Source organism: Nomia melanderi, chromosome 13, assembly GCF_051020985.1.
Source record: "Nomia melanderi isolate GNS246 chromosome 13, iyNomMela1, whole genome shotgun sequence".
Classification (NCBI taxonomy): Eukaryota; Metazoa; Arthropoda; class Insecta; order Hymenoptera; family Halictidae; genus Nomia; species Nomia melanderi.
The window spans coordinates 9,733,711-9,877,889 of NC_135011.1; the positions used below are offsets into that span (position 1 = coordinate 9,733,711).

Here is a 144,179-nt window from a genome sequence, read left to right on the forward strand (position 1 = left end):
ATAAATGATAATTATTTGAAAACATTTCTATATTACAAATAATGTTACCTAACACGGTAGCACTCAGATAGATGAATGTGCAATAATAATAATAATTCAATTCAATCAAATGATTTAATATTACATTTTTCCATTTTGTGTAGTTTGCTTTATGAAGTCGTGCGGCGTGCAACGTGTTAAATCACAGGCTGGCAATGATCATGTCAGTAACGCACTGTATGCGAATGTATATACCGTCCGTTGCAGCGAACCTGGCATTCGCGACGTAATAGGGGCAGATACAGTCACTCCGAGAAACCCAATTATGAGTTCGAAAACGGCTCTCTCCACTCTTTGTCGCACGACCCGATTAGTGTGCGTGAGCATCTCAGCGAATCATATACTAGAACTCAAAATTCGTATAGACAAGGCGTGCGTCTTAGAATCCACTCACACGAAAGTGCCAGGTTCGCTGCAACGGATGGTGACTATTGGGCGAGTGATCGGATTTCGGGAATTGTATGTTTTGGGGAGTCGTGGCGTTATATTGTCAGTAGTGTGGTTAAAAATATTATTTAACACTAATCATACCGGCACTTTTCCTACTGTAACTAGTCAACTAACTGGCTACAAAATAGAGATAAACAAATTAGATGATAAATTCTTTTTAGTGTAAACAGACACAAAAGAACGGATGAAAATTGAAGAACCAATTCATCGGACAATATAGGAATTGATATAAAATGAAATGAACCAAAGAAAACGCAGAATTTTAAATCCGGTCATTTGACCGGTTCCCGGTACGGTTAGTGTTAATAAGTAAAATATTCTCTTCTGTTGTACTTTCGGATATAAAGAAACCGCCGTGTACACAACTCCCGAGTTGATACCCACATTATAAACAATTAATTAATTAGATATTCCTACAGTGTGCCATCAATTAAAATGTCATCCTACCTCGCCAACATTTCTCAACCCTGAAAATCGCCATGGAATGAGGTAATTAACAAATCACAACGCAAGCGTCTCTGCTCTGTTTAATGATTTAATTCAATCTATCGATGGTGTATATACATAATTTATAATTTGTTTCTTCCGCTACGTACAAATAATAATAATATAATATAATAAAATAAAATATAATAATATTAATAATAATAATTACTATAATATAATAATATATAATATATAAATTTCTGGGGGGATAACTTAGGTGTCGACGTAGCAACCGCTTCAAAGGGTGAGCGATCCAGTTTCCTGTTTCGGGACTTCGATCGTACCACGCCGTGTCTGAATCCTGACCCTAACTGTTCAATATACAGTAGAAGAACCCTCCATAACGGCATTAAAATATTCCGTGTTACAGGGTTTCACGAATTTCACTTGAAATTCCCCTTTTGGATACTGGTCGAACTTTTATTAAGTTGGTCCTCTACTTATATCAGTATCTTATGAAAAATCTCACTTTGACAGTTATTTTTCTACGATTTTTTAATACTATTATAGAGGGTTCTACTGTACTCTAGGGAGATCACTTGATGACTAGGTTAAAGAATGATCGATCAGTTTTCATCTATTTTCATCCAATTTTCTATTGGTTATTCCTGATTACTAACATCTTCGATCACCAGTTTGTTATTCGTCGATAGGATTACACGTACTCAATCAAAACTGAATAAATCAGAAAAAGATTTTCTGCCTCTGTTCCGCTAGGCATCGAGTCATCTCCTGACTGTACAGCGTGGGATTCGTTGGTCACGAACGAAAAATTCAAAATGGCGGGTGAAGTCGAGGAGCGACGAAGAAGGAAACGGAGCGTGGTCGCGCGAATTCTCGGCTTTCTACAGAGAATGGATAGAGAACGACGGACTATGTACAATGATTCATTCGTTCCCTTTCTCATTAGTTTTAAACCGCGCTTAAACTATCTCTGTCCCCGTCGCTCGTGGCAAGCGGCTGGGACGTAATACTTTCCTTTTTTTTAGATTCTGTTACCTTAAAAGGGGCGCAAAGCGAGGGGGCGGGGCGAAGAAGCATCGAGTGACGAGAATGTCGGAGTTTCGGGTGTTTATAAATTAACCATTTCCAATGCGGCGAGCATTAGAAACAAGGGGGAAACTGAGGGGGTTGGTTAACGCAACGCTAGAAGCTTCGATTTCTTCGAGAAGGGGGTGACAAGCGATTAGAAGGGACAGTACGTTACAATGGACGCGAGTGTGTCTCCGATTTCAGTCGAACGGGCGCGACGTTTTCAAATGTCGGTGAATTAGATCGTTGGAACTCATTTCGCTAAGCGTTTCTTCGAGATGCGCGAAGCGGCGGAACAAAGGTTCGCGGGAGACGTTTAGGAACGTCTTTGTTATATGCTCGAAGCGACACGCGCAATTAAAAGCACGTAAATGTGAACGAGAATTCATTTCGTTGAGTGTTCGCTGAATATTTGACACCGCTCGCGGCGTTCCACGGAAAATGTGAAATACTTCGGTATCGGGATTCCTGAAAGGTTCCACGGAGTAGAAAAATACGGGACGTACTTTTATGGGCGTTTCATGAAATCCATGGAAATTCGAATATTCCATAAAGGGAACCGTTTTTCAACTATTTCGTCGCGGAACACGCGATGCTGTAAAATGTAATCCGCCAGCATTGCGTGAAATTATAACTGCGCTCTCCATTGAAGTTGTGCAATTAAAAAACACTGTCCCGAATTTTTTTGTCGTGACGAATATCGATGAAGGATCAATCTGTGTTGGTGTACTAATATTTCTTTACTAACGCTTTGCGAACGAATGCCATAATGGCGACTTCGGGCTTTGATATTTAAGATTTGAAACTGGGAATGGATGATTTAATTATTCGAGTAACGACAAATTTATATGGTTTTTATATAAATTTTATATGGTTTACCTTGTTAATTTTATATACTCTTTACTGATATCTGAGACTTTGATATTTCAATTTTTATGGGATCAGGGTTTAAAAAATCACAAGTTCATTAAAAAATATAGAAGTTTAAACAGTTCCTCTTTATATGGCTTAATTCTTCAATTTTATATAGTTTTCTTTGTTTCTAATATTTAAGACTTCGATATTTTAGTTTTTATGATAAGAGGTTCTAAAAAATCACATGTTCGTTAAGAAAAACACTGGAAGTTCAAAACATTCTTGTCCGCAAAGGGTTAACACGATTAATCCTCGGTTTTAACGGGCTCTGTCACGGATCCGTCTCAGAGAACACGATTCACGGCCGATCGCCAAGGAACGAGGAAGGAGAACGATTTATATTATATACTCGTATGGTACACACACTACAATATTAAGAGAAAAGCTTCGATCCTCTCTAAAGCTTCGTTTCACTTTGTTCGTCCTACATATCTAGTATACTACACGTCACTCGGTGAACGGTGTGTCACTGGCCAACAAACTCTCCGCTCTCTTTAACATTCGTTTCATCAATATTATCGACGTAGTCGAGTACGTTCTCGGGCGCGAGGCACCCAGAGGGAAACTCCTCCCTCATACCTTCGAACTAGATACAATTTATCGACTATAATCGGAGCAAAATCGATTGGATGTTCCGGACCATGTAGACAATCCCCAAACGTGCTATCGTCATCGAGCCATTAACACGAGGACCTGTAAATTCAGCCATCGACTCGAAAACATGGCTGTGATTTAGGAATCCTTCCCGTGGCAATTGTAAAAAGCAAAAGGACCTTGACATAAAATTCTACTAACGTCATTTTCCACGGTTGCATCTCATTCCGTCGCATTTTGTTCTACTTTCGTTGTTCATCGCGCGGCTAGGCTAATAACTACCCAATCAAGCATCGCGAAGCAACGATTCCTCTTGCCCCTGTGCAGTACTAGTTTGTAAGAAGTCAGTCAATCCCTCAAAGACGGTTTACAAATGTAACAAGAACACGAATCCTTAATTTCTCAATGCACCTAGCACGTGCCACGTGTCTGTCAGTTCACAGCAAACATTAGAAACGTCCAATCAATTCCGATCCGCTTACAGTTGCGAGATGAACCGCGAGTAAGGAGTCTTCGATCGACCCCCAGGAACGTTGAAGATGTCCACGGGTCAGCACTGATCAAACTCCGCAAGCCGCCCTCTAAAACGTTCACCCTTCCGCCTCGAGGATGCTGTTCGTTAGTCCTTCGCGGCATCCACGAGACGAGATTAACATTCCCGGACGCGTTTCACGGTCCGTTCGATTGAAACTAGCTTCGTTCCCCTGCGGGCTCTCATCATTGATAGATCATCCTCGTTGGCGTCACGTAAGAGGATATCCAGTAGAGGAAGCTAGCGTACGACAGGATGCCTTCCTTCGTCGTCCTGCTGTCTTGCCTGATGTCTGGGTACCTCGTGTCCTCTAGAGTCAGCCTCCTTACGAAGGACTTTAGGCTGCTCCAGATTCTGTACGGCAGGAAGGCTAGGTGGGCTAGATCCTGGTTGTCCACGACTGCGTAACAGGATGCCACTACATCGTCGACTAAAAGGGTGCCCTCCATTGTTAGCGGAGCGTAGACACCCTCCTCGAGGACCAGCCGGCTGTCCATCACCTTGTCCCATCGCAGACGATGCTCCACTTCATTTTCGTCCGCTGGATCCCTCACCAGGATCTTGTCCCCTGGCTGCACCCTGCCTGCGAACACTGACGACCTGCCTTCCACAGGCACCAAATGGGCTGGTGTTAGAGTCAACATTCGGCCGGACTCCGTGGTTAATCGCACGAACTGCCTCCTCTCCGTCAACGATCGGTCCAGGAACGCTATCACTTCGCTGTAGACGATGTCGCCGCGGGAATCCAAGGCAGCGATACGGTCGCCCAGACGCACCTGGTCCAACCTCTTCGCGAGGCCATCTTCTGTCCGGACCAGACTCTTGCCTGGGAAGCAACCGCCTGATTTCCCTGCGGATGAGGATTCTGGAAGCAGATGATGAGATCGTTAGGCTTGTAGTGTAAATGATTTATAATAGAAAGTAGTTACCCCATCAACACAATAAAAAATATCTATAAAAAAAGAAATTTTCTATTATAAATGTTATTTTTTAGATTATTATCTTAAAGTTTTTTTAAGGATATAGTAATATGTTCGAGTTGAAGTGGATTATGTGATATCTATTTGTGGTGGGGAAATATTGAATGATCTTTTTGTTGTTCGCTTTTGGTATTTTGTCAGTGAGGATTGAAATGTTATTGAATTTGGAGTTGGAAATATTTTATATGCGGAATCTTAGGAAAGAACTATGCAAACGAGGCTTGAACCCGTGCACCTCGGAAATGGCCACTTGCGCTTTAACGACCGTGCTTCTAAGGGGATTTTCTGGTCTTTTCGATCTACATACTCTACGAGACTTTGAAATTCAAATGATTTTATATAACGTGGAAATTTGTCGAAGATAGGTTTAAAGAGTTTGATATTAAAAGAATATCAATAAGGATGTTCAAATTCAAATCTTGCGTAAGTAATTTTTAATTATTTTTCGTAAACAAAAACTCACGAGGTAACGTGTTTTCATTACGAATATTAAAATTAATAAAGACGTCCCATTTTTCGTCAAACAAGAAAATACATCCTCCTCGTTCATGTCATAACTTTGCAAACCAGATAGGGTCGTGTTATTTAATTAGATCCATCAATTTAATACCCGCAGATCATCGCAGATCATCGAAATCATCGAACCAAAACGAAAATTCGCGATACGAACCATAATAGTGAATAATTTGTGGTAATTACAACCGTATAACCGGCACCAGTGTAATGGCGCGCTTCATTCGCAAGTTTTCAGTTGCGATTTCCCAAGGGAATCGTGTCGCGCGACGAGATTGAGCGACGGCCAGTCTCATTTGTATTTAAATTTCTTCGCGGGAAGCCATCAACTCGACTTATCGTTGTTCCTTTGTTACAGCGCCTTTTTAAGGCTAATAGCCACTTACGTATATTACTACAGACATTTCTGCAAACATTTTGTAAATTAATCTGCAAAATCCAGAATCGAATTCAAATCACTTCACTCTACAATTAATATTATTAAATGAAAAATAATTCGGTGTTGCGAATGATTAAATTAATTATAATTTACAAATAACTTGGTAAGACTGGTAAATGATCCTCTTCATTATTTCGATTTAAGTATATAATTAACATTGTTAATGAAAACTATTATTTAAATAATTAATTCCATTTCAGGAATATAAAAAAAAATGTCTTCCCGCCTGCCTCTACGGCATCAGCGAACCTTCAAAACTGTTATACCAGTTTACCCCCTCCCCAAAAAATTCTCAGAACACTTATCTATTTCTATTAACTCCCAAGCTATATACGACAAGATTTTATATCCCCAATTTTGTGGGCAGTTTCTCTTGCGCGCAAAGGGTTCATTACTAGACCGCAGACGGTTATGCATATATTACGTCCCCTAACGCGCAAAAACCTACCTAAAACAAGACCTCCGATAAATACCCTTTTTTAATTTTCAGCCGAGCAAGATCCATAACTGTAAATTTCCGTGAAGAGCCCGCGGTCTATTCATTGTCGCCCCTTGTCGGAAAGATTTGACTGGAGTGTATAATGGGTTTTTAGGCCAAGCATCATTCGAATCTGTCGCTGCCAAAATGAATCGGAGGTGTGCGATTGCCCGCGTGTATGGGCCAGCGGCTTTATGGCTTTATGTTTATTTACGCCCTCGTGAAATTCCAGCCGATATAGTTGGCGAATGCAAATGCCGCGAGGCTCAATTCCCATGATCGCTCGGAAGCCGCCGCACAGTGGGCTGGATCGGAAAAGTAGGTGCTATTTTGCCAAAAAGGCAACTTTCTCGAATCGATATCTACTTAATGTATTTGGCTCCTTAAACGTCTATAAACCTCGGAAACGAAAATAATATAATGTAGTAAAGATTATAGTTGTAATAAACATCGGAAGTTAGACATATTAAGAGTACCATTTTTCACAAAAATAATTGCTTCTCCTCTACGTAACGCCATGACGATTGTATTCAATATTTTTCCTTCGTTTTGGTCTGGGAATAATCAGCATATTTTCCTGAATAAAATTACGCTTGCACTAAACAGAATTTTTTACATTTTCCACGGGACAATTTTTAAATCCTAAGAAATGCCAGGATCGAACAAATTAGGATATATTCAGTATAGTTTTCTTTACAAGATTACGAAAAAAGAATTGAGAAATGATACTTTCATAATCTTGTAAAGAAAACTATGCTGGATAGATTCCAATTTGTTTGATCCTAGGATTTTTCGTGATATAACAGTTACTCCTTGTCGAGTAAAAAATTTTGTGAATTTTCATTAGTTTATTAAGCTTTATTGTTCCAACAGATAACACAGTATTGTTTAGTACAAGAGTAATTTTAATCAGAAAAGTCTGCTGAACATTTTAAGACCAAAACGAGGCAAAAATATTGCATACAATCGTCATGACATCACGTACAAGTGATGCAATTATTTTTGTCAGAAATGGTACTCTTACCATGTCTAACTTCCGATGTTTATTACAACTATAATCTTTTCTACATTACATTAACTTTTTTGTTTCCGAGGTTTACAGACATTTAAGAACGAAAATACATTAAGTAAATATCGATTCGAGAAAGTTGTTTTTCGGCAAAATGTCACCTACAGAGGGACCACGAGTTACGTCGTCCCGATTTACGTCGTTTCGCAGTTATGTACGTCGTCTCTACGTAACACAGTAGTCAATTGATTTTAACCAACATTTCTCGCTGTACGTAGTTAGTTTTAACTGAATCAGTCTAAAACTTGACTAAAAAATTCGTCGGGCCATAGATTCATTTTATAGCCTTTTTATGAATAAATAATTTCAGATTATACAGTTTGCACACAATTTTAGAAGTTATGACATATATTTACAGTGAACATCAGTACACAAGCGCAATTAATCGAGATTTAAGACCATTATGTTCGTATACAGAATGGTACCACAGCGTCAGATGTCCCCATCTTTAAATTATATTGTTAAAAAAGGAAATACTAAAGGAACGCAAGGTTTTGAGATTAACTAAAAAATAAATTTACAGAAAACAACTGTGATGGCATTTCTGAAAAATAAAGAACACATCTTAACGGCAACAAAAGAAGACCATCTAGTACGTTCCAGTATTATTCCTGACATCGTAACCTCTTCGATTCTTCGTAAACATTCGTTAAACGTGATCTCTTTTATCATTTTCATACATTTAAAAGAAAATGTATCTCCTAATCTAATAAGTGCATGTACAGATATATATGTTCGCATACCTGCTTACATGCCTATCCTGTGTACACCGATTTACGTTTTTTTCGACTTACGTCGCCCACTCCGGAACCAATTAGGACGAGGCTCCACTGTACTTTGCCGATCCAGCCCACTTTGCGCCGTTTCGCGGGCGGCAATCGAATCGACGATCGAACAGGCGTCGAAAAATCGTGACGTCTCGCGTTCACCGATACTTCTTTTCCTCGGAGTCCCGCTGCCTTGTCTCCGAATATCGTTCTTTCGGCTCGTATCGATTTCGCGGGGATCGTTGCGCTGGAATCTAATTCGAACGGACAGCCGCGCCTAGATTTATTGACATTTATTTTGAAACCCGAGCCTCGACTGGTCAACGAAACGGGCCAATCGCTCGAGTCGGGTAGTTTTTTAAATGATCCAATTTTTTTGGTTTTCTGTCTTTTCGTGTTCCGTATGTAGCGCGTGGTTCGTCGATCGCCGCGGGAATGACCGATCGGCTTTGACCGACTTTTGCAGGAGAAATGAAACTAGTTTTCAATTTTCGCGGTTGGATCTGATGGGATATTTGATGTGATTCACGGGTATTGGTGGATCTTTATGTGTTTATTTAACACGTTAAATGCCATGGAGGTTACTGATGATCCCCAACCAAATGAAATTACTATAGTTCACTCAATTAAACGATGATTGTTTGAAAACATTTCTATATTATAAATAATACTAGTTAATGTGATGGCATTTAGCTAAATGAACTTGCAATACTAATATAATTCAATCAAATGATTTAATGTTACATTTTTTACATTTCGAATATTTTCTTTATGAAATCATGCGGCGTTCAACGTGTTAAACTATCTAGAGTGTAGTGGTTTTGTAACATTTGTTAGGTAGAACGATTTTCTATCCCAATTCTGTTTCTTTAATTGTATTCTAAGACATTTGTATTTGAATGTATGTACATGAAGTTATTAGAGTTAATTGGAAAGAAAAAGCACTTTTTACGAGTAATTGATATAATTCGATTCTGTATTTTTCTTGCAGGTTGATGGCTATACATTTTTCATGTTTTTATTGAAACAATGTTCGTTGACTAGTAATTGAAAGGAATATCATTTGTTAAGTTTCAAAGGTGAAGTGAAAAATATAATTCTTGAATTTGATATTGAAAAAATAACGTGTAATAAATTAAGTCATTAAGTTTTATTAGGATAAAAATTTAATATATAGCGGTTAATAACCATTTTTTCAATTGTTTTCTTTTAGAAATTATGAATATATCTACTAGAAGTAAATATAGATATTTGAAAGGTTCTTTAATTTGAGTTAGTAATTAGATTGGTAAAATTAAAAGTGCAAAAAATCTTTTTTAAATTTATAAAAAGAAAATAATAATATTCCGTGTGGATATTGAAATAAGCAATTAAAAATTACATTATTCTTTATTATCTGCGACGGATACGTATTTACGAATTGTGATTGTGCCAATATCTCTATGGACTAACGACATCCAGCAGTTCGTTTTCTGCAACTCCTTGATATTTACAGGAGTCGGTAAAACAGACCATTTCTTGTTACCAGAAGAGTACATTGGCGTGGTAAGTAAGAGATTTTCACGAAGCAGTGGTGCTCTATGTCAACAAGTATTCAATACAAATAAAACTCATAAACAATATTTAATTAAATATATTGAAATGTAATAAAATTTAAATGATTTGAATAAAGTATGAGTTTTATAGTTTCAATAATTGAAATGATTTTAAAATGAATTACATGTCTAATTTCATTTTTATTCATTAACTAATTCAGTTAACTAAATCATCTATAAGTTTCTGTATATTAAAATACTCGTGTCTGTTTTCTAAAATGTTTTATTAAAATTTTCATTAACTACGTGAAATGTTCCAATGTAATATGAAAATATTGTTATCTATTGTGGTGAAATACAAACGCTCGGTAGGAAAACCTATTTAAATGATAAGACATCGATATCACTTCATTATCTCTGTCCATTGTAAATATTGTATATGATATAAAACAAAACAGGTGGACTGTGTGGTACTCGATAAAATCAATACGTGACTTCTGCCAAATGTTGCTTTACCGAATAATAGATGAAGTAAGCGTGACGAGGCCGTGAATCAAAATGTGACTTCCCAGGCGAATATGGATCAACAGCGATAATACGAAATATTAGAGATTAGTTTCTAAATTGTTTGACTATCAAAAATTTACTTACAAACGTTTATCAGAACGAACGCTATTAAAGAAAATTTGCAGTTGTTTGGATTCATTAACAGAGAAATAATTTGAATCGTTATGATTACTTTTGATATGAAATCATTAGAAAAAGAATATTATTTTATAAACACTTTATGTTGATTCCCTACTTCATTTTTACTTTTCGATGTCTATTAATAATTCATTCAAATTCTATTAACTTTTATGCAAATTATTCCGCTGAATAAGAACTAGATTTATGTGTATTATGTAAGTAATATAAATTCTGGGGTGTCCTAAACAATTGTTTCGTTAAGTCGTTTTTTCTAAAAGTGTCCGAAGTCCATTTAAAAGAAAATCATGTAAGTGTTAACTGTTTCAAAAAGATAACGTAACTGTAATAATTTATCTTTTTATTTTTAAATGTTTCTTTTTCTGTTTTTAAATGAACTCAGGCCACTTTCAAAATAAAAGTTTCATGTGTGTAACAATGTATGTGCGTAGTGTTAAAGAATTATATAAAGTAACATTGTTGATGTACTCTTGTATGATTAATGTAGAGATCCATTAAGCTACTCACAAATTTTTGCAAAAGAATATTGTACCACACATTTCTGTACAGTCATGCTTAAACGACGAGTTGACTGGAATGTCGATTGGTTTCTGCAACGTTATTGCACTTGATGTCCTTGATAGGATAAATTGTCTTTAGACAGAATAATTGAAATTTCCGCGCAAATTAACCGTGGCTACCGGATTAAAGCGAAGTAATGGCAATTTACATGGGAATGTCCACTGGAATCTCCCGACATTTTTCAGCGGTCGATGTTTAATTATCTTTCATTTCACTCAGTTGCAGGAACCGAGGTATTCGCAAAACTTTCTTTTAACCTTTCTTCAAAATCTTTCAACAATTTCTACGACCTCGAAGAATAAATTCTAGTAAGTCGGAATATTATCCAGAGTAAATTTTATTCTGCTTCATAAGTCAAACGTTTGGAAACGTTTAAGAACATTGCATAATATTTGGAAACTATAATTCATTTTTTAATACTACTATTGCAAAATAATCATAATAAATGTAATAAAATAGAAATAATAAAAGATAGATCATCTTTCCTTATTTATTATAATTTATGGTTAATTTATTATGAACTACACTTATTTCTTAACAAAGGTACTTTTTCATTATGCCACAGGTTTTTAACAAAATATTTATGCAACAATGTTTCCTTTGAATTAACGACAGCGTTTTAATCGTAAGTTGAAAATTGATTTAGTATATTCCTGTATTTTATTTTCTCTTTTCAATTACGATAGTATATAGTTCAATAATTTGTGAAGTAAGTAATAGAAAAGGAACGAATAAGAGATACTGACCAGATTTGACGGAGCAATGAATATGTGACCTGGACTCGTAATAAACCCAATCGAAACCAGCTTCGACGGCGAGCCTAGCCAACATTCCATATTTCGAGCGATCCCGATCGCTCGTTGTCACGTCGACGGCACGTCCCTCGTAATGCAACGAATCCGTAGCGTGTTTCCCTTCTTCGTCCCAGCCTTCCGTTACCCTTAATTTCACCCCTGGCCATTGGTTCATCACCGAGATTGCGAGGGTGTTCAATTTCTCTTTGCACCTCTGTAACAAAACACTTTCACGGTTATAGGATTGATTACAAAGATGGAGCTATAGAGATAACATATAAACTAATAATAATAATCAATTAATTAATAATTTGCATTTTTTAATTTAATGCGATGTTTATTTCGAAAAAGATTCCTATTTCCTATGAAAATGATCGGAAAATTTGTTGAAAGAAATTATATTTTTCTTTGCGTCTTGTACGTACCTATATAAATTAAGTTTTATAATTATTTCTATCGCAATTAAATATTTATATTACTGTAGAAACTGCGAAAGAAGTGTATAAGCATTTCTTAACTTTTTATATAATTATATTAAGTTGTTAATTATATTAAGTAAAATAAACTGAACAACGTTCGGTTATTTATTATTACAGAATCAATTTTAATTTTCTACTTAAATTAACCATGTGTCATAAAAATATAATTATAAAGTTCAACTACATTTCTTCACCTAAAAACAAAACCAAAAATTCATATAAAACGGCAAAAACTCAACTTAAAATATTTAACGACTCAAAAATCGTTAGGAAAATTCAATCAAAAAAGTACATCATCAAGCTCCCAGTTCCCAAAACCATCCCCAAAGTCCCAAATCACTCGAAGCTTCGAATCCCAAAAAGAAACCATTCGTCCTCAACCCCATTCCCGCAAGCGGGAGCACGGAAACATCACAACATTGGACGGGAATCCTCCATCGACCTCACGGAGCGCAGATCCAATCGTGTCTCGATTTCTCATCTCGCCTCGGAAGCCCCCAACCCCGGCGCTCTTGCATTGAGCCACCGGGAAACACCGAAGCTACCCAAGAATTTCCACGAAGTTCCGCTTAACGCGATTTTCCCAGCTCATCGGAGGAGTCCAGTGAAAAATTCGGCGATTTCACGCGGATGCGCGCGGAAAAAAAGGATCGTGTCGGTGCGAGCGTCCAGGTAAAGAGTCCCGGAAAACGAATGAGTGTTTTGACCGGTCACCAGACACGGACACGGGAGAGGACCTTCGAGGGGGCTGTTTAAGGATCCCGGCTGTGGCGAATCAGGAGGCAAACAGGAGTATAAATACGACCGGTGTCGGGGATCATTCGGTCACGGTGATCTTCCTCCCGTTTTCTTCTTAACCGGCGCTGTTGCCCTTTCTCTCTCCCTCTCTATCAGCCTTCTCCTTAGTTCCGTCCTTCTCTTTCTCCGACTTTCCGGTTCTGCTCTTTGACCGTCTCTACCTGGCTGATAGGCGAGTACCCAAGGCACCGGTCAATAGAGTGGCCGAGAAAACATGGAGGAACAGGGAGTGGACTCGGTGTCACGGGGAAGCACCACGGAGCCGTGTAAACCCCGTTTAATCCGGAACGCTGCGTATCGGGGGCGCGAGAAGCCAACGGACGGTTGGTCCCCATTAAGAAGAGGCAACGCGGCATTGTCAGGGCCAGTCTAAAGAAACCTGGCCCCGTGTTTAAATTGATTTCCGAGGGGTAATCTGCCACGCTGGGCCGCCTCATGCGCCTCAATGAGCCCGTACAAGCGGCTCCCTTGGCGCGATGCTCCTTTGCCCTGCCTTCTGGCTAGCTTCATTCGAGGCCGGGCGCGCGGAAGAAGCTAATTCCCGGCGGTCTTTTCGCCGCGTGAAAGTCGTAGCTGATTTTTCTGCGGTCGATCGACTATCGACGAGCTGACTGGGGAGTTGGGCGTTAAGGGATCCAAGTCAAGTTCACTTTTCTTTGAGGAAGATCCTCTGTTGTGGGGTGGCTGGAGTTGAGGATCTTTGCGAGTCTTTGAATTGCTGATGGAGAATGGTAGTTCTCTGTGAGATTTCGGTTTTGGTAGGGTCTTTGGGGATTTATTTTTGTATTAGATTGGAATTCGATGCAAATGCTTACGCCAGGATAGGGTCTATGTGTTTTGGTGTCTAGATTAGAGGTTGGCAACTTGGGCTGAATAGCTAAGGGGTTTTCTAAATGTACCGTGTTGAATTTTAAGGGAGGAACGCTGTGAAGTTTACAAATGGAATGAAGTGTGAAGTAATAAACAATTTCCATTGGTTGTTAATTTTTTGAATTTTTATCTCCCCTATTTCAACAATTTTCTTTGTTAAGAAATAATACGACGAAAGTGATGTATTTCAGGTGCTCTGAATTTCAAGGAGTTGTAATCCTCAAAATGAGTTTAAAAATTGCGTCTGTTACACATCTCACAGATAAAAGAACGAACAAATAATCAGCAATTATATCGTCAGGAGCTAGTAAAATTCAAATAACTATATATGTATCAAAGCAATGTTACCAATTCTTCAGCACTCGGCACGAAACGCAAACGTCGTCCTCCATTTAATCCCCGACCACGACACCCGACTCCATATCATCGAACCGAAAGCCCGACCACCTGCCCCCGACGCTAACTATTAATTACTAATCGTCTCTCTCCCACCGAAGATGGTCCCTCCCACTTGTTTTCGATACTGTCTGCGTATCCGCCACGGCTCATCGATTCGATCGGGCTGGGCTGGTCATTGTGGCACGGCGTCGAGTGTTGTGCCTCTGCGTTCTCTCATTGAAATTCCACCTTAAACCTCGTCCGCGGACACCGACAATGCGACTCGGTTCGACAGCGAGGCACGAAACGAGACGCGGTTCACAATACCACGAATTTGCAGCTCTCCTTGCGGCAATTAGCCCCTATTGAGCGGTGCACGACAGCTCCAGGGACCGGTCCTGCCCCTTTTATCCACCTTTCCTCTTCTTTGCTCCTTCGTTTTCCATCTTTTCTCTTCCTCGCTTTATACTTCTCGTTCTTTCTCTTTTCTTACAATTCTTTTCTACTCTATTTTTGATTCTTCCCTTATCTTTCTCTTTTCTTGCCGTTCTTTTCTACTCTATTTTTGATTCTTCCCTTATCTTTCTCTTTTCTTGCCGTTCTTTTCTACTCTATTTTTGATTCTTCCCTTATCTTCCTCTTTTCTCACAATTCTTTTCTACTCTATTTTTGATGCTTCACTTATCTTTCCCTTTTCTTGCCATTCTTTTCTTTTCTATTTTTCTTATCCTTCTCTTGTCTCATCGTTCCCTCTCTACTTCTTATCTTCCCCTCCTCAATCTCTCCTTCTCTATTTCTCACCTATTTCTCACTCTTCCCTTACCTTCTTCTTTCCTCATAATTCCATCTCTTTCTTCCACTCTCTCCATCATTCTCTTCTCCGAGGGTGTCTAAATCTGTGCTCACGGGCACTTCAATGACGCTCCCCCCGCGAAAATTTACCCGCTCCATACCTATTTTTACTTGTTTCTATTAAACACTACATAGAACTGCTGACATACACAGTCTCAGGCAGCCACTAAAGCAGAGATAGAGGGGGAACACCGTTTTCGAGTTACTAGCGTGAGGAGAGTAAGTTAACATTAAACGTACCGCGACCGGTCAGATAACCGGTTTTAAAATTTCATTAAAAACTCTGCGTTTTATTTTGTCCATGCAACCTTGTATCGATTCTTATACTGTCCGATCAATCAGTTTTTCAATTTCCTTCTATTTCTATCTCCACTAAGAAAACTCGATTATCTAACTTGGTTACTTTTATTTTGTAATCAATTATTCCGATCGTTACTTTAGAAACAGGTCTGTACAAAGTGTCGGTAGGTTTAGCTTTAAATAGACACCTCTGTTCTTCTCTATCTCTTATTCTCACCCTATATCTCTATTCTAACTCTTCTTCATCCTCTCTCCCTCTCCTATTTCCCACATTCTCAATTTTCTTCCATTCATCTTTCCCATTCTATCTCTCCATCTTCCCCTCTATCCTTCCAACTTCTCTCATCTTCTTCCTTCACCCATCACCTCCATCCTATTTCGCCATCTCTCTTTTTCCCCTCCGTCGTTCGTCCCGTTCCTCTTTCATCCGCCGTCTCGCGTCTCTTCACGGCTAGCCGGTGAAAAGCGAAGCCGCTCGCGGTCCCGGCGTTCCACGGTCCGGTGTCACGGCCACGTGCACGCGATCGCCACAAGCGGAATCGCACGCCCATCGGCTGTCGGATGAATTCCCATTAAGGCACCCGGAGGCCCGCCTCTGAATGAACGGGCCACGCCGCGTTCTCTCGCTCCGCCGCGCCGCGGACGATGCATAACCGCGGTGTCACGATATCGCGTTCAATAGCCCGGCCTTAATTCCCTGCCTCCTCCGCTGCCCTCTTCCACGGCCGGACTTTTTTTGGCGAATTTATTGCCGGCTCGCGGCTTCCAACGCGACGCAGCTGCGACGTCCTGGCGGCGGCCACACGATCCTTTTTCTCGTAGATGTCGCCGTGTTAACGCTACAACTACCAAGCAGTCGAATTGACTTTATTTAGCAGTAAAACTACCAAGCAGTCGAATTGACTTTATTTAGCAGTAAAACTACCAAGCAGTCGAATTGACTTTATTTAGCAGTAAAACTACCAAGCAGTCGAATTGACTTTATTTAGTAGTAAAACCACTAAGTAGTCGGATTAACTTTATTTAGCAGTAAAACTACTAAGCAGTCGAATTTATTTTATTTAATATTAAAATTACCATGCAGTTGAATTGACTTTATTTAAGGCTAAAACTACCGAGAAATTAGAGTGATTAATTTTTTATTTTGTATATAAATTAAAACAATATATTTCTCGAAATTCGAAGGGTCGCTTAGTCTTTCATCTCTGCAAATATGCCGATTTAATTGAAAATCTTTCGCAAACGCGCCTTTATAAAATAAAAACTCTGAAGTGCGTCAATTTCATACCTAGTATTAGTTTTAGCTGTCTTGTAGAAACTCTTAGAATGCGTCTATTGAAATTTCGAATCATTTATCATTCAGTCTGTGCATTACTGCATCAATTTCCTTAATTAGTTCACAGGAAAGTATTGATTACTTTTCAATAATTGTAAAAAAAGAGATTAGAAATTGGAAATTTTGAATCATCTGGTAGATTTAGTGTTAAATTGATCTCGGTTCAGACTACGTTACTGAAGGTTAAAGATTGATAATAGACCGGGAATATTTCATTTATATTTGTTGATTTGTCGCTTTTACTGTATTTTATGAGTAAAACGTATACCAAGCCACTTTCAAATGCAATATTGCTATTACAACTTGTTTCAGATACAAATTGCTCTTACCTAACGTAACATAACCATACGTTTATTTTATTTTATCATGAATAGAATAACTGAAAACAAGATTCTATCGTTATGTCCTCTTCACAAATGAAATTCCTATAGTAAAAATGCATGTGTTATTTTCGATTAAAGAATGATAAATAAAATTTCAATTTACTAAATATAGTACAATTTGCAATTCCGAACACATAACTCGATATGATAAAGCAATGATTTGTAACTATTAACATCCCTAAACTCGTATCCATGACAATGCCTTTCGCCATTGTCACATTCAACGAAAAAAGTGCCATATGTCGAAGTCAACCACATAGTATCGAATAATTGCAGAATCACCGTAGGATGATCGATGAGACGTATATGTACGTCGAAACCAGAGTCAAATGCCCTCGGGAGTAATTTGTCACTGTGAATCGCCGGTTCAATGACTAGGCCACGCTATAGAAATTTAACCCCTTACTTTACGACTTATGTATTTCGCTTCACACGTTTATGCTTATGCCATTTCATTTTGTCGCAACTTTCTGACCGCAATTATTATAAAAAAAAACTGGAGTATTATAGGTTCAATTAATCCATTCATTGCTAGACAAATTTTGTGCCTCTTGCCTAGGGCGTTAAGATCAATAGCAAATAATCTAAACTTGTAGGGCAAACTACGAGACGTCTCGTAATTGACAATAAATGGATTAAATTTCTTTAGGCAAATAAGATAATAATTAACCGGAAAAAGTTCGTGCTGGTATTTAAAACAAAATTTAAACATACAGAACTTTTTCGTAAAATAATTTTGTTTTATTCGATACCAACGATATAAACATAACTTGTTGCTAATGCCAATTTCATTCATTAAACTAGTGAAACACTGATTGAAATTGGACTTTAATTCATTATCAACAAGAAAATCACACGAACTTTTTCCCGTAAGTCTTGGTTAGGTCGTGGAATTTGGAGCGAATCGCATATTCCTCACTTTTCAGTTGTTTGTTTATGTTTATATTTATATTATATTAGTTTTTCACCTTAGAAATTGACGGAAATCTGATTTTTTCATTTTTCTGAATGTGTATTAATAACAAATTTATGAAAACATTTTCATTTTCAATTTTAACTACTAGTTTCTCGCTGTTAACCTTTTGCCCTATGATATATATCATAACCATGATCGATACAACTACTTCGTCATTAATAATTTATTGGAAAAGGAGAAAAATTCTGGACATATTCTATGTTTACTCTAAAGTATAGTAAATAATAACAGAAGAATAATATTGAATTTGGATTCAAAAGAATTGAATAATATTTATGCTTACTAAATTCTGTTAAAATCTTCATCACGTGTCTGACACGATATTGTAGAGCATGGGGTTAAACCTGAATTGATCCTATTCGCCTCGGTCTAACCTACAAACAAGAAAACCGCTTGAACTTTTGCCCTATCTAATTTCAGTTATAATAGAATAGACTTGTAAAATAAATTACAAAATCATGTTTCGCACGGTGGGCGCACAGTGAGATTCGTCATTTTCATTCAAAGGGGTTAACCGTAGTACCTAGACTTTTGCACGGTTATCGCCGATTTCCAGAGAATTCGCGTACGAATGCCGTTTCTCAGGAACGGGAGATCCCGCGCAAATTTACATAACGAAGATGTGCACAGGACAAACACAATGCGTTTCCGCGACGGCGATTTATCATGGCTTCCGAAGCGTGTCCGTGTGTTTGTACGGCCGTTAATAATTTGCACGGCCAACAATAAGGTATGCCGAAGCACGTCCTCAAATACACGAGGAAGCGTTTGATTTTTGAAAGAAAGAACAGAGGATTACGTGCATGGGGACGCGCCACTAGGAGAACACCGTGTATACATATTGTACGCTCGTGTAATTTATGCCCCTATAGACTGCAAACATGGCGCCAGGACCTGTACGCGGATGTCGGGTGTAACCGAAGCCGTTTTTCATAGAAGTTCCTGTTAAGACGCGTTTACCATGAAACGTGATTTAATTATCTGATGGTGCCTTTAGTCTTTTTAACCTTAGACAACTTGGCGAGTTGGCGGGCGTGTTAAATTAATTCGCGGATTGGTTGGGGGTATCTTGCTGTTTGGGGATAGAAGTTTCGGGTAATGGACCGTGTGCTTTTGGGTTTTGTGGAAGTTTTAGGTTAGGTGATTTGAATATTGATGTGCAGTGGATTTTGAGGGTTTTATGTTTTTTGATTGGTGAATTGTGAGCGTATTTTGGGGGATGTTAATGTTCGATGGTTAACACATTTTATGGAGGAGACGTGTTAATACCCTTTTTCACATACCGTCGAGTAATAGTGGATAAATGTAATTTATTTTATTAATATCTTAAGTTGGAAGTAAGTGTTTGATTCCTTTCAGGTGCAATTGAAAATATTTCTATTTGTAATTAAAGGTTCCGAAAACATATTGAATAATCAATAAACCAATTAATTGTAATTGGTATTAGTTGAAATGAGCAAAATGCTCCGCATATAGGGTTGTAACTTTGAATTTGATAAAAGGAAGAATGAATGGTTCATAATTTATAGATAATACAGGGTTTAGATAAAATTATTTTAGGGAGAAATGTATTTACAATCGTCGCGAACTCATTCCTGTTCCGAGATCGGGAATCGCGGGATTTTGTAACACTAAAACTACCAAACGGCTCAAATGGAATCATTCCTGATAAAGAAAAGTCCCGAAGTTTCATTCGAAGTATCGAAGATCAGGAACCGAAGTTAGGAGAACGTAGAAATTGGAATAGATACGAAAGATCAAGGATCGCCGATGAAAAAGAGGAAGAAGAATCGAGGAGGCAGGAATTAAAAAAGTAAGAGATGACTAATAATGAAGAAAAAGAAGACAAGTGTAGTGGGGGGGGGGGGTGGAGGGAAGAACAAAAGGAGAAGCGAAGGAAAGGAAGGCGAGTGGGAGGATATAAGGAACGGAGAGGAAAGAAAGAGGAAGGAGAAGGAGGTGGAAGAAATACAAAGGAAGGGTGGCTGATGTAGCTTCGTATAAAGAGAGGGAAGAATGGTGAAGAGCTCGAGAAATGAACGCGGTGCCGACCGTGGTGCACGATGGGGCGCCTTGTTCACCCAGCGGGGCATCCGCTGAGCCCCTCCCAGACTTTACATCTATTTACAAACATTTTGGCGGACAGGAGATAGAGTGAAACGGAGAATGGTGGAGAGAATGCGCGCGGCTGGGCAAAGTCGAGAATGTCGGGCCTTATGAAAATCCATTTCGGGTGAAAAATGGCCCGTCCCGTAATCCATTAGGGGCACAAGGGCAGAAGGGAGACAGGGATGAAAAAAAGGCCGGCGACCGCAAAGCCGTACGCGAAATATCCCTTAAAATGGATCGCGACTCTTGGGCAACAGGGAAATCGAGGGACACAGGAGGTTAGGCAGGAACTGTGTGAACCGTAGCGGCGCGAATTTTTGAAATGATGCAATAGACACTGGTTTCTGTTTCCTTGAAATTGTTTAGTACTGAAGCATTCTGTTTGGTGAAATATTTTAAAATGTTAGTCTCTTATTCCATTTTTAGTGAGCTGAATCTCTGTTTAATCTTTTGCATTCATATTTTGTAGAAGTCTGTAATAAAAGATATTTTTTGAAGTTTTCAAATGTGAATATTTAATGGAAGTAATTTCATTAAAAATTGTGTGATGATAATTGTATTATTCTACGATTGGTATTTAAACTTTTGCAAAAAAGACTATTGTAACTATTGTCGAAAAGTTTCCAAGTGTTTTCGAGATTCAACATAAAGTGATTCGAGCTTCTAAACTCCTTCGAGCGAGTGAAAGTAATATAACTGGACAGCGTGCAAGTCTAAACGGATTAAACCCACCTACAGAAGTATTATATAAAAGGAGTGAGAAAAATTGACAAGAAATCACTAGAAAGTCGAAGTAATTAATATTTATTCTCTGCAGCGCCGGGATGAAACACGATCCGGAGAAAAATGAGTTTGCGAAAGGTTAGTGAAAGTCCGATATAGGTTTCAGCCAGCCCGAAGCCTTGAAGTCGTCCAGGTGCGTGGTCTCTCGCGTTTGTGGGCATCCGATTCCTCTCGGTCTTTTAGCACGCGTGTAACATTCGTAACGATGTTACGTGGACCGGTCCATGTTCCAGCGTTTGATTCTCAGTGGCGCGTGAAGCGGCGCGACAGGTATTAAAAGCGCGAAATTTTCCTGTCCGACGTTACGAAAGGCAGACGAAAGGCGAAAAGCAAACTAGTTTTCGGCGGATGATGAACTGGACGCGACAGGTATAACGTTCCCGAACCGGACACCCTATCTTCGCTGCATCTCTCACCTCGATACCCGTTAATTATCGACCGTCTATCACTTACACCTCGTTTACATGCACCGTATCTTATCTCTCCCGGCGACCGGCGTGTTAATCCTGCGCCGCAGCTGCTAGTTTAACCAACGAGCAATTTCAATTCCGCATTTTCAATGAGCGTCATTTGTTATTACAATTCGCGGGTTCGTGCAGCTACCGCAGCGAACCTTCGACGATCGTTGAACGAATGCGAATTGGAAGATTCTTGGGATGTTTCTATTGAACGGAATTGAATCATAGCGGGGTGTTGATTATTGATATCTGGAGTTTGGAGACTGGAATTTTTTAATATAAAGTTTCGAATCGAGATTTGCAAGTGCTCAAATTTTGATTTGAGAAGATCTAATTACAGTGAAATTCAGAATCGTGAAATTAGTTATTCTTGAATTAAGGAATTTTTGGGAAAGTGATTCGATTAGTAATTATTAAATAAAAATGCTCTATCGATTCAGTTATATTGACGCTACAACTATCGAGCAATTAAATTAACGTTTTGAAATTTCTCTGTAGAAACTCCAAGAATGCATCTACTGAGACTTTAATGGATTTATAATTCAACTTGCGTATTGCTAAATCAATTTGTTTAATAATTTCTCAGAGTTTAATAATTTGTCTTTTTAATCATTGCAGAAAGAAGATATCAGGAATGGGTCATTTTAATCTGTCTGTTAGTTTTAGTGTCAAAAAATCCCGTGATTCCCGATCTCGGAGCAGTAATGAGTTCGCGACGATTGTGGATACATTTCTCTCTAAAATAATTTTATCTAAACCCTATATTATCCGTAAATTATAAACTATTCAACGAAAAAAGTTCAAAATTCATTCTTCCTTTCCAAACTTCTTTCATTCTTTTCTTTTACCAAATTTAAAGTTAACACCCTACATACAGGTTATTTTGCTCATTTCAACTAATACCGGTTACAGTCAACTCGTTTCTTTATTATTCAATATGTTTTTGGAATCTTTAATTACAAATAGAAATATTTTCAATTGCACCTGAAAGGAATCAAACTTTTACTTCCAACTTAAGATATTAATAAAATATATTACATTTATCCACTACTACTCGATAGTATGTGAAAAGGATATTAACACGTCTCCTCCATAAAATATATGAACCATCAAACAATAATATCCCCCCAAAAAACACTCACAATTCACCAATCAAAAAATATAAAACCCTCAAAATCCTCTCGACATCAATATTTACATCACCTAACCTAAAACCTTCACAAAACCCAATACCCAAAAACCCACGGTCCATTGCCCAAAACTTCTATCCCCAAATCGCAAGATACCCCCAATCAAATCCGCGAATTAATTTGCACGCTCGCCAACCCGCCAAAAAACCAAAAGAAATCAAACCGAACAAAAAAAAGAACACCATCTGCCCAGTATATAAATAACGAAACGACGCGGCGATCCGAGCGATTAAGGATTAAGATTACGCGCGAAGGGGTCCGCGGACGAAGATCCCGGGGTCGGGGCCGTGCAGTCGGAAATGTTCACCACAGGTGAGAAGGTCAAGGGGAGGAAGTCGGGAATAAACGGCGGAAAGAAGAGGAAGAAGAGAACGGCAGCGAAAGACGGGCCACCTCCTGATCGGGAAAAGGGGTTGGGTCCGAGATGAACGAAGATGGTGAAGGAGGACTGTAGGCTCCATCCCAGCATCCAGAGTTTCGGCCCCGCCCCCGCCGGTTTCACCTCTCGAAGCCCTCCTCCCTCCTCCGGCCCGTTTCAGCTTCACTTTCGCGGCCAGACCAACCTTTTATTCCGTTCTTCTTGTTTCAACGGTGCTCGTTCCTCTCCGTCCCTCCCTGCGCGTTGCTCCGCCGCCACCTTCCATCTTCCTCGTCCTCCGCCGCGTCTCCTTTGATTTCCTTCTTCTTGCCCTCCCGATCCCTCGCTCCCCGCTCCAACCCCTCGCGACCCCACCACCAGGGCGTTCATCACCTCCTCGGCGCTGACCACATTCGGGCCAAACAAGAGAGAGCACTTCTCTCCTACGGTGCTCTTGATATTCCATTCACTAGGAAACGGTCCGCCCCGAGCGGGTCGCCAGCTGATCCCTCTTTCTACCGGGAAGTCGGGCCACCCTTCAAAGGAAACGGATCTTTCCTGATCGGCGACACCTCCGTATGTGCTGGTGACACCACGCGGCCGGCTTTAATCAGCCCGCCGATCAGCCGAATTCTCAGACAGTGAGATGTCCGCGGTGAGCTTTTTTACGGGCCTTTAAATCGCCCCGGGCCGATCCCGTGGCTTATTTTCCGTACCGCTTTTTTTCCGTCGTTGAACGGACGCTTCCACCGTGAGAAGTTCCTTCGGCCCTGCAGCGATCCGCGCGTGTGTTGCTTGGATTGTCGTTTTCTCGACGTCATCGGGTTTCGTTTGCTCTCTTTTTGCGGCGGTTCTCAAGGCTCGTTCCGTTTTACCACTCGCGCTGATAATTAGTTTAGAGGCCCGGCGAAGTATTGCTCGGAGAATCTTGTTTTTTACTGATTTTACGCAGATACGCGTATTAATCTTGTAAATAATTTTGTATAATGATACTTATTGACTTCTTTTTCGTTATACGATACTTGAAAATATTATATTATTGGAATAATATAATAATAAAATATATGTAATAATTCCATAATATTGTTAATAATTAATAATTCAATAGAATAATAGCATAATAATAATAATAATACAATAAAAAAAGTAAAAATAATACAAACATGCGCAATAGTTAGGACATTTCTAAATCCCCCAACATAGACATGAACACATTCGTACTCGATATAAATCCGTACGGATGCAGTAAACCAGGTAAAAACCGAGAGACTAAAATTAAAATATAATAATAACAATAATACTATGTTACATCATTAGAATATTTCTTGTCAGCAGTTGTATTCAACTAAAACAACTTCGAAGCATCAGATGTATACTCTATTAGACAAATTGGCAACGAATGTGTCAATCGATTTGCATCTGGATCGGAGTTCCATTTTCAGGATAATGATTAAAAGTGATTGTAGAAGGGGCTGATTGATGGGGACGATTGGTAATGCGCATGTTTAGAGGACAATGGCCCGGAGACCGAAGAGATGACACGGCAACAATGGCTCCCAGTGTTTTAAAGGAGAACCAGGCGAGTGAGCTTGAGTGTTTATCGAGCTCTCTAGATGGTCCCTGCGAGTCCTGAAGAGCGATCCCCGGGGACCGGACGACCTATCTCACGCTTCTTCATCTTCATTCCGTCTTCTTCGACTCTTCTCTTTCCCAGCCATTCATTTGTTTCGTGGCGCGCGAGCGAGCGATCGCTGGCCCTTCAGCGGTGGCTGAACCACCGAAAGAGTGGACTCGATAGAAGGTCGCGATCGATCCTTTTGTTCTGCGATTTGTAAATCGAGGACAATAGTTCCTTGGAAACGTGTTGAAACTGGGGGGATGAATATGGTCCCGCAATTTCATGGAGAATTGCAATAGTGTACGTGGAATCCATCTTTGTTTTTTTTTAATTCCTCGTGTGTTTATATTGTTTTAACCGTTTACAGTCGTATGCTGGAGATGACAATACAAAGTTGGAAATTGTTTGAAGAAGTATCACACTGTACAAGATTATAAAAATGAAATCTTATTATAATAATAATAAATAAGATACATATAAAACGTTGGATTCTATCGCTATCAATTACTTTAATTGATTCACCTAAGAAGTTAATTGGATTTTGATTAGATTGTTAATATTGATTAGTTCATATGGTTTTTTGAAGAAATTTGTATGAGTTCGCTGTAGTTCAAGTGTTCGGGTCGCTTGTTTTATCAGAAGAAAACGTGGATCTATTTAATGAACAAAGTAGAAATCAATATTAATTATTAATGTACACATATTTAACGTTATCGGTTTAGATTCTCGTGGATCCATCGATTAAAAGAAACATTACTGTTTGTTGAAAAAGAAAATAAACAAGCTAATACAATTGAAAAACAATTCAAATGAAGCATCTGACGGCAAGAATTAATTAATAATGTCCAAATGTTTGAAGAAACTTATCTATAACCCACAAAAAGACGTCAGAACTTTATATATTTATACTTATAAAATTACAATTCCCAATTAAATTCTCAAAAACAGTGTATCGTAAAAAATTCGTAGCAAGTTAACCGATACAAGCCAATTATTTAGTCATTCAGAATGTTATTTCAATATTTTAACGCTCCTCGGAACAAATACCAATTCTACACAAAGCGAAACCACATTGAAGCGGTCTGACCACAGACACACTAAAGCTACTTATTACCGCAGCAACCGCATTCAACTTAAAAAATCAATTTTTCTCCAGACAAATGATTAGTAGACTTATTCAAATCGTACTCGAAATACACAGAAAAGGTATAATTAAATTCCACGTGTTCATTAAAAGGCAAAATTATCCTCGCGATAACTTTCACAACATTATTTTTCCACCAATCGCTCAGGAAACCCACAATTAGATCTAAAGAAAATTTACAACATCTCTATTACAACTCCCATTGCTCCAGTGGTCGCGCAGGAAATATTATAATATCCGAGCAACGCCAGTCGAAGTTCGAGCAAGATAATTCCGCATCACATAAATCACAGAGCAAGAACACTCGGCTGATTTATGCGTAATAGACCTCGCGGGTTTATGATTGAGTGATAAATTCAGCCGATAAATCACGGACACGTTATACCTCGGCGACACTGTCGCAATTTGCGGTCCGTCGTGGACGTGGCCCGTCGCGACGCGTCCGAATTAAATTTCGAACGGGTGGACAACGCTTCCTGGAAGCCGTCGATGGGAATTTCGATCTCGATCCAGGAATTTTCGGGCTCTCGTGAAGTCCATCGACGCGTCCCTGCACTTCGACAATCCTGGGTTGGGTTACATCCTCTCGTTGCATACCAGCTGAGCGACGCAATCGCGGGAATGGTTCACGGTTCACGTTCAGGGGCCACGTTTTTTCTTTTCTGTTCTTTTCTCTTTTGACAACTAACAAGGGAACCTTTTCAGCCAGCGCACGCCGATTTTGATGGAACTTATGTGAGATACAGTGCTTAAAGGATATTTGACACGTGTTTTTTCTTGTCGAGCGCCATCCACTTTGAACGGGTGGAAACACCCTTTAAAGTTGAGGGTTAAAAGTGTGTTTTTTATAATGTCTCTGAAACTAGGGGGGGTAGAAAAGAAATCTAAATTGTTTATTTCCAGGCGAACAATTTAAAAACAAATTTCTTTTCTACGCCAGTAGTTTCAGAGATATTGTAGAAAATACAACCCTCAACTTTGAGGGGTACATTTAACACTAAAAGTACTAGTACTTTATATATAACTATTTCCACTCTAACCACCTAAATAATTAGTTATAAAATGAAGGTAAACAAATTCGACAAGTAATTTTTTTAGTAGAAACTTAAACAAAAGGAAAGGCGAAAACTGATTAATCGGACATCAGAACAATTGATAGAAAGTTAAATGGATGTAAGAAAATAAAATATTTTAAATGAAATTTTAAAACCGGTCGAGGTACGTTTAATGTTAACAGGCATAAATACTATTTAGTTCTTTTGAAGTCAAATCAAATATTATCTTTCTGTAATCAATTATTATACTTATGAGCAAACATAGATACAGGATATGCTTCAATTTTCCCCTTTTTCCAATAAATTATTAATGATAAAGTAGTCCTATCGGTCAAAGTTGAGGAAGAAATTATAGGGCAGGAGGTTAAGTGACATGAACAGACATCTACATAAGTAGATATGTACGTTATGTCTAAAAGTTTGTTGGCGCTAGAAAGTTACCACGCGATTCGGAAAAATCCAGCAGAATTTGTCAAGCGGATTGAACTTAGTTTACTGGATACATAATTCATGGACGATCCGCAATTTTTGCGCAATTGATGGAGAAGATGAATTAGAGTTGGATGTTTGTTAATATTATTTAATACTAGACATATCGTGCCAGTTAAACTGACTGGTTTTAACTTTCATATTTTGCAATTATTGATATTAAAAATACGTTGAATATTTGTTGAAAAAATGTAATTTTTAAAAAAAGTATATAATAATCGTATCGAATGCTCGGTAGTTCTAGTGTTATTAATCGTTGGGATGATTATCGAGAGAGTGATATTTTGTTGTTTAATTAAGGTATAGAGATAGTTATTGAGGTTGCATGGTCGTTTTTATGGTAGTATATTGTGTGGGGAATAAATAATCGTTTCAGGGATATTCGTAGACTCGAGTTTCTTCATTGAATCTTGTACGCTGGTAAAACTTAGACCTCGTAAAATTATTTTATGGGTTCCGTTTTGATTCATGAGTAGAGGATTTTATTACCTCAGCGATATGTTAGTCGACGTAGTTTAGATTTCAGCGAGCTAACCTGCTGGTTAACGTGGATAATGGCGATCGGACTATGTTTCAAATCATGTTTTCTTCCAACTAAATGAATATATTTTTAAAGTTTTGTTAAATAATAACAACTTTCGTTCATCGAACGCAATAACTTTTAGTACCAACTGCAATATAATTTCCGCATTTCATTTTTTCAAACCTCCACAGGAACACAAATAGAGCATTTCAAATAATACAGACTTGTCGAAAAGAAAAAGCAAAAGAAATTCGTAATTAACACTAACTTACCACTAGAAAAGAATTGCTCACACTGGTTTCTACAAACTAACTATCTTTCGTAGCACATTTGTGAACAAGAACAAGATAACAAACTCAGGAACAAGATAACAAACTATCTTCCGAAGCCCACTTTAAATGAAATATTTAAAACAACACAGACTTATCGAAAAGAAAATATAAAGAGTTAAAGTATATCGATACCTATAAAGCACTGAAGGTACAACATCTAACTCCATTTCCTCAGTTCATCGTTTCAGCTTATACCTTTTTTTCTACCACTTTTTCAGGAACATCCTCTATTCCAAGATCGCGAAACACGAGAGCACCAGCAAGGCAGCAGTAAAGCGTAGGGGGGTGGGGGGTGGATGGAACGTGGCTAATTTTCAGCTCGCTATTTTCGAGTCAACGGCGGTTTTCCAAGAAGCATCGAGATCGATCGTCGCGCGATCGAGTGGGAGCGTTCGAACCTGTCGTGGAACCGATCGTAGCCGGGGCCCATGTCCCGGGGAGCTCGGGTTACATCCTTATTACATACCTGCGCGGCGGTGGACACGATCCACGGGTACGCAAGCCGTCGCCGGCCCCGGGGGAAGAAGATCGAAGTCGACGGACCGCGAGGCCCTTTTGTCTGTGGGAACGGATTACCGCGGGCCGGAAGGCTGGCGAAGGCGAGCGAAGTTAGCGTAGATCGACGAGAAAAGGAGAGAAACAGGGGCGTGTTGTTTTGGCCCCGGGGCACATCACGCCCGTCGTCGACAGGACAGGATCTACGAAGGCGACCGCGGGTGATGAAGCCTCGTCCGCCGCGATCAGAGCACGCCTCGTCGCTTCCAGTGCCTCGGCACTCGGTCTCGCCAGCTTCCTCCTTTCCTCGACAGTTCCTTCTCATTTATTTATTTCTCATCGAGCACCGTTCGATCGACTTAACCTCTTACCCTATGGTTCACTTTTCTAATTGCGTTTAGCAGAAGTATTTTATTGTTTATGATTCATTAGAAAAGGGGGGAAATTCGACACTTCTATGTCTACGTTTACTTGGAGGCGTTAGAATTAATAATATGAAAATAGCATTCAATTTACACTTAACTCCTTGTTTCATGATTTATTCCCCAATTGCGTTCATCAGAGGTATTTTATTGCTTATGATTTAATAGAAGAAAAGGAAAGTTCTACAGTTTTCTAATAATAGAAAAGTAATGTTCAATATTGTCCGTGATTCATTAGAAAAAGGGGAAAATTCTATGCTTGTTCTATGTCTATGTTCACCCGGAAGCATTACAAGTAATAATAGAAAAATAATATTCAATAATTATGTAACTTCGTGTATTATGGTTTTGTTTCAAATGTTTCAATCCCTCATTCACATTAATGAACACAAACCAATCCACGAAAGCCTAAAATTACACTGACATCGGTCAAATTTATTTTTAGAAGGTAAAACCTCTTCGCATTCTTGTACTTCGCTGTTTGTGGTGAAAGTGCCATTAAAGATCTCAATTTCTAAATAACAATAATTGCTTAACACTAACCGTACCGGCACTTTTCCTCGGTGCAACCAGTCAAATAACTGGCTACAAGATAAAGGTAAACAAGTTAGACGATCGATTTGGAAATAGAAATAGAAGAGAAGGCAGAAACTGAAAAACTAATTCATCGGACAGTATAAGAACAGACATAAGCTTTCTGTGCTGGAAACAGAAACAAAGCAAATGATCAAAAATTGAAAAACTCATCAATCGGATAATATAGAAATTGATCTAAAGTTAAATGAACGAATAAATATTCTTTGAAATATACTAAACCTTCAACAGACGAAGCTAAATTATATATCGAGTAAAAGAAAACCACGTACTAATCTGTTACTCTTCTAGAAATTAAATCACTTGTTTGCGACTTAGCGTTCCAAAATGAAAATTTATTTAAACCTACTTAACTTTCTACAAATTCCATCCACAATTTCTACACGAGTTACTTTGAAAAATTCTGAATCCTTTGTCACAACACAAGCTACACTGCTTTAAAAAGGCTACGCATTGTCCCATCTAATACACATATTAGTTGCCACAGAAACCTTTTCAATTACGTGAAGGATCCTCGAAGCGGCTCGAACGTTCGGTCATTATTGACCGTTCATCCGTCATTTACTTTGCTCCTCCAAGACGTGCATCCACTTGAAACGACTTTCACCGTTGCTAGGGAACGGCGAAATTATTCTGAAGTAGAATAGGCTCGAGGGAACAACCACTTGTATTTTAAACAGACACGGAAGATGTCGATGAAAGGAACGAAATCGAAACAGGCGGACACAAGAAGACCATTAAAGACAGAATATTTTTGCATTCTCCCGAGGAAAGCGGAGCTTAGTGTTGACAGATGTAACGGTAACGGGTTGAAAGGTCGAAGGCATCGAGTATCTTCGAATGCGGAAGAATCTGAATGGAATGCGGCGAATGAGTTCAGCCACGGAAATATCTTCGATTTTAGTGCTAGACATTCATTTTACGATTTATTCTATTGTCCTTAGAAAAATTTTTAAATAGACAATTAGGATATTGAACTACTCTTTAACGAAATCGGTTAACTCTCCAAAATAAAAAGCAGAGAAAAGTGATGTAATAGCTATATATTGATTTTTAAAGTTTCCCTTTAAATAGAAGATTCTTTATTTTTTCAGATAAACATAATTCTTCTTTGTTTGGTTTTGATTTTTCATTCAAATATACCCTATCTGCATTCGTTCTGCGTTTGACGAGTACATACTTCATTTTTTCATTTTATCACGCGCAAAATAAGAAATTCTTCAAACTAAATTTCACAGATAACTCTTTGCACTCGTATGTCACGCTAGAAATGATAATAAAAATTTGTTAGAGAATGTTGGAAATTGTTTGAAAAAGTACCACACTTTAATGAATATAAAAGTTAAATCTTATAACAGTAACTATAAATGAAATTGAATTCTAGTTGAATTCTACCTCTCTAAATTACTTGTTTCATCTTTTTTCTTACTGATTTCATTTTTTTACAATTATTAAATAAATAACAGATGTTCCTCTGAGAAATTATTCAAGAAATTGACTTTGCAATATACAAACTGAATTGTAAATCGATTAAAGTCTCAATAGATGCGCTCTTGGAGTTTACACAAAGAAATTTCAAAATGTCAATTTTACTACCCGGTAATTCATTTCCGTAAAAATAAATACAAGTTCACAGCTGACAACATCGAAAATAAATAGAGTGCAAATTAAAGAATCTTCGTCCGCGAAGGGTGAACGCTTTCAAAACGATCCTCCTCCATAAAGGGTTAAAAGCTCGCGGTGGCGTCGGTACCCGGCAAGCCGAGATCAAGCAGAAAGAAGGGAAGAAGGGCGGGGTGAAAGGATTAGAGAAGGAAACGAAGAAACGGGCGGGCAACAGCGCGACAGAGGAGGGGGGCAGGAGCCCGAATGGGCCTGGAAAGGGTGGGGGAAGAGGGGAGGCAGCGCTGTACACGGAGAGGACGGATATCGTGTTCCAAATCGTTCCATATCGAGGGATCGGGTTATTAGGATCGAAATGAATGTAAATCCCCTTAACACGATCCCCGGCCAAAACACGGCTACCCGCGGCTCTGAAAGTGGCCAGATTAGATACCGTGGCCGAGGGCCCAGGTCTGGCCACGATCCTGCAGGATGTAGGCAGCCTGATCCTATCTCGGCCGTGCCTCGAAACCGCCTCGGGGACCGACCAACCCCGCGAACGGGCCCTTAAATCTCCCGGCGCGGCACGGCGCAGACCGAGCGAGGAATGCCTGGTGCGCGGCGGGCCTAACGAGCTTTTAATCGTCGCTTCGACGTCCACCGACACGTGACGACGGTGTCACGTGCCTCTAAATCAGAGAATTATATCACCCTCCCACGCTGTCTGACATCCTACCCCTCTAATAGTAAACGTACCGCGACCGGTTTTCAAATTCGATTGAAAATTCGGCATTTTCTTTTGTCCATCTGGCTTTATGTCTGTTCTAATATTGTACGGTGAATTAGTCTTTCAATTTTCGCCTTATCTTCTGTTTCTGTTTCCAAATCGATTATCTAACTTGTTTACTTTTATTTTGTGATAAGTTATTCGGCTTACTTTAGAAGTATATGTGTAACGCGCTGGTACGTGCAAACCCCTCTGGCTTTGACGTCTGTGCAAACGGCCGTTTTATGGATAAAACTCATTAACTGAAAGTATGAGTAATGGAAGAAAACGCTTCCGATGGAAGTTGTAAGGTACAGAGCTAAATATATAGTGGTTATATTTTTGTTAGAAGGATGTTATGAAGTTCTTCGAGTGAGATATTTTGCATTTCGATTGTAATGTTATATATTAAATAGAGAAAGGAATTTGTTTATAGATAATTATGTGCAAGGAAAACATGAGATGTCTGTAAGGCAATCTTTAAGCGCGCTAAATTATTATTCATTATCATAGGATTTGAGTTATGTCCAGTGTGAATTTGGCTTTGTTTATTATAATGTAATATTTGTTATAAATTTTAATAAATATTTTATAGTAATAAGTTATCGCGTTTATAACCTGTACTATTTCAAATACGTTATTTATTCAAGCTTGCGTATTTCCTGATTGAATAATATGACAATTTTTAAAGGTTGAATTGAGTCTTAAAATATCTTGGTTTGTTTTATTTGTATTCATAAATATTATATATTATTCACGATTTCGTTCAACTTTCAATCACAATAAAAATTCGATTAGATGTTATGAAATTCTTAACCATGTTGAATTTCAAATAATAATATGCGTCACAAATATTTCAATATTTTACTATAATGTCTATCTATTTTAACTTTCACATCACCTCAATTAATTAAATGAAAAATATCTGTCCATAGTAAATAAAACTAAATGGTCGGTCCATCAGAAATTTGAATTTTCCTTTCGAACATTAGACTTCAAAACATCATTCGAATGTTTCCTATATTACAGAACTATATTCCAATAAATCTTGCCTACGACAAATTTCGAAGGTAATCGAAGCGATTGTTATAAAATACACTCGCCATCGCCATTAGATACAATAAAATAATCCGCGAGCCGAGCGAAGGAAGTTCTAACAGTAAAACTTTGATGAACTTTTTCGAATAAATCGCGTCGAAGGGTCCACTGAATGGGTGCGTTAATATTTCCTTTGAATCGTGTCAGGTCGTATTTATTTGCGGCCGTTCTGAGCGCAGAAATAACAGAGCAGGGTTGCAAATTACCCGAGATGGCATTTATACGTGGCTCGCTATGAAGAGAAAATCAATGTTCCAGTGAAAGTAACAGTTTTACCTGTTGATATATCGACCGGCTTTACGTTGACTGGTTATTTAATCATGTGCTTCGGAATAGCGGCAAAAAATGCGCCGTTTACACCGGTAACCTAACAGGATAATCGTAGCCACAAATCAGAATGATAAAATTCAGTGAGCAATTACACGCGCGTATTTCAACGATTTAATTGAAGCATAAATACACGCGAGTATCGTGTACTGCCGTGTTACCTTATCGAAGCCTATTACTCCATTACCCGCGAAAAAAAAGAATTTTCAAACCTGCTCCGTTCCTCGAGAGCTGCGCAACATTTAATATTTTTATATGCGCGTACATCAAATATTAAATGCAAAATCGTTCAGTATTTTACGCCAAGCAGAGTTATGGATGATTTGGTATACAGCTGAATAGACTATGGATACATTGCGAATGTTCTACGGAAAAACCTGGCAAGCGGATTTATCGATCGTCTGTTTAACGGGGATTACTCAAATCTATGAGTGTCTGTACGCAGAGACATAAATATTTATATCTCTATCGGTGAAACTGCGCGGTTGATGCACCGTTGCGCTCGTGAGAAAGATGTTATTCTAAAATGTTAGTATTCTTTGAATAATTTCACACGATTTTGTCAGTCTTGGAAATATATTTTATGAAGTTTCTCTTGCATGCTATTGAATTCATTATTTTCTGTTTGCGAAAGATTTGAATTATATGTATTAATTAGCGAGAGTGGTTAACAATTCTTTAGTAGCTTTTAAGTTTATTCATAAGGTAACTTAAAATTCCTATTATTTTCTTCATAATATAATATTTTAATTAATAAATATGGATCAAATATTCTTTTACTTACTCTATAATGATTTGTTCTATAGCAGTGAGAAATCTTCTTTATTTATACTAATGAAGTGTTATTCGCTGAAAGCTACAAGATAAACATCAAATTGGGTCACTTTCCAGCCACCAAAAAGAAATGGGAGATAGTAACGGAGACTAGAAAAGAGAGTCACGAAAAACACGGGGATTACGAAATTTTATAGTGACATTTCTCGTAAACGCCACAGTAAATCTCGATTTATAAGGCGAATTCGTCGTTGGTGCCATAAAAACGGAAGAGGATGTTGAAGATATTCTTATTTCCCCATCGCACTTAAACTTACTCGTGTTTCGGTGAGAAGTAAACTGAATTTATTGTCGAGGAAAGTTCTCAGAAAAACAGTTCCTGAAGGTTAGGCAAACATGTATATACAGAGAAAACTGTAATGTGGAGTGTAATATTTAGAAAATTTTAATTGCGGAGTGAAATTTTTAGAAAACGAAATAAAGCAAGAAGCTTTTATATTTAGAACAGCAAGAAATCCACTATTACAAAAATTTCTATTTATTATAGTAATCTTTTAGGGTTTACTATAATTTATTAGGATTATTATCGATATTCTTAATACTGTTACTTATCTGTAAAAATTAAATATCAGAAACGTACAATATTTAACAACTATCAGAAAGAATGTTAAAGGGCTATTGCACAATTCTTTAAATTAACAGAAGAAAATTGTCTATCTTTTAATTAAATAAATATAAATATACGAAATTCGAAGGAAACTCAATTTCGTTGCTCCCATCATTCTATTCAAATGGTACTTGCAAAACTGAAGGTATGTCTAAATATTGAAATTATACATATTCGCGAAAATGAAGCGTAATCCAGACCGACGGGCCAGTGGTCTTAAAATACACTCCCGTTGATATACAACAGCATCCAAAGCCGATTATTTTCACGAGCCGTCGCGAGTAGGGAATTCTTTAACTGTGAAACCGACTTCTGGAAAAGTAAACTTCGCGAAGCGAGCAGCAGAAATACGGCAGAACTGACCTTTGTTCTCGAGTCGAAGGCGTTGAACGAAATCGAAAGCCTGGCGAAGGCAGGCTTCGACCTTGCACGAAAGAGATGCCATTGATCAAATCATAAATTCGAAATGTGGCATCGCTCAATGTCCAAATCTAGACACTATTATTTATACGGTCTCTCCACCCTTCGTTTCCTTACGATGAGTAATAGGATCGCTCAGATTTATCTGGAAACAATTCTGCTGCAAGCTACTGCACGTGTTTTCTCCAAATTTGCAGGAATTAACACTACTTCTACCGAAGGTGTCAAAAGACAACTTTCGAAATTTTAACTTATAACTGTTTTCTCCATTTAATTGCTTTTCCTCAACTGAATTTTGGACATTTGCTAAAGTTAATTTTATAATCGTTATTGGAAAAGTTGAAAAGTCAATTCAGAATACACGACTAATCTTGGAAAATAATTTTAAGTTCAAATTTCGAAAGGTGTCTTTTGACAACTTCGGTAGAAATAGTGTTAATTAACCCTCTGCTGTAAGATTTTCTTCGCGAATATGTTCGTACCAATTATTCTATTCGTAGGTCATCCTGTAAGTACTGTTGTGTTTTATTTTATTTCGTAAGATATTTTTTAATGCCATTTTACATAGTGGCACTACAATATTAATCGAAAATGGGAAAAGGTTATATAAGGATGGTTAATAGGTCAATGATTAAAAAGAACGTTAGTATTAAGTTTTTATACTAGAAGTTAGCATAAAAATAACGTTAGCTATGGGGTCAAATAATATTAATAACTTAGAAGAATGCATAGAAATTTTTTGTTTATTGTAATTTCTCTATTCGGGGGATTTGCATAAAAAGATATAAGGTAAGAACGTTCATCTTTAATTACTCCATAATTAGGTTTTCACTAGATAAGAATTTTCGATATTTTTTTGTGTCATTATTATAATTCCAATCGCAGTGAGGGTAGCAGGGCGAGTAGCAGTGATTCAAGTCGATGCTTCGCGCGACACAACGTTAAATGACAAGTCAACGGTAATGCATTTAACATTTACCCATAGTTATGAAATATTCCTTTGATTGATTGACTGACATTTCAAATGCCAGTTAAAATATTTTCTACGTTGTTCAAACTTGTTTTCAATAAATGGCAATCGAAAGTATAAATTTTTCATCTGTACGAGTAGTATAGTTTATCAGTCTTTTGAAGGTTTTCATTGTCGGAACATCAATATTAAACAAAAATTGTCGCTAGTTTAGAAACCTTCTTTATTTATTCAAATAAAAATTACCTGAACAACTTGTACCGCAATACTTACTTCTTCATGGATAAATAAGACAATTTACTGCTTCGTAAGAATTTACTTGATTTAGAATGAAATCTTGTAAATTAACTTTTAGCTACATTACTGACATTATAAAGAATATATTAGTTGCATTTGTATCGTACAAAAGTAAAAATATGAAAAATTTATCATTCCTTCTCCAAAGAAGACAAAATTAGATTTCACTTTAACAAAATTTCCTTCACTATTATTTTGTTAAATCACAAGTAACCTAAGAATATTATTTTTTTAAACAAAGATCTTCCAATTATTTAATACAATTTCTAAACGCTTCCATAGAAGTAGCAAAGAGTAACACTTCCCGATCTAACAGATAGGGGGAATTTTGTATTTTTATTTGATTTTACATGACTATTCCGTTTTACCATTTTTGTGAAGCGGATATTTCAATACCTTCAAAAAATTTGTGTGTATTTCCTTTCGTAACAAAATATTTTTATTAAAAGAATCGTTTATTTCCTTACAGCCAAAGGTCTACTTAAGACTTCCAAAAGACTGCACCCTCGCCTGGCGAAAAAACTAACCCCACCAATACCAATCTTTATTATGTACATAAATCTCTTTTGGATGCACAGTAGCAGCAGTCGTTAATACTGATAATAAATCACCAGAAAACTGTTGCATTCAAGAAGAATTACAAAACAATAAATAATTTGTTTAGCATTAAGTAAGTATTTTTTTACAATAATTCAATAAATATGCAGACTCTTCTCCGCCTTCGCTTTTGCTTTACAATTCTACAATTCGTACAGGTACGGATTATGAACTGCGCGTATTTTACATTGCGCTTCATTCCTATGCATTTTCGTACATGTACACATCTTTTCTATCTACTGTTTTTCTAGTTACCGTCTAAAGTACGTAGTCGGAATGTCACATTTGTAATGGTAAGCTAAGCTTGGAAATTCAAATGTGTTCATTATTATTAGGTATCTAAATTCAGTGAATGTACTTTACAGGGTTGCAGCAACAGGAAGAGAAAATGACGCGAGGCAGCAGCGGGCGGTGGCGTTCGAGACTTGCCACGACCGACGGTCAATTAGCGTTAATTAGCATGGCCGAGCACCGAGACGGCTGATTGATTTAGTGGACGTGGGTCTGGTTCGGATATGACATTCGAACTCGCGATTCGCGCGCCCGCCGCCGCCGCTCCCCTTTCTTGCGTTGCGTCGATCCCGGACACTCTGAGGAAGAAACCGGCGTGATTCACAGTCAGCTTGCTTTAGAAGCTCGTCTCATAGCCACCACGAAGTAATTACAAGAACGACAAGATAAATAATCGTCCGCCTACATCGCGCATATTCCACCGGCAACTATAAAGCTCTCCGTGTGATTTGTTGCCCGCTGCCGGACGGAAAACTCTTTTGCTCTCTTATCGGAACAACGACAGAAAAGTCGCCGGCACCGTACCGTGTCTTTAGCATGGTCACATGCCGGACGATGGCACGGCGAAATATTGGCTTTTAGTAAAAAATGGGGTGGAAAAAGATTTATGCAAAGATTATGTTCGCTGGGATATTTAGTGTTGCAGCGATAAATTGTAATAGTTTTCTATATTTTAGATATATTTTTATTCATTTGTAAATGCGGCATGACAATTAACCCTTTGCTTCAGAAGTAGTTCACTGGGAATGATTAACATTTTCTGATGAGATATAGGCGATATTTTTTGAAATTAACTTGAGACATCGCACATAAATCGAGAAAGAAAATTATCTTATTTCAATATTTTACATTATGACTTTGATACATTATCCAAAGTTTAAGGTAAATGTCATACTTTAGAAAGTTGCTATATCAAATCTATTGGCAATTGAGAGGCGCCTCTGGAGTGTAAAACTATAATTGAATATGTCTCAGTTTGAAAATAATAGTTTGTTTATTAACAATGAATTTGTATTATTTAATGAAAATAATAAATACAATTGAAGTCCAAGAAAAAAGAAAATATTGTGTCATTTTTATTGAAGAAATTGAATGTTGTCTAATTCTTTAGTTTTAATGTTGTAATGTTTGTATTGTTATTTTAACGGCGAATAATTCTATTCTGCTTCCGTTATATTTTAAATATTATGCATTATCTGCATTTTTGTAAAAATATTATTAGCATTAATGACATTAATGTTATTTTTTTAAATATTATTTAAATATTGATTTTTAAAACGTGTGGTTTTTGTCATTTTTTTACTGTTGTAAAAGTATGTGACATAATAAAGTTGTTTAATTATGGTTACACATCATTTTCGTTGATCCCTTCGCTTAGTGTATGTACTTTTGTGGGTGACTGTAAACGCCGGCACCAAGATGCGTGCAATTATCGAGGGAACCAATCACGTGTACTCTACGCGGCCTCCACTCCTTACCGCAATGGCGGAATTACGTCCTGAAATTTGCTTTAAAACTTAAGTCTGTGTATCCAAACTTTCTCGACGTAATTCGGCATAAATATTTATCATTTTCCATTGGTGTATTTACCAAATGTGTTTACTGAATATAAATCAATTTTAGAACGTGTGTAAAACTTATAAATTAGTCTATAAAACGTGTATTGCAAATAAAACATGATTCTACAAAGATTCTAAAACCCAATAAAATACAAAATTCAATAGAATTCAATATAATTTCAAATTAGGTTTTTTATCTAATATTGGAAAGAATAAAATTTTATTCATTTCCTTTCTTCATAAAAATAGTAATAAACTGTTATTTACCAAATCAGATACTTCTCTACAATTTTTAAAATATTGTACTAATACAATGAAACGTATCCCATCTAATTTAATTTCTCCAAAATATATTAAGTCGCCTAAAATGAAATGTCGGATTTTCAGAAAAAAGGAAACCTTATTTCATGTTCTAAAAGCCGACTATTCAATGAAAATATGCTTTATTTCGATACTCTTCTGCCAATGTGTTTCTAATGAATACATTCCTTTTTGAAAAATTCTGAATGTTTAGAATAAAAAATTCTAAAGACGTCGTTAGAAACTACTATTTCGGCTTTACCACGCGGTTCATGGTAAACGAAATTTCGCAAATCAACAGTGTTCTTTCATTTTTGTTATTGTTTACAAATGCTTTGTTATACTTTCAGCGATTTTCGCAGCGGTATTTCCAAGCTTGAGAACAAGAATATGCCTACGAGTTTTCTCTTTTTCCAATAAATTATTAACACTATGTTTACGAACGTTTATTACATGGTTTAATCTATTGTTCCTAGAAAAATTGATGTTCCTTCATTTAGTTGTTAGAAATTAAAAATTAAATAATAGACAATTGGAATACATATTTTTCTAACTGCACCAATCACAACCGACATAAACGTTGACCAAGTGATGTTTATAAAATTCAGTATACGTCAAATTGTCGCGTTCCGTAAACTTAGTGTTAATGACAAAGTAGTCTTATCGATCAGAGTTGAGAAAGAAATCATAATCAAGGAGTTAAGGGGTTACATGAAAAACAAAGGAATAACAACAGGAGTACAAACTTTCTTCACAACTAAGAAACATCCGACGTTTCACATTACACAACTTAATAATATTGAAAAATCTTAAAACAAGAATTTCCTTATTATATAATCGAGAGTAACACTCGATACTGCTAACAAGCTCACGAAACAGTCCAAAAAGACTAAAGACGATTTCCTCGGAACTCTCGACGTAAACACGACGCAACAACCAGCAGATAATTATTTTTAGGTCAAAAGCATAAAGCCTTTTTCTTCATGTCGTCTCTTTTTTCTCTTCTTTGCTAACATCACGATCAATCATCGAGATCAGAGATAGGGTCTATCGCGATCGCGTACGAAACGAACGAGGACAGCGAGCGCCTCTAATCAGGCATGTAATCTACCTTTTAAACAGTGGTAAGTACCGATCAAGCAGTCAGTCACTTGATCGTTTAAGTAATCAGGTTCCCGTATACACAAGTTGTTCCGCCGGCCAACCAGTCCACCGTTCCACCGGCTCTAATCGTATTTACTAACGAGCATTAGCCGAAAGTTTACATGGGAAGCCTTTACCGCGCGCCGCGCGCAATTAATTCTAGATAAAGGCCGATCGGAATCGGCTCGTTATTTTGAATTCCGTCACGTATCGGGCATCGTCGTACACTCTTACCACGGCTGAATCAAAGGAAATGGTTCCCGTCCGTGGCGCATGGATTTAATAAACATTTCTCGTCGCGATCCGACTTTCTGCACAGATCTTCCACCGGCAAGCTTTTAATTAGGCGCAATTGGAAAATGCAGTTAACCGGTTAACTGTGGAATTTAGTTTGAAAAATCTCTCAATGTGCACGTAATAAAGACAAGCAATGAAGTGTATACTCGTCAAACGTAGGGAAAATGCAACTGTACTATATTTTAATTAAAAACTATAGCGAAACGAAGAGGAATTACGTTTATCTGGAAAAATAAATAATTAATCGCTGAGAAAATTAGTAGATACCATTTTGCGCTTTAACGCATGGTTAAACGACAATTTTACGCAAGAGCTATTCCATGTCATCGGTTATTGTTCCGTAATTAAATATGAAAGTAAAGAATATAAATAAACTTCGATATACTTTGTTTATACATAATGAAATGAAATAATTGAAATGAAACATTGGACGTATCCTTTGTATAACATTGAATATTTCGCTTTTGCAATATTCTATATTGCCCTGCGCTTCGAAAATTGAAATGGTTAATGCAAACGCTAATTCGAGTTAACTCGTGATCGGTCAACAATGTGTTGACGTGTATACTCGTCGCACGTAGTTGACTGGTTAAATAATATTATAATCATATGATTGCAGGGGTGGTTTTATTAATATTTGTTGGAATTGTATATATATTGTAAATACATTGGTTGTGAATCGATTTTTGATTTTAACATTTCGACTTGGAAAAATGGGATTGAGTATAATTAGAATTTCTGTAGTAATTGATGAAGCAGTTTAGAATATATATTTTATGTTTCATTGATTTCTGAAATCTGTATCACTAATATGCTTATCTGCAGTTCACTTATCTACTATCGAAGGTCTTCAAGTACAAATTATTTTCATTGATCGCAGAAAATTGGTATTTACCCAAATATAAAAAAAACAAAGAGAATTCGTCGATACTTCACTTTGAAATTATTATCATATCGATTGTCTATGCAAAATAAATATATATTTATAAAACTTGTATCAACTTTGCTTTCCAATCTTTCATCTTCTGAAACGTCATTACTATTAATTCTCTCATTTGGTAACATTAACATTTAGAATAAATATATATTTCTAAAACGTATACCATCTTTTCTTTCCAATATTCCGTTTTCTCTTTCCAACAGACTCTATTCACGCGATTTACATTCAAATTCACGTAGACCAGATTTTCGCGTAAATAGAGGATCAAGTACATAAATATATCCATCAAACTTTACGTTTAATCCACTCGTTCCACATTACACTCGTTGCTTCAGCAGAACGCAACATTTGCGCAATCCCGAGACAACGATCCATCGATCGCGTTCTCCTAGTTTCTCAACTCTATCGAACGTTTCATTAACGCAGAGAATCATTGAAAAAAAACCTCGGGAACAGAAAATAAAACTCTATAAACGTGGTCTAGCGATCGGTATCGAGATCGCGGGGCACGAGTCAAGCCGCGCCGGACAACCCAGTCGAGAACGGTCGACGTATTAGCCCATAAATTCAATTACGATCGAGATTAAACCGCGACGGAACTTCAGTTGCTCGCGCACCCCCTCGCGGCTCACGGGGCACGAGGATTTCGAACCGTAAGTTACAATGTATCGGACATTTCTCCGGCGTATGGTTCCGATGTGTTTTATGGCTCATTGTGATGTCGGCCATTATTCACGGTGCAGTTATAACGAAGGATTAAATTATAATGCCCGTTTTCCCCGGTTAACGGTACGACTATTATTGTAACAATAAATATGCATTCGTAATTGCCCTCGGTTGGGTCGCGTGAATGGAAACACCGCATAAATATGTTAATCCCAAACATAAAATTCCGGCCGTGTAATTACGATGAATTCATTTATGTGTGTTGTTCGCCTGTTCCCGAAGACATGGCCGAATCGGTAATTTCGCGGCGAAAATAAAGAACGGTAGGACGAAGTGGGGGAGAAGAGAGGGGTTGTAAAAGCGAGAGAGAGAGAGAAGCAGAAGAAGTGAGTGGAGAGGGCGGCCCGCGAGGAGGAGGCAGAAAGAAGATGATCGGTCCGGGGAACGGTCCGAGGATCGAAAATTTACGGAAACCGAAAGGCGCTCCTCGATGGCCGGAGATAGCGATGATGGAGGACTTTAATTATGTCGGACCGTGATCATGTTACTGACGGCCACTGGGAGACTATCATGAAATATCTGTCGGACTTTTCTGGACCGGTCTCAATGGATCGCACGGGGTTCCGTTGAGAAACTTCTCGAGCGATCGCCTCTCGCTTTGGTTTCGCTGCGGCGCGGCGTGGCTGCGGACGTTGAATGGAATCGTCGGCGATTTAAATTAATTAAGACGGCGTTAACGCGTTCGCTGCTGTTGCTTTTGATCGGCGACGCTCAGATGTGATTGTTGTACGGTTGGAGTTTGATAAGTTGAAGCTTGGTAAGTCGAAGACTGAAAAGTTGAAGATTAAAAAATTGAGCATCAATAATTCGAAGTTTAATAACTCGAAGCTCAATATCTCCAAGCTCTATAATTCTAAGTTCGATAATTTAAAGCTGGATAACTCTGAGCTAAATAATTCTAAATTCAGTAACTCGAAGCTCGATAATTCTAAATTCGATAACTCGAACTACAATAATTACTGTTCAAAATCGACCATAAATACTTGATTAAATCGATAATTACTCAATTAAGGAGTACTTAAATATCAGGAAACATATACAAGAATGTCACCTATTTTTATGTTGTTATCTTACTGGTTAAATATGTAGGTACAAACTTACATCTCTCTTTTGAAATTTCATCTTTATACATTTAACGAAAAATAGTTCACGTTAAGTTCAATTTTGTAATAATACAAAAGATATATCCCCCATAATATTATATCACAGAAAAGTATAAAAAAGCGACGACGGGATGGACACATCTTGAACAGACGACGTTGCGCACGCATCGGAATCGATGAAATTATCGAATTACCGGGAAACATATTCACTTTTTAATCGTGTGACTTGAGCTTGAAGTTTATTAAAACCTTCGTGCCGTCATGTAAATCTGAAGTCGTAAATTTGAACTCTGTCTCATTTTTTTTCACCATAAGCTGGTGGGTATATCATTTTCATGTTGTTGTAATTCTATATAATCAAGGAGTTTATTTATAATGATTTACAATTCATACTGCTTGTATAATAATTTTCTTTCTGTCGATGGGGAGAAGTCAAGCCGTTCGATCCAGTTAATATTTAGTACTTCGTGCGTTCCGTCATTGAAATTTTATAAGATTAATGCTAATGGGTCGAAGCGGCAGATTAAGCGACGTGTGACGTTGGAATAACATTAATTTTGCCTTTAAAAGTAAAAAAGGGAATTTATCGTCGAAATTGCGAAATTGCTATAACCTCGTAGTAGAAAGGTGATGAAGTATTTCGTAAATGTCCACATCAAGTTTATAAATAGAAATCTGAACAGTTCCAATTACGTGACATTAATAGATGAACAGATAAAGAAACGTGCAATTATAATTGTAGGCATAAATTTCATCCTCCAGCAGAACAATGCTAGCCTCCATTCATCAAAGTCTGCGTAGGAGTAATTCAAAGTGTAAAATGTCAGAATTTTAAATAGGTAGCATAGTTATCAAGCTTGAATATCATTACCAAAGACTATCCTACGATTAAACCGTTCTATAACATCTAACACAAATCAAATAAATCAAATTTGAATCTATACTATACTAAAATAATATTCATCTATTCATATGAAACATTTAAAAAATAACATTCTACCTTCACAACACATCAATTTCCAATAATATTTTACTAAAATTTCACTAAAAATAAAACGTTTTAAAATAATTCATTAACCACTTATAAACAATTCTTATTAACCACTACAACCATTGAAATCAACGTAACATCTAATACACTACTTCAAAAATTGAAATGACAATTTATATATAATCCCTTTCATCTAAAGAATGGCAAATGGCCATTTTCCAAGAAAAGTCACATTAACAGTTACAATTCTAAATTGTCCTTTCATTTTCGAACAGTGTTTCCAAATGAACTTAAGCCACCTTCGAAATGGCACACATTTTTACTATAGGGCGTTTAAAAACATACGAGCAGCTCTCACCAGCGAAGGAAGGGTAAAACGTTGGGCATCGCGGTATCGATTGCTCACACGAGTTTCGCGTAATGTCGACCGCACTCGAGACGTTGTAAGCCGATGGTTAAGTCCATTGTAAAGGCAGTACAACAGGGTGCACAACCTGCAAGGGTCCCCCGAAGGTCGGCTGAGGAAGGAATTCGAGGGGTCGAGTGGCCCGTGGACGTGGATTTGTATGTACGGGCCCTCTCTGTGTCCCTGCCTCGTCTCCTCTCGCTTCACCCCCTTCCCCAGCCAGCTCATCGTGTCTCGCTTCTCTGTCTCTGAAGTCATGAATAAAACTGAATAGCTGAACCGGTAACCTAAACCCAAAGCCACTCACCACCTGTTGCTTTTGTATTTGTACAGTACGAACGATGTTGCTTCGGTAGAAATGAAACGCGGTTTCACTCGTGGCTCTGATAGCCATCCTTGTTCTCATTGTGCCCTTACAAGTCATAGTTTAGACGCACAGTGACACGACGATTTGTTCGGAACTTCTGAACGGTGCGTGTGTGGGTAGCCGAGGATGTTTTTTACGGGAAAGAGCGTATCGACGGAAGGATGAATGAGTTTAGAACGAGATACTCGGTGGTGTGGATTAACTCTTTGCACTCGATTTGTGTTCAATGTTATTGGGTGCAAACATGTATTTATTTTTAGGGAAACGAATTGATGTGATTTAGAGCGGTAGAATTCAACGTTTCGTATTTATTTTATTTATTTTTATTATATTAAGATTTAATTTTTGTGATGTTTTGAAGTGTGGTACTTTTTCGAATAATTTACAACGTGCTGTAAGAAATTTGTATTGTCATCTCCGGCATGATATACAAGTGCTAAGAGTTATTAATTAATTATTGCCAAAGCTGCTTCATTTGAGTTGTTTTTCTATTGCATTAGCTTGTTTATTTTCTATTTCAACAAACAGTAATGTTTTCTTCGATCGACAGATCCACGAGGATCTAAAACGGTAACGTTAAATATGTATAAATTAATAATTAACATTGATTTCTACTTTATTCATTAAATAGATCCTCGTTATCTTCTGATAAAATCTATAAAATCTGTATTTTCCATATTCTTATACGTATAATTTCATTATTAAAATTAAGCTATTTTTCAAAATCAAATATTCTTTGGAAATGGATATAAAATGGTCCAAATCATTGTAAAATAAGTTTTCTGCGTAGATCAATAAAAATTCAATGAAAATAGAAATCACCGAGGTAAAATTGAGATTGATTAAAAACAATTACTGTTGAAATTCTATGAAATCGTTTATTTTAATATGAAATCAAAGCAGCTCTTTGATCGCAGGTTTGAAGTGAGTGTACAAATGTTTTTAGTTCGGCAGTAAAACAGAGTTTATTTCCATTTCTTTTCACAGGAGCCACCGTCTGTATATTCGAATGACGCAAGAACCGATTTAAGTTTAGAATGACGCGAGAAGGATTTTTTGGAAGTTACTGGGAGCGGTGCTTGGTCGTTACGCGTTTGTATGATAAATTGCGAAATAAATTCACCTAAACATTACACAGCTGTACGAAGATTTCATTTCTCTAGATTTATTAAGGCAACAATAATATACTCCCATATTAAACTCACGCGAAAAATGGTAATAATACCATGCACCTATGAATTAAAAAATAAATTGTTATTTTGAAATATTATACCGTGCACAAGAAATTTAAATTACACTGAACTAATAATTCTACAATAACAGTTCCATTTTTTGCTAACCTGAATTTACTTTTTATTATTCCTCAATTTTTTTATTGGTAACAAAATGAAGTACTATTATTTTCTTATAAATATTTAAATTTTAGAATAAACATTATTTTACCTGAATTTGCCATAACATTTTGTATAAGTTTAACACTTCGCACTGAAGATGCGACTTTTACTCATCATTTTCTACAGCAAAATTATAAAGTTTGATAATTAATGTTAAGCTTTGTTTATTACGCTAATACCTGAAGTATAAATAAAATAGTGTTATTCTTTAAATTAGAGTTCATAAAATGTTGGACATTTCTAGTGAAAAACTTTCGAGTGCAATGGGAAAAAAATTAATTTCCTCAATAACATCTCGAACAAATAGAATTTTCTTCGATCCACTACAAGAAAATTAAAATAACAATCGCTCTAAAAAATTTTACATGTTCAATCTCCGTTTCGCTAAGAAAAGTTTGATTGTACAAGTAATTTAATAAGCTGATAATTTAATATTTGATTCGTTGGTCAATATATTAACCTCTTGCCCTATAATGTCTTCCTCAACTATCGATACAACAACTTCATTAATAATTAACAAGTAATTAACAAATAATTAACAAATCTATCTATATTACATCTATATTCCCTCTAAGCCATAATAATCATTAACACAAGAATAATATTCAATCCAAATTCAAGAGAACCGAGTAACATTTATATTCATTGAATCACGTTCAAAACCTTCACCAAGTCCGGTACGATATTACAAGGCAAAGGGGTTAAAGCAGCTCGAAAACCATGAAAGCGGCCGCGGGCGATCAATTTTCCAATAAAAAAATAAAAAAGAAACGAAGTATACGGCCGGCGAAGTGTTAAGGAACGCCGCGGGGAGTTTGTAACGTATAATTGATGATAACAAGTTAACGCCGTGATAATTCGTTGAATGAAGCGTGGACACTCGAAAGCACCTATCTGGATCCCCGGCGAACGAGATGGCGCTCACCTACAACCGGGATAACGACTCGATTATTGCTTTACAGTTGGCCAGGATAACTGCAGTAACGAGTTTATTGCTCGCCGGTACATACTTGTAAATATCGCTAACGACCGCCAGTACACGGCACTTCTGAATGTTAATCTTAATTCCCCGTGACAAGATGCGTGGCTACCTGCTTGCTCGTACAAGTGTGAAGAATTGAATTAATGCCGCTCATGCAGTCCCCTTGTGGAATTATAACGAACGGTCCCCCTTCAACACGGTCTGTCGATGTTCTTGATAGGTCGAATTACCGTTCCGACGATACACGAAGTCGACGCGATCTCCCGCGAGTTCGTATAAACTCCTGTTATATACGGACCCGGCGATCCTTTCCTTCGCCGAAGTGTCGTTCCTTTATTCTTAAATGGTTACACGGGATTTGAAATGGTTATTGAGTCGGGCTCCGATTCAAGATTAACCCTTTCACCACGGGAATTATTTAAACTTTTGGAAACCTTTTTCACGGAAAGATGAGTTATGCATTGAAGTTTTAAATATTAGGAAAGAGAAAAGTAGTATATGTCAGTCTCTCGTTATTTGAATAATTAAATTATTCATTTGCAGCTTTAGAATTTTCGGCTTTTTTGTTTGGCAATTATTGATATCTTAATAGGATTGAATATTCGGAATGGTTTTGAACATAATAGTTTCACTTGAATATTATAATGAATGTGTAGGAAGTTGAAAATAATCTAATTTTTATAGAGATTGCATATGAATCTTATTAAATGCTTCGTAGTTCTAGTGTTAAATGGTTTCATGCGATTTGAAATGATCATCGGATCGGGCTCCGATTCAAGATTTACCCACTACGGGTTGGATTTTGTTTCGTGACTATAGAGAAATTTGTGCAGTATGAAATTAGTAAATATCAACCTATAAATATAAACTAATAATGTATTCAATAGTTTTAATAATCTTACTAAAACGAATATATTTTGTAACTTTGAAATTACAATGACGTTGAACATATAAGGCTGTACGTACAAAGGTTTAAAATTATTTAATTAATTATTTAAAAAATTAAAGAAATCTATTTAACCCAGTGTAGTGATGTGTGCTTCAAAGTCATACGGACTTATGGAAGGTTAATTGAATTACCTAAGGGAATTTGTAATTTGCGAGGAGACTTCCGTTACTTGTTAAACGGCGATGTAATTTTTATTTTTATTTTATTTATTTGAATTGAATCAGAAGTTTTGATAAGTTGAGATTGAATTGGAATTGAAAATTAGCGTGTAACATTAAGTAGAATATTATTCTTTTAATCTAGTCGTATTTAGGTAAAATTAGTTTTATTCAGTTACTATTTATAATTTTACATTGTATCGTCTGAGCAACTACGATTGCTCTTGAATTTATAAATATCGCAAACGCTTTGACGACGGAGAATGTAAATCAGAGATAATCATTAAGATTGAATATTTACAAAAGCTGAATGTATTCAGATGCTTTTAATACACTTTTAACATTGCAAGTAGTTACAGAATTTTAATATGTATGTTTCCTTAAAGCATATTTAAAAGAATGAAACATCTTGACAATTTGTTGACAGAATGTTTTCACGCTAGAATCGTGTAATTAAGAGTTCACCGTCCAGGAATTACTCGCGAAGCCTGTAGATCATTATTAGTCGACTCGAGATTTACTTTTAAAGACAACGTTAATTGACGGTGAACAAGCTTCTGTACATGAACTGAACGCACTTACAATGAAGTGTGTACAGTCGCTATACGGTAGCTGTACCGTACCTGTAAACTCGTCTATTTATCGGTTCCATTAAAACGGTTTTAGTCGCGGCGCTAACTACATTGGCACGCTACCGCGTCGTAGCCAATTAGAATGCGCAGAATACAAGTGGGAGAATGTTTACCTTTCAAAATTCTTGCTATTCCAGTGAATTTCATAAATAGAAAAAAGGTTAATTTTGTGAAGTACTTCATAAAGATATGGGCAGTAAATAACTTCGGCAAAATATTTAACAAATGTTAATTACTTTATGATTGCAAACATTGAATGTATGCTTTACGTGTAATTTACGGTTATTTGAGGAAGTTCACATTTTTCACACTAATTTGTAAGAATAATTTATATTTGGAAACTAAACTGATTATAAATTTTATTATTAATATATTGAAGTTAGAAACATGAAATAAATAAAGGTATTTACATATTATCATCATTTTCACATTTTACGTATATAGTCGTGAAGTATATAAAAATTGCGGACATTCAAAGTGAAGCACAGCATTTCATTTTATATGGCAAAAATAATCAAATAACTCTTCAAAAAATGAAAAATATCAGGATCATTTCATTCGGTATCGGTACAATATCATTTTCACGAAATTTTTACTGGAAGAATTTCGAAACAGGCCTCAGCACAATCAATTTCAAGCGCACCTTCCGAATTAGTCAATTGTAAACGGCCATTTAGATTCCACGAGTCCCACCTTTCTCGTCCTCCGAAAGCCACAACAAGTAATATTTTCACCAACCAGCAGATTCCACATTATCTAAATGTTTGCCACGATAAGACAATTCTTTACACTCCGCCGCGTGTTTCAGGACTGGAAATATTCCACGCGTAAAATCCTACGAGCCAAATTCATAGTCAGAAGTTTTAAATACCGAGTAAGTTTTACGCGTAAACAAAAATTGAAAGGATTTTTAAATGAAACTTAATTGAAGAATATACTTGAAACAGTGTCTCAGGTTATGAAATTTGAATATGTTCTGTTTGAAACGCATTAATGTTAATTTATTAAGTTGTAATGTTTATATTAAATGTTTAATTTTTTTATAAAAAAGTAAAAATAATTAAAAGATTTTATAGGAAAAATTGTTTTGTTTTTTAAAACAACATCGAAAGGGATGAAGTCTATTGTAATTTCTATTCCACTGTTTTTTAACAAATTGATGATAAAATTATAAAATTCTCTTCCACAAGAACTATTAATCCTCATTCAAAAGATTTTTTATTACATATATTCATAATTTTTTAATGAAATATTTCTCATGTCCTCAGAACCATCTTATAATTAAACCAAGTGTATCTCATTATTAGATAACCGTGTTAGCTAAAGAAATGGTGGTGTAATTGGTCAGTTTTCATCTGTTCTCATCTATCAGTTTCATTCGTCCGCATCTCACTGTCCTGTTCACCGAAAATAATAGAATGAGTCTATAAAAAAGATGATCTACTTTTTTAAAAAGAGCAGTTCGATTATAAATATCATTAATACCTACCAAAATAATATATTTATGAAAGTAAATACCTGCACATAAGGGGAACAGTTAACACTAAAACAACCAACCGAGTTAGAATAACCTACTTTCGCTGTCTTCTTTTTACAATGATTGAGAAGGCAACAGATAATTCTCTAACAATACTAAAGCAATTGACTTAGCAATATACAAACTGAATTTGTAAATCAATAGAAATTCTAACAGATGCATTCTTGGAGTTTCTATAGAAAAATTTCTACTTCTCGATAGTTCTAGTGTTAAATAGGGTTGTAAGATTTTGTATATCACAAAAAACAATTAAAAATATAAATATTCGTCAATCTAAACAAAATCAGACCATTTGACTCGGAATTAAACCTGACCTGTGATTCGCGCGGCACTTTCTTACACGGTAAATTATAACACTACTTACGCGGTAGTTTTTAAACGCGATCTAAACATTAAAACTGCCTAGCAAATGAAAGTGCTTTTTTCCCACTTTTTATCAAAATTAGAACAACACGTTTCTTGAGTCCAGTAGTTTTAATGTTAATTTACTAATCGTAAATTAGTAACACCAAAGAAAATGGTACCGTTGTCTTCCGAAACGCCAATAATTCTTTCTTTCATTTATCTATGCAAAATAAATATCTATTTTAAAACTCACACCACCTTTTCTCCCAACATTTTTTTTTCTTCCCTACAAACAGACTCTATTCACTTTCATTCGCGCAAAACGAATCCACGTGCAATGAACCTTCGCGTAAATCAAGTGTCAAAAGTACCTCAGACAAGACAAGAATTTCGAACAGATCAAAAGCTAACCTATAATACCTATTAATTCTAACACTGTTTTTCGCAATGTTATTGGCAGTCGATCTATCCCAGGCTTTACCGATGCCGAATGGTAGCCCGTTCCCAAAGTTAGGAAGCACGCAACGTTCGAGCAAGGGACGCGGCTGCGCCGTCGTCGTCGTCGTCGTCGTCGTCGTCGTCGGCGGCGGCGGCGGCGGGTAGAAGCAGGTTGCAACAGGGGAGAAGAAGCATTGGCCTGGCAAAGTGTTTAAGAGCGTTATCTTCCCGGCTATTAGTCTTTCTTGGTGTGTGGCCTCCGGTCTCACCAGTCCTCCTGGCCCCGGACGAGCACGAGCTCAAGTAAGGGTTAAGTTTAAGTAGCCCCCCTATCTTGGCTCACCATCTACACCCCGAGAGATTCATGGAGAGGATCAAGGAGGCCCCGGAGAGAGAATGGACGGGACGAGGCGCGAAGATCGACGTGAATTCCGTCGCGTCCCCATGCCGGGCGTGCCATTCGGTTTGATGAAAATTCGCGGACCGACGCGACGCGACGCGGAATGCTCCCGGGTGAGAAATTATTGGCTGGTCCCCGCGGGACACGTTCAACGAATCGCTCGGATTTAACGGGCCTCCTTTAACGTGTCCGGACACGCGTTATCCTGTGTTCCGGGAAGGAGAGAACGTTGGTAGTACGTAAATCAACGAATTCGTTTGATCTTTGGGATTTTTGAAAGATTGTTTGATTGTCGGGTCTGGCTGGAAGACGAATGTGATTGGATAATTGAAGTTTGCTTGTTTTAACCCTTTCCATTGGTACGATTTAATCATGAAAAATTATGCGTAATAGAAACACTTCGGTTTTATTGAAGAAAACAGCATGTTTTAGATTATGATTCATACATTTTGTTAATTGAAAGAATATTAAGTGAAAGTAATCTATCAAGGTGCTGAATATTATGCTAATTTATTCTCAGTTAGGAACTGTATAAATGTTGTGAATGTAAAAACACGTTATTTGTAACTTTAGTCGCGTAACGAGTGTAATTGGTCACTACGGTTTGATGCGAGATACTAATGACGAGCTCTATTCGTTATTTTACCGCGAGGGATTAATATTAGGACTACTAAGTATTTAATACGATTGATATGTAAGCCCTACAAAAATTGTAACAATAGATTACTTTCAGTTTCCTCGGATATTCGTTATAGTATTCGAGTGAAACTAATTATTTTCGAAATTATTTCGAATATTCGATACCTTAAAATATCAATAATTGCGAAACAAAAAAGTATAGTTCTAGTGTTAAAGTTTGTAAGTATTCTTTGGACTGGGTGATATGGATGATAAGATGACATGTATTGTTGGAATTTATTGAGATGAACGTGATTGGGGAATAAAGATATTTATTGTAGGTACTGGCAATGAAAGATTCTATTGTAATTACCTATTTTTAATTTTATGTTCTAGATTAGATGAGAGAAGCAATTGGACACTAGATAAAATGGTAATTATTTCGTATTATCTTAGCTGCTGAATTGTACAAATTTATTAACTATAACCTTTGTTTATTTTTCGGTGAATATTTCTGCTAATACTGTATCATTAATCATAATATCCATCAATTATTATACATAATCGTTTTTATCTTATGCGCGTGATAGTAAAACAAATAAATTCATTATAATATCTACCTTCTACATTTTATCCTGTACAAATTTACAATTCCTTAAGGAGCAATCACCTAAAACCACAACAAAAGCATCAAAACAATATTTCTAACAAACCATTTATTTATTCACCGCACCAAATTCATCCTAAGACCTAACCTAACCTCTATTCGCTGCTATCAAATGTTAAGCACCTCCTAATTCCCAAAGCCCCGTATACACGACACCCTAAGCGAATTTCTTTTTCGCGGATTAACATCTCTTTTCGACGGGAAACAGGCACAAACCCGACGGTAACGCGAACCGGGTCGTTTCTTTTCATCGGATCCGAAGATTAATGTCTATCGACGTCCGGCGTCGCCTCGGGACGTATTAAGATCTCGTGGAAAGGTCGGACGAATCAATGAGAGATCGATAGTGTCGTGGTTTCGGGGGCGGACACTCTCAAGGCGTTTAATAACCGGCGGGCCATGTTTGTTTGTTAATAATGTTGGTTTATTAATAGGGCCCATTGTCGGGGCCGGGCGTCCATTCTCGTACTAGCTCGGTGTGGGCCCATTGTCGAAAGGAACATGCGGTGCGCGTAATTCTTGCCAGATTGATGACCGACCATTACCAGGATTTATCACGCCTGCCAGCCCGACCATTGTGACGTACGTGTAAATAAAAAAATGACGGTCGTGTGGCCGGATCGACGACCGCGGGAGAAATTCGTCGTAGCTCGCAACCCCCCACCCCCTACGGCATCATCGAACCATCCCGCTTTGAAAAATCGGTCGCTGTCACACTATTTAGCTGCGGGTTCGAGTGGTGCACCCCGGTGATGGGATCGGGTTTAACCCTTTGCGCCCGGCAGACGACTCTGGGTCGCCACTTGGTTTGATATACTAGAATTTGAAGTTTGATGTTTGACATTAACACTGAAACTACCAGGTGAGCTAAAATGACACATTCCTAATTCCTTCTTTTTGGAATTATCGAAAGGATAACAGATGTTTCTCTGAGAAATCATTAATACTAGATTTACGAACATTTATTGTACAGTTTATTCTATTGTTCCCAGAAGAGATCTAGATCTAGATCTAGGAAATCAAATCTTTAAAAATGTATTATTAGGAACCATAATCACGTAATTGAATCAATCAAATAATGTTTATAAAATTCAATATGAGTCAAATTGACTCGTTCCGTAAATCTAGTGTTAAAGAAATTGGTTTAGCAATGCGCAGACTGAATTGTAAAGCAATTTAAGTTTTAATAGTATTCTGGAGGTTCTGTAGACAATTGTAATATGTCAATTCAACTGCTCGGTAGTTTTAATGGTAACCTCTTGATGGTCGAATTCTTCGATGATGAGAACAATGATTATTTTACTTTCTGTTTAACTGTAGTTTATTTTGTTCGAACTTATAAGAATTGAACTATACGAAGACGGACAAAGATAAACAAATGAGTGTCTGTTTGATGGACGTTAATATTAGACTAAAATCAAATGTACACATATGTGACAGTATCCTTGAAGAGATTAACTCTTTGATTGCCCAGAACCGATCGTGCACTTGCGAAAAGTTTTTTTTATTTTATTACCAACAAAGGAAGTCTGTTTTTAGAATTGTGTAAGAATATTATGAATTTTAGATCAGAATTGACTGCAATACAAATTTTTGTTCATTATCAGGCATCTTTATTCAAAACTGTCTGATATTTCTCGAATATGTATGAAAATTTCCTCTGGCACTCAAAGGGTCAACTGTACCGACAGTTTGCATATACTTATTTCTACCATAACCAGTCAAATAATTGACTACAAAATTAATGTGAACAAGTTCGAAGGTAAATTTTTCTTAGTGGAAAAAGAAACAAAAGGAAAGACGGAAATTGAAAGGCTGATTAATCGAGCAATATAAGAATTGATGTAAAGTTGAATGAACGAAAGAATACGCACAGCTTTAAATTAAATTTTAAAACCGGTCGCTTGACCGGTTCGCAGTACGGTTAATGTCAACTTTAAGTGTGTGATGTGTTAGTGTTTGAAGCATTCTAATACAATTGTTCTGTTCTTAGAACTTGTAACGAAAGAATTTAGTGCAAAGGGTTAATTTGCATCATACAACAAAACGAAAAATCATTCATTCAATCTAAATACAATTTTATTATGTATTTTGTTTTATATAATTCAAAACCTACTTCGATTTTCCATTAGGCATCTTTCATCGATACAAACCGTATATCTACATAATATTAAATTCATCATAACTCGAACCTCGCACCGATTACCCCTAATTATATTACAAGTAATACTAATCTCCAATAAATTCATTTCGACTCATTTCAAATAACATTTCAGAAAACAAAAGTACCATTTTATCCGGTGTTGCTAAATTTGCATCCTAAAAACAACGTGCTTCTACATGTTCTAATTCACCGCGTAAAAGAGAGACCCACTCCAAAAAAAAGACGTCCGCGTAAATCGAGGGTCAGGTGTAAATACGTAGAACTGTCGAACACCGCTCGGAAACCAGCGGGACTCGCGTCGTACTCCCACGCAATTGGCGAATCAAAGGAGCGACTCGAGTCGATTATGCGCGGTCTTGATTTACTCGCGAGGCGGGGCGCGGAGATTAATCCCGTCGGTTTACGATACGGATACGCTTAGAGAGATACAGTCGTTTTCATTGAGATGTGAATCCGATTCGGTCGGCGGAACAACATTTTTAATGATTAATCAAGACGCGACTGTCGCGCCGGTGCGTTACGACCGAGCCCCGAACGTCGTCAGATCAACGACGATACAAAGGCTGATGGCTCTAAACAGGATCAAGGGGAAAAGGATCGAAATGGGTGAGGGCTATTATGCACATCATGATCGCGTTATGATCGCCATAAGATTTTACAGCGGTCATAACGGGCCTCAGGGCTTTATTGTTGGCTGGACAGACCGGCGAACACCACGGGAACCTCTGCTCACGGGTTGCGCCCGGGTTCTCCTCGGGTCTCTCTGTAAATTCAGCCTGGTTAGGCGAAGATCTACTCACGACCGAGTCCTCTCTCCGACAAATACTGCCAAGGACGAAGATAAATAAAAATGTTTGCCTGTTTTTCTTTTTTTCGCCCGGCGACGTTGATAGACTGGGCCTCTCAGAATACCGGGAAGGTTCGCAGGGCCCGTTTTTGTTTTGAAAAGCCGGAAAACGGAAGCTCAGGCCGCAATCGTTAAATGTAATTAGGCATTTCTACGGAGCTTCGAGGATTTGAATAGAAGTTAGGACAGGTTTTGCTTGGGCGGTGTTTGTTTTGTAGATTTGACAATGTTTTATGGGTGCGGTGGTGAATCGAGTGGTTTTACCATTTGCACTCCTGCGTTATGTTGGTGATGATAATACAAGTGTCTTACGGAACGTTGGAAATTGTTTAAAACAGTAGCCCCCCCTTGAAAGATTATTGGAATTAAATCTTATTGTAATAAAAATAGATAAAATGAATATAGAACGTTGAATTTTATCGGTGCAAATTACTTTAATTCATTTCCCTAAAAATAAATACAAATTTAAAGGTTAAATTTTCAAAGTGTTAAATGGTTACGTTGTTTTAATGTGTTACGTCTAATGGTTGATTGGTAGTTTCATATATTGTTAATGCTAAGTTTTTATAATTTTAGGATTTGAGTGTTGCTGTATTTCCAGCATCACCCAATATCACCTATTAGTTGATTGGATTATAGAATATTGTGGGAATAATGGACTTATGTATTGTACAATGATTGTTTTAGTTAAAAAGTGATGTGGTATGTGATTGGTGAGATATTGTTGAGTGGAAAATGATGGAACATATTTGGTAATTAGGTACGAATTAATATTTATTAAAACGTGTAACATTTTGAATACTACCCTTTCATCATCAAAACACGAACAAACATGTACAAAAATAAAATCCGAGTAAGATCCAAATAAAGTAAATTAAAATTCAAGTAAAATCCAAATAAAATTCAAATGTAGTAAACTAACATCTAAAAAAAGTAAAATAGAATAAAGTAAAATAGAATCCAAGTAAAACCCGAATAAGGTAAAGTAAAACCGAAGACCGGACAGACGTCCATTGACAACCAGCGAAAGCATTTTTGCGTCAGAGTGAAACGAATCCGAAGAAAACTGAACAAAAATCCCGATAACCGAACGGAAGCGTAGGATAGATTTATTGGTGAGCCGTCACGGCCGTCAGAAGGGTGTCCGCGCGGAGTGGGCGCAATCAGATTCGCAATTATCCACGGTGCGGCCGTTGTCGAGGGTGAAAAGGGCCAACTACTGTGCGACGGCCCGGTTAAACGGTAAACAGAAGTCGGGGACCGTCGCCGTGCCGCGCCGGTTCGCCCTAAATATTTGTGCGGGTCCGATTAGTCGCGCGTCCCAGTGAAACAGGCATAACCGTTTCCGTGTCCGACGGAGGAACGGGATGGAGAATCGCGTCACAGCGAAAAATATATGCGAGCCTGGGTAGGGGAACCGTGAAAAAGTCCCGTGACCAGTCACGTCCGTCACGGGCGCAACGAACGATTTTTCCATGGGACTCTTTCTTCTTTTTATTTTTTGTTTAACCAACACGACACGCCTGGAAAGGGGGCTTTCCATGGCTCACCGGTTGACAAATAAAAGATAAATAAAAATTCTATGGAATATAGAGACCTTGGGATGTTTGCTCTCTTTGACGGATTGAGTCGTAAATTTTGATTCCCTTGTGGTCTCGTTATGTTGGTATTTATTTTGTAATAAGTTTCTTGAAGGGTGGAGGATCGTAAAGCTTGCTTTGTTAATATTTTGCAATGGATGGTTCTCTTTTTTAAGTTTGGTAGGGGTTGCAAGGAAGAATGTTCATTCTGTTTATAGCGAAATACTTTGAAGTTTGTTTTTTTTATAATGTTTGAATTGTAGATGAAATGTTTAATTGAATAAATATTCTTGTTGTATTTGAATTTCAAATGTTTAGCGTGAAATTGAATGTAATTTGATGGAGATTGTTGGGAAAAGTTGGATTTCTATTGAGGTGGATAAATAAATAAATAATGGAGAAAGGGAATAGGAATGTTTATGGGAAAAATATAAAAAGTTTGGCTAATCGTAAGTTTCGATTTTTCATCTCACAATGCAATGTAACAATAATGCAATTACTTAAAAATCCTTTTAAAATAATCTTCGACATAAAATCAAAGTTCCAGACGTTACTTAATAATCAGTTAATTACGTAATAATGAAATATGAATTAATTGTATTATTTTAAGAATCCAAACCCTCTTCTACACCATAACTCCGAAAATCCAATAAAATAAAATCGTCGTTAAAAGACGTTAACAAAACCAAACGAACCATTATAATGGTATACAGATTCCAGAAGAAGATAACAAGAAAATTACGAGGTATAATGGTCGTCGACTCCCAGAACGGATTTACATAAACGCTTCGTCAGAAATTTCCTTTTCTCGCCCCCGCTGATTTGACAACTGTGCCACCTTTATTGCCCAGCAATATTGCCACTGTTTTCCGTAACAAATCGCCCCAACACTGGGTCCCTGTGATTTACGATGCATTTTTCGACGTCAGTGAACACCGTCGGAGGACAACAAGTCTAAGTGAAAATCCGGCCGAAAACGGGAGCTCGACGTGGCGCCCCTTTCTATCCACCGAGTGGCGCGAATTTTGTTTTGCAAACTGGAACCCCGGCGGACTACTGGAAACCTTGGAAGAGAAGGGCATAAAAACGACCTTCGAATATCGGTCAGCTGTCCTCAGCGTGCACCGACGAAAACGGAACTTCGTGCCTGAAAGGAATTCTCGACGACGGAAATTCTTTCACGTTAAGAAAAAAGTACACTTTTTTTTCTTCGCCTGTGAAAGTGTAATTCGTTAACTCACTGTTCTTGCTCTTCGGGGTCTTCGGAGTGGGATATCGTGTTTCGTTACACTTTAGATAACCTTACGCCGTAAATATGTATTCCTAAGACTTTTCATAATTGGAAATAAAATATTAAAATTTGGAACTATGATATTTGTAATATAATTTTGAATTTCTTGGAAATATTTGTTGAAACTCGAATATGTAATGTATCATTGTTCCAAACTGATAGATGAAAATATGAATTTAATCTAAACATGAATGATTTTATTTAATATAAATATGAAAAATGAATTTAACTGGCTAGGAACCTATATCTAATCTAATTATAGATTCAATAAACTTAATCATAGAGTCAACAAGAATCGAAGTTCCCGAGACATGCAGTCGCAAAAATGTATCTCAAATAAGTATAAATCACTGAACACACGATTTACTTTCGATACACCGCGATAATTGAAACGTAGGAGAATTTCAACGATTCGCCAAGGGAAACGACGAGTTTCAAATGATAATCCCTGAAGTTCCAACGCGATATGCGATTTTATGAATATTTCTCTATTTCATCAATCTCCTTGAAACGAAGGATACGGCGAGACGCGACGTTGCTCGAGGTTAGAAAGACGGGAGACCGAATGTACATTGGAATACGCGATAAAAATACCGATAGACCGGGGGAGGGAGAGGTCGAGCGACGGGGAAAAAGGAAGAAGAATCCTGCGTGGCGAGTGAACGCGAAAGGGCTCGTGCTTCCGGCCGATCGCCTCGTTAGCATCGTCGTGTTTCCAGTTGGTGAACGATAACCGCTCGTTAACGGCGATTAAACGGCGAGCTAAACATCGTGGTGCCGCGAGACGAAACAATCTCGAAGGCACGTTGAGCCTCGATTAAAATAAACAAGGTGCTGCTCGCCGCCTCTCACACCCTTCGACGACTCCCGTTTTCCTTTTGCCCTTACTCCGCGTGTTCGTTTCACGTGACAACCGGGTCGATCTAACATTTATTTTGACTACTTGCCTCCCACCATCAGGCCCGAGCGATTCGACCGTGAACTTGCTCCCCTTTCTCGATTAACATTTTACTGGACGATTTTCTTCACGATTATGCTGGTTAAGTTTGTTTCGGGGTGGGCAAAAGTTATTTAACACTAAACATACCGGCACTTTTCCTACCATAACTTTATTCTATCTTCTATCTATCTAATTGACTTTATTCAGTCAAATAACTGACTATAGAATAAAGATAAACAAATTAAATGATCAATTTTGTTTAGTGGAAATAAAAACAAAGAGGAGGATGAAAATTGAGAGATCCATTACTCGGACGTTCTAGAAATTGATATAAAATTAAATGAACAAAAGATAACGCAGAATTTTAAATCATTTGACCGGTTCCCGGTACGGTTAGTGTTAACACTTTCGTTGCTACGGAAAACATTTACGTATCATCTATTTTGTTGTAGGAAAGGTAAAAAGGGACAATTATTAATTGTTTGCTACCGGAATTCTTACCTTATACTATTATATAATTATTTTTGTTACTGATTATTTTTATTCAATATCGGTTATCTTATGAATTATAATTGTTTTCAAGTCATTTTGAAGCTCCCGTCCAATGGAAGCACTGTGGCAGCGAAAGTGTTAACCTGTCAATTGTAGAATTTAGTTTGAAAAATCTCTCGGTTTGCCAGCGATTATATTAAAAAATGAAGTGTGTATACTCGTTAAACGCAGGACGACTGCAGCTAGGATATATTTAAATGAAAAACAAAAATAAAACAAACAAGACAACTCGTGTCTATACTTTAAATTTAATGGTTCGTAGAGTTTTCGATCAAATAATAAAATGACTGTAAACAGCATAATTGCTATTATTTCAAGTTTCTACTTTGAAATTGAGAAGAAATAGTGAATGATAAGATAACATATAATGGAATGATAAAATGAATAAATAATCAATATAAATTAAATTTGGACCTCAAATCAACTTACTATGATAATTACGTTTTATAAAAGTATAGACAAACAAAATTCTTCAAGCGATTATAAAACTTACTCTTAAGTTTTATTATAATTCCCCATTTAATTAAATTCTGCATTGAAGTGTATTGTTAAGTACTAAACAAAGTTATTATACAAAGGATTACGTAAAATTAAAAGCTTCTGAAATCTAAACACCTCCGAGCTGATAAACTGTTAACTGTACAACATGCATTTAATATGTTCAATTTTAAACAGTTACAAGTATAACATTATAATCAATATCCGTTTGTTACACGTAGCAGTAAGAAAGATAAAAGCAAAATATATTAATAACAAACACTTATAAATTCGAGTTAACATCAATTGTTCAATATCAACGATTAATTCAAATATCTCCCCATTAAAAGCTTCAGAAATTGACAGTTCGCCAGAACCGAGACGGACAAAAAACAATTTTCCACGATTCGGTTCATCTGGTAAGAAACCAAAAAGAAAAAAGAGAAGGAGCAACCATCCGACACGCTCGTGAACATTTCTCTCTTGTCTCAATAAATAACGTTTACTCGAGAAAGCCCTGCGCTCTTTCATCCGCCTCGTTCCGCCGCGTTACCAAACACACTCGCCCGCGTGGAACAGGTGAGGAAAAAAAAATATAAAGAGGAGAAATCTATGAAGCGGCGCTTCCCGAAAAAGAATATTTCGGCGACGCCTATTTAAACCGGCCGCGCGGAGATAAGAAAGACGAAGCCTCTTAAAAATACCGGGCTCGCCGCTGGGGCCAATACAAATTTCCGTTGTTGGTGAAGAATCGTTTCTCTATCCTCCACGCGAACAAAGAGAAACATGAAAATGGAAGGTGTCTTAACTCTAGAACTAAAGATAGTCAGAATAAACCATTTCGAAATTTTTATTCTGCCATTACTAAAATTACAATGAAGATTTCGTAAGAAATTCTAAGACCTAACACATGCAAAGTTAGGAGATCGGTGATGGTTAGGCTGATGAATGCGGAATGATAACTGATTAATCAGTTTTTGTTTTCGTTTCATTTTCGATGTTCACTTGATATTTGTCGATACGGTTATATGTAACCGAAGTATCATCCAACGAGTAATGACAGAAATAAATCAATGTGTCTGGCTGGATATCAAGTCATTTGCTAAGGGTACTTAACAACGTTTCAAATTTTAAGAAACAAATTTTGTTAAGTTTTTTAAGATACTATAAATAAGTTACTGTAATTGTTCGGTAGTGGCAGCGTTAAAAATCTGTGTACCCCTGAAGGTCGTTAAATAGTGAATTCCTTGGGTGTATCTGTACGCGCGTCGGTCGACGCGTGTTGTCTCAAAGGGATGTAAAACAGAATGACGAAGGAAATGAGGAAGAAATATAAGAGGAAGAGAAAAATGAAGAATAAGAGAAGGAAGAAAATAAAGAAGAAGTACAACAAAAAGAAGAAAAAGAAGAGGAAGAAGAAAATAAAGAAGAAGAGAAGGAGGAAAGTAAAGAAGAGGTACAACAGAAAGAAGAGAAAAAAAGGAAGAAGAAGAGAAGGAAGAAAATAAAGAAGTAGTACAACAAAAAGGAAATAAAAAGGGAAAGAAGAAAATGAAAAAGAAGAGAATGTAGAAAATAAAGAAGAAGACAAAAACGAAGTAGGAGTAGAAGAAGAAGAAAAAGAAGAAGAAGAAGATGAAGTAGAAGTAGGAGTAGAAGAAGAAGAAGTGCTGGTAGAAGGGAAAGAAGTTGAAAAAGGAGCAAAGAGAGCTAGCAGAGAGAAAAGTGAAAGAACGAGAGAGTGAGAATCGTGAGAGAGTCCGGTTGTTGTATGCTGGCTGGGTCGGGGGTCTTAATAAGGTGGAAAGAGGCGCTTTCGTGCTGGTGGATGCACGAAGAGGAGACCGATAGAGGGACCCGAAGGGCGGCAGAGTTCACACCTCGCCTTGAAAAGGCGCCTTCGTACCCTGTTCCTCCATTCCTTCTTCCTTCTCGGTTTCTCCTTCGTTCCGTCTTCTCTCTGATCCCTCTTTCCTCGGTCTCTTTTCATCTTCCGTTTCCTTTTTCTATCCTTCTTCCTTCTCCGTCTCCCTTTTCCTTGCTCGTTTTCTCTCTTACTCGCTTCTTTACGCTTCACCGATTCCGCCGTCGATCCTCCAGCGCCTCTTCCACCTTCCTCGCCGCGTCCTCTTCATGTTTTCCCGCCTCGTTAACGCCTCGCGGCCAGACCGGACGTTGCACACACAGCTATTTACCGGCTGCCTTTGGCCCTCTCCCTCGTCGAAGGTGAAGGTCTCCAACGTCGACGAGGAACCGAGAGAATGGTTTCAAGGGGAAACTGCGATACGGAGCTGGAGATTTCCTTTTGGTATTGGGCTCCATCGTGGAACGTGTTTTGTAAAATTGGGTTTTTTTCAGATGATGCTAAAGTTGACCTTTAGTGGAGAGGGATTGTTATGTATAATACTTGGATCAGTGCTGATGGAAATTGTTCGAGATGAAATAGGAAACTACGAAGTTTGTTTAATTCGTTTCGTTCGTTATTGTCAGTGGCCATTTGATTCGACACGGCAAAATTATACAATTTCATATTTAATATTTGCTACAGATACTTTATTACTTATCGTTGTACCTAACATGGAGTTAGACACAAATTAGTAGTCATAATAATGCGTATTTCAATGATATGTTGTAATATTAATGGTAATGCGATTATTCTTAATTTTAAAATAAAGTAAATACTGGAAGAATAATGTTTCGTAACAACGTTTCTTGTTTCACGCTATTGTCATCAAATGTAAAAGTATAAACACTGTCATTTTATTAAATAAATGATGAACACATTTTCTATCCACGATAACATTTTACTATACAATCACTATAAAAAATTCTATGTACCATGTACTTACCTAATAACGCAAAAATAAAATGAAAATTATAAGTTATTAAACTCCAAGCTGTTGGTTCGTACAGTGAAATTAAGTTTATTCACTAGTATCCCTTCTAATTATTTATTTCCATTTCTGTTATTACTTATTTGTAAGAAATGAAACGATTGCAGAGTATACAAATTTTTAACACTAAGACTACCAGACAGATTTCTCTGAGAAATTATTAAAGAAATTATTTAGCATTACGCAATCTGAATTATAAATTAGTTAAAGTCTCAATAGATGCAGTCTTGAAGTTTCTATAAAGAAATTTCAAAAAGTCAATTTAACTACTCGGTAGTTTTAGGTCAATTTGATCAATCCGGTAGTTTCAGTGTCAATGCAAAAATAAAAAGGCGTAATTTAATTTCCAAATTCAAACTAAAGGTGATCGCTGCTTGTCACTTTTCGCCCGGATTTTTGCAAAACTTCGTAGTACTCGAACGGTTAATTATCAGCATTACCGTTCGTTCACTCAAGGATCGAAAAATTAACGTGTCGGAGGCGACGTGTTAACACTTCCTCGTTCGGAATCGATGTCGCCGATTCGGTGCCGTTCGAATCGGAGTATACCCACGGTTCGCCGTTATCCTCGAAGGACGATCGAGGAAGGTGGCGGGCGGGCTCCATTCCAAGCGTGGAACAGCGACGAGCAATTACGACGCGTCATCGGCGCGATCGTCTAGTAAATTCCATTCCGAGGCTAGCGCCTAGGTGGTGCCTCGCGCGGGACGAGATACAACATCCCACAGGCGTACGGGAGTCAAATAAATAACGCTTTTTAAGGGAAGCATAAAGCCGCGCCGAAAGAATCCTGAATGGGTATCTTACTTCTGTTTACGTCATTTCCGTGGGGAGCTACGCCACGGCCACTTGAACACCGGGTATATACGTGGATCGTGTTACGCTGTTCTAACGCCAAGACTAATTGCCCTTGATCGGTCACTTCATCGGGCATTACGATCCCTGTCGATCGGCGCGCGTGACCGGCGAAATGGACGCCGATCGTGACATGTTCCTTTGCGCGCCTTATGAGATCCACGGACGCGATAACGAGATATTTAGTCCCAGTTTCGTAAAGTAGGTAATATATATCCTCGGTTCGAAAAGCATGGCATTGTCACAAGAGATTTGCGGCATTTTTTAATTGGGTCGCAATGGTGTAACGTTTTGGAATTCTGGGAAGCATGTTTTTTAGGTTATTTACGGTGAATGAGTTTGGTAATTAGCTGTTATTGGATGATTATATTATATGTGTTTGCGCAGATTTTTTAATTTTGTATGGAAAGTGAGGGTAATAGTAATTGTAGATTGTATTCGAAATTTATTTTAATTGATCGTATTAATAGCTAGCTGATGTTTTTAGAGTACTAATCTATAAAGGTATGTAAAAGGAAGAAAATTTAGAAAAGTTTCAAAGAGTTAGTTATAACAGTTTTTATGGTATAAATTAAAGAATTTAATAAAAGCTTCAATATATAATATAATATATAATAAATATATAAATATATAAATATATATATATATATTTATATATATATATTTATATAATTTCCCTTCGAGTTAACTTCAAAGAATATCGTCTCGTCAAAAAATGTTAAATATTTCTAGCGAGAAACTTCCGAGTGCAAAAGGTTAAGAAATAAATCATAGGGCAAGGGGTTAAAAGAAACGCTGCTCTGCGATCTCCTAATTCTAAAATATCCTCCCTCGATATCGCGGCGAACGGCCCCAAGGAAAAATCGGTGCGGTTCCAGGGAACGGGGGGCGCGTTCTCCAAGTTTCTGGGCGTCGCGAATTCCCGGCGCGCTTTCTAAAAACAAGCCGTATTTTTCGCGGTAGAAGGCGCGGCGTGCCGGGTCCGGGGGACCGGCCTGGAATTCCACGATGTGAAGCCGCCGGGCCCCGTGGGGCGGTTTTTCCCCCAATCTCCGGGGGCCCCTTTATTCGTGTTGTCCTAATTCGAAGCGAGTCATCGGATCGCGGACGGTACTGGAATGTTCGGCGGCATGCGGTGCCACTCGTTCTACTCTGGTCCTTTCTCCTTTCTCGCTACGTCCCTCCTGCTCCCTCCAGCTGGATACCCCGGTTCGAACCCCAGTAATTAATTTAACTTCTTGCCCCGACGATGGCGGCTGCTAATGGTTTTCTTGTACCCTGCGCGAAACTCTCCGCGTCGTCTCGCCTTCGACCTGCTCGGCCACCACCGGGGCTACTGCGACAACTTGAAATATTCTTCGCGTTCGAACCGTGACGCGGTTCTCCCTTCGATTTTCGGATTATCGGGTAGCTCTTTTTGGTACTTCAGTTCTTCTTTTCATGGTATGTTTGAATTTCGATTAAATGAGTGAAGTAAAGTTGAACGTTACAAACGTAGGAAATAATAATAACGACATTTCAGAAAATCAAATATTGGAAATGAAAGTTGGCGTACGTTTTAGAAATAGATATTTATTTTATATATCCGAACAAAAGAAATAATAATATTGAAAATTTTGGGAAATAAAAGTACGTTTAATTCAGTATTACTGTATTCAGGTCGCGTAAATTAAAATCTCACATAAAAATGACCAAGTATATCAAAACTTACTGAATGAAATGTACCTTCGTGTTCTGAAATTTCATTATTATTATTTCCTTTGTTCAGCTGTGTGAAATAAACATGTAATACTAAGACCTATACCAGGTTATCTTTTGAATATATTGTTTTTTCTTGTACCGACAGACTCTATTTACGCGTTTTCGTGAAGCGAATCCACGTGAATTGGATTTTCGCGTAAATCGAGGGTCAGGTGTTGAACATACTTGCTGAAATGTTTGGTGTAATGAGTTGAAATTTATTTTGTAAAGTTTGTTTTAAAGTTTAGAGTAAGTAGGTATTGAATCCATTGTGAATGAATGTAGTTTTGTTATTTAGATAAGAGAATAAAGTTTCTCATTTAAGAAAGTGGAAGAGTAAAATTTTTCATTTAAAATTTTTACTTATGGAGGAGTAATATTTTTATGTAATTAATATTTCTTCTTTTCCTTTTTTTAATCATGGAAGCTTGAAAAAGAATAGATTAATTAATTTTGAATGTTTAGATTCATTTAATGTTCCAATAATTAAAAAATGAGTGTATCAAATTCGTAATTATACTACAAATTTCAGTATTGATAATTTAATACCTAATAAGAAATTGCGTAAGAAAAATATGTTTCTACAATTTCAACACTAAGAATTCCGTGTTTCCGAAGTGACACGTGTCAACCGTTTTCCGTTGAAATCTAAAATCGGCTTTTTCCATGGAAAATTAAACAATAGAATCGTTGGCTAATTCCTTATCGGTTCGTTTCGCGGTTATCGGAAGCAAAACAAAGTAGTGAAAGTTTCAGAGCGAGAAGATCAATATTTGACTCGGATTTTCGTGGAAAATTCGAAAAACAGTTAATGAGAGTTTTGTTCGAACAGCGTTTAATAAATCTTCGATGGTATCGATGGACGTGTCCGGTTTGCTTGGAAGAATGTAAATTTAACAGATTCTAAGAGAGTCGCCGCGGTGGAAGGAATTTGATAACGGAGAACGATGGACTTCGAAGTCATCTCGGAACAAATTACCGCGCATTGAATTCCAACGATGTTATCGGGGATCTGGAGGAGTCCGATGATACCGGATAGAAGCATTCTTGGGTTAGGTATCACGGGGGAAATGTGTTTTTGATACATTTTTCGGGGAATCCTTGGTTTATATCAATCTATCTGACGGTAATTGGACTTATTTGTTATATATTATTATCACTGATATTTCCAAGTACTATTGTCAACAATATGGGACTTATATATTTTATCAATATCATTAGTGTCAGTTGTTATAATTTTATAATATAATATAATTTTAAAATATAATATTGTTGACAATATTTGGAAATATCGATGATAATAATATATTACTAATAATATACCATTCGTATTAATGCGCATGAATTGTAATTAGGATAATTCGAATTGAATTATTGAAATTACTTGGAATGTTCTGAGAAATTGAGTTTCGTAATTGGAATTTATTTATGTTTTCCATTAGTCTTTTGTAGAATGTTCGACAATTTGAAAATTTTCACTCTTTTGGAATTTTTGTATTGAATTTTCAGGAGTTGTAGGACTAATGGTTGCAGAAGGTTAAATGAGGTAAGGTAGCGTGAAATAAAATTCGTCGATTTAATATCTCTTGTCTTCGATGAGTAATCGGTGTATCTTCGAAAACAAATAACGACGCGGCGACGTCAGCGTAGGCGTCACCTTTTAGGGTAGTGAACGCACGAGAAGGAGACAAGATTCAATGGTGGTAGATACACAACTGGATATATCAGAGAGGTTTAATACTTCCATCAATTTTACTACGATGACTGACAATGTGAAAAAAACAGGTTTTAAAAGAAACCAGGGGATTAAAAATATCTGATGATCAAAGAAATTTCAGTAAATTATAATAGAAAATTAATTTTTTCTGTATGTTATACTTTGCATCCTTGAAACTGCAATAAAGTATTAACGTCAGCTAAACCTGCTTGTTTTGTTTCAAATTAACTAATTCTGGAATAATAAAAAAGATAGTATCAATATTTTTTTTATATAAAATATACCAATAAGTAATATATTCAACCTAAATATTGGTTTCTTTTTATATCACGATATTAACTCCATTTATATATACACTTTACTTCGGAGAAAATTTTAATTTATCTGATTCGATTGTCGATTTTATCTGACTTAACTTTTCTACAAAAGAAAGAAATTCAATATTCATTTTATGCAAATCAAAAATAAAATTTCTGAGATAAAGAAACGAACACAACTAATATTCACTGATTACTACTTAAAATCCTGTCTTACCATTATAATACAAAGAGTTAAAGTTACCGAATAACTATTTCATTCAATGCCACTCGTGACCCTACGAAACATGCATATCTCACTCCAAAACAAAAATTCAAAGAAACCAAACGCAATATTTTTTACGATTCAACCGAATATTCCACAAACAGCGACAGCCGGGTCCACATTGACCCAAACTTTCAAATCTTCCATGAAATATCTCACCTATTATTCCTAAATTACATTCTTAATCGATTAAATCAAACCAAACCCGATGAACGCATTTCATAAAAGCACGTCAACCCCTTGCCTTACAATAGCCTTACTTACAGGCTCGGGGTTAAGATTTTCAACAGAATATAAGAAACATAAATATTACTCAATTCCTTTGAATTCAAATTAAACATTGATCTTCTGTTATCAATAATTATACTTCAGAACAAAAGTTGATATAGAATATACCTATAATTGTTTCCTTCTTTAATCAATTAAACACTACAACTACCAAAATAATTGGCTTCCTTATTTCACAATTATCGATATCTCCAGAATATTGAATGCCCAACAGGATTTCGAAAATAAGTAGTTTCACTCGAATACTACAACGAACATCGGAAGAAACCGAAAACAATCTATTGTCACAATTTTTATAAAGATTACATATGAGTCATATTAAATGCTCAGTAATTCAAGCATTAATGACAAAGTAGTACCGATTATAGTCGAAAAACAAATCATGGAGCAGCGAGTTAAAAATCAAAGTACCCAAAAAGAAAGAACCGAACAAACAACAAGCTAAATAGCCCGAAACACCGGTGCTCGCGAAGTCGTCGAAAGCATCCGCCGTCGGAGGGTTAAGTACTAATCAGAAAGCGGGGAACGAGCCGGAAAGAGGTAGAAGGAGTAAACGTACAAGGGAAGTGGTCGGTTGCCGCCCCATTAATTAACCGCCCCTCTCGTGCCCCCGCTCCCCGGTTGCTCCTCTTCCGTTCCATCAAGGGCGTAGCCATTCACAGCTCTAGCTACGCCGATATCTCTGCCCCTCTTTCTCCCTCTCGTCGTCTCTCGCCTCTTCTCCTCTCTGTCCTCGTCTTTCGCGCTTCCCTCCACCCTTTCGTGCACCGCGAACGGCGCGTACACCTCGCGGAATACCTTCGGGATACCCCGAACGGGAGACGATTAATTATATCGGACGACCGTGCCCGAGAAAAAGGGGATTTAATTGCGAATTGCCTACAATTACGCGACTAACCGGCGCGTTGGCTGTAAAACCGGGACACTCGACCGGTCATCGGATTCACGGTCTCGCTCCGGGAACGTCCTACTGCCGTCCAACCCTTAACGAACGCCGGTTAGATCGCCTCGGACTCATTAATTAACTTGTTCGCCGTCTTTCACCCTTTCGCTAAGCCGCGAGTTTTATATGTACCGTGTATGATAGGTATATATAGTAGGAGTTGAAACGTGACCGACACTGACGATCGGATTTTTTGTTAGCATGGATGTCGAAGGAAGTAGTGCAAGTAGAAAGAAGTTGGATCAGTTTCGAAGAAGGGAATTTAATGCGAGATTTGTAAATGTGAAATCGATGTGATATAGAATTTTTTTATTGCGTTGCACGAGATGCTGGTGTGATTAAAATATTGAATTGAGCTGTGTTAAAGTAATATTATTAGGGTGAATGGGAAGAACCGAAGTGATCGAAACTATGAATTACACTACATTAGCCCCTTGTCCTGTGATTTATTTCTCGACTGAGATTGATGGAATTACTTAACCACTAATAACTTATAGAGAAAATAGAAAAATTTTATACACATTCTACGTCTACGTTTGCTCTAAAGTATTATTATTGTTATCAGAAGAATAATATTTAATTTGAATTCAAAAGAATTCTGTACTATTTAGACTTGTTACATTCTTTTTAAAATCTTCACTATGGGTCTGACGCGTTGTTATAAGGCAAAGGGTTAAATTTATACTATTGGGTTGGTCAGCGCGTGTTATTGCATCTTTAAGGAAAGCCGAAACCTTTCGCCCAACCTAGCATTTACTTATTTATTTATTCGTAATTTTACATTGAATAGTTAATGCACGTATTAAAAATGTAATAGTAATTTTTCTTTTTAAAGACTAAATAACTTTAAAAATAACTAAATTCACTCGAACACTATAACGAACATCCGGAGAAACCGAAATAAATCTACTGTTATAATTTTTATGTAGCCTACATATTAACTCTTTAAAGGCCCGCGTGACTTTAAAGTCACGTCCCGTTATATTGGAAACTTGTTGATTCGTTTCACTTCGCATAACAATGTGACGAATAAAATCAAATTCTTAATTAACTTAAACTTTCATACGCTTAATCGTGAAGGTTCAACGTCATTGTAACTTAAAAATTACAAGACATATTTTCTTCAATAAAATTATTAAAACTACTACATTGTTAATTTATATTCACAGGTTGATATTTATTAATTTTATACTATCAACATTTTATTATAGTCATGGAAATTCGTCTTATAAAAGGTTAAACACATGAAACCCTCGGTAGCTCTAGCGTTACCCAATAAAGTCTCCAAATAAAATAACCATCGAAACGGAGGCACAAACACGAACCAACAAAAAGAAAAAAGGAAATCAGTTTCCCACAAATGCTTATCCAGAATAAGAACGCGCAGCCTTGTCAGCAACTCGCCGAGCACACGCGTTCATCCTTCCCCGGCGAGTTATTGAAAATAATAAAAAGCGATGACCACGATACCCGCGCCGCGATAAAATCGAAAATGTCCGCTCCCTGAACCTCAGAGTCATACAAAGTTACAAACGACCCTGGCCGGTGGTTTATTGACGCGTGGGGCCAACGGGGGTGCGTGGGGAGGGGGCGAAGGGGTGGGGAGGGTGGGGGGATAATATTTCGCGAACAGATTCGAGATAAGTAAGACGGTGAAGATTTAATGCCGTTAGTACGGTCCCACGAAACGTAGGCATATACCAGCCGAGCCATATCGTCGACGACGATTACACGCCGTGGAAGCCATTGTTGTCTTCCTATGGAAATTAATTGAATGTATTTGAATAAGCGCGTTGTTCGCCGCTTGTTCCTACTTGCCCACCTACGCCGAACACGCGACCGCCATAAACCGAGGGCCCGATCGAACTGCCACAGGACGGACTGGACGCGGTGGCTTATCAGGAACATAGTTTTTCTCATAATTATGCCGTTCATTTTGGAAATGGAGTAACAAGAGAAGTTGTTGAACCTGGATATTCGAAAAATTATAAAACCTTGTGTGTAATTAGGGTGAGACAAGGCTAATACACTGCAACTTTTTCTTCGTGTCTAGTTTCACTCTGAAGGGGTGAAAGCACCCCTTTAAAACGAAATTTTGAACAATTTTATTTTGAAATTTTATACAAGTGAAAAGATAATTTGTTTTTTGTTGAAACTCTATTTTGCTGTCTCTTATCGTTCCCAAGATAATCCAGGAGAAAGAGAAATTTGAATTTTTTCTAGGGGTGGTTTAACCACTTCAATATGAAATTCGGAATGTAAAAAATTGCAATGTATTAGGCTTGAGCTACTCTATTTTACACGAAGTTTCATAATTTTTTTAATTTCCGGCTTCGATAAGTGTTTATAGATTTTAATGATCAAATTAAATATAAGTGCAGATTTTGGTGTGTATAGTCTTTAAGAATAATTTGTTTACTCCATGACGGGTTGCATTAAGATGCAAATGAAGCGGAAAGCCGATTAAATTTTATTGGATATATTAATATAATGGCAACTGATGACTATACTGTTATGAAGTCTGTAATTCACATATGAATTCCATTAACCAAATGGGAAATTCCCGCAATATTGAAAATATGTTAAAAATAGAAGAAAAATATTTCCTTAAAATAAAGAAACTTTAAAATTGAAATCCCAAAATTTATTATCCTGTGACTGAGTTCTGATGTTTTCGCTAAAAAAATGCTATTACTTGTTCAGCGCCACTAAAATAATTCATCTTCGATATTACATAAAGAAGGGTGAATATTAATTTCCTGTTACTTGACACTAAAACAACCACACCTGTCAAAATGACGGGCTTCAGTTTGCTTATTTCCCAATTATTGACACTTTCAAAGCATTAAATATCCATAATGACTTGAAAAATAAATAGTTGTTTATGAAAAAAACCTAAAAAAAATCTATCATTACAATTTTTAGATGTATTACATATTAATCATGTTAAACGCTTGGTTGTTCCAGTGTTAACATTGCGAGCCCTTATTTATCAATCGTGGGACCAGGAAACATCTCATTCCAGATCTTTCTTCCTGTGAGTTGTCACCGATGCACGAGATATTTAACGAGCCGGTTAAAACGTTTCATACACGTTTGCCGAACAATCTCTCGGGCAACGGATTTTGCTCTCGGGTACGTTGTATAAAGATCACATAATGCAAATAATTCTGCGCGTACCTGAACAGCTACGTGTAATACGCATACTCGGGACAGCGCATTGGAACCCCAGGCCATAATGCATTGCAACAGATAGGACATTGTGTTACTGTAAGGGCCGTTGCTTCGGTGAGTAGAAGCTGCCGTCTGCACAATGCACAATAGGCTTGTACCATGAATTATACAGTTATTTGTTTATTTATTAACCACTGCGCCGCACAGTGCACCGCGGAAAAGTACGATTTCAAATAATTGGTATTCGGTTTTGTAAAATACGATCTTTATTAGGAACACAATAATCGGTCGAGGGAATGCGACTCAATGTCGTCCGATCCACCACATTCTAATAATTACGATATTTATTTTCAAGGGAATAAAAAATAATTCCTACAGACACGCTAATTATATTTTCCAATATATTACTTTACTTTATTTGAGCGAAAGGATCGGAAAATATATGAAGTCAATTTATATTTTTAGAAATGTATCGGAGTACTGAAAAGTAGACTCAATTATATTAAAAAATAATAAGGGAAATGAAATTTAACACATTTTCAGAAAATATTGCCAAAAGTGCATTAATGACAATCATCCCCTTGCACTCGGGAGTCGCTATTTAATTCAATACAGGAGAATTATCTTTTAAATACAATATTCGATTCTATATTAGGTATCAACCATAGAAATAACATACTTCTCACCTACAATTTACATAAAATTTTCCTTTATATTAATTCCAATAATATTCTCAATATTTCAGCAGGAAACAATGAGTATTTCTAACGAAACATATTGTCCAGTGCAAAGGGTTTCACTTCTACAAAACCCTTACCATAAGCAACTAAAACTTAAACATTCAAAATCCAATGAATAATTTGCAAAAACCAGAATTCCGCAAAACATCGAAGTGAATAAAAAACATAAACTTCAAAGCTTCGGTAATCGATTCAAAGACTCTCCGAGTACTATATACAATATTTAACCGTCAATGCATTTTTGCGTATCCGTGCGTCGCAGGCCTGGCCAGCGACGATTGTCGAAGGGAACGAGGTGTCAAGTAGAGTGGCGCGCCGACACGCACGCAAAGACACGCACGAGAAATTCGGGGTGGATCGCAATTTGCAAGTGTCGAGGCGCGGAAATAAGGCAGCCACGACGTTTGTCGCGGCCTGTGCATAAATTGGATCGTGAATGAAAATTTCGTCGGCGGTTTTCGCGTCATTAATAATTCCTCGGTGACCCGGGGCCCGCAAACGCCACGGAATTCCGCGGAATTTCGTTTCATCATCCTTTACGGTCGAATTTTATAACCGGTTATTACATGCGGACCGTCAAGCTCCGATCGTCGCATCGACCCGGTCCTTCAGTTTTGAAACATTGTATTAACCTAACCTCTCTCCAAACATTACCGCCATCTCGCGCTCTCTCGTTCGCCCATCCGCCCGGTTAAGTGTATCGTCTTCTTCGCAGTTTAAGTATATCGAGCCCCGATGATCGCCGACACGATAAACCAAAACACGAACGACGAATTTTTATGGTCGCGTATAATAGCGTTGTAAGTATAAATATCAATTGCGCACTGGCCCCAGGACTTTCTTCGGTCGTTCTCTCCGCGCTATAAGAAGTTATACCCCCAACACCGCGTAATAGAACACGAGCAAATTGCGGAACACCACACCGACGAATTTGCAAGATTAACAAAGCATGCCGCGGCTCCCGCAGGCAGTAATGCTAAGAAATTGATAAGTTATGCAGTAGAATTTTGATTATCCGGGTTTTTGGACCGAGGCAAATGGGGTGTTCAACCCCTTGCTTTATAACATGTTAATCCTTTGCTCTAGGATTTCTTTCACAACTGTTAGGATAAATTTGTTCTGAATAATTTGACGCAGAACTAGGAAAACTTCCTAATGTATTTGTACTCACCTTTACTTTAGAACATGACAATTAGTAACAAAAACATAATATTTCATTCGAACTCAAAATAATTGAGTAATATTTAATTTTTGTAACTTCCGTTTGAAAACTTCTTCACGATTATGACTCGATATTACATGGCAAGAGGTTAAACTTGAGGTGAAGATTTTATTGCTAGGTTTATGGACTTTATTGAACGGTTTATTCTATTGTTCGTAAAAAGATTGATGTTCGTTTATACGTATCTATCTAGACCGACATAATCGTTTACCAAGTAATGTCCATAAAGTTCAGTATGCGTTAAATTGACGCGTTCCGGAAACCTAGCGTTAAACGCAATTTAACAAGCAGTAAATAGCACTCAACTCTGTACTGTGACCAATAATTATACTTTAGAGCGTACGTATACGTAGAATATGCCTAGGATTTTCCTCTCTTTCCAGTACATTATTGATGGCAAAGCAGTTGTATCGATCACAGCGTTGATGTATCGATCTACGCGTTGATCGCGCTTCTTTCGTTTCAGCTCATAAACTGAATCATGCTTTTCTATTTTTACATAAAAGATTCGGAATAGTGCGATCAAAATAAATAATTACATGGGAAACAAATAAATAAAGTAAATTTGATTCTACGAACCAATTATTGCCGATTCTATGACCCGTCAAGCCATTCGCTACCAGCGTCTCTCTCAATAACAATCACCGTAATTATAATACTTTCTTAAATAAAATATATCGTTTTTCCAAAATATAAATAATAATCAAGAAAGAAAATCTCCGCAACTTCTTCCACATTGCACCATACGTTACAATATTAAATTACCGGAATTTAGGAAGAATCAGATAATTCTCATTTTTCAGTTTTGCTTATAAAACGAAGATTTTTCAATAAAAAAATGTTGTTTACTGATTATGATATTGAAGCTGAATGTGTATTAATAACAAATTTATGAAAAAAAATGTTGATTCTAAGTTTTAACTATTAGTTTCTCGTTACTAAACTTGGATTGATTCGATTTTCCTCAGACTACCCTAAATTTAGTTTACTTTTATTTGCTCAGAACATGAAACATTGATCGTCAAATTCGCAAATCAACGTCGCAAATATTCGATGCTGGTAGAGAACGCGTTAATCGGGCATGCCGGATAATTGCAACATCACTGTGCTAACAATAAAGGCCGACGTGTATCGTGACGACGACGACGACGACGACGACGCGGATCAACGGCAATCACCGTTCTACCGCGCACAGGATGAAGAATAAGAGGGAGAGGTGGACGAGAGAGCGAGGAGAAACAATAAGAAGGATCGAAGAGGGGAAAAAAAAGAGGAGCGAGCTGGAGAGCGCGATGGGCCAAAGGAAGACCAGCCAGTGACGATCCTTTCCCACGTCGGTCATCGCCGACCTCAAACTGGTCATCGGATCCCCGATCGCGACGGGAGGAAGGAAGTGGTCGGGAAGATCATTTTACAGCGAAGACCGTCCCATATTTTGCTGAACTTTCTTCTCCGCGGCGGACTACCCCATTCACGGCAACGACCTCGCACTACCCGCGACGCGACAAGCCAGGACGGCTCGACCGCGGTACACGGTTTTTTGCTAATAACCCTTTGCACTCGGAAGCTTTTCACTAGAAATATTCGACATTTTCCGATGAAACATAGACGACATTATTTGAAACGAAATAATGGAAAAACATACGTGTATTAAGAAACAAAGCTGTTTTATAGAAATATTTCACGTATTGATGCACCATACAAAACTTAATATTATATATAACACTTTGTGATTTTGTTATATCAAATTGGATGGTGACTGAGAGTCACCTTATGAGTGCAAAGGGATAATATGATCTATAGTGAATACGATAATATAATATTTTGTATAATGGATGAATCGGAAATCTACGTCTTCATCGATTTGTATGATTTTCGGGTGTGTTGTAAAATTTATCATTTTCGACAATTATTTGCCATTAATAATTCATTATAAGAAGCAAAAAATTTTAGGTGTATTGTATTTCTATGTTTGCTCTAAAGTATAATGATTGATAACAGAATACAAAAGAATCGAGTAATATTTATCTTTACTGAATTCTCTTTAAAACCTTCGCTACCAGTCTAACAGGTTATAAGGCAAGGGGTAAAAACATTGAATATTCGAAATGATTTTGAAAATAAATAGCTTCATTTGAATACTATAATGGATGTCTGAAGAAATCGAAAAAAATCTATTAGGACAATTTTTATAGGGGTTACATATCAATCGAATTAAATGCTCGTTAATTCTGTTGTTAATGTGACCTTTTAGATATGTGTAATATGAAGTTGGCGCATTTGAAATGACGGATTTTTCTTACTCGTAAATGTTTATACTCATATTGTGACTATTCATTTGGTTTTCATATAACCTCTGAAACAGTTTCATTGTCTGTTATCAGAGTAACATTTCACAAACAAGTTTTCGCTAACATCGCTAACATTCGTGTTATTTTCTTATGTGTATTCAAACTTGGAAACAATGCTGCAAAACCGCTGAAAATATAAACAAATCATTTGGGAACAATACTGTGAATGAAAGAAAGGTGTAGCATGGATTTGCGAAACTTTGTGATACTTCTTTGTGAAATGAGCCAGTTGGTAAACCCAAAACAGTAGTTTCTAACGATGTCTTTAGAATTTATTAATTCTAAACATTCAGAATTTTTCAGAAAAGGAATATAATCAATAAAATACATTGGCAGAAGTATATTGAATCAATTGGAGCATATTTTATTTGAATAAACGTCTTTTGGAACATCAAATAAGATTTCCTTTTCCTGCAAATCCGACATTTCATATGTACCGACCTAATACAAATCTAAAATCAAATTAAAAACAATATTCTATTTAGTTATGTAGGACGCCCCTAGGTGGTGTCCTCCCTTAACACCAGAACTACTGAGCATTTACCACAATTGATATGTGATCCCTATAAAAATTGTTACAGTAAATTATTTTCGGTTTCTTTATATACTCATTACAACATTCAAATGAAACTATTTCCAAAACGATTTCGAATATTCAATGCTTTCAAGATATCAATAACCGCGAAACGAGAAAGTCGAAACCAATAATTTTGACTGGTACTTTGTTTAGCGTTAATTAACAGTAGAACTACCGAGCATTCAACACAGTTGATCTGTAACCCGTATAAAAATTCTAACAATACATTATTCTCAACTTTTTCAGATACTCATTACAAGATTCAAATGAAATTGTTCCCAAAATCATTTCGGATATTCAATGCCTTCAAGATATCAATAATCGCGAAACAAAAAAAACCTGCCATTTTAACTGGAACGGTAGTTCTAGTGTTAATCGCGATGAAGTCGTCCCGCGCGTCACGTTATCCGAGGGGTTCGACGCAAAAGCGAGCAAGCATCGACGAGGGGGTTTCAACGCGTCGGACGCGGTGCTCCGCCATAGGAACGAGCAGCGCCATGACGTTCTTTTGACCCGTTTGACCCCATGCACACTTCTCACGATGCATTATGGCGGCCGCCTCGAGGCCCTCCGGCCCTTCCTTTTATCCTTTCCCCGTTGAAACTCGGTGGACCAACCAGATTACGTCCCTCTCTTTCTCTCTCTCATTTTCACTTGCTCTCTGCCCTCGCTCCGTCCCTTTTCCATATAGGCTCTTCCTCCTCGTTGCCTCTTTGTCCCTCTTGTTCTCACCGTATTATCCCACATATAATCGAACATGCTGCGAAGACGGAGACAGAAAGGGGAAGGGGGGGAGGTGAGGCAGAGAACGAAGGAGCGAGAGAGAAAGGATGACCCAAGGGGAAGAAAGAAAGACGAAGGAGTACCGAAGGCTTTCGCTTCGTGCTCCTTCGGTGTCTATACGCATCCTGGTCTGCGGTTTCTACTTTAAGCGCCGTGCACATCGAGATAGGCATACCTCGCACCTCTCGATCGACACGACGGATGAATAACGACCAGGATTCCCGCTGGTTACTTCTCTTATAGTATTACGAATTTGTTACTCGAGAACACGGCCTGTGTTTCTATTGATGTACGAGATAGGCTCGCGTGGACATTGTTCGTTCGGGTTGCTGGATGGTTTATCGTGACACCTTGGGAAGTATTGGATGTTGCAGTATTGAAAGTTCGGTAGGTCTAGTTCGATGGTGGTTACGTGAAATTGCTTTGGGATTTAAGATTTTCGGAAGTCTCTTAAAGTTGCGGTGGTACCATTTTTGTGTATTGTGGGTTTAATAAGAAAGCTGTATGTAATTCTTGTTTGTTTGAAGTTTGGTAATGTGGTTTGAATTCGAGGCATTTTACCGCCATTTTTCGTTTTAGATATGGCGGACGGTGATGGAGAATGATGGATAATGAAGTAGTATGAGCTTTTGACTTTCTTCAGAATAGATATTGATGTAGAACAATTATCATGAGTTATTAAATGGAAATAATGTATAAACAAGAAACCAATGATGTAATTATCATTTTTCTATGGTAGTATGTATTTTGAAGAAAGTCAGAAGCTTATACTATTTTGATAATCTTTTCTTCCATCAATACAATGAAACAAGATTGAAACTCTACATGTTCTACAAATAGATGGAAACATTAAACCTAACCAATTAAACTGTCCAGCATTGAACAACGAAGCAACTGTTCTAATTAAAATCCAATTAATCTATTTCATAAAAATCATCATACTCCAAAACATTCTTCACATCTTTGAAACAAACACCACAGTAACTCCCAAAAATCCATCGAAAATCTCAATAAAACACAAAGCTATTCCCCAAAACTAATTGACAGATGACGTCTATGTAACGGAACGTCATGGAAGCAAGAGGAGTTTGCCTAGTTCACAGTTTCGTAGTTAAAATTAATTATCTGTACTCTCAAATAATAAATTAGCAATCAAAAATATCAAGTATTAGCAAACAAAACCAACAGAAAATTAGCTGAAAAAGAATGAAAACTGAAATCAGCCGAGTTCCTAGCCATCAAATGATCTAACAATACAAACTACCTGAATATCCATTACTCCAAAATCTCGCAATCAACCCGCGAGACTCACAGACGACGATGGTGCTCCGACGAATGCTACACGACCAAAGATTAAACCGTGCTAATATCAAGCCCTACGTTCCCGGCACTATCAGTCGCTTTATTATCAAGCGTTTACTTATCGACGCAGATTATCCGGCGTTCCACGAATACCTCGAATTCAGCGGGACTCCCGGGATCTGATTCCAGTGAAGCATCGCGTCGATGGAGTCCGAGATCGGTTCGGCAGACAGCAGCGTGAAACGATTTCCACGGCGCGGACCCAAAAGAACGAAGATGGAGGATCAAACAAGAGAGAGAGAGAGAGAGAGAGAGAGAAAGGGGAGAGAAATCTCGCTGGGAGGAGAGAAGAGGGGACAGAGGAAGAAACGAGAAAGAGGCAGCGATTTGTCGCTGTAAACGCATGAACGATCGCATCGGGGTTAACGGAGGTAACCCCGAGACGTCCAACCGCAGGAAACAAATGCCCGTGGATTTACGAGGTTACGGCTGCGAAGATAACGGCGAGGAAGAAGCAAGGAGGATTTTAAGGCGAACGCTAATCCCGCGCGAGGCATTAGTAAAACGCGGCACGGAACCGCGTCTGTAATAAGTTATCCGTCGAACGCCGGAGCCACCGCGTTTTCAGGATACTACTTGATATTTATCTGGTATCGACTTTTCACCCGGCGAACGGCTTGTCCAATTCATCAACGGTGAAGAGAAATCGTGTTTGACGTGGACCGTTGCGATGTTAAGCAAAAGTTTGCAGGGATAAATAATTTATGTTTTTGGTGGATATATTCGCTATGTAATTGGTGATGATGGATCGGTAGTATACTTGGTGATTAATTTGAGTGACAATTTATTGTTTATTGTAGCTTCTCATTGGACTATTATATCATAAGTAGACTTGCAAATTAGAGTGTCGTTATATAATTGTATTTTTTCGGTCTCTTCATATATTGATTATAGTATTCGAGTATTTATTTGTAACATCATTTCAGATATTTAACACTTTTAAGGTATCAATAATTACGAAATAAGAAAACTGAAACCCGCCATTTTGACGGGTGCGGTAGTTCTAATGTTGACAATGAAAGCAAAGAAATATATGTATTAAAAGTAATTTACAAAAATTCACCCATTTTTGGTAAAATAACAATTATGTTAAACGTAAATTTACCTTTTGAAGATAGAATGAACACGATTACATAACAAATGCAACCATGCGAAAACAGAAAAAAATTACGGACTGACAACCAAATAAATTGCTATGACACGTTAATTGTGTTCGAGTTAATGCATGAACCTTATTGTTAGACAAGCATGAAAAGCGAACGGTTTAACAAGAAATTCTGCAAGCAATCTGATTTCGTAACGGAGATAAATAACACGAAAAACGATTCAGCGGAGGTGTCAAGGAACACCGCAGAAAATTCTTGCTGCGCATAAAAGAGTACCGCAATGATTGTTGCATACGAACGTGATTGACGCCCCTTTCCCATAATGAATGCGCCGCAATGTTCACTGTCAAACATCGACTTTATTGACCATTTATCGTACAACCGTTCCGTGCGGTGCGGTTACGATTCGACAACGATTTATTAATTACGTTTAAAGAGTGTCCTCGATCCGCGGCGCCGCAACAACCGATAAATCAGTTTTGCGCAAGAGGGAAAAGCAACGAGTCTAGGAAATGAAAGAAAACGGAGGAAAAAAGAGATAGAAGTAAAATAAAATTACTGAGAAGTCAATTTATTAACATCCCGTGACAGTGAGTACTTGCATTTTCTGTTAGCATGACATATTGTTTCATACTTGTGTAAAAAAGAGGCAGCTTCCCGGTAACTTTAAATAAACTGAAATAATTATATTAATTATATAATCAATTATTTCTGATAGGTATTTAAAATAAAAAATTCGAAGACAGTAATTTTATTACTTAAATACCAAAAGATCAATGTACAGTTTCTTGTGTTTTAGTATTTAAGAATTCCACCTGTAAATTATCTTCTTATGAAAAAGGTCTTTAGAATTTTCAAAAATCCTCGTCCACGAGGGGTTAATTGTCATGCTTCCGAGTAAACGCAGACATACAATAACCGTTGAATGTTTTTTTGTATGAATTACGAAAAATAAAATATTTCTGGTGAACTCGATCGAGAAAGAAATCATAGGGCAAGGGGTTAAGTCATAATTGAACATTATTTTTCTATTATTAATTGTAATACTTCCGAGTAATCGTAAACATAGAATAACTGTAGAATTTTCCTCTTTTTATAATTAATTATCAACAACAAAATATCTCTGTTGAGCTTATTTAAAAAAGAAATCCAAGGCAATGGGGATTATGACGTTGGATCAGTTTCCGCCAGGGGTTGTAGCGTTACGCGCGCCGCACTGGCACGACTCGCGGACTAGCGCTCGCGAGAATTTATGAGCCACGTTTCATACGACCGATTGCACGTCATAACTATTTATTTTCCGTTCCTTGACTGGCCAATAGGTGTACCGGACGCTGTCCAGCGGACAATCGCGTAACGATTTATCAGCGTGGCGTAACGCATTGGCAACAGGACCGCAAGATTTCACGCGGTCTCGCGAGCCGCACGATAACGCGACCCTCTCCATTGCGCTGATACCCGCGTAATCTTGATCGATGCAAATTTGAAACGCGACAATACATTTTGTACCGTTAAATGTCAACTTGCCACCGGCTGGAATGATTGCCGGCTTTATTTCTCAAATCGATTTCTGGCCTAGCTTGTAGCGATCGTTCCTCGAGGTGAGTTACGTGGATGCTGTTATTGATGGAATGATAAAGAGTAGCTCGTTTAAAAACCTTCTCGGTTTCTTTGGAATGTTTGCCCGTCTAGTTGAATTCTAATTTTGTGCAACGGTTGTCTCGGAGCTGCACCGTTCGCGCTGTTTCCTGGTTATAAATTTATGTAACTGAAGTTTCATTTGGTTTGAGTTGAATTAAATAAAGAATTGAAGCTATGAATTCCAAAACAGCACACGTCAACCAATCAATGTTGCGAGAATATCAATCTTCCTTTTCATCTTTCTTCATTCATTTACTGTCTACCTTGTTGACTCTTGTTGTAAGCATTGGTTACACATACATCGTCATTGCGTGTACATTTTTAATATTAATAAAAAGATTTGAGACTGAATACGATTACATCAGTAATTTATATGGATAAGGTGGAAAAGTGAATTTGTGTCGTTTTCACGAATTCAATTGGTTATCGAGAGTCAGCATTTTTGGGTTGGAATTTTTAATTTGCTACGTTTTGAAGGAAATTATTCTAATTGTTGGAGAACATATTGATTCTCGTCACTAGGTTCATTTGATTTTGTTAAACAGATATTTCAGTAGGATAAAGATTAAAAGATAAATTTAGGTGACTTAAGCTTCACTCGGTTTGATTTGAATTAAATGAGGAATTGGTTACTGACAACTGAAATTTTTGGAAATATTTTTATTTGCTACAGTTTGAAGGAGCATATTCTAATTGTTGGAGAATATATTGATTCTCGTAACTAGATAAATTTGATTCTGATAAACAGATATTTCAGTACGATACGGTGAATATTCATAATAGGTAATTAACTTTAGGATTGCTTCAAAAAAGAGATATTGAATGGTCGCAGTGGCTCGTGCGTTCTATAGATCTCAAGACAATTGAAAACCTCCGAGGAATGTTGGCTCGCAAGGTGTATGCAAATTTAAAACAGTTTACAACATTGAGTTTGAAGATAGAATAACAAAATAGCATAGCAGGTGTGGAATAAAATAACATTTAAAACAATGGATGTAATAAATGCACAATATTATAATACTTACATAGTCATTTAATAAAAAATCTAATCACAAACTAAAAAATGTAATATCACTTTACCAACATAATACATTTTTTTAATTAATTACCAATAATTACACCCTACTTATTTTATATACAATAAATTCCATGTTACAACATATACGCTATAGAATTATGAAATTTTCATTAACTCAATAATTCAACTAAAATATTCATAAATATATTGAATTCAATTTTAAATTCTACTTCAGAAACGCTCCAACAAACCGACATTCCATCAGCTCGATTCAATTATTTCTAAAAATTAAAGAGCCTCAAACAAAAGACACAAGCATAAAGACTCATCAAAATTTAAACAATTCAACTACCAAATACCTACGTTCCTGCATCCATTGATAAAAAAGAAAACAAAAGACCTATTGTCTAAATAAGTAGAATAGTTTCTCATTAACTTGTCTTATTCCCAAAACAAAATGTTAAATTACCCATTTTGCCATTAAAAACAAACTCACTTCTTAAATTTTTATCCCAGCTACCTCTTCCACCTATTCGCAGCCATTCGTCGCAGCTTCTAACACGTTCAGCCGACACGACGTCGATAACTCAATGGGTTTCGAATTCCGCAACGTTCACCTTGACTTTGCATAGTATCGTCTCTCGATCCTTCGACGCGAACGATAACGTTGTCGACGTCGGTTGCGCACGATCGCGCCGATCACAGTTCCTCCGCAGGCTCAAAAAACATATCGCATGGCGCCACGTGCGCTTATCGGGTTACCTGGTTGGTCATTGCCCGTCATCGGACACCAGTTGTAAGTCACTGCGACCGACTGCAACCTCGGTTTGCTCCCGTGTGCTATTCCTTATCGCGCCGCGATCGTCTCGATCATCGGAGCCGCGAGATCGCGGTTCTGTTAATTCACAATGAGACGCCAGATGAAGGCTATTCGATGGAAATGAGGCTCGATTTTTTTTGTCGGGCGGCGACCGCTGAGGGCGGTCAATTTTTTTTGTGTTTGAGAATGTTCTGAGTTGGTAGACAATATGGTAGATAGAGGCGAATTGGATCAGTTTAGATTTAACAACGAAAAATTAATAGTTAAAACTTAGAATCAAGATTTTTTTTATAAATTGCTTATTAATACACATTCAGCTATACAACAAATATTCTTTTTAACTGAAAAATGTTCGTTTCATAAGTGAGAAACTGAAAAATGAGAAATATCCGATTCGACCCAAATTCCAGGATGAATAGGAGATTTGAGCTGCGGTTTTCGTCAAATGAAAATTAATGTTAAGGGTTTAATCAAGTTTAGGTTTCTTCTTTCCCGTTAGAAAATGTTTCGTGTCACTTCTGAGGTTATAACACTAGAGAATCAATTTTTTAAATATTCTATTTATACTATTCTAAGTACTTTATTCATTTTATATTAAAGAATATTGTATTTGCAAAAATAAGGTTAATGTTTATTTGCTACATAAATTTGAAAAAGTTTCCTTTCAAATATTATAGAGATACAAACCAAAATGGCGAACATATGGAACGAAGAACATGTACAATCCGACACGCCATTAGTACGGTGTTTCTAAACCTTCCAAAAATTCTGCCCTAAATTCACAATAAAAACTATCTAATCATCCTAAATTATTTAATAAATTAATTCGAACCTTAAATATCAATAAAATATTGACTCTTTGAATTCGAGGGGTCTAGAGCAGAGCCATTTAAATTTTGTCATTACAAACTGTAAAATGGTGTCATTAAATATAACATTTTGAACAACAAAACTATCATAACAAAAGTGTCATTTATTAATATGTTAATATGCTTTTTCCATTAAAATTCTTTCGAGTTGCTGGTAATATCAATGAGAAAAAACTTCAAGAGCGAAGAGTTAAAAAATCATTTCACTTTTAAAATACTAGTATCAATAATAAAGCTATAATAAAACAAAACCAAATAGAACATACCCCCAATAAAAAATTCGCTCGAATTCATTATGTTTCACCAAACTTTCAATATTAATTCTAAACGTACCGCGACCGATCAAATGACCGGTTTCAAAATTCGATTGAAAACTCTGAATTTTTCTTTGCCCATTATCTGTATATCATTTCTTATATTGTCCGATAAATTAGTTTTAAATTAGTTTTTTAATTTTATCATCGCTACGAAAAATATATTATCCAACCTGTTTACTTTTATTTTCTAATCACGCCGGTACGTGTAGCGTTAATTTTGGTTTCACAACAGACCCCAGTTCAAAATCATCGAACCAAAATTCAACCGAGAAACGATCATAAATGCGCGACACTAGAAAGGTAAATCTTAATTATCACAGTGCCGCGCGTACAATTAACACGTTACAGCGCGACGGATCGATATAATTGATAGATGACGCCGCTCGTATCGGATATCAATCGATCATCCGCGCGATCGTTTCATTTATCACTCGCCGGAACCGAGACGTTCGAACTTTCTCACGTTGAAAAGAACGATCGACGCTCGAAAGTTCGCCAGAGCGGAAGATCGATTTCGACGACAGGGAGAGAGATCGATATCGAGAAATCGGAGGATCCCGAAGGCAATCGTATCGCCGGCCCTCTCCGCGGGTGGGAAAGAGACGGAGCAAGAGGGGTAGGGGGCGGATGGAACGAGGGAAGCACGGCCATTAGGTTTATTTGCCGTAATTGGGGGAGCTTTAACGCGCCAAACCAAACACTGGTTATAGCCGCCATAAACCTACCCACAATCACTTAGAGCTGGCGCGCGGTACGCGCTTTTTCCCCTATTTATTCCGCGCGACCTGCGCGCTCGGTCCGGCTCGCGCAATTACGAGGACAACCACGAAGAAGTCCGGGGTCATGCGAGCGTTGAAATGACGATAGGTCGCCGCAAATGTTTTGGGAATCTGCTATTGTTCAGTTGTTCGTTATTTTCGTAAAGGTTTATTGTTTTGAGAACCGTAACTGAAATGAAGAACTGAAAAATAGCTGTAGAACCGCTTTAGAAGCGATATAATATTGGAAGATGTATTGATATTGAAGGAGATTAATTTGGAAACAATCTTTTTTTAATATCTCCAACGTACTTTACAATTTACCCAGAATGGACGTTTGATAAGTTTGGAAAAGTTTCTCGTTCTTTCCCGGAACTTTTGTAGTAACCCACGTATTAACTAGAGGGGTATACAAATCCGAAAATCTTAGGAATCTGAGGATTGAGTCGGGTTAGATCGGGTTCTCGAAACAAATCGAATTTCTTGTGTTAGCAGCTGAAATATTTGTGTTTATTCGAATTTTAATATTGTAATATTTTTGCATGGATTTGTTTTCGAAAATTAAGGCGAAAGTGTTATAACATTGAGATCCGAAGTAGATCCGAGTAAATCGTTTTTACTTACGGTACCAGCTACATATATCGTTAAACCATAAAAAAACTCACTTTCCGGCGTTCAATTATATTCTAATATCTACTTATTTTACCAATTTTTACTATAATTATTTACAATTTTGTAATTATGTCGTATAAAATTACTACCCCGATATTTCCCACGTGTTCCTGAATAAATTAACCATTTGAGTGGTGAGAGTCGATACTTCCATTACCGTATATGCTAAAAACGCAGAATAAAAGAATTGATTGAAGAGTCAACACCACGACGCCAACATCATTATATCATAAACGCTTGGTCACGAATGGTGTCCGTGGTCTTAAGTGTGTTTAATTTATTTAAAACCATTATAATATTCTTCGTACTATAGCTTTTACCCCGCAATTTCGATAGATATTAAGAAAATATGCTGGGCACTCAAATTATTAAAATACCATATTCCACCTATAATTAAATGAAACGACGTTGATATAAGTTTCAAGGTGAACATTAAGAACATTTCGGAGTGCAAAAAATCAAGGATTGACAATAGAACTACGTACCAGTCAAAATGACGGGTTTTAATTTTCCCATTACGCAACTATTGTTACAATTTTACCATATTACATATTAATCATATCAATCGCTCGGTAGTTGCAGTGTTAATATTCCAAATTTCATTAATGCCTTGCCTCAAAATAACGTATCAGACTCGTGGAGAAAATTTCAAATAGAATGTAACTAGTACAATATCAAAATTACTCAACTTTTTTGTATTCAAATTAAATATTATTCTTCTATCATCGATTATTATACTTCGCAAACGCAGACGTTGAATATGCCTAAAAGTTTTTTCCTTTTTCAATAAATTATTGATGTTGGAATAGCTGTATTGATTGTAGCTGAGAAATAAATCATAGATCAAAGAGTTATTTCTAACAAATCTGAAAATATGATTTTATAATGGCTCGCGGTTTTAACATTTTCGAACTATTATGTGCTCGTGTGACCTCAGCCGATGCAGGACGAAAAGGCCAGGGAACCAGAACTACCAGCAATTTGCCCTCCCTGCTCGGTCTCTGGTCAACCCTTTTGTTTCTTGCGCGGTGCGTTCGCTACCGCTCGGCAATTCTTTACAAGTGTCCCTTTCGTCCCGTAACGAAGCGTTTCTTCCGTGCAACGGAAGCTCCGACTGTATTTACAAGCTAATTGGAAATTATTGGATCGGCTGATAAATTATTCATTGTCCGATTCGAAAAGCTGTTAACGGTTTAAGAGGTACGACCGTTTGAACGACGGTGGTTTCGTGTACTGCTTGGTCGCTTTGCGTTGGCAAATTGCCGGCGGTGTCATTCTGATAATTGGGGAAACTGTTTTTGGTGGGTAATATAACGTGCAGCGAATAATTGTTGCCTCTTCAACTGAATTTAATGAAATTATTGCAGCGACTAATGAGTCGTTCACTTTTTAAGAAGCTGTCAGGCACCGAAAGATCGGAGTCTCAACAAATGCTCTTTTATAATCCTTATAAAAAAGTATTTTATATTTAAGCAATCTATTCAAATGCTTATAATAAAGAAAATGAAAGCTGTATGTTGTTTCAATAACCTTTTCATAACATTCCAATGCGACCGTTAATTTCAACTAATATTTAATGATGTTCTTTAAAAGACAAACGTAGAAATTTAATCTAAACTTAACACCGCAACTTATAAACATATATCAATACTAATTAGTCGTGTTAACATTGAATAATAAATATAGACATCCAGCATTTGAAATAAAGCAATTCTGTCAACTGTAACTGCGAAAGGAATCATACGAGTTAACAACACTTAACAATTTTTCAATTCGTTTTCGTCGCGTTGAAATGCGCAGAAACAGAGAATATATTACAAAAATATGACAGCTAATCACTAGCTACTGAAATGTGCTTGAAAAAATACAGTTCCGCCAACGTGAACATGTACCCGACGCCATTAAAGGAACGCCCCCTTCGTTAATAAAAGTAATTCGTATGCTTTAAATTACAAACACCTAACGATCCGGCGGACGTAAATCAACGCGAAATACTTTTCGGAATGCATTCGATTCCCGAGCCGGCCGGCCGGTCGCGGCGGTTTTTGCCGGCGCGAGTCGAAAGTTGCAAGAACGTTGCGTTATTCGTTGTACTTAAATTTGTCAGTGAGCCCGGCTAATTGGCCGTGGTACCGTCGCTTTACGATCGCGAGGAAGAACCGTATCCTCGTCTGACATGAGATTCATGCCCGCAAAACACGGCGTTAACGAGCGCGCCGGCAAGTCAGCGACGGATCCTTTTGCTCGCGCTTTTCGGAGACATCGACGCCTGGTGAGGCGAGGCGTTCGATACGCCGGTTCGCGCCATCGCTGGCGGACGAGCGCCCGGCGAACCGACGCTGTCGATACCTTCGGTTCTCCGTGCGAGGAAACTACAATTTACTGTTTTAACACTAAAACTACCGAACAGCTAAATTAACGTTTTGAAATTTCCATATAGAAACTCCAAGAGTGCATTTATTGGAACTTTGATCGATTTATAATTCAGTTTGCGTATTGCTAAATAAATTTCTTTAATGATTTTTCATAGAAACATCTGTTATCTTTTAATAATTGTGAAAGGAGGAAATTAAGAATACATTATTTTGACCTGTTTGATAGTTTTAGTGTTAAATAAGAATTTCACTATAATGTCTTTAGTGATCATGAATTGCATATAAATAAGGATATTTTTAAATTCAATAATCTTACATTAAATTCTATTTCCTTTATTAACCCCTTGTCCTACGATTTATGTCATAACTATGATCGATACCACTACTTTGTCGTTAATAATTTATCGAGAAAAGGAAAGAATTCTCAGCATACTATATGTTTGATTTAAAGTATCATAAATGATAATAGAAGAATTATATTTAATTTGGATTCAAAAGAATTGAGAAATGTTTATAATTGTATTGTTTGTAAGTTTATATTCTAACTTGTTTACTTTTCTTTCATAACCAATTATTTGGCCGGTTACGATCGGTATAATTATGTATAAAGTTCCCGTATGTTTAGTGTTAAATACTTTTAAAATATCAACAATTACAAAATCATAAAATAAAAACTGATACGGTAGGTCTAGTATTAAAATGCAATTAAAAAATATATATATTGGAATTAATGTTTAGTCGTACATCAAATAATCTGCCTGTACATTTGAGTCGTTCATATAGCTGTGTATAAGTTCATTTTTTCATACGTTCAGATATTAATTTAAAGGCTTGACTTGAAATCAACTTAAATCAACAATCCTTAACGTGAATAGGATTCACCAAAGTGAGTAGAATCTTAGCACTAGGTTTACGAAACGCGTCTTTGGCGCATATCAAATTGTATAAACATTATTTGCTAAATGTTTACGTCGATTTTGATTGATGCAATGCGACGAATATATAATAATATGGAACAACAGAATACAAAATGTACAATAAAAGTCCGCAAACCTCGTGTCAAATAATCTTATAATTCTACTTTTCATGTGTGAATTGACTTTTTACTCGAGTATAAAGAAAACCTTTGAAAATGAGAAAGGGCGAACTCTACACTATTTTACGTATACAATTTCCAATACTTGCAATTTCCACGAATCTCCACGAAAACACGTCCCTCGCTCTATACGACCTTTATTCGTGCGGAAACGGCAAATCTTGAAATAATATTTGAACGAGTGAAACGGCATCGACGTCGGGCCGACAGATTCGGCGCCGGTTCAACGTTCACCCCGCTGAGGCCCCGTGTCTATACGACGAAACGGTAGGGCCCCGAGGTTTTGCGAAACGCGGGTAAACACGCGCGGAGGGAAAGCCGCCGCGCCGGCTGGCCACGATCCTTCCACCCGGGGATGGTTTACGAGCGGAAACCGGCGCGGCGCGGCGCGGCGCCGCGCATCCCTTTTGTTCGCCGCGTCTCACGAACGTGGGACTTACAAATTGGAATACAACGGGCCCGGAGTTAGGAGAATCGTTTCACGCTTCGCGGAGGCGCCAAGTGGAAGGCAAACACCGATAAAAACTGCATGAATAAAGCACTAATGGACGCTCTATGGACAGGGAATAAACATCGGGGAGTACATTGAACGACTATAGAATGGTACAGGTGGCGACAACTCCCGATCACCGTTGGTCCCATCTTATATCATTTTCAGTTATGATTTCGGATCTGGCGAAGGTTTTGTATGCACTAATTAGAAATTGGAGATTGTATTATAAGTATGGCAGTGTTGGATTTTAAGTTGGTTTGGGTTAAGTTGTGGACATTTCGTGGACTTGGAATGGTTAGAAAGTTTGGGATTGTAATTTTGAAGGTAAGTGTAAGTTTCAATTGTAATTGCGACTTTTTTTATCTTTATATTAAATGTGAGTTTGTATAGGAATTTTTATAGAGTTTGTGTCAGTTTCTGATTTTCTGGGAGAATCGATGAAGAGAAGGAAGTTGATACTTTCTTAAATTTTTTATGTAAGTGTAATTGCATGGAATTTTGTAATTTAGATTTGAAAGAAAATTGATTAAGAAACAATAATCTTGTACTAGGAGGGTCAGTAGGTTTCTTTTTGTATGACATTTTCTTATAAAGAGAATACCATATAATAGTGATCACTGAACACGGAAAAGAATCGAATATGGATAAAATCAATAATAATAGCATAGGTATCCGGATGCACAATTGTCACTTTAACGAGGAAGAACGCACAATCCTAAAACTATGCAAAGTAGAACACATGAGATTATCTTGCATTTGTGTTATAAAATGAGAAGATTCACTAAAATATGAAACATTTTGCATGCCATTGATATTTGAAATTGAAATTGCTTTCAATTTAAGTTTAACTTTGTTAGAAGTTTGAATCAGAAATAAAAATTATCTGAATGCTAATATGACGCAATATATGTTAAAGAAACATGTCTAATAAAAATGATGATATATTTAAATAAATACACAAATGACTGACTGGAGATGTAAAGTTATAAATAAACTCAGTCGTCATTTCCAACCTTCACCACATCAAAAATTATGTACGGACCTGCAAGACAATAGTGAATGTACTTACTTCAGGCGGTGTATGCTATAAATAGACTGCGGAACCCTATGCAAACTTATAGCTTCGTAGGCTATTTTATAAATACCATACTAAAGGAAAAAATGCGTTTCATCCACTAAAAGGTTCTTCATCACAAAAGGAAACTAGAAATCTCATCAACGTTAATCAATATAACTTCTGCCTCATATTTTCAAATTCAAAAATACCATTAATGTCCAAAAATTTACGATCTAATTATTGACTATCATAATAAACATTCAAATAAGTAATTAAAAAAATTCAATTCCGTAGAAAAAATATAAATGTTATATACTGCCTTCAATATCACAATCTCACTCCATTTGACAAAGGAAACAAACAAAATCCTTAAAGGAAACGATTGTACAATTATAAGTCCGACCAATGAAAACCAAGAAATCTGATTAAATGATTTCGATATTAAAACTGCCGATCAGTTAAATTAACTTTTTGAAATTCCTCTATAAAAACTTCAAGAGTGCATCTATTAAGACTTTAATTGATTTATCATTCAGATTGCGTGTTGCTAAATAAATTCTTTAATAATTTCTCAGAAAAACATCTGTTATCCTCTTAATAATTGCTAAAAGAAGAAATCGGTAATGGGTCATTTTGACCCGTCTGGTAGTTTTATTGTTAACGAGCTGAGAACCGATCGCCAACAGCCAGAACAATTTCCCACGGAATCCTATGATGTATTCGGGTTTCAATTATCGATCCTGTACACGCGAAACGTATTCAGAAGGCGATTGAGGCTCTTATCGGGCGGATAGCATTTCGCGTGAATCACCTGCCGACGTTTAACGACATCCAGTAGCTAATTTGTCATACGGCCGCGGAGCACGGCGACACGCGTTGAAGTAATAACACGCGTCGCTGCAGTTAACGCGCCCGTCAGACTGTACTTTAAACGAGAAACGCAATCAATCTCCTTAGAATCGAGGGATCCCAACGATCCTACGCGCGCGCGCGCGTTCTAACATTCTAATTCCGCGCAGAACGTTCTCGCAAACTATCGACTGAGACAACGATGAATCACGATCCGCTTCGAAACAGGTGAGAATTTCTTTAGATAACGAACGCTGGTAGCTATTTAAAGTCACTGACAGCTGTTTTCGCGAGCGATATTCATGTAGATGTTATCGAGCGTGGCGCCAATCAACGGCGAAGATAGATTAATAACAGCTAAACGCGTTACATCATGAAAATGGAACAAACACGCAAACCTCTTGTCATAAATCTAGATTGTTAATCCTCTAATAGAGGGGAAATCAGTCATTTCAAACAACAAAGCTTAATTGGTTAGCGGATCGATTAAACTCGATCATTTCCCGTGATTCGCTCGGTAATCCCCGGGAGCTTTGTTATTACCGTTTTACGATAGACCAGTAATTCTATTCAGATGTTTATTTATCCAAGCATCAGATTCCGGGACACCAAACGTTCGAACTCTATTCCCAAGATACGTGTAGATACACGAGATGTTCCAGGAATATTGTTCGCGCGTGAATCACCGTACTATTATCGGAATCAGATGTAAAGGTCACTGACTGCACTCTTTCTAGAATCCTCTAAATACCTGCTACCGAAGGAATCGAGCAGGGAAACTAACGCCCAGCGATCACCGATCGAGAAACTCGGCAATCTACGGATCATCGCGGTGCGCAACGATACCGACGGACTGCGGCGAAGAAAGTCCGTGTCACCCCTCAAAGTGAATCACCGACGGTCTCCTCCAAGGACTTTCCGGGCTTTATCGCAGGTTGACACACGATATTATCAACGAGCTGTTCGCGATATCCGAAAACGAGTCGCGAGAAATGACGAATCCTCCAAGCGACTGATCGCCATGCCTGGGTCCACGTAGGTCCCGCGTGTTCCTCGAAGCCGTACGAAAGAGGGTGCCGGCGAGCGACTTTTCATCGCATTTTTGCCCGGCGGCGCATGATTACACCGCGAGTATCGCGTTCCACGCGCGCAATCTTACAAGTGTGCGCCGCTCGGTCGAGCGACCGGCGAAAATTCATCGGGAATGAGCGAAAAAAAAGAATCAAAAGAAACGGAAAAGGTACATGTAAATTGGACGTTCAGTTCACCTGCGTCATGAGGCGATCAGCGCCGGTCCCCTCCTCATCCTTGAAGATGATGTCAGTGTTGTAGTTGGGCACCAGGTCCCTGAATCTGGAGTCATGCCTGGACACTCGTCCCTCGCTCATCCCGCTCGCCGGCTGCGTGTTCTCGCTAACGTTCGGCACATGCTGCTTGAACACCAGCGGCGTTAGCTTCCTCGGTGGCGGTCGTCGGCCGCCGCCCCTGCCTGGCCCGCAGGCCAGGACCAGGCCGCCGTTGTCCAGCACCGGCAGCCAGAGACCGAGTATCAGCAGCAGCACCTGGAGTAGCGACGGTGTCGCGCCTCCTCGCCTCCTCGCGACGCAATGATGGCTCGCCAGATGGCCGCGGTGACGATGATGGTGCACCATAATCACGCGGCTCTGCCAAAGAGTACAACCCCTGGCCGGCTTTCGCGGCGCACGTCACTGCACGCGGTGGCTGATCGCGCGGCTCGTCGGCGTCGACGGCACCACCTGCCCTTCTTCCTCTACTCCCTCAGCAGCAGCACCACCACCACCACCGCCACCACCACCACCGCCACCGGCGATCCTCCTCCTCCACGGCTGACAGGACCACGATGAGAACCTAGACGACGAGCCGGACGACGCGATCCTCGGCGACGAGCTGCCTCCAGTCCTCCTTCTCCTCCTCTTGCCACTGACCTCACTCACGCTTAACCATAACCAGGGCATCACACACCCACCCTGCACGCACTCTTATCACCGTTGGGACCGTCGTAGCTGTGCTGTATGGGGGACCGCCACCCGCGACAAGTAATTCAAATCGACACCCCAAGGATTCTCGATCGTCGGACGATCGAACCGACCGGCACCGATTTTCGACACACCGGGAGAACCGATTCTTAACGACAGAGTTATCCTTCCGATACCCTATCTCCTAGGGCTAAAGTCGTTAAAGACACCCTGTATCAATGGGTACTAAGAACCCGGGTTCCTTTCGCGAACATCCACCGAACGACACCTGGGTCACACGATTCCTCCGATCCGATTTCCCTACATGCCAACTACCGTGTCGCGGGGATGGGGACGGGGAGGGAAGGATTTATCACCGTAGCTAAGTGTCACCCGGCGGTCGATCGTTCACCAATCGCGTTTACCCACATCCGACGCGTGCACGCGACGAGAAAAACTTTGTCTGACGGTAGGAGACCCTTGTTTCGAGCGGGTTGTGCGTGTCACCGGCGATCGGACCTGACTCACTTGACTGAACTTCGGGTGTATTGCGGGCACACGGTCCGTCCGTCCGGAAGCTCTCTCCGTTGGCGCACGTTTTCCGGACGAGCCGGTGGTGGGAAATGCCAGTGACGACGGGTTTCGGTGGGTACCCCTGGCGCGTCGTCCGTTCGGCCTGCTCCGGCGAGGTCCAGGGTGCCCCTCTTCCTGCCCCCACCAACCGTTGGCCAACGGCCGGCCTGGCGCGCCGCTAGCAGCCAGGCTGCTGGCCCCCGTGGGGCTCTCACGGCCTCCGGACGAGCGTGGTGGTGGACGATCCTACTCCCGCCGCGCGGGCCCTCCTCAGTACGCGCGCCGCTGACGTCACCGGGCCCGTCGCGACTCCATTGGTCGGGGGCGGGGCGTGCGATGGGTGAACGAGGACAGGTGCACGAGGTGGGACGCGGACGGAGCGCCGGGAAGAAAGAGAGAGGACGACCAGATGGAGAGAGGATGAATACCTTTTAGCTTTCTCCTCGTTCGATTCGGTTTTGATCAACCTCCCCGGCTCTGATTCCCCCTCCTTCCCCTGACGAATCTTTCCGTCTCTCATCGGCTTCTTTGCCCGTCTACCGTCCTCCTCCTTTTACGTCCAACGCGATCCCCCTTGGCTCGCTCGCTCTTTCTCTTCTCTGGCGATCGCTTTCTCTGTCGAACACCGCGGACCGATCGTTCGTCTTCGTCGTTTTCGTTGTCGTCGTTATAACGTTTTACCTTGTTACTGTTCGTCCTCCTCTACCGCGAACGAGCGTCTCCGTTCAACTTCCCGGCTCCTTACGCCAAGTGCCCGGTGCCCGCGGTTGCAAGAAGATTCTCAATGACCGTCTACCCCCAAGCCGCGCTCACGTACCCTAGGCAGAGCCGCGGAGGCGTGGGGTGAGCTGACCTTGACTTCGGCAGCCGTCAAGTTTCGCTCTTCTTTACGATTTTCCTTTTTCTTCGCTTGCTCCGTCTCGCTACTCTTCGCGGATTACCACTTTTATCGCATTCCTGCGCCGCGTCAGTGGTCCCGCGGATTTTATTAAATACTACAATGTACACCGGGTTTCCTGCGGTACCCCGCGGAATCGCGTTCCCTTCTTTTACTCGTGTTCACTGGATGTTGTAGTTGAACCGCTTCCGAAAGCGCCGCTTTACTCCGAAAACCGTCCACCGCGATCGCACCGAATATCGGTTCACGTGTTACTCAGTTTAAAGACTTTTAGCTTTTGGTATTCATATAGAAGACATCTTAAGAAAACGAAATATTAATTCGTGATATTTATTTATTAGAGACTCAAAACAAGCTGTGTATTCCAATAAAACCAACTGTCCATCATGTAACATTCATAATCAAACAATTATATAGCGCCCCCAAATTATTTCAAAGCCTTCAACCCCTTGTCCTACAACTTCCCTACAACATCTACTTACAAATTCACTATATAAAAGAAAGAACTCTCATTGCAAACCTACATTCACTACAAAACCTAACTAAAAACTAAAGTTCCATTCTAAAACTCGAAACAATCGACTAATATTTACGTTTGCTAAACACCGTCTGAAATTCTTATCACCATACTACCGTCTCAATAAGTACATTCATTTCGAATTATGTTCGTCTCGATGATGCGCCGTTCTCTATGAGAAAAGAACGATCCGCGGCGTACACAGAACTTAACCCGATCGACGCACTGCGTTTTGAGAAGCCACCGTTCTCGATCGTTTTTTATAAGTAGCGGTACAACGTTTATCGATCCGCGGCCGGCCCGATTACCGCGACACACGGCGCTTCGATCCCTGACGATAAACGTCGCGATGCCGATCGATAAATCGGGAATTTTGTGCATGGAATCGCGCGACACGGACGCCGGCACACGATGAAACGTCACCAGTCACATCTACGGGCCAACTGATATGAAAGTCCATCCCGCCGTTGGAACAGGGCCGAGGGGGGTAGGGGAAGAGGCGAAGACCGCTTGCCTTCCGAACTGTTCGGTTTTACTGATAATAAACATCTTTTGTAGATGCCCGGCCCGCCCCCACTATCGCCGGCCACGGCCAGCCTATCATTGACACATCCCGATTTACGGTGTAAACAATATCCGGCCTTGAAATTCCGCGAGCCTACCGAATTACGCGCGCGCGCGCAAGAAAAAATGAGAAATTCGCGTTTCTGATGGACGGAGATAGGGGCGTTTGAGGTGTTCGCGGAATATGTAAATATACAGACTGGTTGAATTAACACTAGTTCTACCGTACTAGGCAAAGTAACTGGTTTCGGTTTTTCTATTTCGCAATTATTGATATCGTCGAAGGATTGAATATTTGAACTGATTTTGAAAATAAATGGTTTTATGTGGATACTATGATAAATACCTGAAGAAATTGAAAATAGTGTGTTGTTACAGCTTTTATAGGTATTACATGTCAATCGTATTAACACTGAAACTACTGAGCAATCTACTATCAAATAGTGACTTATTTCCAACTTTTTATAAAAATTAGAATAATACGTTTCTTAAGATTCGAAGGGTCTTCTAATTTTTGTATCTGTGCAGATACACGAATTTAATTGAAAATCTTTCGCAAAAATGCCTTCATAATTTAAATACATCAGAAAATCAAATGAAAAGAAAACGGAATGTTTTTGAATAAAGCATGCAACGCATAGTTCAATAAAAATTAATTTAACGTAGCCAAATATTGCTTTTCAATTTCATTTAAAAATGCGATACTTTTTGACCAAACTGATACATTCTATTCAAATTTAATACTATATATTATTTCACCAAATTAATCCCAGCAAGTCTGTGAATGCATCAATTGATTATAAGTAAAGTATTTTATTTGTAAATAATAACTATTTTCTTGAAACGACTTTTTCCGCTGATTTTGGTTTCAGTAACAACCTTCCGTGGGAAGAAACAAATGTTTTAGGTTATTATTAGATGAAAAGAAGTATAATAGACGTAGAGTTCTAAATTAAATACGATAGCATTGGAAAATTAATTTTGACTATAACTTTATTAGAAAGAGTAAAAACGTTTATGTAGAAAGAGTAAATTGGTTCAAATTTTTTAAATTGAATGTTATACTCAAACATAGTAAAAACTTTCAAAATATCAATATATAAAAATAAATAAAACAAAGTTTTTACTATGTTTGAGTATATACACTTCATAAACTATATAACTTTTCACTTTATGTACGAATTCGCAGAATAAGATGTCGCTTCGACTAACGGAGCCATCTTTAAGTCTAAGTCTCCATTTCTCAGTTACAACGAAGGAAACTATACCGTTTCTTCAGGCATGAAAAAGATAATGTTATAAAGTAAATTCTAAATATAAATAATCTGTGAAACAAAAATTTACTATGAAGAAGAATTTCTGTCTTAACGAATGTACATTCGTAAAATAGGTAAAACCTTCTTTTGCAACCATAATTTCGCGCAATAAAGTGTTTGCCTTTAAAGTTAACAAAATACTGTTCCCTAACTTTGATGTTACAGTCAGTTTTGTAATATTCTTTGCTTATTAATGGATCATAAAAGAAAATTTATCTTAATACCTTCTTCTGCAATAAAACAATTCTACATAGAAAATACAGTGTACGTACGCTTTATAATCTGTACGACATAGTATTCGATTTTAATGTTTTACCTTCGCAAAATGATAATATAAATGGTTAAAGTTTAATTGGTGATTACATACTAAATATAGATAAAGTAGTCCGCTTTTTATTATAATTTTAAACATATTACAATGATAACTTTGAATAAGAAAAGATAATAAAAATGTTTAAAATCCAAAAAATAGAATTAAAAGAAATAATATTGGAAAAGTGTAGATAATATAACGTTTAATTTTCTAAAGAATACTAAAATTAAGAACCTGTTGAAACGCTATGAATTTATAATATATGAATATTAAGCACGGCGACTGAATACATTTATTTAAGAATCGTTTCCTGTTAAGAACAAACTAAAAATAAAACAGAACTAATAAAGCACGTTAAATAGTTTCGTCTATTTCATTATTCAATCGTAATGTATAATTTTAAATACATAAAAGATGAAAAAAAGGCTACTGAAACTAATTTATCATTTCCGATTCGTCCGTAATGAAAACCAATTAAGTTAAAAATCTTTTTTCACCCGGCTCAGGTACATTATTATGCAACCTACATATTTATTCGTACTATTTTAATTCCTCCACTCATATTACAGATAATTGCGGTTTCACAAAAACATTTTACGATTATTATCGTAATACGAGAGCGGCTTAACCGATACGTCATTGCGACAGCCTCGTAACACGTTGGTCTCACCCATTCTACGAACTACGTGAAATGGTTTAAACCTCTTCCTTATGATATCGAATCACACACGCAACTTTCAATAATATTTCATAAACATGATCATTCCTCAAGTTCACATTAATTATTATAGACGTTAATCCATTTTTATAAATGCTAAATTTTTACAAGTCAATCACAAGACGTTGGGTTAACCGTTAGTAATAGCAATATATTATTCAAAAACAAAGAGAAACGTCAAACTTCAAATTTTCTGCTCAACTAACATTCAATTTCTAAAGAGTAAAATATAGTGAAGAGGTAAGCGAGCAGAAAAATTGTAGAGTAACCTGCACAAATTTTACCTACACAATTAAGAACATTGTTGTATTTTTAAAAAGAAGAAAAAGATTGTTACGCTCCGAATCTTTTGTTGATTCGATATTCAATTTTAGAAGCGTGAAGGGTATCAAGGTTTAAGCGAGCAGAAAAATCACCAGTTAACCTGCACGATGATCGTCTAGATAAATATTATCGAGAAGAAGGAAAACATCATATTTCTAATTTCCAGTTCAATCAATATTCATCTTCAAAAGTGTGAAAAGCGCTAAAGGGTTAACATTAACTGTACCGGAAATTTTGCTACTGTAACCTGTGAAATAAATGGCTACAAAGTGAAGGTAGACAAGTTAGATGAGAAATTTTTCATAGGAAAAACAAAACCAAAAGGAGAGATAAAATTAAAAAACTGATTAATCGGACAATAAAGGTATCGATATAATATTAAATAAATGAAAGAAACGGAGAATTTTAAATCCGGTCATTTAATTAGTGTTAACACTAGAATTACCAAACAGGTCAAACTGACCCATTTCTGATTTCTTCTGTTCGCAATGATTAAGAAGTCAACGCGATTCTGTGAGAGATTATCAACGAAATTAGTTCAGCAATAATCAAATACAAATGTAAATTAATAGAAATCTGAATAGATGAAGTCCAAGAGTTTCTGTAGGAAACTTTTAAAAAGTCAATTTAGCTCGGTAGTCTCAATGTTAAGCGAGCAGAAAAATCACAGATTGACCGCGGTGGTCGTCTAGATAAAAAACGGTGTTCACCAAAGAGTACCCTAGCCGACAACTCGGGCAAGCGTTCCGGAATGGAGCAGGGAGTGTCGGTTTCGTGGCGACACGAGGTCCACGAGGCGACGCGAGTCGACGCGATGCGGCGTGGCTCGGCGTGGCTCGGCGTGGCACGGCGCGGCGACCCGTGGCACACGGATCGAGTAAAAGACCGTGGCCGCGTCTCGCCGAGGCGTAAGATTCGGCGTGGACGGCGCGGTTCCGCGCAGAAAAACAATGGTTACATTATGGTCCATGCGTAGTACGGAAAAAGGGGGAGAGTTACGGACCAATGGCGAGGTATAAACGTCGCTCGTTAACGATGCCGATGCCAGAATCGCTGAAACAGGCCGGGGGGCAATAAAAGATAACGAGTATTCGCGAGCTGTAAACATCCGCGGAACGCTACTCCGGAACATTTCATAATCCTGTTACGAGGCACTTTGACTTTTGTGGCAGCTGCGGTGGCGCGGAGCGGAAATAAAATTCCGCTATCGAGGTGCAAGTAATAGCGCGGCGTTGCCATCCCGTGTAACACCGTCTCGCGCGTCCACGGCGAACGCTTTGAACAAGAGAGACCTTTCGCTTATCGATCACCGTCCAACCCCTCACCCCCTGCTGCTGCTTTTGTTCTTGATTGGTGATGTGTGCCATTTTGGAGGTAGCTCGAAGAGAAAGATTTGAATAAAGTTTGGATTGATTTATATTGAATTTTGATAGATTGATAGTGCCGTCTGTTTTGCTAGTAGGCTACCCTACTGTTGGTTTCATTTTTGATTGGTGGTGTGTGCCATTTTGGAAGTAGCTCGAAGAGGAAGATTTGGATAAAATTCTTTGTGAAGATTTCTTTGTGTTAAATTTTTATAGTTTGATAGTATCCTTTGTTTTGATAGTAGTCTACAATAGTTGTGTTGCCAATGTGTTGTTTTGCTCATTATGAAGTTAAAGATTCCGCAAGTTGAGAAAGTGATAGTCGACGAAATATTAGCACAGATAGGGCAATATCCAATAATAGAAATTATTCTTTTTAAATTCATGAATGGAATGGAAGCTTATATTTGAAAGGAATTATTTAGTTTGTATGTCTTAGAGTTTTCGTTGGATCAATATGCGCTCGTTTAAAAACAATTTCTTGTCCTAATCGTACTATCAGCTACTCCATTAACAAGTAATAGTACTTCCTGCTGAAGTTGTCAGTAAAAATATGTTAAGGTCTGTACTTTCTTTATATTCATCTGATTATTCGAAGAATAAATACTTTTCAAACAGAAACATCTTGAGAATTGTCTTTTTCTTTAATTGGTACCCCAAAACACCACCTAACCCCCCGCACAACGAATATCAGTTCTGCAAACGCTGCATTTATTGCAAATATATCAAGAGACATTGCACCAAGAAACATTGCAAACTACACACACACACATACAATAAAGTAAAATCCACTGTTCCTTAAATATACTAAACAAACGATCCAAAGTTCAACCCAACAGATATCATCTCCAATTACGAATCCACAAGGAAACCCAAAAATATCCGTAAATTCGTAAACTAGAAAACATCAACCCCAACCTCAGTCAACTTCCACCAACAAACCGCGTCCCATTACAATCCCTCCCATCGACGATCAGAAGGCGCCAAGAACACAGAAACCCGTCGCGAATTCTCGGCCGCGTTGCGATCGCCAAAAAATCCACCTCGACCGCGTACGTGCAATCAAGCGGCCACCATTGCGTCCGGGAGTAGCTCACCTCCGGGTGTCCCTTCTTCAAAGTAACACGATTCACGGTGGAAGCTGGTCTCGCGTCGGCTCCGGGTTCCCCGGCGTCGAAGAAGAAGAAGGCAGCTATCTAGCTAACGCCGCGCCCGGTGTCCCGGGGGATAGAGGGTCCGGGACCGTCGCGCCGCTCGCTCGCTCACTCGCGCGCGCGCGCGCGCTTGCGGAGGGCCCCTCTCCGCGTAATGGACGGCTCAAATATTTATCATCGGCCGCGTAATTTAAGGTGCGTTTAGCAAACGGAAGACGACGCGAGGGAAAACAAACAAGTCAGGGGCGGTGTAGGATCGGCCGGTAAGGTGGAGAATGGGACGGATGAGGGAGGGCGGAGGAGTTAAAGGGTGAGGAAGAGGTGGAGGAGGATGAGGACTTGGCCGGCGAGGGGGGAGGGCGAAGAGGAAAAGGAGGAGGAGGAAGGAACGGCGGGTAGGATAAGGTCGGGACGGAGAGAGGACACCGGTGCCCCGACAGAGAGAGTAGAAACAGTGCTGGCGAGAGAGAAAGGGAGACACCGAGGGAGAAACGACGAGAGAGGCAGAAGGAGTAGCTCAAAGGGGCCGCCGCGGGCCCCAGAGGGCTCTGTGAGAAGGCACAAACCCCAATAATAGCACCAGAATTTATATACCTGCACGAACTCGGTGGAACGGTCTGCGGGGCTGCGGGTCCACGGACCCAGGGACGGCTTGTTGCGATACCCGAACACGCAGGGGTCATTCTTCGAGGGATACGTTTTCGTGGTTTCCACGGGGTCCTACTGGAAATTGGCTGATCGTTCACACATCTCGAACCTTCGTTACGGAACCATGCTGCATCACTTGGACACCGTTGTAACACGAATACCGAGGTACGCTATCTGGGAGCAAACCGATCGACTTCGAACGAAGAACTTCGATGAATGAAGTACTAGTAGCAAAGATGTTGGACGATGCGATCCTCGATAAGCCGAAACCACTGTGGACAAGTCTGGTCCGCGGCGAGGAACTTCGCGTCTACACACCTAAGGACTGACCGGCCCTGGGCCCCATCAGCGGCAGTCTAGCATCCTCTTCGGAGGGAAGAAAAGCCAACAGCTTGGAGCGAGCGGGACAGAGGATCGGGGAAGAAAGGAAAAGGACGGCGACGGGGGTGGGAGGAGGAGAGAAACAGACACGAAGCGTAGAAGCAACGATTCGTGGCGGGCTGGAGAGCGAACCATCCATCACCGAGGGCTCAAAGCCGTATCTTCTGGTGACCGGTGCCCGCCGCGACCGATGCTCGGATGCCAAAGCACAGCCAAATATTGTGAAAGGTCCAGAAAAGGCAGGAACGTGAAATAAATTTGCTCCGGGCCGGAGGAGCGTGGAACGGGCAGGAGGATCGAGAGGCGCCTGGGAGCGAGGGGGACCGACGGCTCTCCGGGGAGGGAACGAGATAGGTGGAAGAGGATGATACTCTTCTGGGTAGCTCGAAAGGTTGCGCCTTGTACTTGTGCGTGTCGAGGTGGAGAGAGGAAGAAGGCTCTTTAACCACTGTCGGCTCTTTGAACCCTGGCTCGCCTCTCTTTCTCTCCTCCTCCTCCTCCCCCTCCCCTCCACGCTTCGCCGTTCCTCGCCCCTTTTCTCTCTTTTCCTTGTTCCCATCTTCCTCGTGCACGCACACGTACGCGCGGGAAACTGGCCGGCCTCAGAAACACAGGGCAGCGCCATTTACATTTTACACGCGAAAATACGCGTCACGAACAGCGGGGACCAATCGGTGTCCTCCTTCCGAACTGTTCCGCGCGCGTTATTTTCGCGACGCGGACGAACCAGCGATCGCGACGCGGAAATTGTCCTGGTTATGATGCTTTCGGGGCTCCGGGATTGGTTTCGGAGGATTTTGGTTAAGGGATTTCGGCGGTTACAGCCTTTAAGGGCCTGTGTCGGGATGGACTTGATATTTGATTTCAACCCGGTAGCTAAGTATTTTATGGATTTTTATTGTATGCGGGTATGATTTGAATGCTTCTCGAATGTTCTGAAATAAATTAGTAATGTGTTGCGTTGAGGTATAGCTGGATTAAGCGACGTTGTGTATACGTATGTGTGATAATCCTTTTTACGTAATTAAAGCGGCTTTATAAATCATTTTTAGAAGAGTTTGATCTCTTGGCTGATGATGTTTCTCTGGAATCAAAGTTGTATTAGCAATAATTTACTAAAAAGAAAAAAGTATTCTATATTCATTGTATATATGTATTTGGCACGAATGTCAAGTACGATAACAAAGTTACCATACTCGGCTTTTGCTGGAAACAGAGGAATAATATTTAAATTTATTCCGTTTGAAATCTTCAAGATATAATACAAGACGAAGAGTTAATAGAAAACATGCGTTTAACCTCTTATCTCACAATATTTATATTCATATTATTTCCTCTTATCAATTATTAAGTTTTGCACTAACTTTCTCTTTCTAGTAAATTATTAACAACAAAGTAAATTTAACGGCAGAGATCACAGAACAAGGTACTAATGGCAACACATCAAATTATACACAACAGCTTTTAACAAATTCCCACGCTAAACGAATTCTACAACGTTGCATGTCCACTCAGAATGAATGCACACACCCCACACCGTTCAATTGTCTCCAAAGTCAACGACTCCCCAATAAGAAACAACCGAAGCAACAAAAGAATTCAATAGCTCTCAACCTTTTGTTTCAGAAACAGCTGGAACCGCATTACAAAAGACGAACAAATTGCCAGCAAAGTACACTCTCTATCGCGACGTTCCACGGATATAAGCTTCGCGGGAAAAATTCGTAATGCGTAAGCTCCGCGCCGTAAAAAAGTGCTGTCGAACGATCTGTTTCCTGTGGTCGGATTCATCGATTATACAGGGGGATAACAGAGTGCGATCTCTCATCTTTCGAATCACGTCTCATGATCCCCCGTCCCCTCGTCGGTCTATTGATGCTTGTTAACGTAGCAGCACCTTGGCCGTGCTCTCGGCCCATAATCTCCGCGAACGCCACGGATTCTCCCTCTCTCTCCTTCCCTCTCTTTCACTCCGGTGGATTAATAATCCGAGGAGAACTCGAGGGGAGCGAAAAAGCGAGACGACGCAGCGCCGGATCGGGCTAAGGAGAGACATAGGGGACAGAAAAGGACAAACAAAGATAAAATGAGAGAAAAAAAACGAATCAAAAGGAACGAGCGAGTCGACGAGCACGAGAGAGCGAGCTGGCTAGCGATCCACCGGGAGCGAGAGAGAGAAGGTGATAGGGTACGAGGGAGGGAAGTAGAAAGGAAGAGACCACGTAGAAAGATGAAGAAAGAAGGGAAAGTGGAAGGGTACAGAGATCGTAGCTCGTAAGTTAGCACGTGGTCGAGGCAAGCCGTGCGAAGGAAACCGAGAAGCGGGAAAGGAGAGGTGAAACGGGTCGAGTGGGCTTACCACCTCATCTTCTTTCTGCTGGCCACTGACGTAGATAAAATTCTACGTGGCTCTTGTGAACGTGACACCGACTGTTTTCGGTGACGAGTAATAACAACGAGGACCGTTGGCGCCTTTGGCGTTGGCCTAGCCAATCATTAGCTGGCAAGGCGAAAGGAGGATTCATCGATAACTGAAGGTGTTCCCAAGTAGTACTCGATGAATTGAAAATATGGAACATCTAGTTTGCAAGGTGGTTGCATAAAACACGTAGCAGCAGTATTCGATTTGTAGGATGCGTACAAATCAAGTGTCCTTTAGGCAGCAACAGCAGGACCCAAGTTTCCCCTGCTGCAGCGAGTAACTTCCCTAATTAGAATCCGATTTCTCGTTGCCCTGTCGGCGGGAGTATCACGCGATCTACACGATCCTTCGTTACTTACGCCACTGTCAGCATCTCCACCTTCTGCTGTTCGTCTTTGGGCCACCTCATCTTCGCGGCCCGGACGGAGGCAAGGAGACGGCGCGGATTGTGCTGATCGCGCGCGCATTCGCCGATGCGGGAAGGAGGAAACCGCGCGCTCTGCGCCACGGATAAAGGGAAGAGACCCGTGGCGGTTGGCAGCCTGTCCGGGAGCAGACTAGCCGAGAAACATTGGCCTGAAAAAAGAGGAATTCTAGAAAAACCTAGGAGCAAGAAGAAAGAGAGGAAAAAGGGGAGGAAAGAATGGAACGAGACTAAACGGGACAAACAAGGAGAGTCAAACGGGTATAACAAAAGGGGACAAACAATATAATGTGGAAAAAAAGTAGCGTGGAAGAGAGAGAGAGAGAGAGAGGGAGAGAGAGAGAGAGAGAAAGAGAGAGAGAGAGAGGGAGAGAGAGAGAGAGAAGGGAAAACGACGACGAAATAGTGAAGTGACGAGAGACGGAGGAAGACGGAGCGAGAAATGGAGAGGGAAGGGTAGAGGCCGGTGAGGTAGAATAGGAAGAAGCGAAGAAGCGAGCGTAAGACCACACAGGACGCGGCACGCGCGCGCTCTACCGGGTGGGCCAGCACACGTCGGCTTCGGGTCCCCTCGTGCTAAATCGGTGGAGCTCGTGCGTCCTCGGCTGGGCCCGGTGGTCGAGCCAAGCCGAGGCCACACAGATCGCGCACGCGCGAACGCTTCCTGGGTGGCATTCGCCTGCCGGCCGGCAGGCTAAGCGTAAGGTATTTCTTCTCTCGGTTCCACCGTGGGCCGTACAACCTGTTAGTGTCGTACCATCCACGCATTATGCCCCCTCGTTCTCTCCTCGTCTTTCACGGCTACTCACGCTACCTGTCCCTTGCCAGCGCGTTCCCGGGCCCGTCTCGCTCGCGCCAAAGCGAACGAGTAGACCCCTCGAGGGCCTCCTCCTGCCTCCGGTACCTCCGGCATCACGAGCTTCTAATAAGATTCCAATTTGTCAATTAGGGGGAGGACGGGATCCGGGCGCATCTTCTCTCTTCTCCTTCACCGCCACCTTCCTGCTCCCTTGTCTTCTCTTTCTCTCCGCGTTAGCACCTGCCTCACATTAACGACGTGCAACTGCGACACTTGAGCGGCTGCCGTACGCGACGTAATCTCCGTGCGATCTTCCTGCGCGATTTAAACCCGCGCCGTCCTTTCTCTTTCTCTCTCTCTTTCTCTCTCTCTCTCTCTCTCTCTCTCTCTCTCTCTCTCTCTCTCTCTCTCTCTCTCTCTCTCTCTCTCTCTTTTTCTTTCTCTTTCTCTCAGTCTTTCCTTCTTTTTCACTCTCCCTTTCTTTCTATCGATTAGAACACCTTGGTGCCACAGGGTTTAATGAGATTAATTATGTGGGAAGTCAATTGTACGTTTGGAATACTGAAATTTTATGTTAAAGCTTTTTTCAGAATAAGTTAAATTAAGGTAGTTTTAGAGTAGATTCATTTGAAGTATAAAGTACTCTATATAGAGTAGAAGTAGTTTAAGTTAGAGTAGTTTTTATCACATGCGAGAAAGGTCTTCTGGTAGTTGCTTAGCATTCGCAGGGTTGATGAGTATTGTAATCGCAGGAATATTTAACGAATATTTAAAAAATAGTTATTCTTCCTGTAGCTGTTAGGATATTCCATTTTATTAATTGTGTATGAAGAAATTATTAAATATATTACTGTCATAATATTAAAATTTCATACTTCCTATAGTAGACACACAATAGTACACTGAAGTTCACAATTCCCCACACGAAAGTGGATGAAACGATGACTCAGGCGCAATCGCACATTGTCGAAACTGGCGTGGGGAACGTAATGGACGCGAATTTAGTAAGAACGATGACAAAGATTCCTGACCGACCCGATGACTCGCGATACGTGTCGCGTGTAGTTTACCGCGTCAGTTTCACCGGCGCGATTACATCGCGTGTACGAAATTCTTACGCACACACCAACATAATGAGGCTCCGCCGCAACGGGCTGCATTCTCGTGACGCGAGCCACCCGCTGGGTCTTCACTCAGGAGTGTGCTGGAAACCGAGAACGACTTCGGAGAAAATAATCGCCAGATTTCTCAGTAATCTCTCCCTTGCAACTCCAACAATTCCAGTACCGAAACCATTAGTACCTTTTGACACTCGTTTACTAAACTCTTAGCAGCATCCCCTAATCTAGGCTAGCCAAGTACCTACTCTTCTAAGCTACCAACTACAAGCAATTCAAAACTTCCAATCAAAAACTCTGCCATCACTCTAGCTCTCGCCATTATCCCCAAAATTGCCGTCCATTAACATCTCGAATCGTCGCAGTAACCATCAACCCAATGGGTGTCACATCATAACCCATCCCATCCACAATCCCCTAAAACCAAACTACCCAAAAGTGATGCAGACACAGCAGAGGCATTAGTCCCGGCAGGGGCGTATCCCGGGGGTTCTCGTTGCCTGTTGTATCAGCTCGCTACGTATGTTCGGTTGACGCAGGTTACCACTGTCCACCTCCCCCCGTCGGCCACCCCCACTCAGCCCACCACACACGGGGGGACTATAAAGTTTCATTTCTGCCGGGCGAATGTCTTCGAATTAGCAATAAAGCAGCGATTCTCTTCCCCTCGCAACGAACAACGAGGCCGCGCCGCGGCGCGTTGGCTCCTTCTCGTTTTTTGTTTACTCACCAGCGAACTGGTTTTGCGGTATACATGCTCCGTTCGTCCTCCTCCTCCTCCCCCCCGCCGGTTCGCCTCCCGCGCCCCCCGCCATATCCCCCACCGGGAACCTTCATCTTCGTCTTCACCGTCCTCATCCTCGTCCTCTCTCGCCGTTCGACCATGGAGGAGGGAGTGAGCCAGGCGAGTACAGCTATTTCGGGGTACGCAAATACGCGGAGTGCGTGAGCGCGGAGGGGTGCGCGCTGCTCGTCTCTGTCTGTTCCACGGGAGGGCTCACCCGCGGTGAGAACCCGGCGAACTGTCATCGGCAAAAATCATCGACCGTCTTTTCCCGTCGGCCGGTCGCGGACCACGGGATTTTTATCTCGCGGCGAAGGAGGTGCCATGCATCCTGCGGTGAGCGTTTGATCGATCCACCGGGGGACAAGTACAAATCGCAGAAAATAAGTCCTGGCCTGGATGAATTACGCCCAAAACCGATCGCGACGGTCGCTTCCCTCGGGGTTTCGCCGGGGTTTCTCTTCCTGCTCTGTCTCTGGAGGGAGTCGCACGGGAGGACAGTTTTGCGAACGAATGATCCTGGCGCGTGTACTGCGCGGATGGGATGCTGCGCGCGCGCGTTGGCTGATGGGACAACGTGACTTACGTCATGCACACCCTTTTCGGGGCTTGGTTTGCGGAGTGGGATTCGGGACACTTATTTGGATTATTGGAGTATTGACGATTGGTTGTAATATCTTTATTTTATAACAGTTGTGCATTGTATGTAGTATTTCGTTATGTGTAATATTATTTCTAGTATTTTTATGTACTTATTGTAGGTAGAGTATTTGGAGTATTAACACGGTGATCTTGTTACGAATCGATTCGCGTAGTTAATACTAAAAGTAAGTTGTACATTGATAATGAGAGGTGTTTGCATCAATCAGATTTAGTAAGATATTATGTAAGTATATGAAACAAACGATTCTTGATTTGGTCGTTTCTGTGTAATGCAAGTTCTATCTAATATACATATTGTAATTTATTACTGTTAATCAATTATGTAATGAAGGAAATGGAAAGGTTACAAAGGAAACATATATATTGCTAAATTCACTATCTTATAGTGTAAAAAATACATTATATGCAAAATAGAATACAATATAATTGAGAATTGTACACGTTTTATATTATGGATGTGATTCTGATTGTACATCACGTTTCTGTTTTATACTTTTAACAACCACTATCAAACATTCAATTCAAACAATACACAACTACATATAAGAAATACCTAAGCAGAATAGACAGCTTTATCTCATACTTCACTGTATTATGCAATAGTCTTCTATAGAAAAACGATTTCCATACTGACATTTGCAACCATCTTGCTCAACAATTTCAACAACTTCATCGATTAATTCACTTTCATCGTCACTGCTTTCAAATTCCATACCAGGCACCTAACAAATTACAACGATTAATTTCAACAAATATCAAGCCACAAATCTACCTTAAAAAACCTCCTGACTCAACATACCCAAACCTCTGCATTCACTTCTTTCGCCCGAAACAAACCACACAAAATAAAACCACCCTCTTTTCAGAACAATCTAAAATAAACCAAATCCATCCACCTCCCATTTCCATCTCCAAACACATCCAATCCATCGTTCACGTCCTAGTTCCCCGGATTTCCCGCGACATGCCCTACCAATTCTCAGCAGCGATCGGCCGCGCGTTAGCCAAGCCTCCTACGACTTCCTATCGCGTCGGTAAACCACAAAATTTCCGTGGCGGTCGTTACAAGGGGCCTCGGCCATTTCTCCGTCCGCCTAATGCGCGGAGGCACGCGTAATGCACCGATGCCGGTTCCTATGTAGTCGCGCGCATCCGCATGCACATTATACACATTATATACTATGTGATCTAGGTCCGTGCGCGCAGAGACAAAGGAATGCTTCCTCCCACCCCCTACCCCCCGGTCCTCACCGGCGCGGCGTCCTTCCTTCCACCTACCGATCCACCTCGGTACCCCGTCCGAAGGGGGTACACAAGGAGCTACGAAGGACGGCGTGAGGCAAGCTCCGAAGGGAGAAGACATGGCTGGAAAGAGGGAAGGGTATCGGCAGAGAGGAGGCAGAGAAGAGGCACGCGGGAAGAAAGAAGAATAAGAAGAGCGAACCGGAGGAAGGAATAGGCCATTCCACTTATACGCTGCTCGGATTCAATTAACTCTCCACCTTCTTCCCTCCTTCTTCTTCTCATCTCGCGAGCCGGCGTGCCTCTGCCCCCTGCCTTATACAGGGTGTTCCTGCGGACGCGCATGCAACGCACTGTTACCCGGGACCCAAAAACTTTCGCTGACCGGCTCTACAGAGCACACCTTTGTCTCTTCGGACCGGCTGTCCCGTTAACCGATTCGGCCTGTTATAGTCCAACGGAGAGAAGACTTCGCTTTTCCTAAAAGCTAAAAAGTCTGGGAGCCAAGAGGACACTGGAAGCGAGACCGAACGTGACGGAGTGAGATGTGACGATAGGAAATAAAATTCATAGTGTCGCCAACTTCATTCTCTATCGTTACATCTCACTCCGTCGTATTCGGTCTCGCGACCGTGCATGGAAGATCGAGGCGGCCCGGACATCGTCAGTGGAAGTGTCTCCTTGCTTCCTTGATTTCTTAGCTTTTAGGACAAGCAAATCTTTTCTCTGTCGGACTATACACGTCACGGACACGATTGCGACGGATTTCGCACGGATCAGTGGCTTGGGGATCGATTTATCCTTTGATGATGTTCCATTGGGGAGTATTGGTTGGTGAAGGGAGATGTATTTGGATATTTATGATTCTGAACCACGTGGATACTCTAGCTGTTGGAAAGGATAGAGGACTTGGTTGGGTATGCTACTTCCTAGGAACATTTCTACTGAGTTGTTTTAAGGGTATTTAGAAGTAAAGCTGCGAATAGGGGTGAATTTTTGTTTGAAGGTTGCTTTAACTGAAGTCGGGCTAACAAGGGAATTTTTTCAACCAGCACACGCCGATTTTGAGGGAACTTATGTGAGACATAGTTCTCGAGAAAATATTTGACACTTATTTTTTCTTAGCCGACATCCACTTTTAACGAATACGACCCTTCAAAGTTGTGGGTAAAAGTATATTTTCTACAATATCTCTAAGATTAGATTGTGTAGGAAAGAAATTTTCTTTTTAAATTATTTGCCTCGAAATGAACAATTTAGATGTCTTTCCTACGCCCTCTAATTTCAGAGATATTATAAAATATATATCTTCAACCCTCAACTTTGAAGGGTGTATCCACTCGTTCAAAGTGGATATTGGCTGATCAGAAAAAATACCTGTCAAATATTTTCTTGAGAATTCTTTCTCACGTAAGTTTCATCAAAATCGGCGTGTGCTGGTTAAAAAGATTTCCTTGCAAGGTTTAACTTATCACGTTGACTGCCACGGTGGTCATCGATGACCGGAACTTCATAGTTACTGGGAAATTATTATAATTTGTAACAGAACTGACATCGAATAAAAACGTTCAGTAGTCTAAATATATAGACAATCGTGTAACGTAAAAATTGTTACAACAAATAATGAGTAATCTTCCTTTCTATTTTTGCTGCAAAAGATTAAGGGATACTTCGATGAATTTACTAAAGATCAAGGAATCTCTGATAATTTAAGGGGAATGGTAACGGCATAGTTGAATCAGTAGAAGTAAACAAAATCATGTGATAGCTATTTAGGTGAGAAAGTGGGCAGTTACATCGCCAGGTGGTACCTCATTTTGCACTGATTATTTATGATGAATATAAGCCGTAAGTTTCACTTCCCGGATACTATAGTCGAACCTAGTAATCTGCCGTCAGTGGTCAGAGAACTGGATACACTTGGTTCGGTGTTGGATTTCTCGGCGTCGTTTTAATTGGACGTTATCCTCTCTCGCGCGATGACGTCCGCGCATGTCGTTGCCGATACCCGCTGACCGATTACCGGTGTTACCGGTGTACGCATCCGGATCGCCGGTCTAACTTACGATCGCAATAATCATAATGCCCGGGTTTATTGCCACCGTATACCAGCCGACAACGATGACAAGTCATTGTCGTTGGTGCCGGGCGAACCGCGAGATAAGGAGATTATCGGTCGAAATGTAACTTTGGTGTCTGGTTGCTCACTGAAACGACGGCGGACGATTAACACTAAGTTGCCAAGTGCATCGTCTTGAAATTTACGGACGCAGTGATGCATGGTGAAACTGAGATGGGAATTATTAAATTCACAGCGAGTTTTCGGTTATAAATTCTTGTCTCGTCAGTCAGTACTTTGAGCTCAATAAAACCTTATCTCAAGGCAAGAAACTACATGAGAGTTAATACTTGAAGCTATAAGTGGACTCGCAGATTTGTACGTCGAAGTAATGAATTAATACATTGTTGACCGATAATTTTACGTAGAAGCTATCCCATATAACCAGTTATTATTCCGTAATTAACTATGAAAGTGGAACGATCTAAATAAACTTCAGTATACTTCATTTATACATAATGAATCGAAATAAAACATTGGACACACCTTTTGTATAACTTTGAATATTTTGCTTGCAAAAAATTGAAATGGCTAGTGCAAATGCAAACACGGGTTAACTCGTGATCAGTCAACAATGCGTTAAGTAAATCGCGTCAGAAGTTTTAGTTTTTTCCAATATATTACTACATTTGAATGATTAATTACGTAGATCTTACAAATAAAATTCATTGCATAACAGTTAGTCAAAAACTTATTGAAGATAACCCACAGCTATAGATCCTTTCTAAAAAACACCTTCAATTACGCTTTTTCTCAAGACTCCATTATCCCATTCCCAGCTGTGAAAAAGTAATGCAAGGGTCTAGCACCTAGAATAGAAGTCAGTCTCAATGTTCCGCGATGATCCAAAAGCCTACGGGCTTAACATCATTCTCTCCTCACGTGTTCGCCGGCTTGAAATCACTTGTCCCTAGCTTCGCGAGGATCCGCCGTAAGGGCCGATCCACAAAGCGCCGGGCAGCGTTCGCCGGACTAAAAATTCCTGGGCTAAAATTCTCTAGTAGATCTTGCGCAATGGGTGATCGGCGATCCTAGATAAAAAGGCTCGCGGCTCACGGGTGTAGCGACCGAACAGCGGTTTCACGTGGGTGTCGGTCGCGCGGCGCGCGTTAGCCGATTTCTATTTCGCTTAGTTCGGATTGCGACCGCATCGCGATGCAGTTGCACCGGGTACTCGGGTTACGCTAAGCCAAGTCGCATAGTCGTAGCTTTATCGGGGTTTAGGAGCGATGCGGTAGCCGGCGCGCAGCGAGCCGGCCCGGCCGGGTAAACAAAAGGAGTCAACGTATGCGAAAGCGCGCGCAATCGCCGTTATCGTCTTGTAGCTATTAATACCTGGCCGGGTATAAACCGGGCAGAGGTGTGCGGAGCCGTCTCCAAACACCGGATAAAGGTGTATCCAATTTCCTCTACACGGCGTTTCCACAGCGTAAATCGATACAATAGGTCCCGGGTGACGATTAAATCCCTATCACCCCGCGCGCCGCTGGTGGAGACCGATTGCCAGCTCGCTCGATCCTCGGACAGTCCGTTCGGTTCAGTTTTCTAACGTATCATCCCCAGCTTCCCACTCGAACGTTTATGAGTTAGCGCAGGGATCCTATCCTCTCACGAATTCATAAATTCGAGGACTGTCGGCACAGCACCTGAGCCAGAAGTCTGCGGTCTTGTCGCGCGTTTCGGAGATGAGAACGGTGCCTTAAGGCCCGCAACCTCTCCTTGAGACGAGATCTCTCTCTTCCTCTCTCTCTCTTTGGTTTCCCACGAGAACCACCGCCGCCGCCGCCTTCTGGAATGTCGCTCTCCCCTTCTCCTTCTGTTCTGCTCCTTCACCATCTCCTCCTCCTCCTCCTCCTCCTCCTCCTCCTCCTCCTCCTCCTCGTCCACCTCCTCATCCACCTTCTCCTCCACCTCCTCCACCGACTTCTCCCGATACGACCTGCCACCTCCTCTTACGTTGCCCCGCCGTGTTCCTCCGGCGAACTTCGATGTCCTCTCTCTCCTTCTATCGCGTCGTCGCAACCCCGGGCCCATCCGTTCCCTCCTTCTGCCTCCCTCTTTTCGCCGTCCCCTCACACCACCCCGCCGAGCCCCGGGTCCTCTTCTACTCCCGTCTTCTCCCTCGATTCCCTCCCGAGATTTAACGGGGTGCATCGTCGGTACACGCTATATCTGCCGATGCGACTCGTGATTAGGAGTCCATATGGGAAAAGGAGGACCTGCGGGAGAGGCGCGCACGGGCTTTAAAATATTGGCGCGTTGATCGCGGCCTAAGCATTGTTGACCGGACCCGTTGCTCCTTTTTGGCGGGCCCGTCTCGCTGTCTCTCTCCGTCCCGCGCCGGCTGGGCCCTGGGAATTGCTCGGGCTAACTATCCGTCGCGATTCTCGTTTGCGTTCGGGCGTTACAGTCAAATACCTGACTCGGACGTTGTCCTGGGTGCTTCGATTTTTGTCGTGCGGAGGGATGTTGCATGAGGTGCGAGTGGTTATTTCGATGCGGTTGATGTTTCGTGTTGGCTTCTGGAGGGTGGCGGATGAAGGTGGAAAATTGGAGGGCTGGGCTTTAAAAGGACAATAACGTAAAGATGCAAATTTTAAGACTTTTAGCTTTGAGAAGAGGATGAATTGTTGGGCTATGGAGAATTTTTGTGTTGTATTAGGATTTGTTTGTAGATTGGTTGCTGAGATCGTTGTACACAGAATCGAAAATAAATTTAATTGTATTTTGGAGGTAGACCTCGAAAGAAACGGGAGTATATTCTTTTTTGTTTGCAAGATACCTGTGTACAGTTAATGAGTTGGCTGTAAAATTGGGCAATCGGAAAATATGTATAATGTGGAGAAAGAAAATACGAATGATTTTCTCATGATCTTCCATAAAGAAATATGCGTAGAAAGTAAAAGTAGATGTTAATAAAGACTTGGCTCAAAAGTGATTAAGCCAATCGATGGAGACGTATAAATAATATTTACATGAAAATAGTAAAAACTTCAATAAGTTATTATGTTTCATACCAAGACATTTATATTGTGCTGATAAAACCATTTAAAGTTATAATTATATAGTAGCAACAGCTTTTAATGGAGGTTTCTTGTTTATTCTTAAGACAATCGAAACAATAGGAATAGTAATTGGTACGATTGTTTCAGCTTTTATGGTCAAACGCGCTGTAACAAGAATCATGGGTGTCGAGAAGCAAGATACAGTCACGCGATGCAGAAGACAAGAAGCATTAAGAACATTAATTCGTTTTTAAATCCGAACCGAAAGACAGGGGAAGGGTAAAATATTTATCTCTTAAACAGCTAATTAACTGTTAAGTATTATCTGTAAATACCATATTTTGCCTTCTATATAAAGTAAAACTACACGTAAAACTTTAAATATGTTAGGACGACATTAATTTTAATGCCTCACTAATATTTTAAATACATTTGCCTGTTCATTTCAAAATTATAAATTTTTTTGTTCTTGGTTTTATAATTTCCTTTTTAATATATATTTTCCATTCATAAATCAAGCATATAATATCACGCCCAAAAGAGTCTCGGATTAAATATTAAGTGGACTGGAAAAAGGATTATAATTGTACTGATAGCCTCTAATGTGCGACTTCACTAAATGTCAGGGCCGATGTTAGATTTCATTTATCCCTCCATTCCTCTCCGCCTTGCCAGATTTATTGATCCATAAACAAGAAACTACGCGCGAATCACAGGAGAGTTAAACGTTGAGTGAGATACGCACAATGGTTTACGACCGTGAATTCTTTATAGCCCACTGATTACATCATTTTACATGACAAAAACTTTTTGGCGGATGTGACATAATTTTGTCGCTATCGACGATATCCATTCAGCTACTGTGTATTTATTATGTATCTAGCTCAATAGTGATAGATGATTTGCATTATTCGATAGGAGTAAACGTTTCTAAAATATACTGACGTTTAATGGACAGAATGAACAAAAAAATAAGTAATATACTATTGCATATACATTCTATGCACACAAACCTGTCGTTTTAAATGATACTATTCAAAAGATCCAAATTTTAAAAAATTTTTGATTATTCATTTTTATGGTCTTACGATTATTTACTAAAAACATATTTCCCATTTAGCAATGTTCTAAATACACATCGCAAAATATTCATATCGATGTACTTTTTTGAACTTCATATGCTCATTTGATTCTTCCACTCGTAAACGTTTGTTTCCTTTTCTCAATAATTGTATAATAAAACTAACAAGAAAGAAAAATCTCTTGACAAATCAATGGTTTTCTAAAGGCATACATAACCAAATATAACTAAAAATCAGTAACCAATACGTTCCATTCTTCAATAAAAGAAATATTTATATCGTCAATTTCTCCCGAGCCAATCGATTAATAAAAGAAAAGCAGAAACAGCGTAAAGCAATTCCATCCGAGTTGAACGTTGCAACTCGACCGGTTGGCCCGTTTTTAGCAGGGCATCCGGAACCGCCGATTTCGCATGGCGTCTAGAGTAAATCCGTCTTTAATTAACTCCGCCGCAAATCGGCACCGCGAACAATGTTTTATTTTCTGCTCGGTCGACCGGCCATCGTTCCATCGGGATGTTTTGCGCGCGCAGCCGTTCTCGTTTCGCTTTGTAATTTCATTAAGATCGAATCGATGCCGGCGAAACAATCGACCATCCAGCAGATTACTCGTCGTTGTAGCTACAACACCGGACCTGTTTCTAATTGCTGTTTAGCCAGCCGTGGAAAAATATGACCCGAGTCACGCCGCGACGGCCCCATTGTGTTCCACGACTATTCCTCGGGCTCGAGCCCGGCCGCCCATTAGACGTCTTGTTAATAATGATGGTGGTTTACATTTTGCTACCCATGTTTGCGGCCCGCGGACGCAATAAGATGGACGCGCGGCCGTGATCACGCGAAAGTGTGCATGCGATCACATGCACAACGGGTGGCTGGTTCAAAATTCCCGCCAAAATGGACGCCTCGCGAAACGTTGCGACTACGTTTGATACTGTACATTGTAAAGCTTTAATTATTACTTGTAATGGAATTGAGATTTCAATCTGATTATGACTGTAAATATATACTTCTCATAAAATTTGATCTTCTGCAATGTATTTTTGTTTAATTGATTGATTTAATTGATTTTTTAATGGATTTTTTTATGTTTGGATTGCAAAGGAGTTCTAAAGAAAATGGAGACCTAGGATAAATATTGATGTAGGGAATGAAAGTGTTAGAAAATGTGAGTATAAAAAAATGTTAATATGGATTGAATATGAAAAAAGTAAGTAGAAATCGTTTTTTTCGAGAGTAAAATGTACACTTTCATGCAGTGATATGTAGATATGTGGATGCATTTGCATTTTTGTACGTTTTACATGTATTTACAGTTATTTTATTGCGTAATTTTCTATGCATCTTCTGAGACTACTCGAATGAAAAATTAGGATCGTATTTAATCCAATCAGTTTAAAATTCTGTATTTTATATGGCTGATTGCACTTAATCGAGCAAAAATATTTCTTAAGATATCAGATACAATTAATCTTACAAAATATGCCGTTTTCTCAAGCTTGATATTTTTTAAGATAGACTCAAAATAGTATTTGTACTGTAAATGTACTATTTTTAAAGAATATTAGATCGTCTGATTAATTGCTTTGCAATGAATTTTCTTTAACAAATTTGAAGTTGCAATTTTAGGAACATTTCTCTAAGCTTTTTTTAGATTTCGAATTTCCTAATCAATATATCATCCCAACGACCATGTAATATATTTTTAATTTGTTTATACTATGAATATAGAAAACGGTTTTATAATTGATAGGCATTCATTTCAATTTATGTTATAAAAAAAGTATTTAAAATTGCAATATGAAAAAAAAACACAATGTACCGTTTGCCTTAAAGTATGTCACCCGATGTGTAGTGTGTTATTGCTCAAGTCAGCCCAGACGTAATACGAGACTCACCATACGAGGTGGCTACTTACGGTGTCCGATATGCACCAGGTCCACTAACATGATAAAAAATAACTCCAACACCATCTTCGATGTCATCACTATTGTTGCTTGTTAAGTTTGAACGTAGAGTATCAAAGACTATATAGATGAATAGCTATAATCCTATCACCAGTATCCTCTTGTCTTTTTCGCATAATTCTTGCTTCACTTTAGAATAAATAAACAAATGATTAAATCGAACATTGCTTGTAATAATGCTGCAATTGTTATCAATTTTTTTTACTTTGGTCTAATTTGTCATTTTATCATTTATAAACTTTACTAGAATCCAGTTTTTAACGAAGGAATGAGAACCACTGGAACTGCTTTACCATCAAAGTTTGGTACTGCAGTGATCTATAATTTCTAGCTTAACATAAGCGAATAAAGAAGGAAATCACTGTGATTATTATCGTTCAATGGTAAGGAAGAATAGGAGTATATAGATTATTAGTCTGTTAAAGTTAAACAATTGTTATTAATACAAGTTATTCATCTTACGAAACAATCTACTAAATCGTGACGGAATGACGCAGTCAGTTTCACTTCCACATATTAAATTGAAAAAATAGTATATTCAATTCTTTATATTTAAACATGACGGTACCTACAAGTAAATACAATCAAATTTTTGTTATTACCTTGGGTAATTGATGAATTTATAAAGTTATGATAAGTTTCCTATAAAAACGAGTGTGTAGTGAAATGATACGCGTTTCACGATTAATTAATAATTAAGTTACAAAAGTCGCGAGAATATTACGATGCGGAGGGAGATTCTCGTATACAAATTTCACTATTCTACGCCTTCTTTTTGGTTTTCTTCGTGATTTTCGTAGTTTTAGCGGCTCTTGCGGGCGTGGATTTCTTTCTAGTTGTTTTCTCCGCTTTTTTCGCATATTTGTCGATCAGTGCGTCGAAGAATTTGTCGGATTGACTCGCTCGAGCCTCGTTGCGACTCTGAATCGCCAGCGCTAAGTTGTTTGCAGCTGCGTTTTCTTCGTTTTCAATCTTCAGCATTTTTTCTAGACGTTCGGCTTCTTTTGCTTCCTTTGCCCACTGGAAAGAAAAAAAACAATTTGTTAATAACATATTAGATGAAAGTTTATTACATAATGTTAATTTTAATTTCATATAAAAAAAATAAAATAAATTTTTCTCATAAAAAAAAAATACAAAATATCTTTTCTTACAGTATAATAGTATTATTTCTCGTATCTTCTGACTTGAAAGTAACTGTCATTTTAAATCCCATTATTGTAACAAATACACCTAACACGTTAATTATATAAAAGACTTTAAATATCTAAATTTATTGTTAAAGTAATTAAAGATTCCATTAAGATAAATTGAATCATGATACAAACTCATTAAGAAAATATTTCTATAAGCACAACAGTTTCAATCCCCTCATATCTTAACGAAATGATCAGTTAAGATCTCTAAATACAATGCATAAAATATCAAATGAAACGAACAATACTACAGATACCAAATTACACAAAATAGAAATAAATCAAATTTGTTGTCCTCGATGTCAAGGGTGTAATTAGCAACACCCTTTCGAGTACAAAAATTTCAGTGAATTGGTGGTCTTCCAGTTTGCCCTGCATCATACTTGACCTATATGAGCACGGAATCCGTTTAATGGCTTACAGATAACATCTGAAGGAGATGGGTAAATCAGGAGTTGAACAGTGGCGGCTCAAGAGTGACTGCTTATTAGCGTAATTAATCGCGAGCACTTCATGACACGAGTAACTCTCTATTTCCGATGCACAGCCATGCGCCTATCCTCCAGATTATCGGACGTGACTAACTTGCTCGTCCGTCTGTTAAGACAAGTTAATTTTAACAAGGGGTCGTCGAATCCATGAACGTCCAACAACGGCGGATGCTCGTTCGATACTCTTCGTATTGTTTCAGACAACAATGGCACCGCGCCAGCAATATCGTTTTGCGATTAAAACTGAAATACGGCGGGGCCTCTGATTCAACTACGCAAATTATACTTTCGAGCGCGGCGGTATTCTATTTCAATGCCCGTAAAAGTCCTCTTAACGATTTGTTGCTAACTCAAATACCCTAATTCACTGAACTCTTAAACGCCACCGTTGAAAAGTTTTAGCTTATTTCTAACGTTCAGTATTTATGGATAACAATAAAAGGAAAATAATTCGGATTTCCAGTTTTTGTTATTAGTAGATTTGGAAATATAAACATTTTATGGGTAGATTTAGTAAAATTTTATTTGGTAGATTTTATTAGTGGATTTTTCGAAAATCTTTTATTATATGGTGCTGCTTTTCTGTTATTTTCACTAAAATTGCATTAACTATTTTTGTTTTGCGGAAGGTTTTTTTATAAAATATAGGATTTTTTGTTTGAAATTATTTTGTTCGTATGATTCTATTAATATTTGATCTTAAATGTCAGAATTTATATACAGAAAATTATTTATGGAAACATTCGATGTTTTGGGAACGAGATTATAACAAGGGATATAATATACGTTGTTCCCCGGGGAATGTCGAATTCAGTATATTGATTATGAAAGTGAATCCCTGACAATGGAATGACAGTTGAATGCCAACAAAATAATACATGTTTACTTGAATTTGAGAACAATATTCTACAAGTTTTGCTTGTCATACTCTGCCAATCTTTTAAACGCTCGTTAATTACATAAACACATACACGACTCCACATTTCAAATGCAGTAAAAATAGCATTAAAATAAACATTAACAGTACCACAGTAACCTGAAACAAGTTTTGCCACGATTTTCAGTAACTGAAATTATAGTAATTTAAATACAGTAATTCAAATCGCAATTGTCATCGACATTTCTAACATTTCTAATTTAATTATCACTTATTTTTAAACCGCAACATTTACAAAAAATTAAAAGATATCATAGGACCAAAACTAAGAAACAATTGGAATTCACGTTCACATCAAGGTAGATCAAAAAGTCTTCACAATATTGTTGTTTCGTATTGCATATTATTTACAAAAGTTTGATTTTCGTAAGTCAAGGTGTTCCGAGAAATATTTCAACACGAATCAGTCACGTTTAACAAGAAACACGCTTCATAGGTCATAGTTGTCGATGATGTTCCATATTCCTAGTGACCTACTCCATAATTCGGCGCTGAGGAAATTCCGTTATTTATAATTTTTGGCAAGTACATCACAGAGGCATCCTAATGTTAGGCTATTGCGCAACGGTTCGCGAAATTCTGAATGTAGCCGGTTATCGGAATGGCATTCGATTCATATCTAATGAATGTCAAGCATCGTTTACGAACGGATCGGTATGCGAACTTACAACGGTCTTTTACCCTGCACATTGTTTGCCTTATCCTTGTAATCCGAGCATAGAACATTTCGGTCCAAGGATGCTCCACTTGAAGACAATTGCAACATTCTTGTTGTTGACATCAACGTTCTTTCCAAGAAGACGCTCATTGCAAAATAATGTCCCTCGCGATATTTCACGACGAACCACCCCACGAAAATTTTCGCGTCCAATTCGCATGATTTAACGCCATCCTTTTGTTCACGGTGGTATGTGTGATCTCAAACAATAATTTCGAGTGAATTTACTAATCTAATATTTCTTGTACAATATGCGAGGCATGTATAAATACTATTATTCATTAATGTTTTTAGAAACGTTAAACCAGTAGAAAAAAAAGTCACTATTAAAATTTTATTATATTGTCACTTTAAATAAATTTAATTTAATTTAAATTTATTACAATTAAATCCCTCAATTATAAATTTAAACTGAACCCACTTGAATTCAATTTAATTTTTTAAATATATTGATTTAATTGAATCAATTAACCTTTAATTCATGGTAATATGTATTATTTTCAACAATAATTTTAGAAAATTTGTTATTAATCTATTCTTTCAATTAATACAATTCGTTGAGAACAGAAATAAATTTGTATTAAATATTTATGGTAGATTATTCTAATAATATATAATTCGATCTAAGAATAGATGTAAGAATAGAATAGATGTATATTCCATTTGTTGATTGAAAATATGAAAAATAATATAACAAAAAAGATTTAGAAAGACTGAATACTGTTTCGTTTTGTTCAATTTACCGAAACCATTTTGTAAGGGAATAGAATTTTATTTAATTGCAGTTCATTTAAACTTGCAAGTAAATCAAAAGTTCTAATAATAAGGAATGATTATAATAATCACCTGTTGTCAGTCATTATTAACATTAACGCGTTGACTGTCATAAATAACTTCAGTGTTTTATGCATCACGTATTCTTTCATACTAAAGATAAAATGGAACAGTTATCAATTATTTGCTACCACAATTCTTACCTTACATTATTATCTAATGATTTACGTTATTGATAATTTGTATTCTCAGTTATCTTACAAAATCCAATTGTTTTCAAGTAATATGGAAGCTCCGGCCATCGATCACCGTGGCAGTCAACGTGTTAACCTTTTATCCTATGATTTCTTTCCCAACTGTACTTCATAAAACCAATGATAATTTAATAGAAAAAGAAAACAATTCAATGCTTATACCATGCCTGCGTTAACTATAAAGGTTAAAGATTGATAATAGACAAGTAATATTTCATTTACATGAAAAATAAGTAAATAACATTTAGATTTGTCACCACAAGTTTCACTCGATATTATAGCAAAAGGAGTTAACCCTCTATGGGCCGAATTTTTGTTCATGATTATAACAAAATCTATGCAGTACAGAATTAATAAATATCCACATATGAATACGAATTAACAATGTATTCAATGTATTCAATAATTTCATCAAACGAATATATTTTATAACTTTCAAGTTACAATGACGTTAAACTTTCACGCCTAAGCGTATATAAGTTTAAGTTAACTGATTACTTAATTTTATTCACCACTTTGAGTGTAAAATGAAATAAATCAACAAGATGCCAATATAATGATATATGACTTCAAAGTTACATGGGCTTACAGAGGGTTAATAACGAGTAAAAAATAAACTGAATATTTCTACTGCAGCTCCAATAAAACAAAGGAGTCGTGTGTCGTATGGAGTGACATGTTACAACGTTGTACAGGAAACAAGACCATGCTCATTTATTTACATATATTACGTTGCGATTGTGCAATTCTATTCGCCATGCCATTTACCATACCAATTCAGCGTAAATCTTCCGCAACAATGAGGTACAATGTCAAGTGGAATGGCGTATGACAGTGGAATGGCATACGGCATCGCGCAGTCACACGCTAATATGCAGAAATAAATAAACATTCAATTTCACAGTGCACGTCGTTACTCATATGCCACGCTATGAAACATGCTTCCATGTACGTTTTCCCTTAAACGTGGAATGAGTAACCAGGATGATCGACAAACAATACTAGAAACACTTATGTATTGCGTCGTATGATTATTAATCACGTTACGGTTATACATATATTAATATGCACATATTACTCATTTGTAACACATGTGAGTTAGTTCAATTTAAAACAGAGAAAGAACTTTGGAAGAATTTTGGGAATGCGGATATTTTATTTTTAATTTATTCAAATCTATGAGAAAAGTAATTATTTTCTATTTAATTTCCATTCTTGTAGATTGTTTTAGAAGGTTCTGATTTTATAAAAATCTTTGTTAATGTTATAGCTTGTGTTACTGATATTTTAGAATTGTGCGAGATCGATATTTATTGTAGAAATGTGTAATATGCTGTCTTCGATGTGATTAAATTTAAGAATGACGCAATAAATAATTAAAACTTGAAAGGGAATGAAACACAAAATGAAACAAATGACTTCTGTCTGTTCTCTATTTGTAGAGACCGTTTCCTAGTTTAACTTGAGATACATTCTAATTAAAACTTATTGCACTCTCACTGGCACTGAAGCACCTGTTCGCGATATTTCATTTAACTCCGAACGTTTAACGATTTTCAGTGTTTGTCGTGATATCTAGTTTGCTACAGGTTTTGTTGAAAACTTCTTCCTTTTCTTGTTAAGAAGTTATTGATATTATTTTTTAGATTAGTATAAAGGCCTCGAAAGTCTGATATAATTCACCGAAAATTTAACTATCCAAGACAGACAATGAATTTCATTTAGAAAATCTTTTAAATTTTTCTCAAAGAGACTAAATATAAATATGGTTAAATATAATATAATCAATGATTGTAACAATCTTTTATATTGCATAAACCAGCCAGTAAAATATATGAATCAGTAAATAATAACATCTCCAAAAACTCTGTGTTGTAATCAACATCAGACCAAAAACTGAAGTGTTTCATGACAGTCAACGTGTTAACGTTAATAATTGCACAAGTAATTATTATAATCATTATTCATTAGATTGAAAAACTCCTTATTTAGTTGAGTGAACAATAATTAAATAAAGTGCTATTCCTTTAAAGAATGGTTTCAAGTAAATAAAATAAGATGAAACAGTCTTCAGTCTTACTAAATTCTTCAAGTTATACTTTTTTTAATATTTTCAATCAACAGATGAAATATAATAATAATTAAAACATCTATTTTCAGATCACATCTTATTTTGTTAGAATAACCTACCAAGGGACTAATACATTTTCTAAAATTATTGCTTAGAATAATACATATTACCATGAATTAAGCATTATTAACTCACTTAACACTAAACCTACCGGACAGATCAAAATGAGCCATTCCTGATTTTTCCTTTCTGCAATTATTAAAAACATAACAGATATTACCTGAGAAATTATTCAACAAATTGAACGGCAATACGCAAACTGAATTATAAATCGATTAAAGTCTCGATAAATGCACTCTTGAAGTTACCATAGAGGAATTTCAAAAAGTCAACTTAACTTTTCAGTAGGTTTAGTGTCAATGCGATATTTTATTTCAATGCTATTCCCATAAAGAATCGTTCCAGTAAATAAAATAAAATAAAATAAAATAGCTTTCAGTCTTACTAGATTCTACTTGAACTCAGCAAAATAAAACACATTCTCAAACTGCCCCAAAAATCCAAGAAAACCAACCGCCCAATCAAATCGCGGAAGCCCAAAAGCAATCGATTGCCTATCGCCCGAGGAATGCGCCGCCCGATTCCACACGCGCTATTTATACCGTAACATCGGTAACCAATCGATAACCACATTCTGGTAATCTATTTGCGAATGAAAATCGTGGCAAACGATCAAACGGCGTATTATGTCCGCTCTGTAACAGAGGCGATGCGCTTCCGCGACCTTGAATCACTTCGTCTCCCGGTGTCTAGAGCAAACGACACATCTGGCTGCTCGCCTGACACGCTCCGGAAATCATTCGAATCACGAAATAATTGAAAATAGTCGTTTCGTGGTGTTGCGCAACCGATGCATTCCCTTGGCGGCGAGTCACCGATGCGGAATTTCGCGGGAATTAGAGACGCGACGACGAGATAACGTTATTCGGGTGAAGGATGCTACACGTGTTCTCCGCGCTCGAGATCCGGAGATACACTCGACGGCCACAACGAACCCCTTCAATCGGATGCACTTCGGAGCACTACCGCAAGCAAGGACGCCCGCGAAGCCTGTTATTTAGAGTTGGCATTGGCGGCTCCGTTTAGCCGACAACACACCGGTCTACACCTGTTGCAACCGAGAATACAGGAAGCCACCCTCCGCGCCCCTCTCGAACTTGACATCGAACACTGCACGCTTTGTTGCCACTTAACGCGATCGCCTTTCAAGCGTACTAATGGCTCTCACGACTCAGAGGCGAGAACTGTCTGGTCCCTTCTTTCCTGATCGGAATAATGGGCTACAGAGCCTACCCAGCTACTCGATATTTACACAGGAATTTTTATTAACAAAGCAACCCTCGCCTATATGCATACTTTGTGAAATACATTTGTCAGGAGCATTAAAGTTACTGGAATGAATTGCGCCTGTTACTACTCTAAAAGAAATAACTGTAACGTTAACACTAGGTTTACGGACGTTTTTGCACGGTTTATTCAACTCTTCCAGGATCTTCGGGATTAGGGATTTAGAAATAGACTTTTGGCATATTCGTGTAATTACATCAATAAAAACCAACGTAAAAGTTTACCAAGTGATGTTTATAAAATTCAATATACGTCAAATTGACACATTCATTAATTCTAGTGTTAATACTGAAACTACCGCAGTTGAAATAACTTTTTGAAGTTTCTCTGTAAAAACTCCAAAAGTTCTATCTATTGAAACTTTAATCCTTTGCACTTGATTTCTTTTCAATGTTGTCGGGTATAAACTTCTATTTATTTTTTAGGGAAATGAATTAAAGTAATTTACAGAGGTAGAATTCAACATTTTATATTTATTTTATTTATTGTTATTATAATAAGATTTAATTTTTTATATCTTTCAAAGTGTTATTCTTTCAAACAATTTCCAACATTTTATAATAAATTTGTATTGTCAGCTCCAGAATGACACACGAGTGCAAAGGATTAATTGATTTATAATTCAACTTGCGTATTGTTAAATCAATTTCTTTAATAATTTCTCAAAGAAACATCTATTGTCATTTTATTAATTGGAAAATAAAGAAATCAGGAATGGAGCATTTTAATTCGTCAAGTAGTTTTAGTGTTAAATCTGATGTGAAGACGAACCTAAATGATCCCAACAGTATTCAGACTGTGCTTAAGTTTTTCAGATAAAACGACCTAAATTTATTATGTTTAACATATATCTATTCCGTTAATCTTGTATTTTTATTCATACAACTAATATATTATTGTACAACAAGCCATTATGTAATAAGTATCACTAAGTAATAAATAATGTATCCAAATGGTGGTCACTAATGACTTTACTGCTAATGTGACCATCTTAAAATAAACTTCAATAAAGAAAAGTGCTGAGTTGGGGAATGTGAAGACTTCTGATGATTTTGGGATTTTCTTGTTGTAAAAGTGTTTCATTGATTTTTTATTGGTCTTTTTTAATACTTATGTGTTATATAGGCTACACTTGTTTTTAATACATTGCCCACCGTTAACAATTTTCTATGGGTCCGGCGATTTTAAAGATGCACAATTATTTTAAAAGGCGTGTCATGAAACTGTGATAATTTGTTGAAATTAATATATATATTTTTTTTGTTTAGACATAAGTAACTCTAAAAATAAAATTACTGAAAATATCCTCAATAACGGGATTGATAATGTTCGAAAGCAAAAAACATAGTTATCTATAAAACAATTAAGAAATCATGCACATCGGCTAAAACGAGAAACCTCGTTTTCGGTCACGAACGTGTTAAGAAATAAAATATTAATGACAATAATTTGAAGTTGAAGTAAAAAATATGTTTGGTTGAACATCTTGGAAAAGGAAATTTGAACGTTTTAATAGAGAAAATTACAGACCAGTGTTACAACTTTCATATGTTAAGAATGATAAAATTTTTTGTACGGAAAATTAATTAGCTAATAAGGATACAACATATTGTTAACATCACAGTACAGTAAACTAATTTCAAAATGGAAACTTTACTTGTTAAAGTGTAACATATTAAAAAGGAACGTTTTATCATATCATAAATAAAATCTTCAAGTTTTTCAATGAAAACTAGAAAACCAAACTTCAGTCTTTTCGTTTTTTAAAACCCTTTACCTGGGCAATTAAATTCTCTCATCTATATTATCTTTCAATCACAGGTATTATTAAAGACGATACAGGCTTCCAAATAGTTAGTTACTCGCTCTGAAACAACCTTCACTTTGCGTGCACTCTGCAATAAGAATAAATCGTTAATTGCAAAATATCTCTGTTAACCGGACCATTAGACCAATCAGTGCATTAATAATCTCTTTATGGGCCGACAGTAAGATGGCGTCTGAATTATCCAATTACAGTTCAACCAGAACAACTTCCTTAAGCTCAAAGGTCTCTGGTATGGGGTGTTGCAGTGAACCACTCACCAGGTTGATAAATGAAGCTACTGAAAAGCTCTGACGCGAATCGTTAATCTACCAAATTACTAATGCCGGCTTAAGTCCAAAAATATCCAAGTTCCATTGAAGTTACAATTTTAACCGTGATCTTAGCAGTCTTCTACAGCTGCATTCGCTAACCTGACATACATAGAAATAAAATATTTAATAAATAAGTGAAACCACGTTAAATAAATTGAACATCAGGAAATCCAAGTTTCCTTCTGATTAAATCAACGATATCATACTTTTGATCAATGTCATTCGAATAAAATCGTGCGTGTTTCTAATTGAAAGCAAAGCCTTTCAGACGATTTATCCATTTATTCGACACCAGTCACGCAAGAACATCGCTGCCTTCAACTCTACACTCTTCACGAGTTAGTAATACTCTTCCAGCTGAGAAAACAATTGGGAAATGAGAGCGAACGCTTATCTGAACGAGCTCCATCATCAACGGTAAAATACAATATCGCAGAAACCAGAGTATCTTGACCAGATGCATCAGCCAAGGTCGTTACATAACACCCAGCATTAGATTGGACGACGACATTAGTAATTATTTCATTACCACACCGGATACGTCGCGGCCCTCGTTGCTTGTTACTTTCAATTGATATTCAGCTACGCGTTGCCACAGAAATCGTATTTGGAATTCCAACTTTGCAAACAACATTACACAACATTCCTGTGTGTCTCGATGATCAGCTCGGCTGGGCGAGTCGTTCGATACTGAATTTATGAATAGATTAGCTGTTAGGAGACACACTTGCATTAACCGGTTCGTGAATGAAGGAAACGAGAGCGCGTCGCAACGTACGCGGGAAGAAAATGTAAAATGGCGGATGTTATTATGAACAGGGAATTCGCGAGCTGAGGGGCTGAGCTTGTAACCCTTGTAGATAGTTTGATCAGTAACGCACAAGCCGTAATCTTTGCTCTTATTAAAATATACCTACTTTTTCTTGTGTAATTTAATGTTTTATAATTAGATTTATTTAACATACCTGTTGCTGTATACGTGCAATACCTACTTAGGTATCTATTAGTAATTTGTGGACTTTAAAGGGCTAATTTGTAAGAATAAAAATTGCAAAATTAGAATAGATATAATATTCATAATATTAGTAATTTAACGTTATAATTCGCTGATGTTAGTAGTATTACTTGTATTAGTACACGAAATTTCATGAAGATAGAAATTTTTATACATTAATTTAAGGAAATTTAAATCAACCAAAAATTTCGTTCAGCCTATAAAAAATTTTATTTTACTGAGATTGACATAAAATAAAAGAGCCTAATTAGATAAAATGATTATACTAAAATAAACATCTCATTGCGCTATCGAGATTGAAAAAGAAATCTTTTACAGTAAAAAATTCGAAAAAATAAAGATTTTTTCTAGAAATTTAAAAATAATGTTATTTATATTTTTACACGGCAGTTAAGTTAACTTAACCACAATCAATTTTCTGTAATCCCCCCCAGAAAATAAAAAAGATATCCTGAACATACAAAAGATAATAAGAATATATTTTTGTAGTCGTAACTGATCAAAAAGGTCATGTATATAGAAACATCAAGAAAAGATAAAATAAAAGCGCGTCGAAAACAACTGGTGAAACCAGATACGTGAAAAAATAGTGAAAATTGCAAAATCCGTCCCTACCCTGTGAAACCAAAAACATGAGTACGTACACTATCATCACTGCAGGCTCTACGGTATCCATTATAACCAATCCCCCATTGATCGTAGATTGGTTCCGTCCGAAGAGAAAACGCAGAATCCAGCTGCACACCAATTACCGAGTCCAATCCTTATGATTAATCGTTTAATAGAGATCGTCCTCAATGTCCCATGAATAACATTAAAACGACAGATGACGAACGTAAATGCCCGCACAGGTTCACGCTGGCGATTCATTCTCGGTTACAAAAATTACTACTTAACATCGGTTACAATTTTTAGCTAAAATCCCTCCACAAAGGCATTCCTGACGAATACCATCAGGATCGAGAGAACGATCAATTCAACGGATCGCTGTATCGGCGACGACGAGCTCGGACAATCAGGTAACGGTTTGTCGGTGGTCGTCATTGTTCCGTCCATGTGAGCTACAGGATAGTAGACAGGTGGCGGCGGGTGCACGGTCACGGGGTACTCGTAATAGGGCGTCTGATAACTGTTATCCGGCGAGGGCGGTTGAATTATTACTGGATTATTATGTATTACTGGAGGTCGCGCGTCGGGACCCCGTGATTGCATCGGCTCCAAGATACTTGGGGAATTGGTGATAACTGGATAACCCCCACTGTTAACGGGCAGGTACATCTGCTGCTGATTACTTGTCTGCGATTCGGTGGTGCGTCCCACATTAGATTCCACGAAAGATGGTGTTTCATGACCGTCAACTGGGCCAGCTGCCAACGGTAATGGAGGTTCGCCCGAATCAGATGAACCTTCGTTATGTCTGTTCTCATTCCCGTAGGGTGGGTTAGGCAAGTATTCAGGCCTGACATTAGTTGGTTCAGGGAGTATGGGCCAAGATCTCAAGGTCGCCTCGTCAACGCTCAGCTGCGTGCCGTCTGTCATCTGGGAATTCCTGTCTGATTCCAGGGGAGCGATGGTCCTAGGTGGAGTATAAGGTCTGATGTCCTGTTCCTCGTAGGGTGACTCTTCCTTGTAGAATGTCTCTTCTTCGTAGGGTAACACTTCCCTGTAGTATGTCTCTTCCGCGCGGGGGGTTGTCATTGGTGGCTTTGGTGTTGTTGCTGGTTCTGGCGTTGTTGTTGGCTTCGGTGTTGTTCTCCAGTGTATAACTCTCGGGTCTGGATGATAAATAACGTCTTCGGTCGTCTGGAACCTTGGTGGTAGGTACGGTGGGGTAGTTTCTGGTGGTGCTGTCGTTGTCGTTGTTAGATGTAGTCTTTCGCGGAATGTAGGCATAACTGTAGTAGTGGTAGTGTCGTAGTAGTCGTCATAATCGTCTGAGTAACCATTCTGATAGACCTCGTCCTCGGGAATCTTGCTCCACTCAGTATCTTTCTCGAAGCTCACTCCGTGACTCGTCAGATACGCGCTCACCGCATTGGGACACTTGAATTCTGAGTTCTCGGTTAAGAAGATTCTCTTGAGCTCTTTCAGATTAGACATGTCTCGTAGGTTCAGACACTCTAGACGGTTACCGGAAAGCCTTAGATCGACCAGACTTGGCAGGGTTCTGAACACGCCGTCTTCGATGGTTTGTATGTTGTTGTAATTTAGGTCCAAGTACGTTAAATAATTCAGACCCCTAAACCAGGATTCCTTGATGCTGGGCAGGTAATTGTTGTCTAAGCTTAGTTGTTGAAGGTTGTCTAGATGTTGGAAAGCGCCCGGTTCAATATCTCTTATTGCGCAGTGAGAGCAGCCGAGGACCCAGAGATCGGAACCGAATTTTGAAAATGTATCCTTTGTTATCCGATAGATTGGCATGTTTGAGATTCTAATTTTCCCCGTCGACGCCGGAAGGCTGTCCAGGTCGGACAGTTGTCCGTTTACGCATGAATATTCGATCAGATCGTCGTTTTTCACTTGCCTGCACTCGCCTCGCACTGTTTTGACACTTGAACACAGAAAAGTCAATAATAACAATCCGATTATACCACCCATTTTAAGTACCGTTTTATAAGATTGTCTTTATATATTTTTTTTCTTTATTATACGGTTGTCTGCGAAGTTTGGTGATTACTGTCGTGACAGAAGACACGTTTCATTATTCTGTAGCGTGACGTACGATGATTTAATAGTTCACGATCATTGTGGAAGGGATTTTAGCCGAAAATTTGTATGCCTCTAGCAGCAGGTTAGAACCGGCCTAATTGTTCTTTAGACTGAACTCGCTCTTGCGTTCCCTCTTTACTTATTTACTAGTACTCCCCCTTCTCTGATCTTCGTACTACTAGTCCACCTCCTACTACTTCCAATCATGAAGGAGTACTATCTACTGATAAAAATAGAAAAGCTTGAAAATAGCGCGCTGCTCACTTGTTCATCAGATCTCTGATGTGACGTGAACCAGGCGAAAGGTGGGGATCGTGATCGAATTTATGAGCGCATCGCCACTTGCAGTGTTACGCGACAATATAGGGACATATATTATAAATAAAATATAGTAATATATTATTAAAGTGTAATAGTAGGGAAATGTATTTTTATTCTGTTCGTTGATAGCATTTAGATAAGTGTATTCTATAGTATCATGATTATCTAATTTCATTAGTTGATCCTGTTTTATTTCTTTTGAACTTTTTTAATTACTTTAATTATGGGGGAATACAAAGGGTCGGGAAATAAAAGAATATTTAGAGTAATATTTCCTATTTTATATATATGGGTGAAGTATTCATTAAGATAGAAATATATTATATTGGAAAACAAAAAATGAGATTTTCTTACAATCTTTTTTAAAATCACAAAAAAAGATTTGTTACTTGCAAAACCATGAATAAATAACTTGTATTCAAATAAACTAATAAATAATTTGATAATTTAATAAATAAATAAGAAATAAATCTTCTTCGTCTTCGAAATTATCACTTACCTTACGTTTTCTGCGCAGTTTCTTCTTTTCACTTTCTTCTGTGAAGGCCTTAAATTCTGGTACTTCACCTTTTTCTATGAGGCCTTGAATAATATCATGTAATCTAGGTTCATCATCACAATTTGTGAATGGAACAGTTTCAAAGATATAATCCATATCTCCCTCGCCTTAAAAAAAATTTCATATATGTATATACTCCAAATAATACATATAATTCATACAGTTAAATTTACGTACTGTCCATGTAAGCACGTTTTAGATCTTTGATTTCTATTTCAGATCCTTTGTAATTCTTTTCATAATTGTTAATATCTTCCACTGTAATCTTTTTGAAAAGAGATTTCCAATAATCAGACCAATTCTGCATCATAACTTCCTCACTTTCTTCATCATATTGGCCTGATTGATCATATATTTTACGCTTTTCATTATCACTGAGAATAGAATGAATTCGTCCAAGAACTTTAAATTTTTCTGTAGCCTCTGCCTTGACATCTTCCTCAACACGATCCGGATGTACCAGCAGGGACAGCTGATGGTATGCTTTTTTCACTAGCAAAATATTAAGAAAAATAATGTAGCTATGATAATATAAAATTATATATACCAATCACTTTATATTTGATGTGAATTATTAAGAATGAAAACTGGAAACATTACAATAAAGGTTATGTATATCTACCTTGTTTATCATTGGCGGTTCTTGGAATTTTAAGAACCTCATAGAAATCACGAGCACCAAAATACTGTTCACAGAGATCTAATAAACTTGCCATAATTTTGATGTTTTACTAAATACGAACGGAGTTTGTTATGAAGTAACCGGATGACAGAACACGGGACCTTATGTGTTTGGCGCTTATTTTCAGTTAGGTCTTTTCAAACAGAATCAGTGCGACATCTATGTTTGCTTTTCCGACCGAATACCCGTCGATCAAAACAGATGTCTACTTTGCTTCCATGGATTCAAAATTACCAGCCGAAATGAGTATCTTTCTTGTATGGAAATATTTAGTGGTATTACGCAATTGAATCGTATAATATATCGAATATTGTACTAATAAGAGAATAGATTTCAGATGAAAAAGAGAATGACTTCATCTTTTCAATAAATGTAACTCACGTTTTTCAAGCAAAATATATAGTATTTAATTATTTTCTAATTCTAATAAAACTATCTATCTAAAGCTCTAAACTCATTTTGTATATATTATGTATTAAAATTTAAGAGTATAAAGTACAAATTAATGCATGTTATGAACCAGTATGTTAGGGCTTGCAAAAGAATGTAGGAATACAATTATAACAGTGACAAGTATTCAAATTTATTTAAAGAAAGCTTGTTTTATTTTATAAATTATTGAGGGATAAAGGTTTTTATTAAATATTTTAGGGTCCAATAATTTACAATGACTAAATGAAGACTTTAAAAAAAGAAACAGACTTTCGTATAACGTTTATATTAAAAAGGTATTATAGTATATAATTTTTATAACATGGATTTAGTGATCCCAACACAACAAATAAAATATTAAACCTTATGGTTTACAATTTAGTAATAATGAAGCTAATCGATCTAATTAAGCTAGAAAAATTCCACTTTGATGTAATTCTGAAATTTTCCCTATTATCAACATTGAAAATTATGCATCTAGAGCGTGCTTACAAAAAATCGCATATTTACAATTGCATGTTTACATATAAACAACATTCCATTGTTCTTTTTATAGTACCAGTACATTTATACAGTGCAGCTCGTTTATAAGACTACTGTCAAAGGTATTCACTTCCATACTTAGTTAATGGTCATAAATAAATTATTTGTATATATATGTATATATGTATAAACTGTTTTCTAGTTTGAAACAATAAAATTTTCACTGCAATATACACAGATCCAGATGTTTTATAAATAAAAGTCGTGTTTACGCAGGAGATCGAGAGCTTCATTTACTTTCTCTTTGCTGTCCCAATTTTTATCCTAACTTAAATCTACATTTGATCGTAATTACATGTTTGCAGTATTTTTTATTAATAATCTTACAGCAGTGATTTTTGTTACCTTACAGAGCAATTATATACATTAATTCACGTTATAAATAAAAGTTATTATACATTTATTCCTATATGTTCAGTTACATATATAGTAAATAATATTTTGAGCATCTTTTGCAACTATCAAGGTAAAAAAAACTTGTAGAAGATGGTATTTAATTATCATTGAAAACCTTTCAATTAAAAATTATGGTTAATTTCACAATAATATAAACACCTACTAGTTTCAGTTGTATATAATATGCCAATTCGAAATAATTCCTACAATACTTGATGAGTCAGAATTCATTTTTATGAAATGAGCGAAAGAATCAAGACTATAAAGTCTTCTTTGGTAGACATTCTTCGCACATTTTCAACAAGACATTAAATTATACTATTGTTTAGTACTGATACTCTTGCGATTGTTGTTCTTGAAATATTACATGTCTTATCAATATTGTCATGTGCTTGTATAATAAAAGAATCTATATTGTTTATAAAAAAAAGAATACAAAAATTGTTCCGCAAAATCTATTCCCTCATTACGTGATAAACTTTGTTTGTGATATCTTTAAGCGTGTAATTTATAAGAATATGATTTAATTTAGTGATCTCATTATTGACATACCAAAAACATTTCAGCCTATCCATCGGTAAGAGAACAATCAGGAAGAGTTACCAGTTCTAATATAGTTTAACTAATCCTACACATTATTTTATTTACAGTTATGATTAACAATATCCATAAAAATCAGGTAATATGTGTGCTGTTGAGCGAAATAAACATTGCCGCTCGTTTTTTTACATTTTTTATACGGTGCGTCTCTCTCTCTCTCTTTTGCAAAATATACCTAAGGACTTCATGATCGATCGTCTCCATTATTCCGCGAATAATTGAACACATACTGCCAACGGGAAAATATATGCAAGAAAAAATTGAAACGATTAATTCCAAGATAATATCAATGATAACGTTATGCATGTTTCAACATTGTCACACTGACAATAATCATCATCAAACTTCGCAACTTCCTATATGAAAATTTATAAAAATAATTTCCCGTTATTCATCAACTTTCTCGGTTTTATAAAATAGTTCGAACAATTCTCTAGTAAGATTTTCTAACAATAACCATTTTAAACTTGCAAGTTGTAAACGGACAAGTTTCTATAAAAGTGCAAGTATCTTCAGTGATAATCGATAGAACACATTCGTTGCGTGTTTTGAACACGCACCAGGTATTTTTAAGGAATACCATGAACTTCTCGGTTTTCATATTTGCCCTAGTTATCAGCTTGACGTATCGAAGGTACTTCCTATCTTTTCTTTCCGATAAAACTTTCGGTTGACAATGTTAGCGACCAGTGCTGACATCAACTGTTCACGACTACATTACTCATTTCTCTTTCGCGTAACGATCGTGAATTCTCACATCACTACTTCATACGATTGAGTACTAAATCGCAGACGACCTGCAAACCTTTTTGGTATGGACTTTCAGCTAAGGATTGTGCGAGTTTCACGGCTTCTACGCAATGCTTCCGGGCTAGAAATCTCGTCTGATCGAGACCTTGTGACTTGTGTACCAGCTCGAAAGCTTTTTCAACGTCCCCTGGCTCTTGAAACCGGCGCATGATCATTGCATTTAATTCTGGATACTGTAACAAAAAGAAAAATGATTGTACTTGAAAGAATATTAACTTTCTGCGATCTGAAGTGTTAGTTTTCACTAGAGAACATTAATAAATTAGAAAACGTTAATAAATTAGAATTAAATTAATATAGCATTTTTCTAATTTCTCTGCGATAAATTTATATTTTAATTACAACTCATTGATCTTATTATTTGTAACGACTAAATTTCTCAATTATGATCATTGATTACACGTTCGTCATAAATATTTTCATCTGCGTAACTTGTTTCTTCTACCATAAAAATTTGTAAATAAATATTATTCCAAACAACAAATACTGTATTTCTACTTTGAATTTAGATTTTTGTTATTATGTTGATCTTGCATATATCCACGGTCACAAGGAGAATTACATAAGTCTTATTTTAGAAAGTTTCGAGTTCAAGGTGGTAATTAAAGTACAGAAGATATAACATTTTGCTAAAAATAAACTGCATAGAAACGACTATTACTTATTCAGGCAGATTTTTACATAGTACTATCACTGAAATCAATAATAAAAAATAAACACTAAAAAATTTGAATCTCAGTATTTGAAAAATGGAAACCTAAAACATTTTCTATTTCTTCGTCGTTTAATATATTTTCTAATACTACTTTCGTTCTAAGTATTGGACTCAATCTTACCCGTTCACATGCAAAAAGAACTGGAGCAGTCGCAAGACCGAGTTTAAGGTCAGCCGCGGTGGGCTTGCCCATTGCTTCTAATGTCGAGACAAAATCCAAAAGATCGTCAACTAATTGAAACGCCAAACCAACATTTCTACCATACTGGAAAGCTAGTTCCGCCAGCTGATCGTCAGCGCCTCCTAACATGGCCACCTACCACAAAACGGCTCCTTTTTATCATAAACTCAAATTAACACTAAAACTACCAGACGGGTCAAAATGACCCAATCCTGATGTCTCCTTTTTGCAATGATTATAAAGGTAACAGATGCCACTCTAAGAAATGATTAAAGAAATTGGTTTAGCAACGCGCAAACCGAATTGTAAATCAATTAAAGTTTCAATAGATACACTTTTCGAGTTTTTATAGACGAATTTCAAAATGTCAATTTAACTGCTCGGTAGTTTTAGTGTTAAATCGTACGCAACCGTTTCGAACTTACAGCTTTCAAAGAATTGGCGATCAAACTGGCCGTCTTGCGATATGTTTTCGTGAGGTAGTGCGCGAATCTCTCGTTCTCCGTCTCCTTAGACCCGAGTTGCATAAATTCACCCTGCACCAGGTCCGTCACGACCTGGAAAGCACCTGGACTTGTCAATACTTATAATCAGGATTATATCAGGATCCGGGGGATCGTGAATACTTTTACGTACGTATTAAAATATCAATAAATGTGTGGAACGAGTTAACGTTCGAAGAAGATGCGATAAATTAATAATATCGAAGACATAATTCTATAAAATAATGAAATAAAGATTCGTTATTTGAATAAAAAATGACGAAGCAGTCAGTGAGCCCACTTTAAGTTTAATTGTTTACATCAACAAAACTATTAAGTGACTACATCTAATATTTTACACGTATCATTACGAACACGTATGCTATCATTTCACAAAAAACTATCAAAATCAAACAATTAGGATCCTTTCCTTAGTTTTTATTTAGCCAGTGAACAGTTAAGAACTCTTCTTCTTATTTCTTACAAAAAAAACATCAAAGTTTCTGCATCAACCCAATATAAGAATCAATGAAAAAAAATAGAAAGTTCGAAGGTAAGTACGAGTTTTACCTGACTAAGAGTGAGGGTGACATCGTCGTTTCGAAGTTGCGATATCATAATCGACACTATCGCCAGAATATAATCGCCCGCCATCGTCACCTGCAAAGAAATGCGATTGTTAGAGAGCAATGATCGATGGAGAGAGTTTTTGGACGGATAATAATTAACCCTTTACACTCTATAGGCTCCACTACAGCAACTTTTATGGTATTAAATATTTTATTGAACTAAAGTGGAAGAACTAGTTTAACATTAGAACAACCGATTAATACGATTAATAAGATATTCAGAAGCTATAAAAAGAAGGACTTTTTAACCTAGAAAAAGAACGAAGAAACGAGTAAATCCTTTGATAACTAAAAATATTATTCATTCTATTAAAATTTACAAAAATCGGAAACATAAAAAAATAGACTTAACCGCATTGGCTTCGGAGCGACTCACGTGGTATTTACATGCGACACTAAACGTGTTAAATATTTCATAATTAATTTTACACTGCACAATTCTATCAGGAGTCAACGGGACAACTTGAAATCTGAACTATGAAGGTCATTGATTATTTTACAGTGAAACTTGAAACGAAGATGAAGCGACTACACGATCAAGATATTTTCCCGCACCGTTACCTTTCACCGTGCATCTTTCGAAACGGAACCGATTAACTTCTTGCAAGATTCTATTCGTTCGTTCTGCCGTATTTTCTCTAAACATGCTGCCCCGGCGATCATTGCGTATCTTGCCGCAGTTATGCGTTAATTAATTTACTTCGATAGAGATCTAGCCGTTTGATTTTATTCCGAGAACTCGGTGTTCGCTGGATGCCTGCGACTGGTTAGCGGAGGCGGCTACTTTCTTTCGTTGGTCTTATAAGTTTCACGGGTACGGGAGCATAATTCGGACCACGATTAAGGTAAAAGTGCATACAGAAAGCGTGACATAAAAGAATACAGCAACACCTCGAATACGTTGGGAATCCGCTAAATTAATTGGAATGTTTCTTTCTGCTAATTGATATTCGTCTAGGTTGTTTCTAATAGATATTGTATAGATTATCGAAACACCTGGTCGACTGTGTATTTCGAAGAGAAACTTTCACCGTGAGACGGCCATTTTAGAAAGAAGATATTGATGTTCATTTACGCTGCAGAAGTTTGTAAAAATATAAGTTTGTTCCTTTCTGTTTCGCTAGTTGATCGTTTAGTTTATTTGAAAGTAGATTTTTTTTATTTTGTGCATTATGAAAGTTATTTCTTAATCATAGAATATGATATAAAGAATGATATAATATTATAATGATACGATATGATATAATAAAATGAAAAATATATAAAAATTTGATGCTTTAAATATTGAAGGTCATTATATATCTTTTCTTATAAAATTTAGACTTATCTTTAGAAGCTCTAAATTAAAAATGTAGGTATGGGTGTATTGAGTGGATATGAGTGCATGTGTATCATGAATAAATGTTTAAGATGTTCGGAATATTTTAGATTATTGATTTTACATACATACCGAATGAATTTGAAATATTCCAAATGTACTTGAAGTTAATTAATGGTAACGAAAGAATGTTCCAGAAAGTGTGCGAGTCAAACGAACGAATTCGAATGCATATACTACATATAAAAATTCATTTTCAAATATTGCGTTTCTGAGCCCTGAGTAATTATAAAAGTTTTATCATTCAAATATCGTTTATTGCAATAAATTGTTCTTCTCCTACGAAAATATTAAACTTTAATCTTTAAATATTGCATTTAAACAATTTTAAATGTTCTTAGGTCATCTAATTGTTATTAATATTACATTTAATTGTTCAATTGTAAACCTCTAACTTCCAATATCTAAATCAACGAACATCAATTTCCCAGAAACAATAGAATAATCTTGATAAAACGAAGTATTATCTAAAATAAATTTTATCTAATTCTTACAATCGAATGCGTATTTAGTAAATTATATCAAGGGAAATAAATATTTCGAAACAGATAAATTCAATGTTGACAAATCCAGAGAACAAGACACAAAGACGATATTAAACGAAACATGTTTACCGATTATAAAATAAATAACGGATGTTCTCAAGTTCGTCTTCCGTTTTGAATATTCTTAAATGTCCAAACGAAATATTTCATTGAATACTTATCGTTTTAAATATTCCTAAAACCTAGTGTCAATCAAATTCCTGGCAATCGGGATAATCAATTAGCGATCTCTCATGTTTCCGAAACGTTTCGCAGACCGTCCGTTTTCCCGGTTCATTACAAAGTGAAAACAGATCCGTGCAAAGACAATTAGGACAATGTAAAGAAGTACCATTTGTATCATTGGAATGCAAATAAGCGTCGGACGTGTGCGAGCGCAAATGATGAAGGCTTCAGCTGCAAGGGTGAATGGATCGTCGAAGTTGTCACGGCTACTGTGCGTGTGCTTGCGGTTTTTTCTTTAGTGTTCAAACGACAAAGGAAAGTGTTGATGGGCGCGTTGCACGCGAGCCACAACACGCTGAAACCACACTTTCTTAATGGCTTTTAACACCGCGAACAAGCTACTTACTAGCGCGTCTATTTCTAAGTGTGACTGTATCTTATATTCCGAATGCGTAGCTGCGCCTCTTTGTGTGAACCGTTCCTCTAATACTTAATCAGCGGCGACCGTGGGGCCTACAAAGTTCCGCTTTTTCTCCCATGCGTAATGAGCAATTCGTTTTCCACTTCATCGGTGTGTTCCATTTGAGCCGTTCAACACGGCGCACAGTGCGGCCGGTTCTTGGACAAAACTCAATAACTTAAAAAGTATGAGCGATAGAAAAAAAATGCTTCAGACAAAAGTTGGAAGGTATAGAGCTAAACATATGGTGGCTGTATTATTTTTACATTATGGGAATATTACGAAGTTTTTCAATGACAATGGATATTTTGCGTTACGACTCAAACGTTATGTAAATAGAGAAACGGACTTTATTTGCACAAAATTGTTATTTTTTAAATAAAAATCATTTTGTACAGTAGGGACTATTTAGCGACACATTGGTAACCGTCGATTTTCGTTACGTGAATAATCGAATTTGGGGGTTTCGAATTTATTGACTATGTGTGAGGTAATAATTGTGAGATTTTGGTAATTAATATGTGTGTGTTGAAATGATTCGATTGGAAATAGTGATACTATTGTTAATTCTAATATAGTGGTGGTAGTAATTTAAATTAATTTTTGGAAAATATTTCTTGCTTGGGATTTGTGTAGTTCTTATAGAATTGAGTATAATTATGGAATGGATTTATTAATATTCCGATAGTTGAAAGTAGTTCAAATAATTGAAACAAAAGTTCCATTAATTTTGGGAATTTGAAGCAACTTAAAACAATTTAAATCACTTTGAAGTCATCCATCAATTTAAATCATTTAAATCATTTACGTTTAAATCATTTGAATCGTTTAAATCTAATTTATTTAAATCGTTAAATCAACTTGAATCAACTTAAAATTATCAATCAATTTAAATTATCTAAATCATTTAAGTTTAAATCATTTAAATTTAAATTATCTAAATGATTAAATCATTTCGAATCAATTTAAAAATTTATATTTTGTAATTGTTAGTTTCATTAAACGAATTAGACAATTCACCCAGGGAAAATCTATTGTTCACCACGCGTGAAGGTAATTCGCAGCTCAAAGTATTCACTGGATCATCCAATTCGTTTGGTCCGAAAATATAAAATGCTATCTCAAGCGTTAATTGTTCCAACAACATTCACCGCAAAATTTAAATCTCATAATGAACACACGCAGAAAACGGGAATTCTTGGTAACAATGCAATTCAACGCCGAGATTCCGCGTCACCCTAAACATTTCCAAGAACTTTCGCTGTAACATTTTCCGTCAGGAAACGACGATGAGAATAATACCCGTAAAATTCACGAAATGTCGACGGACGGTTAACTATCCGAAAGATCAGCTTGTTCCGTCATTAACTTGAACAAACAGGTGGACGCTCGAAAGGCCGTGGTACGGCGTGCCATTTGTCCCAAGTGACAATGGTTCGAGATGAGGCTGCCTCGTA

General features: G+C 38.0%; 3 protein-coding genes across 6 annotated transcripts in view; all 3 read right to left on the bottom strand.

Annotated features, from left to right (window-relative positions):
* Positions 1 to 1,044: 1,044 nt before the first annotated feature.
* hh (hedgehog signaling protein) lies at positions 1,045 to 95,421 on the bottom strand. The gene is made up of 3 exons (XM_031973595.2): positions 95,011 to 95,421; positions 11,842 to 12,103; positions 1,045 to 4,913 (listed from the first exon to the last, which is right to left on the bottom strand). Exons 1-3 carry the CDS (start codon positions 95,392 to 95,394, stop codon positions 4,234 to 4,236), a joined length of 1,326 nt encoding a protein of 441 aa, XP_031829455.2. The 5' UTR covers positions 95,395 to 95,421; the 3' UTR covers positions 1,045 to 4,233.
* Positions 95,422 to 120,629: 25,208 nt separating this feature from the next.
* Positions 120,630 to 135,527, bottom strand: LOC116425603 (dnaJ homolog subfamily C member 9). 3 transcript variants are annotated; one of them, XM_031973557.2, is made up of 4 exons: positions 135,327 to 135,527; positions 134,882 to 135,196; positions 134,645 to 134,811; positions 120,630 to 121,133 (listed from the first exon to the last, which is right to left on the bottom strand). In XM_031973557.2, exons 1-4 carry the CDS (start codon positions 135,418 to 135,420, stop codon positions 120,876 to 120,878), a joined length of 834 nt encoding a protein of 277 aa, XP_031829417.1. In that variant the 5' UTR covers positions 135,421 to 135,527; the 3' UTR covers positions 120,630 to 120,875. The 3 variants fall into 3 exon arrangements, with proteins under 3 accessions (XP_031829417.1, XP_031829415.2, XP_076229080.1); XM_076372965.1 differs by lacking the exons at positions 120,630 to 121,133; positions 134,645 to 134,811; positions 134,882 to 135,196; positions 135,327 to 135,527 and adding exons at positions 129,733 to 129,856; positions 130,047 to 130,199; positions 130,307 to 130,457; positions 131,760 to 134,012; XM_031973555.2 differs by lacking the exons at positions 134,645 to 134,811; positions 134,882 to 135,196; positions 135,327 to 135,527 and adding an exon at positions 131,760 to 134,012 and having other exon boundaries at positions 120,982 to 121,133.
* A 561-nt stretch (positions 135,528 to 136,088) lies between these two features.
* Positions 136,089 to 144,179, bottom strand: part of qless (decaprenyl diphosphate synthase subunit 1 qless) — an 85,243-nt gene continuing 77,152 nt past the window's right edge. For both annotated transcript variants that reach the window (XM_031973579.2, XM_031973580.2), the window contains exons 5-8: positions 140,116 to 140,205; positions 139,489 to 139,620; positions 139,004 to 139,198; positions 136,089 to 138,340 (exon numbers count right to left, since the gene is read on the bottom strand). In XM_031973579.2, coding sequence (XP_031829439.1) covers positions 138,119 to 138,340; positions 139,004 to 139,198; positions 139,489 to 139,620; positions 140,116 to 140,205 — 639 coding nt within the window. In that variant the 3' untranslated portion in view covers positions 136,089 to 138,118. The remainder of the gene's footprint in view (positions 138,341 to 139,003; positions 139,199 to 139,488; positions 139,621 to 140,115; positions 140,206 to 144,179) is intronic.

Bases quoted from the DNA above. Each gene is read 5' to 3' on its own strand.
- hh (XM_031973595.2), bottom strand. From the start codon at position 95,394: ATGGTGCACCATCATCGTCACCGCGGCCATCTGGCGAGCCATCATTGC. The intron at 12,104-95,010 runs GTGAACTGAACG...GTTTTGTTACAG, and splicing joins CTGATCGCCTCATGACGCAG to AGGTGCAAAGAGAAATTGAA. The intron at 4,914-11,841 runs GTCAGTATCTCT...ATCTGCTTCCAG, and splicing joins TCATTGCTCCGTCAAATCTG to AATCCTCATCCGCAGGGAAA.
- LOC116425603 (XM_031973555.2), bottom strand. From the start codon at position 133,713: ATGGGTGGTATAATCGGATTGTTATTATTGACTTTTCTGTGTTCAAGT.